This window comes from Peromyscus californicus, unplaced genomic scaffold (assembly GCF_007827085.1).
Source record: "Peromyscus californicus insignis strain IS unplaced genomic scaffold, ASM782708v3 Scaffold_6__1_contigs__length_162567912, whole genome shotgun sequence".
Classification (NCBI taxonomy): Eukaryota; Metazoa; Chordata; class Mammalia; order Rodentia; family Cricetidae; genus Peromyscus; species Peromyscus californicus.
The window spans coordinates 5,895,709-6,039,887 of record NW_026294584.1 but is presented as its reverse complement, the minus strand read 5'-3'; the positions used below and the strand labels follow the sequence as shown (position 1 = coordinate 6,039,887).

The 144,179-nt window shown below is 40.2% G+C and overlaps 1 protein-coding gene across 2 annotated transcripts; it reads right to left on the bottom strand.

Annotated features, from left to right (window-relative positions):
• Positions 1-24,830: 24,830 nt before the first annotated feature.
• On the bottom strand, positions 24,831-107,449 carry Gnai1 (G protein subunit alpha i1). Of its 2 annotated transcripts, none has more exons than XM_052719760.1 (8): positions 107,172-107,449; positions 53,690-53,732; positions 53,462-53,603; positions 41,949-42,106; positions 40,407-40,535; positions 34,350-34,479; positions 31,464-31,617; positions 24,831-26,896 (listed from the first exon to the last, which is right to left on the bottom strand). In XM_052719760.1, exons 1-8 carry the CDS (start codon positions 107,287-107,289, stop codon positions 26,706-26,708), a joined length of 1,065 nt encoding a protein of 354 aa, XP_052575720.1. In that variant the 5' UTR covers positions 107,290-107,449; the 3' UTR covers positions 24,831-26,705. The 2 variants fall into 2 exon arrangements, with proteins under 2 accessions (XP_052575720.1, XP_052575721.1); XM_052719761.1 differs by lacking the exon at positions 107,172-107,449 and adding an exon at positions 73,538-73,583.
• Positions 107,450-144,179: the final 36,730 nt, after the last annotated feature.

The window sequence follows — 144,179 nt, the reverse complement described above, 5'->3', positions numbered from 1 at the left end:
ATGGAGAACACACTTTAGTAAAATTATGAACAGTGGTGAACCTTCAAACAATTAGTACGTTCACTTCTTCTCAGACCACTGGTTTTATCCTTTATTTGAATCAGAATAAAATACTATTGAAAGGAAACATTTCTTCACAAAAACAATTTTGAAGAAACTTGTATTTATTTCTCAGGTCTATAATATAATAAAATCATACCACAATTTTTCAGTTTCTGTTTCCATTATAGTGTTTGCTAGAACAAAATACCTCACAAAAGCAACTTAAGGGGAAAAGTGTCCATCTTGGCTCACAGTTCCTGGACAAGGAAGCCAAGGTGCTGTGGGCTCAAAGTAGCTGGGCATGGAGCATTCACAGCCAAAAGGCAGAGAGATATCAACACTGGCTTTCTCGTTCTCATTCAGTCACAATTAAGGTGGATTTTCAGATCTCAGTTTACATAGTCTAGACCAGTGGTTCTCATCCTTCCTAAGGCTGCAAACCTTTAATACAACTTCACGTTGTGGTGACCCCCTAAACAAAAAATTACCTTCGTTGCTACTTCATAACTGAAATTTTGCTACTGTTATGAATTTTAATGCAAATATCTGTGTTTTCCCATGGACTTAGAGGACCCCTTTGAAAAAGTCTTCACTACCCCCAGGGTTCAGGATCCACAAGTTGAGAAACACTGGTCTAGACAGTCCCTCACAAGCATATGGAGGCTTGTGTTTCTAGATCAGGAAACTGCTCTATCTGTTTGGTGGCATGAATCTGTAAGAGTGGAGTCTAAAAATGAGGTGGACTAAAGTCTCATGTAATAGCTAACTTCATTCAGGGCAGCAGAAAATTTATATTCTAAGAACATTCTAAGGGTCATGTGAGCAAAATTTACTTGAGTTCAAGTGATATGCAATCACAAAGGCAAGGTCACATTTGTTCAACCCGTGTAGAGTCAGGAGGACAACTCGTGCTTGGAAGCATCATTCTGAAAAATGGGTAAGATGATGGTGTTGCTAGAGTTTTCCTGCCTGGCCCACAGTCAGGACAAACTCTCTGACCTGCCAGTCCCACAGCCACTCAGACCCGACCAAGTAAACACAGAGACTTATATTGGTTTCAAACTGTATGGCCGTGGCAGGCTTCTTGCTAACTGTGCTTACAGCTTAAATTAATCCATTTCTATTAATCTATACCTTGCCACGTGGCTTGTGGCTTACCGGTACTTTACATCTTCCTTGTCCTGATGGCGGCTGGCAGTGTCTCTCTCACCCAGCTTCCTGTTCTCTCAATTTTCCTGTTAGTCCCGCCTATACTTCCTGCCTGGCCACTGACCAATCAGTGATTTATTCATTGACCAATCAGCAACACATTTGACATACAGACCATCCCACAGCATGATGGTACCCTAAAGTAAACCCTCCCCTATTATTGCACCTGGGAGGAGCACAAAACACACGCCAAGAACAACCAGTGTTACAGAGGAACGGAGGTCACAAGACTCTTGTTTACTTGGAGTTTTCTCACAAGCTCTCAGAAATCTCCTTGCACAGCTTTATTCATTTTTCTAAGTGCAGTATGTCCAGAGTGGTTTTGATTCAGGGTGTTGTTGACAAATGTAATTGTCACTTAATGCATGAGTTCCCTACCAGAAAGCAAAGTGCAAACACAGTGAATACCATCAGACCACTGAAAACATTTTGTTATAGTCTGCCACCAGGAACAAGATCCATTCCTTCTAATGCTTCAGCTACTGCACCAGCCATAGCCTCGTAAGAAATGCCTGGTAAGTGATGGGAAAATGTATCAAAAGCTTCTGCTGTAACTACATAACACCAAAACTTAAATACCCTCATCAATCTTGTAAATATATTCCAATGCATAATTATGAGCATGCCATAAACTGATTGATTACAATTCAACTACTGATTGTTATCCAAAGAATAGTCAGAAGCAAATATTCCATGAAAACCCCCAGTGATTAACATATTATCACCATGTTGAATGATTTTTCCTTTTTCATTTCGGCATTTTCTAGTAGGAATACAAATGTTATGATGCAAATAGATTCAGATCCCAAGGAAAAGATTAAATGCTGTACCTATGGATGGTATGAATGAGTCTATCATGGTCCGAAAACCCAGACATAAATATAGAGTGATTAATAAAGATGAGAGGCACTGTACAGATGTGTTCAGAGACATTCAGCACAGATACATGGGTCAAAGCAGCTAGCACCACTAGAAAAAGATCCTCGGGTGACGTAGGACTTTGTGTGTTTCGTATAATAATATCTTCTCACTTGGTGCACAGGGCCATTACTTGGCCCTAGGTGGGGAGATGACTTCAGATGATATGGTCAAGATCATCTTTTGCCCTTCAGCTGGAGGTTTACTATCTTTCAGTGACTTCTGACGTCTCCAACCTCTCCACCAGCATATTTTATGGCCCTGGACTATAGGAGCAGAAAGAGGAATCCATAATGTTTCCACAGATCACGCATCCTTCCATTAAACCCTCTCTACATTTATAATCCTTCTGCAAGATTTCTTTTCCCTCTAAAGTCAGGTCAGTTTCCATTCTCAGTATATCTCTATCTTTCATGTGCTAATTTATATATGAGGTCAATTTGTGTTGAGCCTCAGTCTTCCTTCAGGATGCCTATTTTGAGTGAGGATGGGCAAATGGGATTCCAAAGCTACCCTTGTGATTGGAAGACTCTGTCTGACTCTTCCTTAGTCCACATAATAAACTGTCATCCAAATTTGAATAAACAGCAGAGTCAGTTAAAACATTCAATGGCCGAGAAACATCTAATTAAATCTGATTGATTACAACAAGTTATAGAGCATTTAGACATTACCTGGCTGGTCCCTTGGGTACCTGGCCAGTAAGCAGACAGTACCCTGGCCCGCTATGGATCCTGACAGCATCATCCTGTGCTGCCCATTTGTGCATGCACTAAGCCCACTTTAAGAGGTGGTCTCCGCTCACCTTTCTCTCTCTTTCTTCCTTCCTCTTCCCACAAGGCTGTGTCTGCACCTCCTCTCTTCCCCCTTTCCGTCTCTTCTCCTCTCTTCCTCTCTAATTCCTCCTCTCTCTTCAGCCTTCATCTCCAGAAGCACATTCTGTATCCTTCTTCCCTTCCCTTAATAAAATTGTCTACATGAGTGCTGCATGGTGTGAGTGACTCTCTGTGGTGCCCCTTGGCTCCCACCTGCCAAGGCTGCTGCCCACCTTTTTTAAAAATTCAACAGTAACAATTAGGGATGAGTAAAATCTCTTCCTGTGGGTATGTGGAGCATGTGGAATTTGCATATAAATCATATGCTCCTTGTCTTTTTCAAAGAGCCATTGTTAATCCTAAAGATGGGAGGAGAAAGACCACCAACCCAATCATCATGACTAAATTAATTAAAGAAAGCTTTTTGTATTCATTTAAACTGCCTGCCTCCCCCTAAGTCAGGATTCAAGAAGTCAGCATTGGATTTGAAGAAGGTAAGGTTTTTATAGCTTAGGAGTAGGGGGTTTCAAAATGGGAATTTTGGCAGGCAAAATAGGCAGGGTTACAGGAGCAGAACATAAGTATAACAAGTTAGTCAAAATGACCTCCTGAAGCAAAGCCATGATTGCAAGGTGGACATAACAACAGGTGATCATAACAAGGTAGCCACAACAACCCTTTTTGAAACAAAGGTAGGATTGAAAGATGATTATTAACTTTTTGAAACAAAGCCATGATTGCCATTCCTGGAACAGATAGTACAGAACCATTTGTAGTTAAGGTTACAGGTAGAACATAGCCCAATCCTTGAGAAGCAGAGGTTTAATCATAAACAGGAATGAACCTAGCTTGTCTTTACTATAAGATGTTTTTCAAGTTTAATATAGAGGCAAGCTGGTTCTTTACCATCTATAAAAGCATCAAAAGTAATCCCTGTGGGATTTTTAGATGTAATTTTATGTAGCTAGAGTTTTCCTGCCTGGCCCACAGTCAGGACAAATCTCTCTCACCTGCCAGTCCCACAGCCGCTCAGACCCAACCAAGTAAACACAGAGACTTATATTGCTTACAAACTGTACGGCCATACCAGGCTTCTTGCTAACTGTTCTTACAGCTTAAATTAATCCATTTCTATAAATCTATACCTTGCCATGTGGCTTGTGGCTTACCGGCATCTTCACATGCTGTTTGTCATCATGGCAGCTGGCAGTGTCTCTGACTCGGCCTTCCACTTCCCAACTTTATTCTCCTCCTTGTCCTGCCTATACTTCCTCCTGCCTGACTCCTGGCCAACCAGTGTTTTATTTACCAACCAATCAGAGCAACACATTTGCCATACAGAACATCCCACAGCAATTTTAGGCAATACCCATCTTCCTTGGAAATCCGGTGTTGCCACTCTACACTGGTGAGCCCTAAGCAGGAGAACACAGGCATCATGCAGTTGGAGAGCTATGAACTCTGGTCTGACAGTAAGGGAGAAAGGAGCCCCAGAAAGTGCCTGGCCTCATAATCAGGAACCATGAGCAGCTGAGCGACTGTGGAATCCATTAGGCCCACCCTGCAAAAAGATGTGTCTGGCAGAAATTTTCTCTCTCTCTCTTTTTTTTTTTAAGTGGACAGGTCAGCTACAATTGAAACACTATGATGACATCTCTCTGAACAGCATAAGTATCTAAAGCAGCTAATTTTGCTCTGTGTTTTTAGGTCCCCACATTTCTATATAACTTTAGAAAGTTGGAACTTGAAGCTCTGATTCCAGTGAACAAAGCTGGGACTTGAGTACCAATGGGTGGACCCAGTGAGCCTCTCCTGTCTACCCCTTCCCATGCAGGCATTTATGTCTGTGAACCTCCTTGGAAAAGAAACCCTAACGATAGGATCACTAAGCTTTTAACTATGTAAAACCATCTGAGATGCCCGGGGAGCTAAGTAAAGCTTGCATGTCCTCAAGCCTTAGTTCCTCAAAAATAAATTCACCTGTGAATGAGGATGCTGGGCAGTGAGCCAAACCACATAGTCTAAGATTAGAGGAAAATGACTTTCCAGGGAGAGTCTTTTTCTTTAAGGGTGTAGCCCTGGCAGGTTGACCATGCTCCAATGGAAGCTCATGCATTGAAGACTACTGGGTCAGTGCCAACTGTACTGGACAGGTTATTTTTAAAAAGAGGACGCAAAACTCTGTGGGTAGGGAAGTGGAGGTAGAGCTGAGATAATTTTTGGGAAGGGTGAATATGATCAAAATATATTGTATGAAATTCTTGAAGAACTAATAAAAATAAGGAAAGGAAAATAAGAATTATGTCAGAGGCTGGAGAGATAGCTCAGAAGTTCAGAGTCCTTACTGCTCTTCCAGAGGACCTGAGTTAAGCTCCCACCACCTATGTAGGACAGCTCACAACCGTGTAACTTCAGCTCAAGGGGATCCATAAGTACTCTCCATGGGTACCGACACATACATGGCACACATATAACCAGACACACACAGAGATACTTGAGTTAAAAAAGAAAAGAAAACAAGCAAACAAACAAAATAATGAAGTCATCACACAGGGAAGCAGGGAGACGGGGTGGGAGTATCTTTGTTAACACTAGGTCACAAAGTGCTCAGAATCTAGTCCTTGTCTAGACTTGTCTTACTTTAAAGAGTGAACAATAGACACATTCCAAAGAAAATCAGATTATTACAAACATTTTTGACTTTGTATGGATTTGCATTTGGTCTCTTTTGTTTGACTAATGGGTAAGCCATTTTGTTCACAGGAAGGAGCCACCAATGGACATGAATAAAAATGTAATCAGGTTCTTGGAGAGCAAGTGAGACATCCAGTGGGAAAAACAGGATAAACCATAGCAGCAGAGATTATGGTCAACTATAGGAAGGCAGGGTGTTGGGATTTAAGTTTGGCCTCTAGCAGATTTGCTTGTGGTGTTGCTTCCTTGGAGTCATAAAAAGTAAGACCAAGGAGAAATATTTCTTAATTTTCTACAAGTGATGTTGGAAGTTTCTAGAAAAGAGAATCCTTATACCTACTGGAATTTATATGAAGTTGGTGAGGTTTATCACTACAGTGGTTGAAAATACAATAGTTATGTATAACTTCTCTGGCTACTTGTTTCAGAGGAGCAAGACAAGGTCATTCTAGGGGAAGAAAAGTGTTAACAATGAATATGGCCATTCACATGACTTTGAGAAGCCCAGAGTAATGAGGCAGTGTGAAATTATAGAGAAGGTAGTGAGAAATAAGCCTGGTAAGTTATAGACAGGTAGGATCCGGGCACAGCTTATCTGAAAAGCTTGAATTGGACTTAGTATGAAATAAGAGAAAGATTTTTATATTATTTCATAAGTTGAGTTTAGCATAACTTGTCTAACTGGCTGTGCTCTAAAAATATAATCATACTTCTTATCTCCATCGAGTATTCAAGATTTTTTGTTCAACTTAAGGACCCTTTAAAATGCACACTTCTTCTCTGATTCCATCTTTCACTGAGTGGTCCAAGAACCAGAGAGCTAACTCAATGAAAATGATTCTGTTTCCACACTCCAGCCAGAGCAGGAAATTGGGCCCCTTTTGGCTCACAGTGCAACAGTTTTTCCTCCCCTACTGCCCCAATGCCCTTGCTAGTGCACACATCTGCACAGGATCAAATGGCCACTGTCTTTTAGCTGCAAGGAGATAGATCTTACATAAATATTTGTTTTCTCGGGATGTGCTTCCTATAACAGGATGTACAGCGGACTGGCAGAGTCTGAACTCAGGCTGAGTTTGAACAAGCAACACAGATGTTCCTAGAGGATCAACGCTAAATTCCACAAGCTCTTCCTCCTGGCAGCTGTTCAGGGAATAAACTTTGTAACCCTGCTGCAAACTGGCTGCCAGTTCAAGGAAACCAAGTGTTCTTGAAGCTACAAATAAACTGCAAACAATGTGAACAGAAGTCTCTCCCATTCAGTGAAGTCCCAGGTGTGAGTATTTTGTGTCCACTTATTACATTCCCTGTCTGCCGAAGAGGAGAGTGTCCACAACAGTATTTACCAAAGATGAGGAAAGGAACAAAACGGTCAACAGTGGAAAATTAATAAATAAAGTAGTACCTGAGCATACAAGAAATTAAGATTTTCCAGTCAAAATAGGTTAGAAACATGTGACAAGGTGGATAAATCTCATAATGTTGAATATCTATAAAAGCAAGACTAAAGAAGAGACCAAAAGTTGGAGCCATGTGTCTAAAACTCAAACTGAATATTTAGTTAAAGGGTGTTTGTGTGTGTGTATGTGTATGTATATATCATATACATATGTTGTATGTATATATAAATATATATTATATATATGCTAAGTGAATAAAAATGTGCAAGGCAATTTGAGCACAAAAATGAAGTACTGGTCAGTTGTACAGGAGTCAGAAAGAGATGTGACATGGGACAGGAAAACAAGGCTCCAGAGACAATGCAACTTCATGTCACATGGAGATGTACCTCTTTGATCATTACACATTTCATATCTAAATTCATATATACCCCCTACATCATGTGTGCATACTCAATCATGATGCTCATGATTGTAATAACAATTGACCTCAGTGCCTCAGTGGGCTCTTAACACTAAATTAAGTTGGGTTGAGTCAGTCAATCTTTGGAGTGTCTTCTAGACTCTGTACCTCAAAGAACTAGGGACCTGAAGATTCATTTGTGCAATTGTCGTGAGGTTTCTTTAAAGAGAAAGAGCTAAAATACTGGCTCTTCCCTAGCTATGCTCTGGAAATAACTGAAGACAGCTGTCACCACAGCACTAAACACTGGACAGAATGTCCCATGAGCATTCAGGTCTGTGATAAAATTGGTATCTTCATCTGCTATAAACCCTCTCCCTGTGAGCCACCATAGCATGACAACACAGTCTTTTAATCACCCATCTACCCTCCCTCTGTTCAGCATCTCTGCTTTCCCAAATTTACTACACATTTTTTCACCAACTTTCCTACTTTCTCCCCTCACCTTAGTTCTCTATTTGTTAAATTTGTTGTTGTTGTTGCTGTTGTACACTTATTTATGTGTGTACACACCTGTAAAGTCAGACAACAACTTGTCTGTTTCTACCATGTGGGTTCCAGGGATTAAACTCAGGTTATCAAACTTGGAGGTAATGTCTATGCCCGCTGAGTCATCACACAGGATTTGAGAGGCAGAGTATGAGAGGCTTCCGAAACCTCAAGCTTTCAGAGATGCTCTTAGAATAACAACTCTTTATGGCCATTCTATGAAAACCAAATTGGAAGTCAGTCATGCTCTATTACTTATTATTATTACTATTTTTAAACCATGCCAAAGGAGTCAACTTTGATTGATTCTTAGTTCAATTACAGCACATTTAGAATTGTCATCTAAATGTTTGTAAGCACATGGTAGTCCTCATATTTTTAGAATCTTAAGCTTAATTTGCCAAGAAAGAAAAAAACACTCTCTGAAACTCACTTTCCATTACTTCCTGTGGATTCTTTTCTCTATTTTAGGATAACTCAGCTTAAGATCTCTTTCATTGCCAATCATTTTTAGATAATGAGGACTTCCAGCAGTAGGATCTCCTAGCATACATCTAAAGACTCGCACTGAAGTTTGGACTGTAGTTTTTCAATGAGTTCCTGATTCTGGTTTTAGAAGTTGTAGGTAATTGACCTAGCATGTGCACAGGGTTGTTAAAATAATGAACCTTTCATTGTGAATCAGCTAGCTTTTGGTTTTGAATGTTTCATTCTTGATCCTAGGGCAATGAAATGAGCCTCTGAGACAGGTCAGGCAATGACTCCAGAGGCTCTGGTGCTCTCATCTCAGGAACATTGGCTAGGTCTCTTTACAGTGTGCATGGGAGTTTTCAGATGATTTAAGGTGAAGATCTGAAGCTGCAGTAATGGTCCTGGATTATCCAGGTAAGAGCAAAGTTCTCATGAGGACCCTACTAAGAAGGTGGCAAGAAGGTCATAATACACACGATGGAGCACAGGCTACAGAGAAGATGTGACACTGCAGGCCTCACAGACAGAGGCAGTAGGCATGAGACAAGGACTGTGGACAGTTTCTAGAAGCTGTAAAAGACAAGGAAACAGATTTCTCCTTTGGGCTCTCCAGATCATGTGAATGCCTGTGCACTTATTTTTATTTTTTAAAGTGTTTTTGCAGTGGACTGGGAAGATGGTTTAAAGTGTCTGCCATACAAAGAATGAGGATCCATGACCAATTGCACACCATCTACATAAAAAAGCCAAGGGCATCAGAGCCCACCTGTAACTGAAGTGGAGGGTTGGCTGTGGGCAGAGAAGACCATAGGATTCCTGATGCTCATTGACCAGACAGCTTAGCAGAGCTGATTACCTCTGAGTTTGGTGAGACATTCTGTCTCAAAAAAAAAAGAAAGAAAAGAAAAGAAATAAAAAGAATGATAAAGGAAAGAAACCCAACGATTGCCTCTCGCTTTGATGCAAATGTGAACAGAACAGCAAATAAGCAATCCACACACACACACACACACACACACACACACACACACACAGAGAGAGAGATGCACTCATGACTTGCACATCCATTTGTCTTTTTATATGTATTATAGTACTGAGGATGGAACCCAGGATTTTATGTGTGAAGTTATTCTAGACTTCTTACCTACAGAATTTATAAATTACCACTCTAAATCACTAATTTTGTGTGTATTTGCTACTGCATAAATAGGAACAAAATAGAAACTTATTTGGATTTGTTTGTTTGTTTTCTGATTGACTGAAAACTCAAAAAATCTTAACCTTCAACCTGCCCACTCTCTTTCTGAGCCAGCTCGGCAAAGAACAGAGTAATATTTTCCCTCTGCCTCTGTTCCTTTTATGTGTCAGTGAAAATGTCTTCTGTGTATAAACTAAAATCCCCAACCTAACCCTACTGCTTTTAGTTACTGTAACTACAGACTCATTCTGATAGTGCAGTGTGTTAACACTGCATGCTGGGATGGTGGAGATGAACTGGACTGGACTGGCAAAGATGACATTTTTTCAATGGTTCCACTTCATTTTTCTTCCTATACCAATTAATTGTTGATGTCATCTGTCCCCCATTTCTTCTTCCTAGCCTCTAATCTTCATATACTCATCACCACCACCATCATGAAATTGCAGTAGCTAGATTTCCATACATGAATTACATGCCTGGTACTTCACATGACCAATGAGCCTGTTTAGTCCTAGCAACAAATACAAGGGATATCACTGAAATGATCTCAGTTCTAGAGAGATACTGAGTCCTAGAGATTAGATCACTCAAAGTTGTAGACCAGGCTGCAGCAGGGCCAGGGCTGAACTTCAGAATGTATAGCTTCTTCATCTCTGTCTTTGCTTCACCTTCCCAAATGGAACCAATGCACTTGGAAGTGCTAAGAAGTCACATGCAAAGCAAAAGATACACACTTCCATTCTGATCTTAAGTATTGGAGCAAATGGGAACTTAGTGCGCAAGCAACAACAACCATAGAGTAGCTTGCATCCCATCCAACTCTCTGTGGTAAACTAAGAAAGAAAAAAGCTGTCCACACAAAGTGTTGACCTTGGTTTTATCAAACCAAAATTAAAATATTAGAATTGATTAGGGGAAGTAAGAGTTATTGAAAGGAATGTGTACTTTTTAAAGTTGTCTTTGTGATCACAGCTTAACCACAGTGTGCCTCTAAGTGGTGCTGGCAGCTGTACATTTCTTACCAGGTCAACTTGTCCTTGACAGTAACTAAACAGAAATTGTAACATTTAATTAGAAAAGAAAAAGCATCTACATGCCTTTAAAAATATCATTGTGTATGATGTGTGTGTGTGTGTGTGTGTGTGTGTGTGTGTGTGTGTGTGTGTGTGTTCAGATGCTTACAAGGGTCAGAACTGGAAAACAGAGGTCCACTTTGTGGATTCAGTTCTCTCATTTCACCATTACATGGGTTCTTGGTAGTGAACTTGGGTTCCAAGGTCTACACATCACTCACCTTTAACCCTTGAGCCATCACACTGTGTCTATGTAGCTTTCTTTTCTTTTCTTCTTCATTTATTTACTTATTTCTATTTTTCATGTTTATTTCATGCTCTGTTTATTTCATTGGATGTAATGATCTCTAGTTCAACACATGTTGCTAAGTGTAATAAGATTTCATTCCTTGTTATGGATGAATAATATTGCATTATGTATCTATGCTGCAATTCCTTTATCCATTAGTTAACTGATAGGTTGTATCCTGAGTTCTGGAGAGATCTATCCACTCAAGGTTATACAGCGGGCTGCAGCAGGGCCAGTGTTGAGAATCAGAAAGTCTGGCTTCTTCCTCACTGCCTCTAATTTACCTTCCTAAACAGAACTTATGGACCGAGGGAGTGCTTGTTTACAGAGAATTAATGTGTTGTGTGGATGTGGAAGTCTAAGTGCTTATTTGAAAAAAATTAATAAATATAGATAAATACCCAGTGTGGAATTGCTGGACTGCAAGGGGTTTTAGTTTCAAAATTTGGTGGTACAACTACAATATTTTACATTATGGCTGTACTAATACAGTCCTAACTGTAGTTAAAGTTTTTCTGTGTCCCACCTGGCCCATGGTCAGGACAAATCTCTGTCACACACCAGTCCTGCTGGGGCATGCAGCTACTCAGACCCAAGTAAACACACAGAGACTTATATTACTTATAAACTGTATGGCCATGGCAGGCTTCTTGTTATCTAGTTCTTATATCTTAAATTAACCCATTTCTATAAATCTATACCTTGCCACATGGCTCGTGGCTTACCGGTATCTTTACATCTTGCTTCTCATGGCGGTGGCAGCTGGCAGCGTCTCCTGACTCAGCCTTCCACTTCCCAGACTTCTCCTCTCTCCTTATCCCACCTATACTATACTTCCTGCCTGGCTACTGGCCAATGAGCATTTTATTTATCAGTCAATCAGAGCAACACATTCACAGCATACAGAAAGACATCCCTAACAATAACGTGTAAGGGTTCTCACTCCTTCACATCCCCTCCAACACTTCCTGTCTCTGGTTTTTTTTTTTTTTTTTTTTGGTTTTTCAAGACAGGGTTTTTCTGTGTAGCTTTGTGCCTTTCCTGGAACTCACTTGGTAGCCCAGGCTGGCCTCGAACTCACAGAGATCCACCTGCCTCTGCCTCCCGAGTGCTGGGATTAAAGGCGTGCGCCACCACCGCTGTCTCTGGTTTTTAAGGCTAGCTATTCTTAATGGAATGAGGTGGCTGGTCTTGCCATAGCTTTGATGTGCATTTCCAAAGTAAGTCATGTTGATCCTTTTTCACAGACTTTTGCGAATTTGTATGTCTGCTATTTTTTGTTTGTTTTTAGAAATACTTACTTAGGTTTATACAGTGCCCATTTTAATTGGGTATATTAAGTTTCCATCACTGTGACAAAATGCTTGGGAAAATCAACTTAAAGGAGGAAAGATTTATGGTAGCTCATGCTCTCAGTTCATATTTCTTGGCTACATTTTTTCCAGTCACAAAATGAAGCTTCTAGTACTGGGGCTGGATTACATCTACTTGAGTTGTTGGCCAAGAGTTCACATAATAATCTCCAAAGAACCCAGGTATATGCCAAGACTAAAGGTTGCTCTCCATAAACTGACAGCAAGGCTCCATTGCTGAAGACAACACCTACACAACTCACTGAACAAGGAGAAGTAGAGCTGGTCAACAGAACCTTCACCCCTATATTCTACCACATCTGGTATAGGAAGGTACTCTTCATATTACCAAAAGAGAAATGTAAATACCAGCCCAGCCATTAGCACTTGGATCAACAATGTTGTCTTTCCTACACAATAAGCTAGTGCAAAGGTGGAACAAAACTTGTGGGAGTGGCCAACCAACATCTGATTTGACTCAAGTCCACTCCATGAGATGGATCCCATACCAGACACTGCTTGAGTAACCAAGATCCCGAGACTAAATAGCCCAGGGACCTAGAGTAAAACCAAATACTTCTGCTCTTTAAAAACAGTGGCAGGAAATTGACTCCTAATGACATTCTGCTATACTCATAGATTTCTGCCTTGTTCAGTCATCAGAGAAGCTTCCTCCTGCAGCAGATAGGAACAAAAATAGAGACCCACAGACAGATATTATGCAGAAAATGAGAGACTTGGAACTCTGTGGGAGCCCACAGAGGCTTCCTAGTGAGAAATTACGCAGAATCAGATAATCTGAGCTTGCTTTACCCAGCAGGCCTTTAATGGTATGATTTGGTCACCAGTGTGTTTACCAGGTGTTTGGAAGAGTCTACACTTGGATCTACAGTGTGCTTTGATCTGGCAAGGGGGAGGTCTTTTGCCTCTCCCCTTGGCATATTATAAAAAGCCCTTTTGAATAAAAGATGAGGCTATTGGATATTGACCCAGGCCCTACCAATGCTATCCTGTGTCTCTCTCTTTCTTCTCATCTTCTAGGTCTCTCTTTCTATCTAATATTTTCTTATCCCTCTCTCTTCCTCATAAAAAAAAAAACCCTTCAAAAGGTGGGAGCTGGCCTCCCACAGAACACTCAGCTGTAAATGAGATGTCTTTTTCAAATCTCCCTTTCTTTATTATTATTACACACAGGCACATATGTGTGTGTTGCATGCATGCACGTGTGTGTATGTGCAAAAGCATAAATATAGCATACTGTTTTTGTTGTTTGTGTGTATATGGTTTCATGGCTGAACACTTTGCGCTGAATAGCCAATAAGAAGACTCACCCCAGAAAGTAGCTAATTCTCCTCATAGTCATTAGTTGCATGTAGTTCTTTGTGTAGGTGTGGGACCACGTGAAATGTTCCTTTTGTGTCAACATATCCATTGGAGTTGCCAATGCTTCTTATGCAGCAATTTCTAGGAGAGACTGTTGGAACAGACTTTCCAGTATGCTGGCTCTTACAATTTTCCCTCTCTTTCTTCTTTGATGTTTGATGTTGTGGAATAATCTTCTTGCACAATTCAAAGACATGTTATTCAGACTGTTTTAATAAAAAGCTGAATGGTCAATAGCTAGGCAGGATTTTCAGGGCAGAGACGATGCTGGGAAGAAGGCAGAGATGCTGAGAGACAGAGAACAAGCAAGACATGAAGGAAGAGAGGTAACAGCCATGAGCCACATGGCAGCACATAGATTAATAGAAATGGGTTAATTTAAGTTATAAGAGATAGTTAAAAACAAGCCTAAGCTATTGGTTAAGCTTTCATAATTAATAATAAGTTTCCATGTCGTGATTTGGGAGCTGGCTGGTGGGACAGAGAAAGATTTACAATAGTTCTGTGAGCCATAGATGCTGGAAGTTTGATGTACCTGTATCCATTAGGGCTGAGCTCCCCATGATCTACCATCTTCCTCCACAGACACCTGCTCAGCAATATTCATTGCCACCCAATATTCATTGCTACCCTTCAACCATGTATAATACATTATAAAAAATGGTACATATATATGTACTATGTATAATGAAAATGGGGTACATGTGCACAATGGAATATCATTCATCCATAAAGAAAAATGAAATTTGCAGGCAAATGGATGCATCTAAAAAGTTTATATTTAGTAAGGTAACCCAGACCCAGAAAGAGAAATACCACATGTTCACTCTCATCTGAGGTTCCAAATCTTCAGGTGTGAATACACAACATGGAGTATCCACAGAAACCAGGAAAAATGTTAACGGACCACAGATATGTGGGGTTCTTGAGGCAGAAATAACAGAGTAGAGGTAATATGAAGTGTGAAACAGAAAACCACAACTAACATGTCTTGACAGTTTTAGTAAATTATAAAGAAAATTATTGACATCTTTTAATGTATGTGTTCTATGTAGTATTTAAGTAGAAAGTCATCATTGTTCTCATGGAAATAGATTTGCTTAAATATGCACATATGGCCGGGCGGTGGTGGCGCACGCCTTTAATCCCAGCACTCGGGAGGCAGAGCCAGGCGGATCTCTGTGAGTTCGAGGCCAGCCTGGGCTACCAAGTGAGTTCCAGGACAGGCGCAAAGCTACACAGAGAAACCCTGTCTCGAAAAACCAAAAAAAAAAATATGCACATATGTATAGTAACTTTTCTTATTAGCCTAATGAACCTAACTGAAAGGGAACTTTTCAAATCTGGTAAGCTTCAACCACACAGATTAGAAGATTTTTATCTCCTATTAAAAACCATTTGTGGTCATTCTCAAAAACAAAGCTGTTCAACAAACACCTGGAGGGGTTTAGTGTCCTGCTGATTTAGATCCTCAGAACTCTAGCTCCCTTTCTGTTCATCTCCTGGAGTCACCCTGAACTAAGTAGGAAGGTGTGCCTGCCATGCATGCCTGGTCTAAGCCTGGTCTAAGCCTGTGCTGTGGGAGCTGTGGAAGGAGGAAGAGTTTGTCTGGGTGATGTAGAAACATAATTTAAAAAAACACATCACAACAACATTAAAAACTGCTCTTGTGACTTGACTACAGGACAGTTGGAGATGGGTTGTTAACCTGTTCTTAGTCATTTTCTCCCACGAGCCTACTCCAAGTATCAGGACTAAAAATAATTCCAAAGTTCACTTCGAAAGCACGGACTTTCAAATGCACACTTGTCTCTTCTGTTGCTGATGACAAATTTGAAGTGAAAATTGGACTTTTTTCTCCCTCTGCAGCAAAGGCCATCACATCAAACCAAACCACAGCACTTTGGAAGTGAAACAGTCCCTTGTAGCAGTGAGTCACTAAAGTAGTGACACCAATATCCAGATCTTTCATATCTAAATTTTAACTTTTTACTGTGTCTTCTGCTCTGAAGCTTAGAAACACTTTCATGAAATTCAAACAAAATTGCTTTGGAAGGAAAAACAAAAGCTCTTTGAGGTTATACTTTTGAATGATTCTGGTTACAATAGCATTTGCAGAGGACTTTAGAACAGCAAGGATGGGACTCCCAGAAAGAAGACAGGACCCCCTGTACTGACTCGAAGTTTTCCACTCTGAACTCAGTCAAGTAAACTTTACTAGACTTTGGGTTAGTCCTTGTGAAGAGTCAGTTAAAATTAGGGAATTGATAACAAAACAGGATGTGGATCCAAATATGAAAACTACAGTTGTACTTATAGATTGTTGAACAGATAGATTGGCTTGTTGGGGCATAGACCTTGGCACTTACAGAAGGTTAATTCTGTGTATTGTAAATAAAGGAAACGTCATACTCAGTGGAGCACGGAGAAGCATGTCCCATGTAAATCATATTAAATAATTCGTTAGGGAAACAATCAACATAACAGGTTCAAATCTGAGAAAACATCATCTGATTTAATGAAATCTAAAGAAACAGCTTCGAAACAGCCTTAGCTTCTGTCCTTTGATTTCACAAGCAATAAAAAGTTGACGTTCTGTAGTTTCCATACATAATGATTATGATCCAAGGATGAAATCCAGAAAATTTTAGGTAATCAAATTTTGTTTCTACGTTGGTTCATTTTGAGGACTAGGTTCACAGTGAAACTACCCAGTTGGTAGTTTGGTAACTTAAAAAACAAATCAAAAGGAGGACAAAACAAAATGCTACAAAACTGTAGATCTAATTAGGCAAAACAGAAAACTGTGCTGAAATAGTGAATAATCTTTTGCTTGGTATGTCTGGAAAGTAATGAATTAGTAAGAACCCCTTCTTCTTTAGTGTTTCCTGCTGCTTTCACACAACACCCAAGGCTGGGAAATTTATAAAGAACAAAGAAATACTTCTTATAGTTGGGGAGGCTGAGGGTCTAGTATCAAGAAGCTTCCAGGGCATCACACAATGAGGATGCAAATTTTGAGTTTATAGCTCCCTCTTTCTTCTTACAGAGTTCCAAATTCCAACATGGGGTCCAGATCTCATCACTTCATCCAGTCATATTTACTTCCTAGAGTCCTGACTTCCAGATAAGACAACATATTGAATTTGGGATTGTTGTCAAAATATGAGTATATGATCACATTCAAGCCACAACATACTTCAAGGTTGCAGAAGGAGAAGAAAGTCTGTCAGCCCTATGTTCTCAGGGTCTCACTCTATATACTTCTTTAAAAAGACAGTGCAATATAGCATTCAAATAAAAATGACACCTTCATTAACCAGCACTGGCTAAACAGTTTCATGCATGTTTTCTTCAACATATCTCATTTTCAATCATTTATAATTTTATTATAAAACACTCCATTTACAATATTAGCATGTTTCCATTCTATGGATGGAGATACAGTAATGGCAACAAAAGTCACAAAAGCTGAAAATGCTTGATTATTTACATGGCACTCAGGATCACGTACATTACAAGGCTGCCACGGTCAAGCTTCCCCGGCTCTTGTCTGGGTAACCCAGCCAACTCCTGTCTGCAACTTGGGTGTCTCTAGACTTGATGATATGTGTTTTATAACTTTTAATGTAACTAAGAAAATCTAAGTAAATAAAAAAAGTCACTACAAACACCAAAGTAATCAGGGAAAAATGCCTGGGAAACTGGTCAATGGGATTGTGAAATACAAAACTGAATGTAAATGCATTTTGACTGTTAAGGCAGGGTTATGAAAAGGAACTAAAAGAAATTTCCCAAGCTAACTTTAAAATTGCAAATCTCCCATAGTTTTCACTACATTATTAAAAATAACAGCTGTTATAAAATCAAGGCACTTTTTTCTCTCTTTCAAGTTTTCTGGTATTGGCAGCAACATAAGACACTAGGAGGTTTTTTTTTTGTTTTTTTTGTTTTTTTTTTTCTTGAGACAGGGTTTCTCTGTGTAGCTTTGCGCTTTTTCCTGGAACTCACTTGGTAGCCCAGGCTGGCCTTGAACTCACAGAGATCTGCCTGGCTCTGCCTCCCGAGTGCTGGGATTAAAGGCGTGCGCCACCACCGCCCGGCTTCTAGGAGGGTTTTAATAAAAAAAGATGAATATGTAGATAGTTTTTGAGGCATTTCACTCAAAATGTTCATCAATAACTATTTGTTAATCACTGATTACAATTTAAATTTACCATCAAATGGGGTTTGTAGAAGTAACTCAGTAGTTAAGAGTGGAATTGGGTTCCCAGATTACAGAGTCAGAAGCCCCAACCAGCCTGTGACCCCAACTCCACGGCATCTGATGCATCTGTGGCTTCTATGGACACACACACACACACACACACACACACACACACTGAATGAATGAATCAATAAATGAATGAATGAATAATAAACTCTAAAATAAAATATTCTTTATAATGAAATAACAGCAAAGTTTATTGAGGGTTTCACACATGCTTTACTCCCTTCTATATGGTTAAAATTCACATAAGCTTTAGATTGACAGCAGCCATTAAGATGCATGGTCTATTTTGTACCACTTCCTAAAATGACAAAAATGAGTCAAAGCAAATGAAGTAACCTGCCCAAGGTTAACCAATTAATAAGGGAGCCAGACTGTGAACCCAGACTGCTGCAAAATAGCATACTAAGCAATCTGTGTTAACTGATCACATTATTAAATAAACACATTAAAAATACCAACATAGTGAGTAGTTCTGCAGACAAAAATATGCAAAAATAAATAACTATTGTTCCCTTTACTACTCTCATGGGTGTTGATAATACAGATACCAACATATATATCTGCTGTTCTATTTTTGTGACCTAAAATAGTATTAAGGTTCAGAGAAACTCTGAAACCATGAGTGGAGAGAAGTAGAAGACTCTTACGATGCCTCTTCTGGAAATAAGATAATTCTTTAGAGACCTCTGACAGACAAGCAATCCTGGGTTTGAAATCTTGATTTGGCCATGTAAAATTAACCTATCACAGCCTTTACTTCTACCAGTTGGCAGCATTCAGTGAGGACCCACACATTTCTACATTTTCAAAGAGTTTGAATACTCTTAAATTGGATTAAGTAGAAGAGTAGTTTTTCAGAGTTGTACTGAAATAGGGTATTCTACTATCACTAAAGCTTTACTGGCTCTAAGAATGGAAACTGAGACTGTATATGGGTTAGTCTGGATCCCCTGCTCAAGGATATGTAATTGGAGTTGTCAAGCTTAAGCCTAGAGCCAGGAAATAAGAAATGTGATCGGAATGGCAGCCCTCCAAAATCACACAGTTCTGCACAGCTCTCCACATCAGACAGAAGGACAGACAGCAAAATCTAAAATATCACAAACAAAAGGCTAATAATGAATAAAGAAATAACATCAGTGAATACATCTCATGCCCTAGGCAGGTTTTTTACAATAATTTTTATGTGTCTATTTTTTCTTTTATTGAAAATAATTTTTTTCATAAATACGTCCTGATTACAGTTTCTCCTCACTGTACTCCTCCCAGTTTCTCACTACTTCCCTCCCCTACAGATCTGTCTCTCATTAGAAAAGAATAGGTTTCTAAGAGATAACAATGAAACATGACAAAATAAGATTTAATAAGATAAAACAAGGCCATCACAGCAAGGCTGGGCAAAGCAGCCCAACAGAAAGAAAAGAGCTACAAGAACAGGCACAAGAGTCAGAGACCTGTTGTGGAATTTCACTTTAACTGTGTAAAGGTGTGTTACTTTTGTTTATGTTGCATTTATTTAATTAGATAAAGATGTGTTGCTGTTTTGCCTTGCCTGCCTAAGGCACCTGATTGGTCTAATAAAAGCTGAATGGCCAATAGGTAGGCAGTAGAGGGATAGAAGGGGCTGGCCAGCAAAGAGAATAAGTTGGGGAGAGAGAGAGAGAGAGAGAGACAGAGACAGAGACAGAGAGACAGAGAGAGACAGAGAGAGAGACAGAGAAGAGAAGAGAAGAGAAGAGAAGAGAAGAGAGAGTAGAAATGAGTAGAAAGGAGTAGAGAGAAGGGAGAAAGAGAGGGAGACACCTGGGCCAGGCAGCCAGACAGCCACCAGACAGCCAGACATGGAGGAAGCAGTGAAAGTAGGACATACAGAATGAAAGAAAGGTAAAAAGCCCTGAGGCAAAATGTAGATGAAGAGAAACAGGTTAAAATAAGTTATAATAGCTTGTAAGAAATGAACATAAACTAAGTCTGAGCATTCATAACAAATAATAGGTCTCTGTGTCATGATTTAGGAACTAGTGGGTGGCCCAAAAGAAAGCCTGTTACAGAGACACTGGTTCACACACTCAGGAGTCCCAGAAAAGTATTAAGGTGAAAGCTATAATATATAATATTTATAATTTGGTGCAGACCCATGTAGGCCCTACACTTGCTGCTTCTATCTCTCTGAATTCATATGAGCCTTGCTAAGTTGATTGAAAGGGTCCTGTTCTCCTGGTGTTCTCCATCCCGTCTGGGTATAACACTATTTGCATCTCCTCTTCCCCAGGGTTTCCTAAGCTCTGACAGGAGGGATTTAATGGAGACATCCCATTGAGAGCTGTATGTTTCAAGGACTCTCCCTTTCTCTGTGTAGTGTCTGGCTGTGGGTCTCTGCAACTCTCCTCATCTGCTGCCAGAGGAAGCTCCTCTGATGATGACTGAATAAGGTACTGATCTATGAGCATAGCAGAATATCATTAGAAGTCATTTTATGTAGTATTCGGTTATACTCTAGTTCTGTGGGTTATCTAGTCTCTTGTTCATGGACAGGCAAGCAATGCCAGGTATAGGATCATTCTCATGGAGTGGGTCTTAAGTCAAATCAGACATTGGTTGGTTACTCCCACATGTTCTATGCCACCATTACCCTAGCATATTTTGTAGGCAAGACTGATTTAGGTCAAAGATTTTGTGGATAGGTTGGTGTTTATTTTTCTCTTTTGGCAGCCTGCAGAGTACCTTCCCACACCAAGGACACTACTAGAATGTAGGGGGTAAGGTATGCAGGCACCAACTCAACTTCTCCATGTTCAATGAGTTGTGTGGGTGTTGTTCTCAGCAATAGGGCCTTGCTGTCAGTTTGTGGGGAGCAACCTACTGTCTTAGAAATAGTCTGGGTTATTTGGGAGTTTCCATGAGATCCTTTTGACCAACAACTCAATTAGATGAAATCAAGTCTGGGTACTGGAAGCTTTGGTGGCAAAGGATGGCCAGTTGGGGTTCTTCTCCCTCACTATTTGGAGACTTCATTAGAATTGCCTTTATGTACTATAGGAAGTTTACACTGCACTAGGTTTTCATACCATCCCACAGATGCCCTTCAATTCTTGCTGTCTGTCCCCTAACTCCCTCTCTCAATCTGACTTCCCCTCCCCCTTTCCACCTGACCATTCTATTCTTATACCCTCTCCCCACTCCAGTCCACCCATAAAATCTCCTTCCCCCTCCCAGGGAGATCCATGTGTCCCTCCCACTCCAGTCCCTTTCTCAATGTCTAACTTCTCTGAGTCTATGGATTATAGCTTGATTAGCACTTATTTAATACCTAATATCCAGATATAAGTGAATATATACCATACTTATCTTTCTGGGTCTGAGTTACTCACTCAGAATGTTTTATTCTGGTTCCATCCATTTGTCTGAAAATTTCATGATGTCATATTTTTTAACAGCTGAGTAATAGTCCATTGTGTAATTGTACCACATTTTCTTTATTCATTCTTCTGTTGAGGGCCATCTAGGTTGTTCTCAATTTCCATTATGAATAGAGCAGTAATGAACATGGTTGACCAAGTGTCCCTGTGGTAGGATAAAGTTCCTTTGGGTATATGCCCAAGAGGGGTATAGTTGGATCTTGAGGTAGATCGATTCCCATCTTTCTGAGGAACCGCCAAGGCAGGTTTTAGATCACACTGCACATGATACTTATAGGAAGGTTGGGCTAAGCACAAGGCACCATTTACATGTATAAAAGAGGAGCTGGAAAGTATAGAAAAAAAGCTCAAGAGAGAAAGGCTTTGACTGGGAGGCTTGAAATAATACTCAATTGTATTAATAAGTCAGAACCAGTGTGGATTAAAACAGAGGGCAACACAGTACAATTATCTATTAAGCATGCCAACCTAGATTACAAGAGGTTGACTGAATTTCATCAACAAGCCATTTTAAGAGTAAGCTCAACAAAGACCTGAAAACAGGGGGCAAAAAAGATACCCCCCCCCCACACACACACATAACCATAAACTCAAGGTGATTAAGTGAAAAAGAATTCTCCATCTAGAGATGGAGACTGAGGATATGCAGAGTTCTAGGTGGCCAATTTCAACTGAAAGATTCAAGAATATCTACCCCTTCTCTCTCTCTCTCTCTTCCTGTGGGATGTTCTGTATGGCAAATGTGTTGCTGATTGGTCAATAAATAAAACACTGATTGGCCATTGGCTAGGCAGGAAGTATAGGCGGGACAAGGAAGAGAATAAAGCTGGGAAGTGGAAGGCTGAGTCAGAGAGACACTGCCAGCCTCCATGATGACAAACAGCATGTGAAGATGCCGGTAAGTCACGAGCCATGTGGCAAGGTATAGATTTATAGAAATGGATTAATTTAAGCTGTAAGAACAGTTAGCAAGAAGCCTGCCATGGCCATACAGTTTGTAACCAATATAAGTCTCTATGTTTACTTGGTCAGGTCTGAGTGGCTGTGGGACTAGCAGGTGAGAGAGATTTGTCCTGACTGTGGGTCAGGCAGGAAAACTCTAGCTACAAATGGCGCCCAACGTGGGGCAAGAGTTTCCACCTAAAAACTGAGAAAAAAGATTCTAAAACGGAGCTAAAAATAGTTCCTAATTGTCTCTCTCAAATGAGCGGCATTTGCCAGTTTGAGCTACTGGTGGGTTCCTAGCATGTGGCTTGACCTGCAGTATGGTGGGAATGAGGCCTCTGCAAGTGGCACATTAAGCTGCATGGTGGATTTAGACTTTGCTAGTACAAAACAAAAAAAAAGAGGTTTCTGGGCTACATGCTGCTTGGATAAAAGCATAGACCCACGATAGCTCCCAGAGCTGGCGGTAAACCACCGCCAGGTTAGGAAGCTAAGGTGGGCGGAGCCAGCAGCCACAGCTGCTGCAGTTTAAAGCAATAGATTCACAATAAGACAGATTCAGATGTAATAGCTTACAATGTGTGTAAAATATACATAGACTTGAAAGAGACAAATAATGTGATATATACAGTTATATAAACAAATACATAGTTTTAAAAAATAAAGTCTTTAAAGAGACAGTAAAATTAATATAAAAAATAAGCCACGTGAAGATGAATATTACACAGAGAATCTGGATTGTGTTGTCTTTGGGATTTTTAACTACAGAAAAACATTTGATTGTAAAAGCTGTTGAGTTGTGCCAAAATGTATATTTTAAAGGTACCTTGACTTCAAAATTTGGATGTAAGGATGTGTTGCCTTGGAAAGGAGGCTCTGCTTTTGTTCCCACAGAAAGTCAGAGGCTATGGATTTGTTCCAGATTAGGATACATCAGGTTTGACCAGCCAAGACCCCCTGAAAGGTCTCCAGTGACACCATGGCCCAGATGAACCAACATCCAGAATGGTTTGAAGGCAACTGGCTCAGACAATACAGCCTCATGGACTATTCCATAATCCTAAAATTTTCTTTGTGTCCCTATAAGATACAGCGCCCCCCTCCAGCAGGAAGTAGTAAGAGAAGCTATGCCCAAATTCCCAAATTATATGTAATTTTACTTTGTTAAGGTTAAAACCTTCCTTTAAGAAAAAAAAAAGGGGGGGAAGTGCTGTGGGATGTTCTGTATGTCAAATGTGTTGCTGATTGGTCAATAAATAAAACACTGATTGGCCATTGGCTAGGCAGAAAGTATAGGTGGGACAAGGAGGAGAAAAAAGTTGGGAAGTGGAAGGCTGAGTCAGAGAGACACTACCAGCTGCCACGATGACAACAGCATGTGAAGATGCCAGTAAGCCACGAGCCATGTGGCAAGGTATAGATTTATAGAAATGGATTAATTTAAGCTGTAAGAACAGTTAGCAAGAAGCCTGCCATGGCCATACAGTTTGTAACCAATATAAGTCTCTATGTTTACTTGGTCGGGTCTGAGCGGCTGTGGGACTGGCAGGTGAGAGAGATTTGTCCTGACTGTGGGCCAGGCAGTAAAACTCTAGCTTCTCTCTCTCTCTCTCTCTCTCTCTCTCTCTCTCTCTCTCTCTCTCTCTCTCGCGCTCTCTCTCTCTCTCTCTCTCTCTGATAAAGTTTTAAGTAAGTTACTGGTTTTGTGATGGACCATATTCATAGATGTCTTGAACCACATGTGACCTCTGAATTGTATGTATCTGGATGAAGATGCTACACAACAGGTATGTTATGCAGCTTTCTGTAACTATGCAACACATCTGACATAACAAGCTTACAAAGGGAAAAGGCTTATCTTGGCTTATGGGTTTGAAGATTCCAGTCTGAGAGACTGACCACACTGTTTAAGCTCTATGGCAAGGCATCGTGATAGAAGCACATGGTAAAATGAATCCACTCACTTCTTAAGCCAAGCATTAAAGAAAGCAAGAAGGGGCCAGATCCACACAAGCCTCTACTAAAGGACACCCTCATGGCTAAGGACCCCTACTGCTCTGCCTGCCATCTAGTCACCCTAGGACAAAGCAATTTACACATGGGTCTTTGGAATACATTCAATATCAAAACTGCAGGAGTAGCTAAAGGGTAATAATTGGCTTAAGAGAAAATGATGATGCATTGATCTGGGCACAGTGATATGGGGTTTGAATTCCCGTAAGGGGCCTGCAGGCAGGCAATTTAAATTTTGGTATCATACTGTACAAGAACACTTAGGGCAAACTCAAACTTCTCAGACAGGTAAAGCCAAGAAGACAAGAGCACTGGAAACAAGAAGGAAGCTTCTGTACACAGACACCTAAATTCCAATGCAAAATGAGTTCAGTCAACAGGTTTATAAAATTTTAAAAATTTAAATTTATTAGGATGTATTAGTAGCACAGTTACACAGAGTAGAGTTAAGGGATTCACCAATGATGGTCACCAGTATGTGCTTCTTTGTGGCTTTTAAACCCTATTTTTCATCATTCAAATTTATTCAGATAATAGTTGAATTTCATACATAGCTTCACAATGTGGGTCTGACAGGTCTTCCATTAGTAAAATGAATGAAAACATATCTTTCATGAAAGGCACATAAAATAATCTAAACTAACACTGAAGGAATTTTGATCACCTTGAATTTCTTTACATTACAAAAGAAAACAACTTCCCCCAAAGTAAACAGATGTGAATGTAGTTTATGATTCTCCCTACACTTACATATGCACAAACTTCAACAAGGAGACTGTAGGGGTGGCAACATCTGACGCAAGTGAGAAACCGCTCACTGGCAAAGTTTATAGAAAGTCTTAACGTTACAGGGTGAGTTAAAAAGGGAGATGAGCTGGGGAGTGCTGTTCAGTCTGCCTACACAAGGGCCCACAGACACACTGTAAACGATTAAAGGAGGAAGGGTGGCACTAACTAACAGAGTTCAGTATGCAGCACTATGTAACACCCACGGATGCACACACACACTCACTGATCTCGTTAAATACTACTATTCAATTTTGAAGCGTAATTGTCCTCTTAATGTCAGAAATCAGAGTGTAGCGTTAAAAGAATATAAATTCCAGCAAGTGGAAGGGATTTGAATGTCTAAGGGAAAAGAAGCGCCATTTGACATAAAGTGATAAACTTGAAACCAGTTATATATGAATCAAAAGCTTGCATACTATCAGTAATAGAGTGTTTTCTGGTTATCTTCCTAACAAAGAACTGTCATGTATGCTTCAGTACAAGGGATTTCTCAAGGAAAATACATAAATGAATATCTCAAAGTTCACATACTAAAAAATTTTTACCCACAAAAATGCTTTCCTCACTCATTTAAACTTTATTGTAAATAAAACCATGGTTATTTAAGTATATAAAATTAACCTGGCATCACCCGAAGGCAATGCAGATATGCCATCCAGATGCTAAGCTGAGCTGGTACATGGACTAAAAGTGAAGTGTTTTTAAGTCTAAGGTCCTCTTTCCTTAAAAATCTGGAATTTTAGCTTCTTAAAACAAATCTAAGGTAAAATTGAAACATCATGCACTCTGTGAAGAAAATGTCAATGCACACAATGTTTAACTAACTGATACAAAGGCAGGTGTGCCTCACCTCTGTAAGAACATCCCCATGAAACACATAACCTTTAGAGAACAACTCATGTTATTAAAATAGTCTGTGCAATGTTTGTACAAATAACATTTTATGAATACAAGTATACATAGAGTCAAGGTAAGGGTTTGTGACATTTCCTAATATTAATTACGGTACCTAAAATTTATAGGACACGAACATAAATAAAGCTGTTTAAAACTGGCAAACACAGAACTAATCTGTCATTCATTACAAGGTACTTAATATTTATGTTATTTCCAAAGCCATCACACTAGAATCGTAAGTTGCCATTCTTACAACCTAAACATAATATGGGAAATCAAATGTTATAAATACATCTTACATTTGCATATTTACACTTACACAGAAATCATCAGTACACTAGAGCCCAGCTTCATGAGCACACCTCACTTTCACATCACAGGAACATCTTTCACCTTTGAGAAAGTTCCTCTGACTTTCAGATAGAGACACAAAACAGAACAACTTTGGTCAGGTACAGGATGCATTTGCTGTATACTACATTCTGTGTTGCTGGGAGGCTCTAGTCTAGAGAGATCCATATATAAGTACTCATTTGGTTTGAAAATGCATTTTACTATCAACTGCAAAACTTAGAAGAGACCACAATCTTTAAGATTATTTTTGATGATGACGTCTGTTACAGCATCAAACACAAACTGCACATTCTTAGTATCTGTGGCACATGTGAAGTGTGTGTAGATTTCCTTTGTGTCCTTTCTTTTATTGAGGTCTTCAAACTGACACTGAATATATGCAGCTGCCTCTTCATATGTGTTTGATCCTGAGATGGAAAAAGAAGGAAAGAAGTATGCAAAAAGTTATACATGTATAGTATAAGTAAAATGTACTTTAAAACACAGATCAATTTTCCAAATATAAAATAAAGGGACTCCAAAACCCCACTTTCTAGAACAAAATGTCGTTGTTGTTGTTGTTGTTTTTTTTCAAATGAAAAACACTTTGTGTAAAGAAATCTTTACAAGCCATCTTTAAACTTAAAAACTCCTTTATATGGTAGTCTATGTGTGCTCTGTTTCTGCTTAAGTCTCCAAGAGCCGACCTCTTTTCTATCACCCTCCATCATCTACATCCCCAAGCCGGAGAATTCAAGCACCAGACCCTAATGGCGGCTTAGTATTACTGTGCTAACTGACTGGTGAATCAGTAATGCTAGCTGAATATTTCCCTCACCCCTTCATGGCTACTCATTAATATGCTTTTGTCATCCCTTTTTATTCAAAACTTATATCAAGTCTGTAATAGGGTTAAAGGTTGTGAAGTTAGAAAAAACAATGATGGCATACGCCTGCTTTCAGGTGAGGGGCTAGAGACTGGCTCCGAGTAAGAACAATTCAGAACTGGGTTGGCAGGATCTGAGGAAAAGCACACACAGACCCAGAAATTCCAGTTGTTGGGTGTAGGCTTGGTAGAAATTTATGTTATGGTCAAAGAAGAGTCACAAAGAAGGCTAGAGCATGGCCTTCTACTTCAGGAAATGGCCTGGCAGTCCATGCACTGTCACTGACACATGGGATCTGGGAGCATCACATCATTAGCAGCCACTCAGAAGTAAGGATGTAAGCAGTATTGCAAGACAACGTAACATGAGTGAACTTTTAGGGTATTCTCTGGATCCAAGGAGCCAGACACAAACATGTACATACCCCATGTGACCTAATAGTTGTTTGCAAAACAATCAAAATGTGTGCGTGAGGAAAAGGCCACTCTTAAATAATTTTGTTGGGGGAGAAGGGGAGATGCTTAGTTGAGACTGAAAGGAGGCAAAAGGGATTCTGGGTATTGGACAGATCAGTTTCTTGACTCAGGTATTAGATATTGACTTTGTATTTTTATACTGTATATCCACTTTTCTTTCCTTTTCTTTGTTTCTTTTCTTTTTGAGATTATAATATAATTACATCATTTTCCTGCTCCCTTTCCCCCCTCCAAACCCTGCCATATATCCCTTCTTGCTCTCTTTCAAATTCACAGCCTCCTTTATCATTAATTGCTGTTACATGTAAATATATATGTGTCCATACATATATGTTCCTAAATACAACCTGCTCAGTCTGTATAGGTTGCTTGTGTACATGTTTTCAGGGCTGACCATTTGGTATCGAATAACCGATTGGTGTGCTCGTCCCTGGAGAAGACCATTTCTCCTGTTCTCAGCATCCTTACTGCCTGTAGTTCTCTGTGTAGGGTTGAGGTCTCTTGAGTTTTTCCCCATCTACATCAGCGTGTCTACTGCTCTTGTCCTTGTTCAGCTCATGTTTAGGCAGTCATGTTGGTGAGACTTTATGTGTGCACTTTCTGAAATCACTACGAGAACAATCCCACAGGGAACTCTGATCTTCTGGCTCTCACAATCTTTCTGCCTCCTCTTCAGCTTTGTTCTCTGAGCCTTGGGTGCAAGAGTGATCTGTGGATGTATGAATTGGAAGTGGGCCCCACAACTCTGCATTTTAATTGGTTGTGGTTTTCTAAACATGCCTCACATTACAGCTAACTGTGTTCATGTGCACTTAATATTGCCAGAAAATAGGTTAAGATATATAACAGAACAAAACCTATTAAATCTCTCTTTTGTAATAACCCAAAATTACTTGTCTGCCTTTCAAGATTCTGTGCTTGTGGATTCTGTTCTTAGATGCTCGGTTCCACATCTGGGGCTCAGTATGTATCACCAAAGCTCAGTACCTAAAGTACCCCTTATTCTGAGGCTCAGTGTATATCATGAAAGCTCAGCATATAATGTGCCCCTTATCCTGCAGCTCTGTTTCTCTGCTGTCCTTCACAATCCAGTATTCTGACTCATTCCACAAATGCTCAAAATGTGCTCTACATAACAACCCGTAATTAACCAAATCCAGACAGGCTCTATGTGACTAAAAACTCCTATAGACGACACAAACACTACTTCAGCTTTGTGATATGCTTTACTGGCTCTCAGTTCTTTTTCAGCATTAGGTATCCTACACAGAATGCAATAACTCTATCTTGCAAGCCCTAACCACTTTTATCACACCATTCAGAAAACTCCAGTACAATGAATGACACAGGGCAAGGCTAGAGAGAGACTGTTTAGTGTCCTGGGATAGCACAGATGATAAAACCACAGACCCTGAATACATTTATATTTTAATTGTTTTATATAATAACCTTATAAACATCATATTCTATTAAATATTCTCTAAAATTTGGATGCAATGAACAATGGCTTATTGGGTTAAGGAAGCTATTAAAATATAACCACTAAATTAATTACAAATGTGTTTGGGTGAAGCAGTTTACGCCAAGTACATAGTTCATTTGCAACATACATTCTGGGTAGCTAAATTGCTTCACTCCAAGGGCTAGCAAATTCATGAGCAAACTACTGAATACATTCTATGATCTGATTTTCAGTCTGAAAAATGAAAGAGCAAAGTGTGTGTGTGTGTGTGTGTGTGTGTGTGTGTGTGTGTGTGTGTTGCAATTGTGTGTACATGCATGCTGGGAGAATAGGTATTTTCAATATGTGAACTTTCCTAAATGAATATATGATTGGGTTAAAGCAACTTCAAAACTAGGAAACTGGAAACTTTATGAGAGAGTGAGAAGAGGAGAGAAAGAAAACAGTATTAGCTTTGTTTCTACTGCAGTGCTAAAAACTGTGTTCAGGAAGCCGTTGAAAATAGAAGCAAGTGGCTGCCGAGAGAAACTTGGGCTGAAAACATAATTTTGCACAGTTAAGAATAAATATGACTATGAAAGGATAGTTTGGGAAAGAGATCACAGGGCTGGAGACGGACGTTGGTGAAATGGCAACTCACAGTGATGGGGGAGGAAGTGCACGGCAAGGCACAGACAAAGGAGGACACACCCAAGTGGCTGGCAGGGCCACACAGCCTCATCCACACAAGGCCATAACCATACGACCCAGGAGCTGATGTCGATGCAAGAAGCAACTTAGCCAATCATAGAGCAGGTAGTGCAGATTTGAAATTATAATCTTAGCCTTTGGGATACCAAATAATTCTGTAATATTCCTGTGTTTATCAAAGACACTTCCTCTCTGTTTCCAATGAGACTCTAATTAAAAGCAGCTTGACCGGTGTAGGTCTGGGTGCAGACACGCGACGCAATGGGGTCTGAAGTTGGACTGTGTCTGCATTAAGCTCTTGTTCTCAGCTGCCTGAATGGGGTTACCCCAGGACCGGCCCCACGGGCCAGCCAACATCAGCTGTGTGAGGACACTCATGCAACACTCACCATCACTGCGTTTGCTGCATCGCTAACTGAAATTTTATTTGGACTTTAAGAAGTTCTTGAGAATTTTTTGTTCTTTCAAACAGACTGAGGTAAAGGTTAAAATATTTTGATTTTAGATTTAGAGTTCATACAAACCAGTGGCAGTTTTATTTTTTAAAGAGACAGGGCCCATCACTTAAATATAAATATGAAAACCAATTTCCTCTGCTTATATGCGAGGGCTGGAAGAGAGAGTGGGTCAGCAGCTCTGTCCCTGGTATTCACTTTTTGTTTGGGGAGATAGGTTCTCATATACTCTGGTCTGTCTTTGGACTTACTATGTAGCCCAGATGGCCTTGAAGTACTCATCTTCCTGATTCACCTCCCAAGTCTGGGGCTCACATGTATGAACACTGACTCATTTTCAATAGCAGCTTGGGATGTGCTCCAAGGAACTAAACCAAATTTAAACCAATGCATTATTCCAACTTCCAGTTTTACAGATGAGGCACTGGAACCTAGAAAAATACCTGCTTTGATCAAGATCATAGATCTAACCTTGAAAAAGTTGGGTCTTCACTTCAAATCTGCTTTCCTCTTGGAGGACACTGTCCATAGCGGCAAAACTCAAGCACCATTAAGAGTCTCATGATCGAGGACTGGATTTCTTAAGAAACTTTCCCTGACACCGTAGAGGAAGCAGCTGTTGACTGGCTCCTCTTCACTGTCTCCCCACAGTCCTAGGCATGGTGTGTGTGTGTGTGTGTGTGTGTGTGTGTGTGTGTGTGTGTGTGTGATGAGATAGCAAGCAGAGACAGATCTTCACTTTGTTGATCCAATCTGTGATCTGTATGAGCAAGTCAGTTTTTAAATTCATAAAGATATGGAGCCATTTCTGGAAATCACCTGAAGCTTTTCCATAAAATGAATAAGGGATTTTCAGAAAACTCATCCACACCTTCAAGAACTATTTGTGTTCACAGGCAGTTTGGAAAATCCAGTGCAAGAATGAGTAAGCCGATGAATTCAAACCAACAACTGAACAATCTGGCCTAAGGGGAAGTTTCACTTAGGAATACATGATTTGCTAAGTTATTCTAAAAGTCAAATACCTGCGTATTCTGGGTAGCATATTGTGAGGGGGCTCTTTTTGATTTTTTCTTCAAAGAGGTCCTTCTTGTTTAGAAAAAGGATGATGGAGGTGTCTGTAAACCATTTGTTGTTACATATACTGTCAAACAACTTCATGCTCTCATGCATTCGATTCTGCAACAAAAAAAATCATTTTCATGAGCAGTGAAGGTTTGAGAAACAGGTTTTTTTTTAATGTAATTAACATAGTTTCCCTTTATTTTACACACTGACCACAGTTTCCTCTCCCTCCTCTCCTCCAGTTACCTCCCCCAACTCCCATCTACCTCCCCACCCCCATCGGCCCACTCCTCCTCAGTCTCCAGTCAGAAGGGGTAGGTCTCCCATGGGCTCGAACATAGCAAGGCACATCAAGTTGACGTAGGACCAAGCTCCTCCCCCTACATAAAGGCTGGGCTAGGTAATCCATCATGGGGCATGGGAAACAGGTTCCCAACAGCCACCTAAGTGCCAGGGACAGGTCCTGATCTCACTGCAAGGAGCCTTACAAACAGACTTAGCTACATGACTGTCACACACATGCAGAGGGCCTAGGTCAGTCCCATGCAGGCTCCCCAACTGTTGGTCCAGAATTCATGTGTTCCCATGAGCTCAGGTCAACTGTCTCTTTGGATTCCTCCATCATGACCTTGACCCCCTGGCTCATACAATCCCTCCTCTCTTTCCTCAGGATGACTCCCAGAGCTCTGATCAGCATTATTCATAAAAGCCAGAACCTGGAAAAAACCCTGGATGCCCCTCGACCTAAGAATGAATAAGGAAAATGTGGTACATTTATACAATGGAATATTCCTCAGCTATAAAAAACAATGCCATCATGAAATTTGCAGGCAAATGGATGGATCTAGAAAAATATCATTCTGAGTGAGGTAACCCAGATTCAGAAAGACAAACATGATATGTACTCACTCATAATGGATACTAGATGTAAAGCAAAGGATAACCAGACTACAACCCACAGCTTCAGAGAAGCTAGGTAACAAGCAGGACCCTAAGAAGGATGTATGGATCGCACTGGGAAAGGGAAATAGAAGTGATCTCCTGGGTAAACTGGGGGTGAGCTGAGGGGATGGGGGATGGGAACTTGAGGGATTGGGTTGGAGGCAGGATGGAGGGTGAGAGTAAGGAAAGAGATGTCTTGATTTGGGTGGCAGGACATTTCGGGGTTAGGGAGAAACCTGGTGCCAGGGAAACTCCCAGGAATCCACAAGGATGACCCCAGCTAAGACCCCTAGCAAAAATGGAGAGGGTGCCTGAACCAGCCATCTACTGTAATCAGATTGCTGACTACCCTAATTGTCATCACAGAGCCTTTATCCAGTAACTCATGGGAGCAGATGCAGAGATCCACAGCCAAGCACTGGGGAACAGTTTAAAAAAAAAAAACAAATGTTGCAGCAGGCCAGATCTTTTCAGCTGAAAACCATTCAACACTCTGAAGGACATCCCAGCTGTTATCTCAACTTCAATTTTGTCTTAACCTGTTCTGTCTGAGTCACTCTGGCTGATTTCAAACTCAAGCAAAGAAAGTCTTAGCGGTTTACTCCCTGTGATGAAACCGAGGCTGGCCCCGAGTGAAAGCAATTACCTCCTAATGGGAAATGAATTTTTCCCCTTTCCCCCAAGCAACAACAATTTTCTAGAAGCCAGCAGGAGACCCTGCACAACCAGGCCTGTGACAATGATCAACTGGAAAACAGTTTGACCCAGACAGTGGGATGATGCATACCCCCCCACCCCCCACCCCATTTCAGGCTCTTTCTTTTCCATACTGAATCCAAGAGCTCTTCTCACTATCCAGCAAGAGTCTAGGATGCTGACACCTTGTTCTTCCCATAAGGCTGTACTGAATGAATATCTTCCTACTTTGTCCTGGCTAGCCACCTTCTATTTAGAGTTTGGAGGAGATGGATGGCCAGGGCCAGTGGACTGAGGCCCCTATCCAGCCAGGTCTCTTGATCTAGAGCTCATAATAATTCCATGATAACACATTTTTGTCATTTCTACACAAGCACAACTTAGATTTTAAGCCAGCTGAGTGTCTCAACATCACATAATCATCACTGGGCTCAATGCCCACTGTGTAAAGTCTTATGCCCCAGATCCTGCTGCCGCAGCATGTTGCAATCAAGGGATGTCTATGTATAAACACATCAAAGAAATGTCACTGTTGTACAGATCACCCAAGATTAAGAGATAGCTGGAAGCTTTAGAGACTAATTATTAAACTGAGCGAACTGAAATCCAAGCAGCTCAACACTGTGGATATTAGCAAAGACAACTTCCAGTTTTTGTTCTCTACCCTTTGTGGGGGTGGTCTGGGTTCAAAGTGGACACTGACATATTTTATAGTGTAGGAATAAAAGAAATGTGTATGTGATGTTGTGTTTTCCCTCCTGGCCAACAACTGTATGTACTTGATTTAGAAAACCCTGAAATCTCCCCTAAATTTTCCTTTGCACTTAAGTACCAGAGTTTTAAATTCCTATTCAAAACTGCTTCCCCAGATTGATGATACATTATTGAGTGCTATTTGGAAATTATTATTATTCTATAAATAGCGAAGGATAACATATATCAAAGTTACAAGCTATTAGAGTAACACGTGAGGAAGGAGGAGCCTTGGAGCAGATGCACGGAATTCTCAGGCAGCTGTGAGTGAGGAGCACCTGTGCCTCCTAAGCATCTCTGCCCTTCACGCAGCAGTGGAGGAGCTGAAGCAAAGAGCCTGAACTTTCAAATACTTCATGCACAACAAGGATTTCTCAAGGTTTCTCAGAAGAGTTACTGGCAACATCTGCAGCTCCTGGCGTTTCATGCTGCACCCTAGAAGTGCTTCTACTTGCCATTTCTTCATCTTCAGCTAGAACCAGGTCGTAGTCACTCAGGGCCACACAGAAGATGATGGCGGTCACTCCTTCAAAGCAGTGAATCCACTTTTTCCGCTCTGACCTCTGACCTCCCACATCGAACATTCTGTAAGAGGAAAATTTATGACTTGACACCACATTAAATGTTCAAAAGCTCCGAGGAGTTCTGTAATGCCAACAAAAATGTTCTGCATAGCTTGGGAACTGTGGGATGGGAAGAAAGGAGAAAGGGACATAGTGGGTGGGAAAAAATGTTACCAATTTGTTTTCTCAAAGGCAAAGGGGGGGGCTAAGTTATTTTTTAATAGAGTCTTTGATCACAGCAAGGGTAACTCTAAACAAAATACAAAATACTCTTAACAAACAACACATATGGGGCCTTGAGGTGGCTCAGCGAATACCTAGCAGCCTGAGTTCAATCTGTGGGTCCTTTCCACATGCACTCTGTGGCATGTGTGCATGTGTGAGTTCATGCACACACACACACACACACACACACACACACACACACACGATAATAATAAATTAAAATTTAAAAATGTATAAAAGCATAGACACCCATTAGCAAACATATGAAAGTGCTGAGGACATCAACACAACTACAGATTAATGGATCTCACTGCTTATAAACACTGACAGTCACAGGAAGCAGTGGAGGAAGCCCAAGATCAAAGAGAGCACACTCCACTTGCCAGTCCCAAGCAGCAGAGCCAGAGGACAGGGCTCCCCTGTTCCTACTGAGAAATGAGTTCTGTCAGAGCAGAAAGCAAGATGCTGATGGAACCTCAAAACAATTTCAGTAAGAAAATGGTTGTGCAGCAAAGTCATTTTAGAAAGGGGCCAAGAGGTTTGTGTAGATTATAGAATAAAATGAGAGAGAGGGCGAGAGAGAGAAGAGGTGAGGGACCTTTAAAATAAAAATCCCTCAGTTGTTATATAATATACTGTCCTGGACAAATGGAGGCTAGTGTACAAGGTTCTGACACAATCAAACAATAGAATACCAATGACCTTTTCTTCTTGTTCCTGGCAAGTTTAAAAGTTAAGCAAAAGTTTAAATTTGCATAGACTACATTATACAGCCCAGAAATAACTACTTATATAATGGAAACACTGTGTAAACTGGCACATTTTTAAAGGCCCCATTTATCTCGATGGTGCACTAATTAAAACCATTCCTATTTAATTCCCTACAGAGCAGTAGTGGCCTACAAACCAAATCTGAATCCGTCCACTAGTACTGTCACTTTCATCATTTTGGTTTAGGTGGAAGCTGTTCCTAAAAGTTTGCTATAATAAAATGATCCCACCCCGGCGTAAATCAGAGTGGATAGGTTAGAAGTAAACAGAAAGCAGAGTGGGTAAGATGTGACCCACTGTAATAGAGATCAAAGAGGAACAAGGGAGAATTGATTTAATTAGATCAATATTTGTTACACTGCCTAAGAACACAATTTATAAAGAACTTCCCCATAACCTTAGCTAGCTTCTTCACACAGCATGCATCACTCCTCCACAGGCTGTACCAATCCATCCCATCCAACACTGTCTCTATGATGCTTTGCCCACCCAGTTAAGTGCTTCTGTGTTACTGAGGTGCTTGATGTCTACAGCTGGCTGATGTAGTAATGAAGACTATGCTCAATGGTGTAGCCAGGCTCCCTCCAATCAACCAAGAGGCCTGAAGACTCAAACCTAGGGTTTCTCAGACAACATGAAAATATCCTCAGGACTGCACCACAACTTTTATTTGAGCCTGGTAGCCTGCTCTACCAACTCAGGTCTGCCAGTGGCTTCACACAGCCTAGTCATGCCTGTTCTCTGGAGAATACTGAGCGGCACTAATGGCAGTCAGTACCAAGAAAGGGAGCTACTATAACAAGTATCTACAGATGTGAAAGTGAAAGGGGTTTAGGACTGAATAATGAGTACCATCTTGAAGTGTTCTGAAGCACTTCACATAAAAAGAAACAACTAGACTGTCTTGAAATACAGACAACAAAGTTCATTTACTTCAAATTCAGATGAAAGTGAAACCCCTGGAATTTCTATAGTCTTAGGGAGTGCATGTACTGTGATGAACAGAAGAATGCAGACACAAATCTGGTTAGAGACACAGGTGATGAGTTCTCAGAGGAGATGGAAAGGGTCCCCTGCACGGGGTGATGCTGTAACAACAGGCAGAAGTGGTTGCGTTCTTGTTAACATCAGAGTCTGTAAAAGATGGACATGTCTGCTTCTAGGAACACAACAGCAGAAAATTAAACTGAAGAAGAAACTCCAAGCCAGAAGGGAGCCCCTCCCCACATACAGGAGAGAAGGACATGTGACAGGTCAGGAGGCATAGGTATAAGCCAAGGTGTGCCATGAATTGCCAGCAACTACCAGATGCTAACAACAGGTCAGGAATACGCTCACCCAGGGCTGTGAGGCAGATGCCTCCCAACATACTGATTTCAGTTCTAACCTCCAGAACAGGGAGATGGTAGATTTTCACTTGTACATGAACCCAGTTTTGGACAATTTGTATGGCAACAAATAGAAAGTGAAAATATTATTGTGCGATGGATATATTTTATTCATAAGCTCTACTTTTGGCCACAGCAATTACCATCTCCTAAAAATTAAGTATCTGCATTTTTTACCTGCCTTTTTCCTTGAAGAATTTAAAGCAAAGACTTTGTCTTTCTTTGCTTGTTTATGTCCCCAACATTTGATACAAAAAGGACTCTATAAATATGTACTACTAAATAAATAAACCATGCCTACTGTCACCTGGTACACCGATGGAGTTTTATCTTTACACAGTTTTTAAAAAAGAAAAAAAGACTCATTTTATTATTACACTTCTGATCAAGGGCAACATTCTAATAGTTAAGCATCTTAATGGGGTTTACCCAGCTACTTAATGGGGATATCTATGTCCAAAACCCTTCTGCTCTAACCAAAATGCCTTCCAATTCCTCCTTAGACCACCCCAGCTCACAATTAACCATTTCCTTACCAAAACACAGCAATTTAAGTTTTCAGTCCATGGTACTAAAACGAGGTAGACTACTGGATGTCGTAGTATACACCTTTAATTCCAGAACTCCAAAAAGGCAGAGTCAGGTGGATCTCTACGAATTTGAGGCTAGCCACAGTGAGTTCTGGCCATCCAGGGCTACAAAGTGAGACCCTGTTTCAAAAACAAAGCAAAGCAAAACAAACAAACAAAATCCCTAAGTAAACAGAATTTTTAAAAAACCAGACCCAAAGATGTCTTGGAGTTAGGCAAATACATTTTAAATCTTCAAACAATAAACGTCTTTATAATTAAATGTCTTTCCACAGTTTTAAGACAAATGGAGCAACAAATGAATATGTCTCCAGACCAGATGGTTGCATATGGTTACTTAATGACCTACACATTTAGCAGGAAGGCTACCTGGCAGGAGACTCGGTAGGAAGGGAAAATATACCCACCATGAGGTGCAAGAGAAGGAATGGAGTGAAAATAAGGGTGGACTCGAAACCACACGTGCTATGTAAAGCCTGCACTGCAGACACAATCTACATCGTCACTCAAGACCATGGGGGACAGTCCTTTCTGGAGTTAGAAGAGATTATGGGAACTCAGAATGGGACTGACGTTCTTTGGAAAGCTTAAATATGGGAATCCCTGATAATCAGTGACAGTGACATCAGCAGGTAGGCTTCACTTATAACACACACACACACACACACACACACACACACACACACACACACACACACACACACAAGCAGGCTGAGATGGAATTGTCTGTCAATAGTAACTGTGCTCCAACTTCCCAACATGGAGTACTGAGCCTTCATTAGGAAGTGAACTGACAATGGTTTGTTTTCTAAAAAATCTCTGACTGAGAATCTCCTTAATTAAATTGCTTTTAGAAATTCTGTTCCATTATCCTTATCATTTTAGAGACTCAAAGCTACCTGAAGCAGTCTAACCCATGATTCATAGTAATGCTTTCTTTTGAATGACTATCTTGAACCAGAGTATTTTATAAGCAAAACAAAAAGGGTAATTTCAATGACAGCATGAACTAGTCCATTTCAAGGTGCTGTAGACAGTGATGTGGAACAGATGAGTTAGCAGTGGCTGCTAGTTTTCCCTTTTGTTCCTTTTTCCTTCAACTTTTTAGATACTGTGGTGATGGTGTAGAAGAAAAGCTAAGGGAATATACTTTTATCAACCATATACATTTGAATTTCTACAAACCAAACATAAAGCACTAAAGATAACCTGAAAAACAAAATGTGTAATGAGTATATTAAACAATGATTTATCTAATCTCTCTAATCTCTCATAAAACTTAAAAAAATGAAACCTTAACAAAACATGGAGTATGAATATCAAGACAATTTTCATAAGGGAAGAGTCATATATCATAAATTTCTTTTCTAATAATTTCTGTAGTGACAAGTGGGGTCTGCTCAGTCTGAGTCATTGGATCTGTAACTTTCTGTGGGGGCATGAAGGCACTTGGCTGGACCTTACACAAGAATACAACTGTAGTGCTCCCTAAACCAATCTTACTTACACTGGTTTAATAAAACAAAGGGAAACCCCCACCTGCTGAACAAGAAAAATGATTCAAAACCCAGGCAACACATTTCATTCTAGCATTGTATCTTTCTCTGGAGTTACTAATTAGCTGATATTTATATGGTCTAGGGAACATGGTATTTAGCAGAGTCTGAGTAATCTACTGTCAGGTTTGTGTGACAGAGGAGCCCAGCAAGCTGTCCAAGGGCTTTACATCAGGATCCCTTCCTCTGGACACAAAACTGACACTTAGGGAATGTGTCATTTTAAATGAAATTGAATCATAAGACATGTGGTTTTGAAAAACAATTTTCTCCAGGTCCTGAATAGAGTTCAAAATATAGAAACATAATATGAAGGAACAAAAGAGTAATAATTATAATCTTAAATAAGTACATAATTTTAAACATTAAGTAACAGCACAGTGGTCTTGGATTTCTGTGAAAACACAGGTATTTTGTTTCAGTAAAACACTCTGTAGTCAAGTTATTGTTCTCAGGGACACATCTTTATATGAAATAAGTGCCTCATTTTCCTTGATTCTATCATTATTACTCAAATGAGAGTGAGGGGGACAAAATGAGGAACACCATGGCACATGTGCAGCAGTTCTAGCTGGGAAGCCATTGGTTTAGCAAGTGGAGCAATAAGAACAAAGAAATGGGGAATAAAAATTAAACACAAGAAATCCGGTAGCAGGTCATCTACAAGGGAAAACTGGATGAAAGTCACTGTCATGGGGCTATGGGGCTGGAGGTGGACCTGGTAAATTAAAACTGGGATTTGGCTGTGACTCAGTCCTTGTGTTTCTCTCTTTTTTGAAAAGTATTATTTATTAGAAAAGAAATGCAATTTTATGAATGTCTGTGTGATGGTTATTGCCTTCCTCTCAAACTGGCTCATTCCAAGTGAGAAGTTGGAGGGAACATCCCCCAACCCCTTCCATTCCTAATGCATCATTCTGTACTGTTCTTTCCAAGCAGGTTCACACTGGACACACCTGAAGCAAACATTGCCCACCACCAGACTTCAAATATTAGTTTGCTTCATGAAAAAATTCAAAGGCACCTTTCTTTAAACACATGTTTATAAGTAAGCACATATTCTAAAACTAAAGCTCCCTATTTTACCTAAAGACAGACAGAGATGCCTTCATCAGACATGGACCTATAAATTAAAGACTTAGTTTCATTTAGTCAAAACACCCAGACTCTATTATAGTTCGGGCACTGAAAAAATAACAGGCAAAGGGAACTTGTCTGGTTATTTTTTCTTAAATAAAAATCAACATATTCTTTTGAAAATGTTGTTCTTGCTCATTTCCACAAATTTATTTTGTCTAATCTTATGAAAAAAATTTCCAGCAGTAAAAATGTTATAAATATTTGTTATTTTGCCTTTTGCTTCTAAAGCAATGCATTTTAAAACCAAGTTTATAAGCCATATATTTGGAAGTTACTCACTTAAAATGGAGATCTTTGAAAGTAAAATGGGTTTCCACGATGCCCGTTGTTTTCACCCTGGTTCTGAGAACATCCTGCTGAGTCGGGATATAGTTCGGTTGTGCTATTCTGTCCAAGTCATTCAGATAGCTGAAAACAAGCAAACAACAGACACAGTGCTAACAGGAACTAGAGGCAAAAACTATTACTTAAAATGAAAACTACAGCATATTTTAGTTATGTAGTGTTCTTAAGTTTTCAAGGGTCTTTATGAGCATATAAAACAACCAGTTTAAGTTTCCATGTCACACAATTACTCAAAAATCTTTTAGTGTCTGTTTAAATTTGTCAAGCTTTGTTTTCAGTCATAGCAATTCAAAGGGAAGTGGCTCCAAAGTGTCTAAACTAAGAACATCATAAGCTTGTTTCCTAAGATTCTTCCTTACACTTTTAGGGTAACAGCGTGCTTGGGTCGATACTTTCCCCTCTGTTGAAGATTTCACAGGTCTTAATTGTAGAGGCAGTGGCAAGAAAGCTCAGCAAAGACTGGATGCGATGTTGTTTCCTGCTAGCCTTGTATTTCACACAGGGAAACCCACACTGTTCTGTTCTCTAATTCAATAGCTCTACAAACATTGAGTCTCCCAAAACAATACAGGCTCTTGTCAGTGGTCTTACTTGCCCATCACTATTAGAGGATAAGACCCTATTGTTAAGGGTACCACACACTTTGGCTTAAGATACAGAAAAAGCAAGCTGGAACAGTTTCTTCCCTGAAGGCAAGCATTAAAGTCCCAGAGGTGCTATGCAGGCTGCTGGAGAGAAAAGGCACCGCTGGTCTTGTGAACCCTATGAATCAAAAGTCTAAGCTGCCAGGCAAGATGTTCCCATCTTTCAATAGTGGTACCACTAATACAGGGGTAACCAACTGCCATCTGATAAGAATCCTGTTAACAACTTGTCTGGGGAAGTTGTAGGCCCAATTATAGTTACTAAATTGATATAACATAAAGCTACATTCTAAATATGTATGTTTATACTCACAGACAAAAGCTACTCTCAGCCTTAATGAGAGAAGCCTCTCTTTACAGCAAATGGTGGTGAATGTTGAACCTCATAGATGTCTAAGATAAAGAGAATGAGTGATGGCTCAAACCTAAACAAGACATCTATACCACCCTGTCTAAGGCACGGAGAGCTTACCAAGAGTAAGAGGGTGCAGGGAGTATTTAAGTGCAGATCAGTGCTCTGAGAAATGCAGAGTGTATTTTTGGAAGTTTCAGTGACATTCTTAGAAGTATACTGGAGACAATCCTTTTCTATACAGTTTCAATTAGAGATTACATATGCATGAGTCTTTTTGAAAACGTGGGTAATAACAGCATTGCTACCACAAACATACAAAAAAATAAATGACAAAGAAACCATTCAAATATTGTCACTCAGGAAACACGAGTTGTATAAGAACGTGCCAGGCAATTCTTCAGCACAAGTGGCATGGAGATAGATTTACCAGCACATAATCACTCACTGAAGCTGAGTTCTGAAGCTGTGACTACTTACTAGGCTGCAGAGTCATTCAGCTGGTACTCTCTGGATCTGTTGAAGCAGGCTTGCACACCACTGTCTTTCCACAATCTCTTTATGACTCCAGCAAGCTCAGCAGTCATAAAGCCTTCTTCTGCAGCCCCAGCAAGCACAAAGAGCTGGCGAGCATCATCCTGCACATTCGACAAAACAAGAGGCATTAAAGATAAAAAAAAATTACAGATGGAGAAATACACAAGAACAAAAACATAACTGTGAATTTCCTTCAAGCTTTTTATAGAAGTGCCACAACTTTTCTTCAAAGCACCACTTGAAAAGTTGGCTTATGCAAAACAAAACTATAAACATAAATCGCAAGCCTATGCTTTGTGGTGCAGGTGGCAGCTATCAGAGCACCTGGGGCTGAATGAATAACTAACGTCACAGCATATGAAGAGGCCTCAACTACCTTAACACCCACCGAAAGAATGTTGTAGACTGAAGATCATTAAAAAATAAAAAGATGAATGATACAAAAAGTCATTCTCCAAATTTTTTTAATCAAGGAAGCATGACACCATTAAAGATGATCTAAAACACAATCTAATTAAGTCTTAGCTTTTTGATACCGTTTACAGATGCAAACTACTGTCAGGGAAGAGAGAAATCAATGTGAAGAAAGCAACAATAGTTTCACAGGATAGTCTGTAGATTCTCAAGAGACCTTAATACACACACATGTTAACAATCAGTGAGGAAGCAGCTGGGAGCAGGTGTTTGCTAACCCAGACATGGGGGTGGGGAAATGAGTACAGCTTTGGAGGAGATATACCCACAATGCATGTGAGGGTGAGGGAAAACACACACAAAGTTCTAAATGAAAGAAGACTATATAAAGTTGGTCTGGTTCTGCGTTAGTGATGAAGCTGCTAACAATTTTTGAGCCACACATAATCAACCACACTCAGTCACCGTTGCCAAAAAGAAACAGAAGAAGAGCCTCTGAGTGTAATCCCAGTTGTCTTATACAACCACGCTTTCATAGAGGGGGGACAGGAGGCCAGGGGAAAGGAGCTTCTACTTCATGTGCACCTTATTCACACCAAGTCTTCAAGATCTGGGCTGTAGCTCAGCACATCTTTACTAAGACCAGACGCATATTTACGTTCTCAGCTCCGATGGGTAGTAATTACCATCCCTGGTAGCACAGTGGAGACTCTAGGTAGAAATAATTTAAAAACAAAACCAAACAAAGCCTAGGTGTCACAAGTTACTACTTTACTTAGGTTAATTTTAGCTTGAGATGTGTGGTTTGTACAGTAGGGGAATAAGTCATTGTTATTCCCAAGGACTGTCCTTCTGAACTACAGCGGGCTCTCCAATCTTCAGGTTGAAGGTATCTGAAAAGTTTGCATGTACTGGAGAGGTATAGTGTTTTTTTATATTTTTAATTTTATCATTATTCTATGTACAATTCTGTATAAAAATCTATTACCCTATATGATCAGGTATTATTAACAGTAATCTAGAAATAATTTAAAATACACAGGTAGGATTTCTAAAGATTATGTGTAAATACACTTTTTGACTTTTCTAAATAGGTTTTTACTACACAGTCCAGGCTAACTTTGAACCTGTGATCCTCCTACCTCAGGGCCAACTGCTGAGATTACAGGAGGGACCACCAAACCTGGAAGCCATTTTATAAATAAATTTGATCACCTTCAGATTTTGGCATTTGCTGAGTGTTCTTGAACTACTGGGGGATGAATGCATTGCAGTTGAGTCTTACAGAACTGTGATGAAGGGTGAGGAAGAGAAGTGTCTCAAGACAGGCTTACGGAGCAGACAGGCTGATGATACAAACTCATTTGACTGCTAATTCATGAAACATTTTCTTTTCAGCTGGAACTCATCATGGAAACTAATTAAGTTTCTCAGCATGGGAACACATTATTCAAGCATATGTTTCCCTCTTTAGTAAACCACAAGAGAAATGCATGAAAGCCAGCAACATGCACACGTCCTTAGTAAGCATCCCATCAGAATGCAGCCACTCTTGGTACTATTGACCTAGTTCCATTAAGCAATAAGGCCACCTTCTAGAAATAACCTATACACAAAAAACCTTGCCATTTTTATTTACCAAACCACAGAAAACATAATTTTGTTTAGAAAAATACTTAAGTAGGCTTTTAAAATATATTACATTATGCAATCTTTCATAAATTTTAGTAAAGTTTTGGCAGAAGAGACCAAGACCCTCCAGTCTGGGTCATCAGATCGGAGCCTTTTCTTTCATACTTTCTAGGAAGATGTCCTAAAGGAAACACAGAAGGAACTTTGGATGTTGTCTTTATAAACTGCTCTTCCCGAGGCATTTAAATGTCTCTTCCTTTTTTAGACTGTACACGTCAGTGAGACCATGTGATCCTTTTCTTTCTGTACCTGCCTCATTTGACTTAAGACCATATCCTCCAAGTCAGAAGAAAATGTTGATCAAATTTGTAAAGACAGAAAATTAAACTGTGCTCACCTGGGACTAGGGAAGTGGGTGAGGAAACAGGAAGTGTAGTTCAAAGGATAAGTAGCCAAAGGCAGGTTGAAATTAGGTAGTGCAAGGAGCTAATGCCCAACACCTAAACTAATCATAAAGTTGCATTTTATTGGAATTATATTAATTAAGTTCACTTTAGCCACTCTTCTCATTCAAAAATGTAAGATGTGAGATGATGGACTGCAGTGGGTAGCTGTTCCAGCTTTGACCTTGAAGCACTGCCCCTAGTGGGGCAACCGGTAACTGCCACACAAGCCTGCCCCTTGGGCCTGGCCAAGGTGGGAGCCCTTAAGACCCAAGATGTGTATTGTCGGCTCTCTTGGCTCCTCGTGATGCTGGATGGCAGACCAAGTCCCTGGTACTCGGAAGGCTGACATAGGAGCATCTCAAATACTAGGACAACCTGGGCTACACAGTGAGTGCAGTCAGTCTAAATTACAGGGAACCCTGTCTAAGGAAAAACTGTCACTGGCTGGACATTTAGCCATCAGCCACAGGTGAGCACTGAGGTAATGAATTTGAGCAGAAAGCATTATAAAAAGCTTTCTACCTAACCTTTTCAGTCACATGGCCCCAGGCAACTTGCCTCAAGGACCACATCCAGTCACCCAGTCATCATATAAATCAGTAAATGAGCAACCAGTAAGCCTTTATTGTCTAAAATTATAAAATAATTGTCTAAAAACTAAAAGTCCTTCCTTGTCTAAAACAAGAAACCTTAAAACTATAGGACAATGACTGTTTTTTTCCCATTTGGAAAAACAGTCTTTGTAAATGTATATAAAAACAAAACTCAAAATCATTTAGAGACATCCACAGGGGCACGTAACGTCAGAGATAAAGGGACAGTGACCCCGGAAGCTGGGACTGGAGTGTGGTTAGGGAAGCAGCTTACAGGGCCATGCTGTGGTGTTAAAAGCAAAGAAGGGCTGGACACACAGCTCAGTTAGACCTAGTTCCACTTCCAGCCTACTGGCTACTCCAGACCAGACCACTCTCCACATACAAGACAGCACTGTGAGCGCCATGTGGTGCACAGATTATGAATATAATGCTCACATACATAAAAATAAAACAATCTTAACTTTTCTTTTTAAAGACAGAATGGACATGAACATGGAAGCAGGCCAGTTAAATATGACCTGAGAGTGTAAATCCAAGCTGATAACTGCGCTTTGGAACCCAGGAAGGAGCCTCTTACTTCAGTGCTCCATTAGCCAGATAGCACAGGCTTTCCCAGGGATAGGCTAGACACTTGGCTGTGGTGTGCATTTTGTCTAAAACTATCTCAGACTTTACAGGATTCCGAAGTCTCTACCCAAGCTGGGGAAGATTTTGAAGGACCAGGATTGTTGGTTTTTGACATGTTAAGGGTCACAAAGGCAAGAAAGAGTACACTTCCTGTGGGGCACAGAGCAGAAACTGTGCATTTTCAGGACCAGACACATCAGGATTCATTCAAAAGCAAAACCGCTCTTTAATAGTCAAAGCAATCAAACTATGAAAACCCCAGGGGAAGCTTTTAAAGCAATGGCTAGATGACTAATCATGACACAGACGACAAAATTCCAGATGAAAGTAATCTTTGCACAGAGAGCATCAAAAGGCCTTATAAAATACAAGGAAAGCAATATGATAAACTAGATCAAAAACAGAGATAGCTCTGAACTGAAGCTATAAGGACAACTTTCTGCTGCCAGGTCTGACATATGGACATCCCTTATCCCAATGCTTGAATCATCTATAAAATTTGCCAGTGATATTGGAAATCACATACAATGATAGCTTCTCTTCTGTGCAACCCACCACATTTCTATAGATATGCGGCTATACATGTGCATATATATGCATATACATATACATGTGTGTATATGTACCATATATATATATATATATATATATATATATATATATATATATATATATATTTCTTAAAAGCTATAATCAGGAAAACAAAGACCTTTGGTGTGTTGGTCACACTGTGGCTCAATGCCAACCTCAGATGATGAAGGGTTGCTTTACGAAGCATGAGACGGCAACAGATTTTCTCTAAAATCAATAGTAAAATATGATTTGAGACAAGAAGATAGTCATTTTACTTTCCCCCTTTTAAATAGTATTTTTAAAAAAAATCTAGGTTAATTTTAACTCATTTAAGATTGTAAAATTTTTTACTAAATTTCAGTGAATTTATGAGGAATCATGAGCTTCATTGTATCAAGAAAGGAAATTACTGGTAAATGTATACCAAAATTTTTTATGCATGTTTATGGTAATAAATATATGTTCAAATTAATAAAAAATAAAATACTGGCATTTAGGTTTTTCATGTGCGTGTTCAAAAGTCAACAGAGACACAGAAATGCATGATAATTATAAGTGAAGGGAGGCAAGAAAATAGCCTATGCTGGAAGCAGACATTACACTTCAAATTTTAATGTCATTTAGCTACTTGCATAGGTATTTCTCAGGATGGAAACAATATAAAACCATGGGCTCCTCACCGTTTTCTTCCAACATAAAGTGGGATGCTACTGTAAATGCCTCAGATGCTCATCTAGCAGGCACAGCAAGGAAAAATGCCTCAGGGACATTTTGAAGAAAGAGTAGAAATTACCGGCTATTAAAATCCTACAGTATGTAGAACAGTCTGAATTTAATGCATGCCAAGAAGATAAAAATACTAACATAAACTTATATGATAGAGGTGGTAAGATAAATCAGTATGAAAGAATGTAGTTATCCAAAAATACTGATGGACAATAAGTTATAAACAGGGAAGTACAAATATACCTTATTCTATTCATGCTGATGGATAATAAGTCATAAGTAGGGAATAATAAATACAGCTTATTCTATTTATCCAACAGAAAGTTTCAGAGGGACTAAAGAACAAACAAAGATACTGAAATTGACTGTCGTACAGAACCTTTAAAGTAGCTATACATGTTTGGTTAAATCTTTGATGGCGTGAAGATGTTCTAAATTAGACATAATAGAAACAATAATATAGGGAGTTTTAATAATGAAAAGTACCCAACAATGAAATGAAGAATAATAAACAAAATATGAGAAATTGCCATTTGGGAACCAAAGGCTAATTCATGTGTACTTACAAACCAGCAAACAATGGGTAAGCAAAACACAGGGCGGGCACAAGCCACAACAGAAGTACAAACACAGTAAGACAGGCCGTGGAGAGATACAAGGGAAAGAACTCACATTACACAAACCAGGCAATTCCCTTAACCTTGGCTGCCTAGAGTAAGAAAAAATATACAGTCAGATCGCTGTCAAGGCGAACTGCTAAGCATTCCTCAAAAACAATCTTGCAAATCAGGCAAACAGACATACAGCAACCAACAAGCTGACAAAAACAAACCACACACGTATTCAAGGAGAAAAGGGACCACCTCTTAGGGGCCAAGTGAGGCTGGAACATGCTTACGTGGACCTCAGGCAGGCTCCGAGATTCCTCACAGTATATGGCATCTTAAGTGGCTTCCAAATAGTGAAATTATTTGCTTGGGTTTGTTTTCAATTTATTTCAGATCTAACTCTACTAGAAAAATAAAAGTCCAATGATATATAAATTATAACTTCATATTTTTAAAGCTATCCTAGTAAACACATTCTCTGCCAATTGCCATGAACCTATATAAACTTGCTTTCTGGCTGTCCTTATTCTGTGCCTGTTATTGAAGGCTAGCCCACAGTTCTAACTAAAGTACCCAGGGCCTAGCATGTGTTAACAATTCTACATAATGCTTCCTACCACACAACAATCTAAAGTATTAATACTTTAGTATCCATAGGTGGACCACCCTCACTCTGAGAAAGCCTTAAAGGGACAGCAGTTGTAAATTTAACTGCACTATACCAACCTTGAGAATTATTTGCTGTGGAACAATCCTTCTATACACAGTGAATATGTATTACTCTCACAGGTTAATAAAGAACTGACTGGCCTACAGCTGGGCAGGAAGATATTGGGTGGAAGAGCCAGACTAGGAGGATGCTGAGAAGAAGAAAGGCAGAGTATGGTGTAGCAAGCTGATGCAGAAAAAGAAAGATGGACATGCCATACTGAGAAAAGGTACCAAGCCATCTGGCAAAGTATAGATATAAATATGGGTTACCTGAAAATATAAAAGTTAGCCAGAAACAAGGCTGAGCTATTGGCCGAGCATTTATAATTATTACTAAGCCTCTGTGTGTTTATTTGGGAGCTGCTGGTGGGAAAGAAACATCTGCCAACAATTATTTTTATTTTTTCAATCAAAATAGATAATGTATGAGCTGTGGCCATACCATTCTGAACATGCCTGACCTTGCCTAAAATTGCCAATGTATACACTGTGTACAAATCTGCTAACTGCAGAAATTACCATATATTGGTCACAATTTCTGAAAGTCTATTTCTTTCCCCCTCACTTTTCAACAAGCAAAGTGCATATTAAGATATAATCTCAATGTAGATGGGAGAAATCTCACAGAGCCCCACCCCTAGAGGAAGAGCTCCAAGCAATAATCAACTGCTGAGAGAGGGTGAGATAGTCTCCCACAGAGACAGCCCTCTTGCCCCAGCAGTTATGTATTTATTCATTTATGTGTATATGTAACAACAATGGTTAAAAAAGAGGTATCTGAATTAGGGAGAGAGGGAGGAGGGAGAGGAAAGGTGAAATTATGTAATTATACTTTAATTATTTTTTAATTTAAAAAGATATAATCCCAACAAAAACAAGCAGGGTTTTTTAGTGTCTGTTTAGTTTCAACAGAATTAGAGAAAAATACTTCTCAAGTCCATTTGGAACAGAAATCCATAGTGGTCTTGATATTTGGTAAAAGTATAAGAGTGTAATCAAAACCTACTAGGTGCCAATTCATCTGTGAAGCAATATAAACTTAACACCCTGTGAGTCTGTCAACAATAACAGTAAAATTATAGAAAATAAAATCAATAATTTATTGAGGCCTGTTATGTCCAAGACATGTTATAAACAATCAGTATTGATTTTTCTCTTTCTTAAAATCCTATGTGGTAGATGTTCTTTTGTTTCCGATTCCAATATAATTAAACATGATTAGAGGCACTGAGTGACATAATTGGTGACTGGACTGTGAAAGAAACAAAACTACATCAGCATAGGGAAAAAATGTCTATACGCACAGTCAATTGCATGTTAAAGGTAGTGTTTCCAAGTCATTGGGGGAATGGATTGTAAATGGCAATAAGGCAGGAGACAAATTATATGACATATTTAGATCCTATTTAATGGAAAACACCCACAAATAGGTGGATAGACATAGTAGAGAAAACCATAGTACTAGAGAACTTGTAATTTTCAGATTGAGAAGTTGGGCCAGTCTGTAAGTGACTGTACACAAGCCTAGCTCAGGTCTCCAGCTCCCAGGTAAGAAGCCAGACATGGCAGACTCCTGAAACGCCCTGGCTAGCCAAGCAGGATGAATTAATGAACTCCAGGTTCATTGTGAGTCCCTGTCCCAAAAAGTAAGGTGGTGAGCAATTGAGAAAGACAAAAGATGATGTGGACCTCTGCTTTCCACACAAAATGCACAGGAACATATATACTCACACACATGGGAACACACACATGGGCACACATGCACGTGCGTGTGTGCGCGCGCACACACACACACACACACACACACACACACACACACACACACACACACACGGAACACACACACAAATTCAAGATCATCATTGGCTCTACCACACATTTGATGACATTTTAGGACATATGACACTCTGGCTCAGCAAGAACAACAGTAATTAGAGTAATTGGACAAAGACAGGAATGTTAGAATTAATTGCAAAAAAACAACCAAGGAAACTAACAAAAAACTTCCGTAATAAGAAAATTTTTACAACAAAGAGTAAATATCTCTAATGTTCAAAGAAAACCACTGCAAAAACATTTAACAAAAATGAGAATACTCAGAGGAATCCATGAGGGAAACACAAACAGACAAAATACAAAATAAACCATTCTCATCTTCCATAAATGTCAGAGAAAAACAAAAAGCTAAACTGATAATCTTCCCCATTTGTAAGCTGGTCACATTTAGAATGCTGGTATGTCCGAGTCAGTGTGACCCTCAGAAAGCAGATAGTGAAAAAGGCTTGGTACCAAAGATTATTCACTCTGCCTTCGCTTGTAAAGCAGATCTGTTATCCTTAGCAGAGTTAAATATCTACTTTCCTTCACCTTATAACACTCACAGGAATTGCTACTTCTGAAAAGGGAATTTTCACAGTGCCTTTGAATATGCCATTCCCTGGTTGCAGACTGCCTTTTCCTCACTTTTGCCTACAAACTTCTCACTCAGGTTACAATACTCAGCTCAAGTGTGCCTTCCTTATTTGCAGGCCCTACTTAATTCACCTTTATATTCCCAAGAGTAATTGCAAGGGGCTTGTAATGGTTTAAATTCTATGTAGATACAAGGCACCCTGAAATACAGGACAGGCAGAAGGGGAAGAGACCATGGGAGAACACACCCTCTGTGTGAATTAGTAACTGAGGAAGGCTCAGGGCAGCGGAGATGATGGACTGTAAGTAGAAAGGGACCATGGCTGCGTGCATCTACAGAGCTGAGCAAAGGGGATGCTCACACAGATTCCAAACCTCCGAAGAGCAGTTAACCATAAACCAGTGCATTGAAGGCTAGGCCAGAGGATCTTATAAAGAAGGTTTTAACAAAGAATTCCTCCAGAGAAAACATGAAAATCAAAGAGCTTCTCATCAAGCTGCTGCACTGCCCCTGTACCATCTCTCAGCACAGGCTCTGAAGCATTTCTCCTGCAGCCACAGTAGGATCTGCTTCACAGTGAGTGAGTGTGGGTTGTTGTTTAGTTTGGTTTGGTACTGGGAGATGAGGTTTCACTTTGTAGCCCAGGTTGACCTGGAACTTACTATGTATCTTAGTAGGTCCCTGAGTTCAAACTCAGGACAATCCTCCTGCCTCAGTTCTCCCAAGTGCTGGGATAAGAGGCATGAGACTCTATGACTGACTTATATAATATGAATTTGCTAAGTTTTCAATCACCATAATTGGAATTGGTATAAAGTACGATTTCTGTTTACTTTTTCTCCTTAATCTCAGTGTGGATTCCATCTGCCCTGTTCTTTTAAACAGAGGTTAAAAAAATGGTGCTGCTGATATTTCCAAGAACATTTCAAAATAATTTTTAATAATTTATAATATTCTTCTAAATTCTTTCCTTAAATAAGAGTTGATTATATCTAGACTATTTTGTCTCATCTACTATTCATTCACTCTGTAATGTATGCATTTATCATTTATTCCTTTAACAAGTGTCCTGAATATATTGAATGAATAAATGATAAATACATTATTTAAAATGATCTTGACCACAGTCCCAAAATTGTACCTTTCCTCTCTAGATTTCGTTGTCCTACACATCTGCTACTCTGCAGACTTCCAGCTACACACCTTTATTTCCTCCGACTCTACCCTAAACCCCTGCTAATAATTGTTCTGTTTTCTCTTTGATACTTGACTTTTACATTGGTTTTTGATTTCATATCTAAGTGAAGCCAGACAGTACTTTTTTATATATCGTAATATTGTTGAGGTTCATCCATGGTACAAAAACGGCAGGATTTCCTTTCAGTGACACATGAACAAAAAACAAGTAACAACCCTAATATAAACAGATAAGACATCAAATGGAGAGAAAGAAGGAAAAGAAGGCACCTTGGGGAAAGGACCAGACTGTTTCCACAAAACGAAAAGCATGCTATGGGTCAGAGGAGGAGTCCAGCCCAGAGCCTTGATCGACACTAAGCCTGCTGCACTAATGGCCTGTGGCAGGCCTGCCATGTAACCCCCTGCCTTCCAGCTTCTCTACCAGGCACTGGCTTGTCTCCTGAAATCCCATTTAGCTCTGAAACTCTGATTCATGTCTTTAAATAGCCAGTATTTTCCTGCTCCAAAGATAAGCAAACTCATACCGATTTCATTACTCAGGGTCAAGTATTGTTGTTTTAGTCTAGGCCCAAGAACAGGTAATCCGATCATTGCAGTGCTGAAATGTTTTTGTTTTGTTTTCTTGCTAGGAAGCCCTGGCTGACCTAGTACTCCCTGTGTAGTCCAGGTTGGTCTACAGCAGTCCTCCTGCCTCAGCTGCCCAAGTGCTACTGAGATATCTAAACTCATGAGCCAAAATAAACCTTTTATCCTTTTAAGCTAATCATCTCTGGTATTTTACTATGGTAACAGCAGATGAGCACATGGGCACAGAGGCATCTAAGTGTTATGTTTGGGTATAAAGGAGCTGCAAATGTCCATGTGCTAAATGTTTGGTCCCTGGCTAATGGGCTATTGAGAGACATCTGGATTGGGGGTGGGGTGGGTGGATATAACATCATCAACGGATTAAACTGCTGAAAAATTTAGAGGTGAACAGGCAAATAGAAGGGGGGCCTGGCTGGTGGAATCAGGTCCCTGGGCTTTGTCTTTGAAGGTACTATTTTGTCCCTGGCCCCTTCCTATTTCTTCGTCCTGCCTACCATGATGTGACCCACTGTTCCATTACATACTCTCCAGCATAATGTTCTTACCTCAATAAAGCCTTACCTCAAGACCACAGCAATGGAGCCAGCCAACCTTAGACGCTTAGAGCCAAAATCAAGTTGTCCCCACTTTGAGTGGGTTTGCCCAGGTGTTTTGTAGGATTGACAAAAAGTTACTATGACTCTAATATACCTGTTATATAGAAAATACTTCAGTGATTTCTGAACAGTCCAGATAATTCAGGGAAATAGCAGCAAGGTGGAGAGAACATGCCTGTGCATTTCTTTCTTCCTTCACTTACTTCCTGACTCACGTCTGTCCTTTAGACTTCTTGTCCAAGTAGCTACCTGGCCTCAGTTATGTAGCTACAGCACTATCCCATAAGACAGTCCTCAGACCCGCTCCAACAAACGGATGGACTTACCGCCCGAGCAGAGTCTCCAAAGTCTATCTTCAACCTCCCCATGGCCCTAATGATAGCAATGATGGACTGGATGGTGTTACTGTAGACCACCGCCTTGTACTGTTTACACTCCTCTTCTGAGTAACCAGCTTCATGGATAATTCTAAAGAGACGAGAGGAAAATAAGCACACTTCCTTTTCAGAAGTCACTCGCAGCCATAAACATAACTAATATCTCTAACTACTCACTTCATTTGCTTCACAATCGTACTTTTTCCGGATTCACCAGCACCTAGAAGAGAAAATAAAGATTTTCTCATTTGGTATTAGCACTTAAGTATCTCCAGCTCCCAGTGCGCACACACATGCGTGTGAATCACTCTGTGTCACTTACATTGAATCTTGTATTATATGAAAACAAGATACAAAGCAGCAACTAAGGAGGATGAGGACGTACAAAGGCCTAAGGTACAACACGCATATCACAGTCAGTAGGAAGTGGTCTCAGGACCAACCTCCTTCCTTCTCGACCTCCTCCTTCCCATTCTCTCTGTGTGCTGGGGATCAAACCACGGGCCTCACATATTCAAGACAAGTAAATGCTCTACCACTGAACAATACCCAGCCTTGTATTTAGGATTTGGGTAAGTAAGTAGATTTGAGCTATTCTTACCACAGGAGGAAAATTGGGTAACTGTGTGAAATGATGAATGTTAATTTTTTTCATGATAGTAATCACTTTACTATATATGGATCTCTTAACAGTATGTTGCACATCTTAAACCATAATAAAACAATAAAATTTAAAATGAACTTTGTTTCCAAACATAAGAATTCTCAGATTTAAATCTTTTTCTATTACTTCATACTACTTCCTTTCAATGTCAAAAAACTCAGCTGAAAAATTGTTTCTGTTATTGTATATTCTCCAAGCATTAAAAGAAGTCAGTCTTTGGCTGGGCATGATAGTTCGCAGCTTAACCCTAGCATTTCTGAGGCTGAGGCAGGAGACTGACACAAGTTGAAAGTGACCTTGGCTACCGGGTGAGTTTCAAGGTGGCTAGTGAGACTCTATCTCACAAAACCAAACATATGAAAATAAAATAAACCACCTCTGATTGAAAATTGAAGTATTATAAATCGTTTCACTCATGGTTTTGTTCCACATTGGTAGATATTTTAACCGTTGGGCAAATATCTTAATAGTAACTTTTGGCTCCTCTGAAGTAGAAGGACAGTGGTATCAAGGAGCCACTTGAGGGACTGGAGTGATGGCTCAGTGGTTAGAAGCACTGCTGATCTCGTAGAGGACTCAGGTTTTGTTCCCAGTACCCACACTGGACAACTCACAACCACCTGCAATTCCAGTTCCAGGGATTCAACATCCTCTTCCTGTCCCTGCAGGCACAAGACATGTAGGTGGTACATATTCATACATACAGGCAAAAGACTCATAAGATAAAAATAAAAATTAAGAAAAACATAATCCAGAGAGCTGTAGAGATCGCTCAGCATTCCGGAGCACTTCCAGGTTTGATTTCCAGCACACACAAGGCCGATCACAGCAATCCTCACTCCAGTGCCAGGAGATTTGATGCCCCTTTCTGACATCCACAGGTGCCAAGCACATACACAGCACGCATACATACAGGCAGAACATTCACACACATACAGAATGAGGAGGAAAGGGGAGGGGAAGGAGAGAATAGATGAGGGAGATAGAGGAGAAGGAAGGGGAGGGAGCAGGAGAAGGAGCATCCATATTCATGGTAACCACAGCCTCCAGGGACTCAGCATTTAAGAGAACTTGTTGCTTTTGCATAAGACCCTGTATCCTAGCACCCACATGGTGTCTTTATAACCATCCATAACTCCAGTTCCAGGGGATTTGACACAGTCTTCAGACCTCTATTGGTATCAGGCACACACGGTGCATATATACACACATGCAGGCAAAATACTCAGACACATAAAACAAAATTTAAAAATCCAGAAAAAATTAAAGGAGCTACATGAAGAAATTTTAAGGAGAAAATGTTAATAGCAAGGGCTCTGCACTGCATGCCGATCATCACTGCTAAATCCTAGCACCCGACCAGTGTGACTTACGAATGCTGGGCACGGACGGTGTGCTCCACAGTGCTTTTTCCATCTTCCTTTCACAGAAGTCACAAACTCAGGACATTCTACAAACTCCCCCTGCTTGCTACCTACAAAAGTTTTCCTCATGAGCTGCACCCTAGCTTTTTGCCATACTACTACATAAATACTGCCAGGGAAATGGGGTCCCCTTTCATTCTCACTGCATTTAGCAGTAGATGCTCTTACTATGTCACATTAGACCAATGAAGCTGTTTTGTCTGTTGAGAACATCTGAGCACAAGGCACAGGAATATCTGACAACTCCACCCATTTGTGCCCTCTTAGACCACATATTCAGAGGAACTTTGTCCCTCTTTGAGAAAGAGCCTGGGTCATGTATTTTGTGAGCCTCATTCTCCCATTTTCCTAGATGTGTTCCCACAGTGCTTTGTGCTCAGCATTACTGAAGAACACAGACTCAAGAATGCCCAGAGCTAATCACATCACAATCCTTCAAACACTAATCTCCCGTCCCCACACCCCCCAACGATGTTGTCCTGCTTCCTCTTGCCATCTGTGACCTTCTATCAACCACCACACTTGTCTCCTCTGGCAGCCCCTCTCAGAGTTCTACATGTGATACTTGCTGCCTTCCTGTGTCTGATTCTACAGGAATTCTCAGCACCTGTCACCACACAGTCAGCCAACCAGAAGGCAGAAAAGCTCTTAGGTTTATTTAAGATTTTAGAACTCATAGATGCTAAACTTAGGCATGGCCTTTGTCTTTCCCTCCTGCAGCCACAGACAGAGAACATGGAAATAGACACACACACATACACACACACACACACACACACACACACACACACACACACACACACACACAGCATCTGAAAACAAGTTGTAGTTAAATGACCTATCTGAAACATCTCAGAAGGAAACTGCCTAAGGTTTATTAAATGTTTGATATTCAACCAAATTTCACAAGATACCCTCACATTAAATAGAAAAGCAGGCATTGAATAAACAATAGGGGTATTCTTTCTTACAGACAGCCTTTGAATCTTTCATGGCATCTGCCCATAAAAAACAATTCCAAGATAAACAACCCATCATTTATTATCAACAACAGTGACTTGGCTCTGTGAAGGCACAATTGCAGGCATTATGGCCCACACATTTCTCTAAACCAGGGGTGGGTCCCCTGAGTAGCACAGGGTAGGCAGTCTCTAAAGACTTCTGCATTTCTAGAATCCTACAAGTACAGGGAGCAGTGTGGCATGCTATGGTAGAACATGCCAAAATCTAGGATCGGGACACAGGCTGACCCCACAGGCACAGAGAGCTTTGACGAATGCCCCTCTAGTCTGTGCTGTTAGTAAGACAATTTGAAGGCCAGAGAAAGCTTCAAGTGAGAGAAGCCAGTGAGGTTTGACATCCCTGCAAAGAAGAAAATCGGGGGATTGAATGAGACTGTTCTCAGTTGACTATGTATGCACAGATTAGAACTTTTGCTTTTTTTTTTTTTTTTTTTTTTGGTGTTTTCAAGATAGGGTTTCTCTGTGTAGCCTTGGCTATCCTGGAACTCACTCTATAGACCAGGCTTGCATCAACTTGGAGATCCACCTGCCTCTGACTCCCAAGTGCTGGGATTATAGACATGTGCCACCATCACCCGGCTAGAACTTTCAAACCTTACAGTGGAAGGAAACTTTTTTTGATGTTAAGATTATCTTTAAATTCTAATTTACATTTTAATCTCTTAAAATAATTGGTGACATGGGGTTCTTGGCTTATTTTGAAAGGAGCATTCAGCATATTGCTCCTATTGACATCTGTGTAGGATTGAAGTAGAAGCCATCTTATTAACTGGGTATCTACACTTTCCACTGGTGATGAAATCTCTGGACAAGAGATATCTACAGGCAGAAACCCTGAAAAAAAAAATCTTTTAAAACTCAGCAATGTATGTAATTAGTTTTCAATCCTCACTTCCACACTGAGAGAATCCTAGCACAAAAATTATAAATCCTTCTGTTGCACGTTTCAACATTCCAAATAGTGATACTCTGTCTCCTTACATCACCAAGGAAATAGTTTAAAGGTTGTTCTCTGCAAACTTCAGTCAGAACCGTTGCGTTTGAGAGGCCAGCAGGAAGCAACGTAAAAATCAAACAACAAAACCCTGTAAAGTGACAGAAGGAAAAGCCCACTTCCCCTGGAAGTACTCCACCAGGAGGCTATTTTCACTGAAATCCTGAGTTAGATAAGAAAAAACAGTCGCCCAGACTCTACCAAGTGCAGCCTCAAGGAGAACATGAAATGCTCACGAAGAACGTGTCCATCAGAGGAGTTTCCAGTGTGGAAGCATTTTGGTCACAAGGCCCAGAAGCTCAAGGTGACTGACTGGTCATGGTGATGTGAGACTTGAGAAGAGAGGAGGAGAGGCAGTGACTCCCAGAAGACGGATGATATGTGAAGACATGATTGGTCATGATGGGCCTGTGAAGCTAAATGTGGGTGCATTGAGGGGAACCCTCCCCCTTCCCCCGGGCCTCCTTGAGGAGGAAATGACTGGCAAGACACTGCATCTCTGAGAGCCAGTGCTAGGCCCAGCAGGGGTGTGAAGTGGAGCTTAGTGGAAAATAACTGCAGAACAGATGCTAGAACAGCAACAGTGCCTAAGGGGAGCCCCAGGACACAGAGGGAAGGCCGTGCAGTAGGAAGCCCCAGGAACATGGCAGCCCACCAATGGGGCCACAGAGTGCACTAAGGAAGGCTAGTGTGAGGAAGGGCAATGAGTAGGAAAACTTAAACACAGGAAGTACCAGGTCAAATAACTACTCGGTCCAAATTCCTTGAACATAATTCTGGGCTTTATTCCTAGAAAAATGGCGACCTTGTATGTGTTTGCCCTGACCTTGTTAAAGGGCAATTATCAGAAATGTTAAAATTTTAATCCTGGAAAAAAAATCTAAAGTAAAATCAGAAAGCACTCCTGACTTCAGAAAACAAGTTGTTTGTGTTGTGTATTTTTGGTGTTTGATACAGAGCTATAGTCAAGGCTGGGTCTTCAACTCACTTGTAGCTAAGGATGACCTTAAAGTTGCGATCCTCCTGCCTCTGCCTGTGGAGTGCTGAGTTATTGGCGTGGACCACCTAACTCTATGCTTCTGGGATGGAACCCCAGTGCTGTTCTGGCAATGGAACCAAGGGCTTCATGCCGAGGGACACGCCTGCCCCAGCACTGGAAAGTCGTTTGTCCAATTCTCTGTTTAGGATCGCATTTCCAACACTTACTTCCCTGCTGCAGGTTGCAGGTCACCATCAGCAGCAGCTGATTAGCTGTAACATGGGGATCTTGTCAGGTCATCGTAGGGCATGCCAGACACTACTATGGAATTTCGGTTTATAGCAAATTTAACAACTTTATTTACCTTGAATAAACGTAAACTAATGTTTTAGTTAAAGTAGAATACAAGTCAGTCACACGGCACTTAGCGAAGCTCTGTTTCATAGTGCTGAGGTGATGAAGCGATGGAGATAGAGACCTTTGCTCATTAAGATAAAGGAAAACACAGGGGATGCAAAGGCAGACCTAAATGAAGCATCAGGGGCTGTCGCTTCTCTTCCTAAATGCAAGGAGAAAAGATTGCCCTGCTTTCTTTCCCATAGGGAACTTATTTTTAAAAAAGTACAATTAGAAGAACTTTTCTCACTTTGAAACACACACACACACACACACACACACACACACACACACACACACACACACACATTTTCTCCCTCTCTCCCTGTCCTCCCTTTCTCCCACCCCCTTATAAAATGTGAACATTTGAGGAGATGGTGCTCCCAACCCCACAGTTTCAATGGGAAGGCAGATGCCCAACTTCTTTTTGTCCCAAAGACAAATGTTACTTCCCCTCCAGATAGAGGCTGGTGAGCTAACACAGAGGGTCACTGTACTTAGTTAGGAGGGGCTGTATGTGAGCGGAGGGCTGCCCAGTTCTCCTCCCTGAGGACGCCATTACTGCTCAACTCAAACACACATACTCAGCTTGGCTATACAATCTCTCAGAAGACTCTATAATATATACATTGACTATCACTTTAATGATTATTCAGTAATGAATGTAATTTCTCCACTACATGAAGAGGGTTTCTGGCCTGGGTGATTTTTGTTATCAGTTGTAATTCCTCGACAGTAGCAATAATCTATTATACTTTTTATTTTTCTCTAAGAGCTCCAAATATATTTAAATTATATTTACAATGTGCCTGATATTCTAGGAAAGAAGAATAATTTCATAATGACTGTAAACACAAAAACTTAAGACCTCAAATGAATCCACTTTCTTCAATTAATATAAAATTATTCACCAAGGCATTCATATCTAAGACAACGAGCACATTACTACAACCATGAAGAATGAATATGCAGGAAGTAAAATCATCATGCCCATGAGTTATATGCATACTTACTACATCACTAGTCACACAGCTAAGGTATTTATTCTATGAATCTCACTGAAGTGGATCAAGAAAATATGATGAGGACATGCATGTCCGTGTGTGTGTGTGTGTGTGTGTGTGTGTGTGTGTGTGTGTGTGTGTGTGTGTGGTCTGTGTGTGTTCAAATGTTTATGTGCATATTTGAAATCTGTTGGCAGCATATCTTAAGTATCCTCACCATAAACAATAATGGTAAGTGTACAGTGATGGCTATGTTAATTAGATTGATTTAACCACACATATACATATATACTAAGCATAACACTATACACTGTAAGCATACCTCTTCACATCTATCTAAAATATATATGTATATTGTATGTCAAAAAAAGAAGAAGAAAATGACCCTACTGACACCGTAACCCTGGAGCTCCAGCTCCAGAACTGTGAATGAACTGTGTATGGTTAAAAGAAAAGTGAATATGCTTGCTAGGGAAGACCGAAAAGACAGGGTAACATTCAGGAGAACTGTATGCAGCACTCTGCTCATTCCTGGCATCTCTGTCAAGCACCCCACACCATTCAGCCAATGAACTGTCAGGCCAGATAATACCACAACTCCAGTGACCCTCAAAATTACGGTGAAGAAGAATGGAGGACTAGATGCTACAGGCATATTCCTGTAAGTGTCTACAGTGATTTTTAAACCAGTGTTTCTTTTTTCACAGCAATAAAAATAGTCGATTCTATTCTACTTTGAGTCACTTTCATGGCTCCACGAGAGTCAAACAATATCAGGTCTCTATCTGAGTCTGTGTCTATGCTTTCTTAGCAAGTGTCAAATACCATGCACTGTACTTAGTTCAGTTGTCAATCACCTAACCACCAACCTCCACCAGTGTACACTACTAGGATTGAAACACCTTACATTTTCAGGTCTTACATCAAACAACAAACATCTCCCAAATGACTACATGCAACTCAGAAAAACAATCTCTCTGGATACAGGAATACCTCCCTCTCCAAGATACAGGTGAAAATCAGGTTCCTACATCGCCTTGACATTAAGGTAAGCTCAAACTATCAAGGTACAAAAAGAATGATGCAAAATTTAACCCACTAAAACCACTTTGCATGAAAAAATGATGGCAGGAATCAGCATAAAAGGATGGGGCCAAAGACAGTCCTGAGAAATTGTGAGAATGAAAAGATTCACTTATTTGCATTGCTTAAGCTTTGGGAAGTGGGTGGATGCTAAGATGGATCACCTCCAGTGGAGACTGGCCTCACACTCCCTATAGAGTCAAGGCTAACCTTGAACTCCTGATCTTCCTGCCTGTGCTTGCTTTTGAATCTAATCAGAGTTAATTCATCACCATTAGGACTGAAGGAAAAAAGCAGGATCACTCTAGTGTGCTGTAGGATATTGTTTTTGTACACTGGTTTAATAAAACATTGTTTGGCCAATAGCCAGGCAGAAAGTACAGGTGGAGCAAGCAGATGAGGAGATGTCTCATGTGGATTGAGATATAGAGATGCCAAAGTACAGAGACACCATGGCGTGCAAACCTGAGCTGTAGTATGGAGGGCTCATGGCGTATGTATGGGCTTGAGTGCAACAAGGCAGATTCCTGTCATGGCATACAGCGGCATCTGCAAGCTGTGCAGCATGGTGTATGGTGGATTTAGCTTTTGCTAGTACAAAAGAAGAAGAAGAAGAAGAAGAAGAAGAAGAAGAAGAAGAAGAAGAAGAAGAAGAAGAAGAAGAAGAAGAAGAAGAAGAAGAAGAAGAAGAAGAAGAAGGAAGAAGAAGAAGAAGAAGGAAGAAGAAGAAGAAGAAGAAGAAGAAGAAGGAAGAAGAAGAAGAAGAAGGAAGAAGAAGAAGAAGAAGAAGAAGAAGAAGAAGAAGAAGAAGAAGAAGAAGAAGAAGAAGAAGAAGAAGAAGAAGAAGAAGAAGAAGAAGAAGAGATTTGGGGGCTACATGTTGCTGCATGGAAGCATAGACCCACTGCTGAGCATAGTTCCCCCAGAGCTGGCAGTGAACACAGTTCCACCATGTGGGAAAGCTGAGGTGGGCGGAGCCAGCAGCCAAAGCAGCAATTTCAGTCCTAGTCATGCTGCAGTTTAAAGCAATAGATTCACAATTAGTCAGATTCAGATAAGATAAACCTTAAAGTTTATAGTGTGTAAAAATGTACATAGGCTTGGAAGAGAGAAGAATATGAATTAGACAGTTATATAAAGAAATGATTTTAAAACATTAAGTCTTTAAAGAGACAGTAAAGGTAATATAAAAAATAAGCCACGTAAAGTTGGATATTACACAGAGAGTCTGGATTGTATTGTCTTTGGGATTTTTAACTGCATATAGACATTTGATTGTAAAGGCTACTAAGTTATATATATTTTAAAGATATCTTGATTTCAAAATTTGTGTCTAAGGATATATTGCTTTGGAAAAGAGGTTCTGGTTTTTTGTTTCCACAGAAGAGGAGAACCTGTGGCTTGCTTCCAGGCTAATATGGATGGATCAACCAAGACCCCCTGAAAGGTCTCCAATGACAGCCATGGCCCAGATGATCCAACATCCAAAACAGCTTCAAAGCAACTGGCTGAGACAATGCAGCCTCACATACTACTCCAGTCAGGACTTGACCATAATTCTTAATTTTTCAGGATTCCCATAAGATTATCAGCACCTCCTATCAACAAGAAGTAGTATGAAAAGCTATGCCCAAATTCCCAAAATAATGTTTATAAATGCTTATTTTTATTTAAAGCAGGTTGATTATAAATGTAATCTCTAAGGAAGAAAAAGGGATATAGATATGATAGGATAAAGAGTAACAACTTATTTAAAATGTTTTAATTGCTATATATTTTAGTTTATTGATACAAATTTAAAGTTAATTTTGTTATAATGTATATATATTTCTACTCTCATTTAAGGTATTATGTTTATGTAACTCATTTAAATTGTAATGGATAATTAAGAAATACAGATTATACAGAGATATAATTCAGTTAGGTAAGTAATCACCAAACACTTCAAAGACCTACAGAATATGGCATTTAAAATGTTTTAAAAACTTTGACTTTCTGGACAGTGAGACACGTCTGCTCCTGGCAGCACCAATTTACTTCAAAGAGAAAGATGGGCATCAAAGACACTCCATATGGAGTTTATCTTCTTCTTGGCAAAGATAGCCATTTGGGCAAGAAACTGTTCTTGCCTTTACTGCTTGACAAAATGTTATATCGACTGGACATGCAGGACCCATGGAAAGGTGACCACTGAACTTTGCAAGGCAAGATGGTTCTTCGGGTTTCTGCTTCACAGAGGAAACTGCCAGACATTCTACAGGACACAGAGAAGCAACTGAGAGACTCTAGCCCTATAGGCTGAAGACGGATGCCCCAACGTTGCAGAGGAACTTTGGATGACTGTCCAGGCAGCTAGCTGTCTCTATCATTCTAGATTTTTGAAGTTGTTTACAGTGCATTTCCAGTTTACTTAGGTAATAATATATCCTTCTGGGGTCTTTGATGTAGTTGAAGACTAGATAGTTATAAGTATAATTTTCCTTGATTATGATAAAAGATAAATCAGATATGAAACTTTAGACTCACAAATATAGGATAGAATATTTTCTTTAATTTTGCCAAATACAAATAGACTAGATATTGTAACTGTAATTCTTGCTTGATAATTGTTCTATTATATGTAATTTTTCTACGTTAAAGTTAAAACCTTCCTTTTTGATTAGACAGAAAAGGGGAAATGCTATGGGATATTGCTTTTGTACACTGGTTTAATAAAACACTGTTTGGCTAATAGCTAGGCAGGAAGTACAGGTGGGGCAAGTAGATGAGGAGGAATTCTGGGAAGAGGAAGGCTGAGTCAGGAGTCACCAGCCAGACACAGAGGAAGCAAGATGACAAGGCAAAACTGAGAAAAGGTACCAAGCCACCTGGCTAACCATAGACAAAAATTATGGGTTAATTTAAGTGTAAGAGCTAGTCAGTAATGGCTCAGCTAATGGCCAAGCAGTTGTAATTAATATAAGCCTCTGTGTGTTAACTTGGGGGATGCGAGTGGGAGAGATTTGTCCCCACTAGCAGACTGGGACACAGGAAAACTTCCAACTACACTAGTGTGTCATCAAGGATAAGTCTAACTTAGTTTCCAAACTTGCTATTAAAAACTAATGTAGTCTATAAAGTAAGTATCGCTCCATCAAAGAGTGAGACAAGCACCATGGTTTTACCCATTGGCAAATTGCTTAATAAAAGATATCTGGATTATCATAATTATTTGTGCATTTAAATAATTTGGTTGAAGAAATGTACAAAGAAAACTCACTTTCACTAGATTACATCGTTAGAAAGGGTAGGAGGGCATTTTGACATCATTTGCAGATAACTGGATCGTTTTTGATTCTGTATCAAATTTTATAATGGGTAGTTTCTATTTTTATTTATCTGTTGGTAATTTCTTATACAAATACAATGTATTTAGGTCATATCTTCTCTGACAACTTCTTAAAGTTGGTTAGAACACAGAATCTGAAACCATCTCTATGAGCTCTTCATATTTTTGCATATTAAAATCCATTGTAATCTTTGAGGTGGATGTTTTTATGCATGTGTGTTCTAGAAACTGGCTTACTGATTTATACAGAATTGAATGCTGACGTATATCATTATTAAAATTTTAAATCCTCTTTTACTATGTATAATTTCATCAGAAAAGGTGTTGTTATAGTGGAGCCTTAGATTCCAATGCCAGAGACAAGTATTTTTCTATCTTGAAAACTTAAATGTTATCACTCACTGTACTGTTTATTGATTTCCCTGTACTTAAGGACTAACTTAGTTCAGTTCCCCAAGTCAGACTACTATAACTTGTTGCCCTTGCAAGTTAAAATGGTTTCCAACAAAAGTGTGGTGAGTCCATTTCACAATTCAGTTACACCTCTGCTTTTCTGAGGAAAACCATTATGCTTTGGGACACAGCAGAGACACTTTGGGTGTGCTTCTGATCCAGTTATGTAGAGTATTAAGAAAGTGGGCCTGGGGGCACACACTTGTAATTCCATCAGAGACAGGACAGTTAGGACTTTAAGAACAACCTGGGCTACAGAGCAAGATCCTGGACAAAGCAATACCAACCACAGAGTTGTAAAGGTGTGTACAATTAAGAGTAAATATTTAACAGAAAGTAGTTCTTACCTCTTTGACTTTCCCTTTAATCAGAAGATGCAGGCTGTGGAATACAGTAATTACTAGTACAATCTGATGTCACAATGCAGTTCCAGCATTCTGACCCATTATTGCTGTGGTACCATTAGTACCAGGAACAGCACAACAGGAAAGCCAACAATATTCTATGAATATCTTATGAAAATAGTTTCCTAGAATGCCCTACACCCAGGGTCACTCCAGTGATTTAATGTCCTCTTTACCTAACTTACTATACTCCCCAAATAAAGAAAACCCATGCTTTTCACCATCATGATATCCCACTGTATACTGCTGTACTTATCACACAGCAGCAACTCAACACGTAGTAATTCACTGGCCAGAGGGAGAGAAGAAACATGCCACAAAATATAAGAAAACAGAGTAGGTACATGAATTGTGGGAGGAAGCAAATTTTGTACGAGAAAAATGAAGAGTATGGTGGCAGTTTGTGTCTGGCTGCCCACTGGAAGAGGTTCTCTCCCCATTCTACTGAGGCAGTAGCTGGGCAATGTCCAAGGGCAGCCCATGAACAGAATGCTTCCCTTGAAAGCTCAAGGCCCTGAATTTGGTCCTAGCAATGCAAAATATAAAGGGGGGAACACATCTGTGATCTGGCAGCTGCATCCCTCGTGCTCCCCTGATGCTAAAAGGAAACCAGATCACCACATTTGCCACCAAAGCCCATGTCACACCCAAAGCAAGTGTGGCCATGGGGCTTCTAATTCTTGCCCTTGTATATGCGAAGACTTATTCCTAAGGCCTTGTTCTACAATGTGGATTCCCCAGGCGATGAGGGAGCAGTAAGATGGCAGGAATCTGGGTCTCTGAATGACTGTAAGGCTGCCATATGACTCTGGGCTACTATAAGCATCTTCTTTAGTTAAGTTTCTTATATATAAGAACTTGACTTTCAGGCAGACTTTTGTTTTAAAATTGGCCAAAATATATGAATGTTAAAAGAGTAGGTAAAACAGCTACATAATAGGGAAATATTCATAATGAATAAAAATCAAAGACTTTTTACAAAGTTGTGAAATATAATTGATAATAAAAACTTCCAATATTAACAAAGTGCAGCAGCTGATAAAGAGTCCTGGGATGGGGTGGGAGGTTGGGGGTAGAGAGATGGATTAATGGTTACATTTTCAGAATACTTGGTTCAGTTCCCAGTACCTAAAGGGTGACTCACGTCTGTCTGTAACTTCAATTCTGTGGGAGCCCATTTTCAGGTTTCCTAGTGGCTATACCCATCAGGTCTGCATACTGAGGATGATTAGACCAGGGCCTGAGTGCAGGTGTCTGAGATGGTCTGCACTTGGCTGTGCTGGGGAGAGGTCTTTTGGTTCACCCCTTGGCATTTCTATAAATACCTTGGAGCAGAGACAGTCAGGGTCCGTTGGAAAAGGTTCCAGGCCCTCAAGGCTATCCTGTATTTTCTGTTTATCTCCATAATCTAAATCCTTGTATCTAATATTTCCTGCTACTCTCACTCAAGAAAACTCTGGGGAACTGTGGGGTTGGTGGGTAGCCGCACTGCACAATTCCTAGGGTTCAGATGTTCTCTTCTGGCCTCAGGCCAGGAACATTATGTAGTATACACACACACACATACACACACACACACACACACACACACACACACACACACACACACACACACACAGACAAACACTCATACACATAAAATAAGTCTTTTTTTTTTTTTTTTTTTTTTGGTTTTTCGAGACAGGGTTTCTCTGTGTAGCTTTGCGCCTTTCCTGGAACTCACTTGGTAGCCCAGGCTGGCCTCGAACTCACAGAGATCCGCCGGCCTCTGCCTCCCGAGTGCTGGGATTAAAGGCGTGCGCCACCACCGCCAGGCTCTTTTTTTTTTTTTTTAAGAAGACTCCTTGGTGGTATAGATTATCACCCATTTCCCAGAAATGTTCCAGGACTCCAAATGATACACTTATTCAATGCATACTGTGTCTCAGGCACTAATTTAAATGCTAAGGATATATTATTTATATATATATATATTACTTTCAATCAATAAACAGTAAAATTATAACAACTCTTTGAGGAAAAGCCGTAAACATAAAATATAAAATTATTTATAAATATATGTATCATGCAATAAGAAACTCATAAGAGGATATAGCATTATGGTATTTTATCTGAGTGATGTAATTTTATTCATCAAACTTGTCTGTAGTTTCCCACTTTTTACATTGTGCATAAAACTGAATAAAAATTATGTAATTTATTTAGAAAAACTCAGTCACATTTCTCCCATGATTAAAATTGAAGAAAATCATCCTCTTGAAACTTATTTGCATCTACCCACCTTCCCATCTCATCACCCATGCACATAAATCTCAGTCTAGTTGTAGAAAATTACTTTTATTCTCAAAATTTCATGAACATCCTTGCCTCCATATTCCTTGCCGTCATTCCCAAACTGAGCCCTTTGCCAAACTGGGTCCAAAGAAAGTAAATGACATGTTTAGCGCCAGAACCTCTGGGGTCCAGTTCCCCACCCGAGGGAATTCCCACTTTAGAGACTATGACAGTGACAGACCCTGAGCTGGTCCGTGGCCCATCATGGCAGTAGAAGGGACAACGACATCAAGACTACACCGTGCAACTGAGACTTAGGCAAGACTTCAAGACCTTATTTAGAGGGAGCCAAGGCAGGCAGGCTCTAAGCAAGCTCGTGCCAGAGCACCAGAGGCCTTCGCCACCTTCAGGCCAAAGGAAGCAGTGCCATTGCCTGTCGAGGCAGGCTATCCTTCCTAAAGGGGGCTCAGGTGAGCCACTACTCTTTACTTCCTTCAAACCCATCTTCTCTCCCCCACACCAGTGACAGAAAGCAGCGAAGAAGGGGGACAGCATGTAAAGAAGCATTTTCCTGCAACTTCACAGTAATTGACTGTTCAAATGACAGCTTTATTAAGGCTCTGATGGTAAATTTTATTTTTAAAACAATTTGTTGTTTCTTCCTACTAATCAGCAGGTGATGGTCTGATTATAAACTAAATTCAGATGATATTTCCTTCCGCATGAAAGCAATCCCATGAATTAACTTTTGCAATCCTCATTACTAATATATAAGGAACAGATTTTGGAACATATTTAGAAAGAGACCTGGACATTACTTTTGTTCTGCCTTCCTCAAAATGTGGCTTACCTTTCAGATGTAAGCTGACTCCATCTTTATATGAGCTTTGCAATGAGTGGGAAGAAGCAAAGAGAGAAAACCTTTCCTAATAAAAGCATAAATCCTAAAGTTCCTATTGCTTCTAGTCACATCTCCATGGCTACAACATACTGTTCCAACTGCCCTTGGTTTAAACTAAGACTCAAAGATATATTCACTAGGTATGTGGAGATGTATTACAAAACAGATACTCAGCCGGGCGGTGGTGGCACACGCCTTTAATCCCAGCACTCGGGAGGCAGAGCCAGGTGGATCTCTGTGAGTTCGAGGCCAACCTGGGCTACCAAGTGAGTCCCAGGAAAGGCGCAAAGCTACACAGAGAAACCCTGTCTCGAAAAACCAAAAAAAAAAAAAAAAAAAACAAAAAAAAACAAAAAAAAAACAGATACTCAGGACTGCTGGACATAGGAGATAACCAAAGTCTTTTTGCAAAGTGCATGATCCTATTCTCTTTCTTCCTTTCCCTCTGTGTCTTGCTTGTCGAATTAAGTATTATGCAATTCAATATATGCAGAATAAAAAGTTGAAGCAGTGTCCAGTATGGGTTCCATCTCATGGAGCAGGCCTACAGTCAAGTCAGACGCTGGTTGGTGACTCCCATGATCTCTGTGCCACCATTGCACCAGCATGTCTTGTAGGCAGGTCACCACTGTAAACCCAAGGGTTTGTGGCTGGGTTGCTGTTTACATTTCTCTTTGGTGCATATAGGGGTGAAGAATCTGTTTTTCGTTTTTTATTTTTTCCTCTTTTACTTTGTAATACTCTTTTTCATGTAATATAAGTTGAATGTCTTGAACAAATGAGAAATAAGAGAAGTAACTTTTTAAAAAAGCCATGAATTCAATAAGGATAAGGCAATGGTTAAGTATAGGACTTAACTATGCTGTTAAAAAGACTCTTCACTCAGATTGCTTTCTGCCATTTAATTTTTACCCATGTCAAAGAAAATAAAGGATTCATCTTGGATTTAGAACAAAAAAAATCTAAACTATAAGTAATGAATCATATTTGGTGAACAATGTCATGCCCCCCTGCAGAATATAGCTGGGTGAGAGAATATTCACAAATTTTCAAGTAACATAAAACATGAAAGTTACATTTGTAATTGTTATTTTAATTTTAGAATTTCCTCATAAGAGAAGTTGCTTTGGGCTGTCAAATTCTGATCCCAAAGAGACTTCCCCCTGCATGTTAATTCAAAACTTAATTGCATTTCCCACCATGATGGGTGGAACTGTACCAAATCTTTACTGTAGCCCTCCAAGCACAGAGCATAAGCATTCCACAGCTGGATCCAAAGGCCGTTCAGACTCACCTCTTTACATACCACCTGAAGCCACACACATTTTCAAAATTACCTAGTTCATACAGACAGGACACTCCAGCCACTTTTATCAATAATCATACTTGAAAACTCCACCAAAGGAATAAAGCGTAAAATTCTCAACTCCCTAATCTTCAATCCAGACTGGAAGGAAACAGTCACATGAAGGAACTATTAGAGTTCCTTTGTATTCATTCAAAATCGTGAATTATGTAGCTACCATATAAAAGGCACACTGTGAGACACCAAGGAAAGAGACCACAGGAATAAGATTTGTGTTTCCTGCTCATATAAAGGGGAGAACAGGTGGCAGGATACTTCACACTGCATGGTAAGAAAAGGAAGTGATTAGCATACATGGCGCCTTTACTTAAATTACTAACACCCGCTATTAATATGAATCAAAAACATATGCAGGAACTCATCGTGAGAATTGAAACTAATGAAAAACAAGCAGTGACAATAAAGGATTACAAAGAAGTAAGTTTAAATAAAGCTTGCAGACACACAAATAGCAAAGTTCAAGGTCTGCTGCCCTATTTGGAGTTCTATTTATCACTCCACTGCCATTTCAAACACTATGCTTCAAACCACCCTTCTTGGAAGGATCTTGAGAAAAAAAAGATTACATCCAGGAGACAGTGCAGAAAAAGACAAACTGTTTTTTCATTTGAAGGGTGGTGAGGGAGGAAAAGCTAAGGAAGGAGAAAAGCTAGAGGTAAATAAGCTATCTCATGAAAAGCAGGAGATCCATCACACAGAAGACATTATACCATGTGACACTCCAGAGACCAGAATTCACAATGATAACAGCAGTTACAGATATGGAACTGGGACTAGAGAAAGAATAATCCATTAATTATCTGATGCCAGACCATATTCTGCTCTATCACTTGTCAATAGGCTTGCCGGCCTCCACACAAGACCTTTACTGCTAATGCTTCACTAGAGGCTGTCAATATGTGAATTTGAAGCAAACAGGAAAACACTATTAAGTAGCTGGCACTCCTGGGAAGCACAGACTTTGTCTACCCTGATTCAGGCAGCGATTTTAAAATTTTAAGTTGCATATTAACATCAATGAAATTACCATATAGCTCTTACATTCTGGTGATAGCCAGGTCTGCAGAAAATCAAAGTACATGGAAATCAATAGCCTTGCTGCTTTTCCTCATCATCTGTCTCCCCCAGATGAGAGAGAACCTAAGGATGATAAATGGCAATCTGGCTTCATATCCCAACACTTCTTCAGGCCATAGATGCAGCGAACTAAGTCAATATAAAATCACAAACAAGAATTCTTAATACTCAATAATTTAATACGTTTCTCTTTGTAAGGAAATGTGGAGTTTGTGGATTCTTTTGGCTCTTTTTCTTTTTTCTTTTTGTTTAGAATGAGGATAAAATTATATCAAATTCTTTAAGACTGGCCCCAACATGGCTGAGTAGAGCAGGAGCTACTGGCCATTAGAAACATAAACGTTTATATAGTTAAAGAAATGCTACAGCATAAATTATTTAAAATCTTAATCTGGTAATATGAGGCAGAATTAGCTTGTCTTAATTTGACAGTATTTTAGTGTCTTATTTTTCTAGTTCCTATAGGGACTAGAGAACCCAAAGAAATAGATTTCTTAACTGCCAAAATGTATTATCCTTTGTAAAATGTCTTTTCTAAAGCTATAATACATTTCTTGTGAGATATGATGGTGCTGTTAAGTGCAAAAACATGTGTATGTCAGAGTTAATGAAATATGCTCTTAATCCCCTTGATCTATCCCCATTAATAGATGTTAATATTCGGCTAATGCTTCCATTGGAAATTTACTATAGTTAACTTATAAGAGTTAATGAAATTAATATGAAAGCCACAAAAAGATACTACTACGACGGCAAGGATACAGACCTTAAAATGCAAGTGAGAATTTGGGACCTGTGGAGTCTTCCTCACACAGTTCGTTCAGAATGTGAACCATGCAGTGATTTGGGAAAACACTGCAAGATCTGAAAAATGTTAAACAGTTACCGTTTGACTGACACTTTCAATCCCACCTATATGCATCCAACAGAAATGAAAAAAAGATTGCTGTCCAAAACATTGTACATGGGTCTTCACAGAAGCACCATTAACAGCACAAAGATGGAAAGAGCCCAAGAGTCCACTGCTGGTGAACACAATGCAGCTTGTCCTTAGCACAGAACTGCATGACCATGCACAGAAATGAAGTTCCCATTGGCTCTTACTGCAACCCTGGCCAAGGGCTGCAATGTTGAGCTAACTGAAGGAGACCAAAACAAAGGTAGCACAGTATAGCACACAGCTTCATATGAAATGTCCAAAACAAGGCATTTATAAAGACAAAAAGTAAATGAATGGTTTCCTTAGGCGGGGAGTTGAGGGTGGCAATGGAGGTTACTGCTGAAAGCCACAGACTTGCTTTTAGGAGTAGTTAAAATAGTTTAAACCTGACATACAGTGACAGCTTGACAATATTGTGAATAGACTCGGAGAACTATCCTACTGGACACTTTAAATGAGTAGATCACAAGGCTGGTAAATAGAAGCTCAAACCTCTCACTGAAGTTCATAAAACTCAACAATTGGATGTAAGAGAATCATTGCGGTTTAAACGTGAAATGTCCCCACTGAATCATGTGCTTCAATACTTGGATCTCTAGCTGCTGGTGCTCGTTTGAGAACCTTTGGGAGGGGAGGCATGGTGACAGAGGCGGCTCAGGGGTGGGCACCCTGCTTCCAGGTAAACGGACTCTCAGCTTCCTGTTCAGCCCAAAGGCGAACAGCTGCTCCACCCTCACGCTGCCACTCACTATGCCTTCCTGCCACAGAAATCCCTGAAACTAAGTCAAAATAACTGTCTTCTCCCTTAAGATGCTTCTCTAAGATAGTTTGTCAAAATGACAAGAAAAGTAACTAATAAAATAATGAGGAATTATGTTCAAAACCCGGAATACGGTTAGCTCACTGTTGTCATTTTAATTACATCATCTTGAAACTCTAACATCTTGTTCCTTGCTCAGAGAAGACCAAGCCTCTCCTACACACAACCTTTTCCCCACCCTGCTCCTCTCACCCTCCAGCACTTCTAACTGCACAGTTTGCTCAAGCCTGGTAATTTCACATCAAGTAGAAGTTCCAAGATTTCATACCAAGCAGGTGGGCGCTACGTGATGAGAGGCTGATACAGTTATGTTGTTTTACTACAATACTATCTGAGTAAAATCTTCCTTTGCTAGAAATTTTAGTCTATAGGTCTCCAGCTTTTCAAAAGACTGAAGACTCAGACAACTGAGTAGACAAGATAAATCCAGTCCTGATGGAAGAAGCCTGTGATCCCAGCTACTTGGGAGACAGAGGCAAGGTTACAAGTAGAGGCCCCCAACTAAGCCATGGTGAGGCCGAAGCCAGTAAGACCCTGAGCCCAGAAATAAAAGGTAGAAGTGGGCAGAAACACAGTTTAGTAGCAGAATGCTTCTGCAGTGTGAAAGGGCCTAGGTTCAAACCCCAGAATCTCAAAGAAAAGGAGAAAACATGTCTTCATATAATGACATTAAGGGGGCAGGAGGACACTGTGAGCAAGCCCCAGTCATGCATCACATGCACGATCTCCCCACAACTGCCATCTCTCACAGGATGACTCTCACTCTCTGATCTGAATCCAATAATCATTTAAAATGAAAAAGAATATCATGGCTCAAAAATTCTGCAGCAAATGAACTGGGAAATGAAATAAAGGACAAAAGGGCAGAAAGAAGATAATGAGAAAATATCACTTACATTTAAAATAGGTTAGATGAAACCAACACATCAACACAGAGTAAGGCGAAAACAAGAAATGGACCAGACAGCACAGGAGCTGACAACCGAGGAATACACAGGCTCTGTGCCCATTCAATGCCAGCTAGCTCAGCTCATGCACTGTCAAAAAATGTCTTCAGAAAAACACTTCCGTGAGACCAGTGAGCCAGATTGCTGGAATGTGAGCAAGGAGCCTGCTTGGTTCCTGAGAGCACAGCCACTGCAGGCTTCTCATCCTAAATGCAAACTCCAGGATCCTTTTTAGCAATTGGTCCTAACACATTTATACATTTTAACTGTGTGGAAAAAAAGCCAGCCTGCCGAAATATTCATGAACAGGGGTTATATAAAGATCTATATATGCAATGCATTTTAAATGCATTACATGTGATGGTTTGATAGCCAACACAAAAAGTATACAGAAAATGCCAAAAAAGGTAAAGTTTAAACATATATAGACAGATTAAATATACTGTATGTGCATACATAGTGGATCAAGCGCTTTCTAAAAGGCCATGCATAAGGCTGGGAATGGTACTGGTTTTCATTTTCTCAACAAATCAAAACCAATATGACATACCAACTCACACCCACCAATGGTCGCCATTATATATATATATATATATATATATATATATATATATATATATATATGCAAGCAAGGGCATGGGAAAAAAATGGAAATTTGCACACTGAGGGTGGGAATGTGATACTAGAGAAAACAGCACAGTGGTTTAAAATAAAAATGTACTTAAATGGCCTGGAAAGATAGCTCAGCAGTTAAGAGCACTGGCTGCTCTTCCAGAGTACCTGGTGTTCAATTCCCAGCACCCACATGGAAGTTCACAACTGTCTGTAACTCCAGCTCCAGGGGATCCAACAGTTTCACAGAAACATTCATCTCGGCAAAACACCAATGTAAATAAGCCAAAAATAAATGAATCATAAAAAAATGTATTTTAAAGTAGAATTACAATATGATCCAGCAATCTTAGTTATGGATACACACATACATACATACATACACCAAAACCAGAGTCTTAAAGAGACATCTGTCCACTAATGCTCACTGCAGCATTCACAACAGCCAACCAGTGAAGCAACTCAAGTATACATGAGTTGAATAAACAAATGTAACATACAAATAATGTACTAGTAATCAACCTTATAAAGAAAGGAAATGCAGATGCATCTACCAACACAGATGAACCTTGAAGGCATGCTGTGTGAAGTAAGCTAGATACAAAAGGCAACAAGGCTAGAGAGGTGACTCAGTGCTTGAGAACATCTGATGCTCTTGCAGAAGATCAAAGTTGAGTTCTAAGTTTCCAGGTCAGGTGGCTCAGAACTCTGTAACTCCAGCTCCAGAGGATCTCAAACCTCTTCAGGCCTCTAGTGGCATGTACATATCCACATACACACAAATACACATGAACTAAAATACACATAAGCTATATTTTTATGATCCCACTATTAAGCCTTTCATATAGAACAGTCAAACTCAAGGAAATGCGGAGTAGAAAGGAGGGTGTCAGGAGCTGGAGGAAGCAGTAATGGGGAGATAGTGTTTAATCCATAGAGTTTTGGCATGGGCTGATATTAAAAATTCTAGGGACCAGAGATTGATGATGTTTAAACAAAAGGTGATTATACTTAATTCCATTGAACTGGATATAGTGAAAATAGTTTGAATGGTGAGTTCTTATTGTGTATATTTTAACATGAGTAAAACTGTTTCTGCAGGTATGGTTATTGTCTACATACATTCCTGTTTCTAACAAATTTTACAGTGATCTCAGAAAAATAATCCAGTACATTATTAAAAGGAGAATTAGATCCACAGTGAGGATTCCTAGCACACCTTTCAAACACTCAGGTTCATGTCAGTTCGCTATCATTAGGTAGTGCCAGGGCTTATGCTGCTGGCTGAAGTTCTGACTCAGCACAAGGCAGTGCAATGGAAAACTGAAGAGCATCTTTGGTTATCTGAATGGTTAGGCACACTACGCCGTATACAAAACCTCTCATTGTACACTGAACATCTTCTCAATGTGCTATTGACCTGCGTCTTGAACACATTTCTGAGGACTCTCTGAGTATCCTACTTGGAGACAAATGGCAATTGTATTAGCTCTATTTTCACCATGAAAACAGTCCTTTTTGTATGGTTTTAATATATGTTTATCTTAGCAATGCAACTATGAGAAAAATGAAGATTGTGTTTGTATCCTTTGGAAATTCTAGAGAAGTTGAATGCCATATCCACAGATCATATCCTGGTTGGCACACTGACTGAAGTTCAGGAAGCCCCAAATGTTTCTATTTATAGAAGAAACACTATTGGCTTTTGCAGTTAAAGTGCAGAAAGCATTTACATACTGAAGAACATTAATTACCCTTTCCTCCTTTTTTCTAATACATTGCAGTCAGGATGTGCTAAACATATTAAACATAGGAAGACAGGTTATCTACAAATTTTGTTTGAAAATACTATATAGGGCAAAGATTGTTTGTTAAGAAAAGGAGCAATGAATGTGATAGGGATGAGAACCACAAACTGTCCAAATTCTAGATTTCTTTTCCCTCCACACATGTCTAACTCAGCTTTCCCGGTACTGGCACAGACCATCTTAAGCACAGGCAAATGAAGCCATCTCGCAAACTCTACAGACATTGAAAAAGTCTACCTTCCACAGAATGTTCAGAACTGCAAAGAAGGATATTCTTCTCTCCCTTCCATCCATCCATGTGCAAGTTCTTAGAAGCTGGGTGGGCACGGGAAAACTTTCAGTTACAAGACACCCCTTAGTGCAGAGCTGTAGAAGGACAATGGCCACTTTCATATCAGCTGTGAGGCTACACTAGAGTCACTCTTAAGTATACCACAGCACCAACTGTTCTCAGGTAACTTCAGTCATGACACACAACTACAGAACACCCATCCATTAGCCATTGTTTTTGACACTACCATGCAAGTCTTCACCCCAGGTAACACACTCTGAAGACAAATAAATCACATAAAAAGTACTATAGACCTTATCAATTCATAAGCCTGAAGGTTGAATAGCAAAGCACCAGGAATGTGCTGGAGGAACTGGAGAAATAACTTCAGAAAACACAGGGATGTATGTGTGTCCATAGATAAAGGTAGGTAGGAAGACTGACAGACAGACAGATCGACAGACAGATGATTGATACCATATCACACAGAGATTAACTTATAGTCTTGCATTCCCATACTGGGATATAAGGTTACTATGGCAGATAATGAAAATAACTTCTTTATTTTTTTTTTTGAAACAGGATCTCATGTATCCCAAGTTGACCTTGAATTTGCTATCCAAGGATGACCTTGAACTTCTAATCCTCTAAGAGCCTTCACCACACAGGTGTTAGAATTACAGGTGTGAATTGCCACGCTCAATTTTTCTGAAATAATTGTATAGATGTAACTGTTCAAAATTCACATAAAATTTGATGTAATTGAAGTCAACCTATAGGTTAAAATCAAAATTCAAAGTGATGAATCCTAAAGTGAAGGTTCAAAACATTAAGATCAGTTTGTAAACATGCGAAATGGAATGAAATGTCCCCTTTTCCAACAGCACTACGTCACTGTTTAGACTCAAACATGTGAAAACTCCCTGCCCATAACCAACACCTTCGTATGAAGGATGCATCCATCTGCCTTTTAAAAGAAAACAGTACCTCTCTTTTTTGAAAAAAAAAATGTTTTTAAGAATTTGAAAGTTTTATTTGGCCCAATGATTAATTATCCAACTCGTTGCATGTATTTTGTGAAACACTGTAGTTTGATCCTTTTGGGACTCACCTCTTGGTGTAGACTCAGGGCCCAGGGTCCCTTTTATTCTTCCCTTCCACCCCTTTCAACCATTTCTAGCCCATCTTCATTCTTTTGCGACACCTCACCTGACCTGTAGAACAGTTCTGTACCAGGGACCCCACAACCACCCTGCATGGGTGGGACTCAGGGACCCCACAGATTCCACACATGGCTGGAACTCAGAGTGGCAACAGCAACCAGGGAAGAAGGCACCCACCCAACAAAATGAGACCAGTTGTCTACATCAAGAAATACCTCAAATGTCTTAACTCCAGATGTCTAGGTATGTCCAAGAGCAAAACACAAACATGAACCCCAGCAACCTTATTCCTATAGGCTCTGTGAAAAGATTATACTCCTATGACCCTTCTTTTCACATAATTAATTTCTTCCACCTACCTTACTCATGCAGGAATGTGAGTCTCCACAGAGAAAGAAATGAACATCTTCCTTCTTGTATATTCTGCACTTAACATTGTCCCTAATGAGCAAGGGTAACTAGGTGAATGTTTTCACTAATACCTAAAAACAATTACCTTTAAGCTCTTACTGTATAACAAACACTGTGGGAAGCACTCTGTAATCACCATTCATCCATCCTGACAATCATCACATCATTACCAAGGCACATTTTGAATGGTAAAGCTGATTCAGTTGATCTCCAAGTCAGAAACTTGCAGGGGTGAGATTCCCAGACAGCATCTGTCTTTTTAGGTAGCTAATATACCATGCTTAGCAGCAATATATTTTATGACATTATTGTGAAAAACACCTCCAATTACAGAATTATTTAGCCAAAAGAACTGCCGAGTAAGAAATGATATGAAGGCAACATAAAAACAAGAATACAGAAAAAAACATTCTGCCAAAATGTTAGAGGTAAAAAGAAAATAAAGGCTATCTTTAAAACTGAGCTATCCAGCATCTCACCCTCTGTGAATTGCTGACATACCACATGAAGTATTTATGTTTTAGCTAAAGATGAGAGGTGGGGTTTTATTTTTACACTGAGAAAAGCACACCAGACTTCACGGTCACTTTTCCATTAGCAGATTCATGATGGAATCTTAACAGTACTTGAAATGACATGCTGAGGAGGCACAAGACTGAACCCGGTGTAGCAGAGCTCTAGATGTGAAATGAGACTTGTGACAAGAGCCTCCCCGAGGAAGAAAGGACATGGGAAGGTCGGCTAGTCCCTGTCTGCCGGCGGGGGCACTACAGATGGGGGGCACTACAGGGCTCCTAAGGCACTGCAGATGAAAACCGGTTACTTTTAGGAGAGTTTGGAGTGGAGAAAAGCCACAACTTTTCCAGAAAGTCATTCCAGAGATGAATACTATTTAGAATCATAAAATTCTACTTATACTCAGTACAAATCTTTGAATAACACAGCTTAAGTTCATTTCCTTGTTTGGTCCCTCAGGAATGTGCACAACTCTTGGCTATCACAATCCAACTTCACATGAAAAATTTTGGACTTTTCCTCTTCAGAGACAGATATGCCATCCTTAGATCTTTCTCAAAGGCTTTGTTTCCTAGACTTCCCAAACTCCTTCTTGATGCTGTCTCCCCTTTACCGTTTAAAGGCCCAGAGAAGAGGTAGTGATACTCTAATGCACAAATGTCAACCTCTTTGGACATCTTTCTGGCTTCCCTGAATCTTTGTAAATTCATCCAAGTGAATATAAACAATCACAGGTTATGTTAACAAAAAGTTGAAGTGGAAAAAGGCCACAAATAAAGGAAATAGAAGCTAGACAAGCCTAGAGAAGGCTTCAAATGATCTTGAATACAGCACTGTGGAAATTTAGAGAAGAAACTGCTAGATGTAGCATAGGAGCATTAAAAATGCCAAAAATGCCAATCCTTCTTAGAAACGATTATTTGACAGGAAAAAAAAGCATGGCTATGTCTGAGGCTGAGACCTGCCTGATTTCAGCAAAGCCTTAGTAATGGGTTGCATAACGTCACTGCACTCAATACAAGGATGCAAAGCCAAACTCAAGCTTATCCAATGAGTTTGCATCTAGTGCTCAGCCCTGCCAAAGAACCCTTCTGTAATGAGTTAGGACTAACATCTGGATGATATGCTACAAAATGAGCAAAAAGATGCGAGGAAAACTAGTCTCTTCTCAGAAACCAGTAATAATGACTGAAACAAACTCTTCACACATACAGAATTTAATATTAAATATAAAACATATACTAAAAGTGTTCAATTACTCACATATGTGAGTGTTCAGCGAAGTAGCTACTAAGGTAGTGCAATTAGTAAGTCAACAGTGAAGGAATGTAACTGTGTCCTGGCACGGGTGTGTGGGTTCACGTGGGTCCATGGAATCAAGACTCAGAGGCATCTTAAGAATGAATCTAGCCTTTCATGGCTGCAGGGGGGTCCAGCCTGGAAGGACTGAAGCACTTTCCCTTCACCCAGAGCATTTTTATTTACTCTCTATTATATTTTAGCCAGTTAATTTCTGTACCTTCAGAGCACCCTAAAAGGAGCTCCCAGAGACCAAATGCCAAGTGCAAATTACTTGATTCTCAGGTACCAAGGTCTTCCGGGTTTCCTGAACCAAGGTTTGCATAGGCCTTAGATCCTTGGGAGACTCTCTGATCCTTGACGCTCAGACAAGAATCTCATAGGGCGATAAGAGAAACAAAAGGTGTGGTTAAACAAAGGAATGAGTAGGGTGAGGTGCTGCTCTCTGGAACCAGGCCAGGAGCTCAGCAGGAATGCACTACAGGGTCAATAATGGAGAACCCGCTATAAATGGGGATATGAACAGGGCCAACCAAATGTCAGTACCCTGTGATGCTTAGGCAACAGCTGGACTTCGCAAACAGGTCAGAGTACACGCACAGCTGGGCTACTAGGATACTGAGATAAAGGAGAAAATGTAATAAAGATGACAACAGGGGTAAAACTATTAAAACAAATAAATTCTTGATAAAATAATAAAAAAATCTTGGTAGAGTCATCTTGTACCCCCAGTATTTAAACTCTTAAAGATGCTGTAATGAGGAGAAAGGACACCCATATTGCCACAGGGAGATAACTACAAGTTCAGGGAGACAAGTGGAACAGAATATGCTCGCTTCTCAGGGGGCCCAGCAATCTTCCAAGCCCTCCCTGGTGCTGTAAAGTACTTGGCTGCATTTCCTATAACAAATCCAGCTTTGCAAATTATTTTTTTCAAACAAAGATTTTATAGGGTGACAACGAAAAACATTTGCACAAGACACCAATCAATCTGTGACTCAGGATACTTTGGATTGTGAAACCCCATCTCAGAAACAAAGCTAGCCTCAAGTAACAATAATACTGTAGATGAACATATTTGTAATTTTAATTTAATAAGAGCTCAAAGGAGTTTTTCCTGAAGATCTGTAATGACCTCCTGAAAATATATGACTTCTAATGAACTCCTCCTTTATTTTTGCAAACATTACCAAGGAGTGGAAGTTCTCATTAGCACACCCAGGGGCAAACATTGACTATCTTGAGACTCATCCTCTAATTAGTATCTTCTAATAGATTTCTTTTTAATCATCAAAGACATATGCAATATGTCAAATACTTCTCAAAACAAGATACTGGTATGACAATTAATTTCTTACTCTATAAACTAACCACTAAGCAAATGAGGAGGTGTGCCTCTGTGGGGCATTTACCCAACCACCCCCACAGTTCCCCAGAGTTTTCTTGAGTGCGAGCAGCAGGAAATATTAGATAGAAGGATTTATTGCGGAGTATATCGCGGAGATAAACAGATAGAAAATAAAGGATAGCCTCGAGAGGGCCTGGAACCTATTCCAACGGCCCTGACTGTCTCTGCCTCAGGGTTTTTATAGAGACGCCAAGGGGTGGAGCAAAAGACCTCCTCCCCCAGCACAGCCAAGTGCAGACCATCTCAGACACCTGCACTCAGGCCCGTGGTCCTAATCATCCTCTATGCGGACCTGCTGGGTAAAGCCACGAGGAACCGAGAACGGGCTCCCACATGCCTCTGTGGGGCAGCCACAGTGCCTCAGAGGCACAGGGACCTACCAGTGCGACAACACTCATAGGGCAGTGAGAATAAGTGTCCAAAGGCAACAGTGCTTAATCGGCTGCAAAGAACACACGACGAGTCTCTCAGCACACTGACACGAAGAACTACCAACAGGTGGTCTGTGGAGGCCAAGCTACACAGCCTAATGAAGTATATATGACCATTTTTTGAGGATTTATAATAAACTCTCCGATTACATTAAAAAGAACACCACCTTTTGAAAGCTTCAGCTTTCTTTAACTCAACATTTGTTAGATGTAGTTATGAAGCCTCTCTGCCACTGTGACTAAACAGAAAGAATATAAAGCGCATACCTCCTAATTTCCTCAGGAGATACATTATGTTAGCAAAATATTCTTCCCATTAAAACAGACTTTGTAACTGCTATAAAGGGTATAATATGTGTTTCTTGCAGCCCAACACATTGTTCTCAAAAATTAAAATTTTTACCTTCTTTAATCCAATAACTTCCTTAATGTCATAACTTACAAACTTATTATAAAAATTCTATTTTCACAACTTCATGTGGAAAAACAAAAACTCAGGATAGCTAAAACAATCCTGAACAATAAACGAACTGCCAGAGGTATCCCTATCCCTGATTTCAAGTTGTACCACAGAGCTACAGTAATAAAAACCACATGGTATTGGCATAAAAACAGACAGGTGGGTCAATGGAATTGATCTGAAGACCCATACATAAATTCACACACCTATGGACACCTAATTTTTGACAAAGAAGCCAGAAATACACACTGGAAAAAGAAAGCATCTTCAACACTTCAACAAATAGCACTGGATTCAACAAATCAATCCGGATGCCTGCATGTGGAAAAAGGCAAATAGATTCATATTCATCACTTTGCACAAAATTAAAGTCCAAGTGGAAAAAAGACCTCAACATAAAACCAGACACACTGAATCTGACAGAAGAGGATGTAGGGAATAGGCTTGAATACACTGGTAGAGAAGACAGCTTCCTGAACAGAACACCAATAGTGCAGGTACTAAGATCTACAATTAATGAATGGGACCTCATGAAACTGCAAAGCTTCTGTAAGGCAAAGGACACCATCATTTGGACAAAGAGGCATCCTACAGAATGGGAACATTTTTACCAACTCCACATCCAATAAAGGTCTAATATACAAAATACATAAAGAACACAAGAAAGTAGATATCAAAAACCCAAATAATCCACCTTAAAGATGGGGTATAGATCTAAACAGAGAATTCTCAATAGAGTAGTGGTTCTCAACCTGTAGGTCATAACTGCTTTAGGGGTTACATGTCAGATATCCTGCATATCAGATATTTATATTATGATCCACGCAATAGCAAAATTACAGTCATGAAGTAGCAATGAAATAATTTTATGGTTGGTGGGTCACCACAACATGGAAGAACTGTATTAAAGGGTCTCCACATTAAAAGGTTGAAAACCACTGCAACAGAGAAATCACAAATGCCTGCAAAAAGCTTAAAGAAATGTTTAACCACCTTGACCATCAAAGAAATACAAATCAAAACTACTTTGAGATTCCATCTTACACCTGTCAGAATGGCTAAGATCAATAACACAAGTGATGGCTCAAGCTGATGAGGATGTGGAGCAAGGGGAACACTCTCTCACTGCTGGTGGGAGTGCAAACTTGTACAACTACTTTGGAAATCAATACAGTAGTTCCTCAGAAAATTTGGAACCTATCTATCTCAAGACTGAGCTATCCCACTCTTGGGCATATTCCCAAAAGACATCTACAACAAGGACATGTGCTCAACTATGTTCATTGCAGTGATATTTGTAAAAGCCAGAACCTGGGAACAACCTAGGTGCCCCTCAACCAAGAATGCATAAAGAAAATGTGGTGTATTTACACAATGGAGTATTACTCAGCTGTTAAAAACAGTGACATCATGAAATTTGCAGGCAAATAGATTTAACAAGGAAAAATCATCCTGAGTTAAATAACCCTGACCCACAAGTATGGTATATATTCACTTATAGGTGGATATTAGTGGTTAAGTAAATGATAATCAGGCTACAATCCACAGACTCAGAGAGATTAAGAAAAGAGGAGGGCTCTAGGGGGTATGCATGAACCTCCTTGGGAAGGGGAAATAGAATAAATGTGAGTAGACTGGGGGTGGATGGGAACAGGACCAGATAGGATGAAGTGGTGGAGAGGGATAGTAGAAGAGAGTGTGGAGAGAGATAGAGCTGGAACTGGGGAACATTGGGGGCTGGGGGAAACCCAGTGCAGTGGAAATTTCCTGGAATCTATGAGCTTGAACTTAATTTGGACTCCTAGTCATGGAGGTTAGAGTCTAAACAGGCCATCATTTGTAGCCAGGTAAGACTTCCAATGGTGGGACTGGGTTGCATTCAGTTGAGTTATTGACCCACTAGGTCCTATGGAGATTCCTAAACAACCGAGACTGATGCTAGGACAGAATGTCCCTCTCTGAAAACTGACAGTGGAACCCCATTGACAAGGACAATATCCATACAGCTCATGGAACACAGAGAGATTGAGATGGTGCCTACATGAAACTTTCACCTCTATGTTCTAGTTTCTTTGGTACAAAAAAGTACTCTGAAGGCTACCAAATGAGAAACATGGACACCAACACATCACAAAACCCTCAACATATAATTGGTCCTGCCTGTAAGATATACTGGGGCAATGGTGGCTCAGAACTTGTGGGAGAAGCCAACCAATGTTTGGTTTAGCTTGAGACTGACTGCATGAGAGGAAGCTCATACCCAACACTACCTGGATAGCCAGAAAACAGAGACTGCACAGCCCAGAGACCTAGGGTAGAACCAAACACAACTGGTGGAAAAAAAAAATCAATGAAATAATTCCTAATGATACTCTACTATACTTAATGATATTCTGTAATACTCATAGATTAGTGCCTTGTCCTTGTCCAGTCATCATCAGAGAGGCCTCCTCCAGGAGCAGATGAGAGTGGATGTGGAGACCCACAGCAGACATTATGTAGGGAGAGTGTTTCAATTGGAGATCTCCATTGGGTCCCTCCCCTCAGAGCTTAGAAACCCCATGGAAGAGAGGGAGGAAAGATTATAGGAGTCAGAGGGGATGGAGGACACCAGGAGGACATGGCCCACTGAATCAATGAAAGGAGGCCTCACATGCGCTGACAGAGACTGAAGCAGCAAGCACAGGGCCCACTAGGTCCTCTGCATATATATTATGGCTGTTAACTTCTTTTTTGGTAGGGCTTCTTACAGTGGGAGTAGGTGTGTCTCTGGCTCTTTTGCCTGCTCTTGGGACTCTTTTCCTCCTGTTGGGTTGCCTTGTCCAGGCTCCACATGAGGGCTTTTGCCTTGTCTTGTGGTTTGTTCCTTTGGTCCAAGGTCAACTCTTGGAGACCTGCTCTTTTCTGAAGAAGAAATGAGGGAAGTGGATATGAGGGAGAGGAGAGGTTGAGGGGTAAGCTGGGAGGAATGGAAGGAGGAGAAACTGTGGTCAGGATGTATTGTATGAGAGAAGAATCTATTTTTTTTTTTTTGGTTTTTGTTTTCTTTTTCAAGACAGGGTTTCTCTATGTAGCTTTGCACCTTTCCTGTAACTCACTCTGTAACCCAGGCTGACCTTGAACTCACAGAGATCTGCCTGCCTCTGCCTCCTGAGTGCTGGGATTAAAGGCATGTGTCACCACTGCCTGGCTAAGAATCTATTTTCAATAAAAGTAAAAATAAATAAATGAACTCTGGCTTTGATTTGAAATGGATATCACATTTATTACTATTTAAAATCTTTAAAAGCCAGGAACAAAGTGGGTGGATACTGTCCGGTCTATTTCCAAACTCTGACCTCAATGTGAATTTCCCCTGGATACTTACTCCAGGGCAGAAACATCTGACTCTTAGTTATATGCAAACCACCTGACTGAAATACAAAACTGAACAAAGTAGATCTTCTCTTATGGGATAAAAATTTTAACACAGAGAAGATCTTACAATGTCACTTGACCCACTCATCTGATTTCCTAATTAGCAATGTATGGTCCAGAGACTCAACTTGGCTCTATGAAATACTGTTTTTCAAACTACCCTGATGACTATTCCATGCTCACATGTCACATGTGCAAATAGTTCCACTTCCCTCTCAATTTCTAAATGTCTTCAATTACCCAAGGGACAGGGGAATATCAAATCCACACAGTCTGACTGAAAAGCAAAAGGCTAGCCCTGGAGCCAAGGCCTGAGCATGGTATCACTCAGTCGCAAAGGTACTACAATACACAATGAAGGAAACCCAGAAGAACTGGCTCACAAAGGTCTAGGTGCTACTGTGAAAGCACAAGACACTAGAACTTTTGCTAGTCACCACATCACTTACTTATTACATGTGATAGGATAAACCTCTCGGCTTCATACTGAGACCATGGCAAGGGACTCGAAGACCTCAAGAGAGACAGCAGCCCCAAGCCTTGTCATAGTGGGCTATGGGCAACAGTGCAGCCGCTATACTTAAGTCGACTCAAAAGCTTTGGACGAAACTTCGGCCGGGTCACAGTAAGAGAAGGGGCACAAGGACTCGAAGATGATGGAGTCATCCCTCTGGACAAATCCTAGGGAAGTCTGGGAGAAATTCAAACGTGATAGATTTCCGAAAGCCAGTATCAGTGGCTTGCTACAAACTAAGGAAATCGTGATTTGATTTGATTGTAACTTTTTTATTTAAAGGTCACCCTTTGGAAAAGATTTTAATATATACTTGAAAATACTGTTAAATATTAGCATGACAACTAAGTCTGCAAATGTCTCATCAAGAGTTAGGGGTTCAGCTAGAGATTGTTTTGCCACTATCAACAAATGGATTCTAAAGTTTACATGGAGAAACAAAAGATCCTGAGTAGCCTTTGTGATGCTGAAGGAAAACAGAACTGGAGTACTTCCATTAATTATTACCTGTCCTCAAGATTCAGTGCTCAGTTCTCCTTATCCAAACCATTTGTTCTCGTCTAAGAACTGAGGAGAACCACCAATGGGCCAAAATAAGGAGCCCAGCCGCAGACCCACACTTTAGTCAGCTGACCTTGGACAGAGGCACAAAGGCAATGCAATGGAGGCAGACAGTCTCCACAGATATAAAGAGTGCTGGAACGAGACAGCTGTATGCAAAAAAAAAAAAAAAAGAATCTAGACACTGTTGTAAATGATGAAGCAATAAACCTCCTAGAAGAAAACAGAAGAAAAACCTGAGTTGGTGTTGACTTACTAGATTCAGCACCAAAGTAGAATGTGTAAGTTGGACCTTATCAAAATTGCATGCTTCTGCCCAGTGAAGACACTACCAAGAGAAGAATACTGGCAGAAATTGTTTCCAACATATAGTAGAAAAGGGCTATTATGCAAAATACAAGATGGTCTGTCAGTTTAAAAAATAATTTAAAAAGCTAAAATATAAAACGCGCAAAGAATTCATAATGAAACATATTAAAAATTAGGCCAATGACCTTAACAAGAGACATAGGTAGCAAATTAGCAAGCAAAAAGCTGCTCCCATTTCAAGCATCAGGAACGCACAAATGAGTATAACTCTTACACTTCACACATACAGGAACGCCCCAGTCACAAGCCTGGCAACAGCGAAGAGGGGACAGGAGGGAGTCGTCTATTCACTATTGGTGGACATGGAAAAAGTAACAACCAGTTTGGGAGAGTTTGGTAGTTCCTATGTCACTGCTGCTGAATCCAACACCTTCCCTTTCTGTTGACAAGGAGTTGAAAATAGGTCTATACAGAAGACCTGTACACAGATGCTTATAGCAGCTTTATTCGTAATTGTAAAACTCATACCACCCTGGAGACAGATAGTAATAACACAAGGCCAAGTATGGATAGGTTATCCGGGCATAAGGAAATCACTGTCTCCTGCTCAATACTGCTATAAATGTAAAAGTTCTACAATAAGAAGTCTATGCCTTTTAAAGGGCAGAAGCAGACAACAACGATTCCACTTTGGTCTGCAGACCTCCAGGCGATTCACCAAGGGATTACCACACACTCTGGAGGTGTTTCGCTGCCACAGAAGGCACTCCCCTACCCCACTGTGAGATCACAGTGTAAGAATACGCTTTTCCTGTTGGCTTTCAAGTCTTTGGAGCAAGCCCACAACACACGCCTATTGAACACAGCGCCGTGTTTCAAGCCATTTGGGAAGAGTCTGCACATCAATGCAGCATCCTGAGGCAAATAAGGCCTGCAGCCACAGCTCTTCCTTCTTCGTGTCAGAGTGGAAAGGCAGCCTGCTTGCTGGTGGGTACATTCGCTTCCTAATTGTCTGCTCAGTGACACTGATTTTTTTTTTTTCTTTTTTCCCCCTTAAACACCTAACTGCATAACTCTGCTATCGTTCCTCCTGGAATACCACTGCTACTTAAAATTTCAAAACCTCAATTATAATCACTGATCTTTAATAATAAAGACACCAGCCTACTCACTAACTTTGACACCTTAATAACTACGCATGCAGTCTTAAAAAACCAGACTACATGAGATATATTTAAAGAAGTAAGTACATAGGAGATTTTCTTTAATTGTGATGAAATCATCTTATTCCAGAATAAAAAACAATCTTTAATAACAAAATTCTGAAATGGTCAATTATCATAGACCCTGTACACAAATTATATATATATATATAAAATTTGTATGCATAACTATACTGTCTATCTAAACTGCAGAATTAAACATCTCTTGAAACTGGTATGATAAAGAAAATTTTAATTACTTATTTATACTAGAACAAAATCATTCTGATTACAAGCATCCTTGCCCCAAATGATGGGCTGATATGAACTCAGATACTTCGTCCTTCTTCAAGTGAAGAGACTATGAAGGGGACCAAGCGTTTCCTTCTAACAAGAAAAGCACTGAAAGTCAAGAAGTTACGCAGTACTAGACATCAAGTCAATAACGTGGAAAAACCTCTGTACTTCTGTTAGTTTGTAACTGAAACATGGATAGGACATTAAAGACTAGTTCAAAAGCAGACTAAAAGAAAATAATGTTCAATACATCAATACACATTTTCTGTAATATTTCACAGCTATTTGTCCTGAGTATATGTCACTAAGGTAAAAACATATTCTATAGAAAAGTAACCTACTTTTAAAAATAATCTGTCTATAACCTACTAAACTATAAACCCAAGTCTTTCACAGTTATATTCCTCTCATAATTCTGGAACACAGCCCAGAACTGCTGATCCCAGAACTCCAGTTAGAACCACTGAAACCATCTAAGTTCTTGCTACTTGGGGATAATATCATTTCCAAACAATATCGTATAGTTCTATCTCAAACATAGAATCTATTCATGATTTCCTTTAATATAAATAAAGAAAAACAGACCTTCAAGAATTGTGTAATAATTAAATTATCTATCATCATGAACCTATATAAAGGTACTATAGTAAATTCCCTCCCCAGCATGAGACTGTTGTCTGCCATATGGCTGACCTCCATGACAGCTTAACTTAAATGGCATGTCTTTCTCTCCTCCTCTGTATGTACCTCCTACAGGCAGCTGCCAAGAGTCATAGTTTGTGCGACCTTGGGTATTCTTTATAAATAAATATCTAACAAAATTGTCCTCAAGCTCAAAAAAGTTAGATATGTGTGTATAAATATATATGTATTTTCATTTTATATATATATATATATATATATATATATATATATATATATATATCTCAAATTAAAAACTAGAATACTGGAATTCCTAGTAACTTCAGTCTGAAAATTCATACTTATGAAAGTATGCAGAACTGTCCTTTTCACCAGCGTGGAGAAGTGCATCCAGTCCCTGATACCAAGACCAATCCTTTTCTCAAAATGTAGCCACACAAAATTCATCAAATCCACACAGATGCTGTTAAATACACCCTTAAAAATGCTTATAACCCATCACTCAGCCACAAGACAAGTAAGGTCATAAAAATAATAACTAAAATAAAGTATCCCTTGTATCTACTTCCTGAAAAAATTAACTTAGTGGCTAACTAAAGCCGGTTTCCATGGTAATTTATGCTTGTAATATGTCTCGGTATAATACGAAGTGAAATAGATGTCATAGAAGATAATTCCCGAGATTAAGAAAATCCAGTAATCTACACACAAATAAAAAAACACTGTCTTCTGTTGGCATTTTTAAACATTTTTTATTATTCTTCTCTCATACATTCACATTACATCCCAACCAGAGTCTCCCCTCCCTCCTCTCCTCCCAGTACCCCCCATTTCCCCTACCCCCAGATCCACTCCTCCTCCATTTCCCTTCCAAAAAGAGCAGGCCTCCCAGAGATATGAACCAAACACAGAATAACAAGTTGCAACAAGACTAGGCATAAGCCCTCATATCATGGTCACATAATCCTGAACGCACTCAATTTCATGTGTTTGTGTTTCTTAATTTTCCTCTCCTTGACAACAGAACAAAAGATGTATATCTATCTCTTTACAGTGGTGGTTGGGAACAGATATGTAAGACTGTGTTTAGAACACTAAAGTCATTGACAAATATGACCCCTCAAAATAAAGTCAAAAGAAGTCTTCTTTTCTATATCCCCATCACATTAGTTTGGGATAAGAGATAAGTTTGGGACATTCTGACCCAGCCCCCACTGACTTGATTCACAATAACCCCACTAATTTCCCCTACAGTACTATAGACACACTACTACAGCACATTCCCAGTCAAACCAGAGTTAGAAAAGTCTTTAATTTCAATGTAGGAGTCAAAAACAAGGCAATTTTCAAGTATACTCAGAACATTATTAGAAAAAGGATATGTTAATATCTGTTTGCTAATTTTAAGATCTACAGTTTACAAGGAAAACATTAAACCTAGAATGTAAAACTTTATTATGGCCACTAAAAGGAAGGCATACAAAGTCAAAAAGTGATTCATTAATATGATCTTCCTTCTTCCAATCTCCCTCATAAAAATGGGCAGAAACCAGAATGCTAGGTAGGACATGGATACTCCTACATTGTGCCAAATTCTCACAAGTTCAGTGTTCTTGTTTCCTTGATTAATGGGAAAATCATTGATGTTTAAAAAAAATTAAATAGAACAGTCTGCAGTCTATCTCCAGTAAATACAGTGCATTAAATATAATTAAGTCTCCCTTCAAAGATTCGGGACATGAAATTGCCTCAGGTTTTTCTTTGAAGTAAATTTCACTTTTTATTTGAAATATTTCAGCCCTAGCTACTGAAGATGTAAGAAATGAGAGTAAATGTATATTAACTCCAGTTTTATTCTGGAATTAGTTTCTCATATTCTAGTTTTTAAAAAACAACCCATACTATTTTAATGCATATATATGTATATGTATATATGTGAAATTAATTCTCATCTTTTAAAAATTCAGATTAGGCATATGTTATTACTCATGTTGAGTTGCTTGTTTATTTTACCAACTATCACTGTTATTAACTTATTCAATAAGTATGTGCTTAGCATATACTCTTCCAATCCTTGTCCCCATAAGTGAGAGACCCTTACATTCATGGTTGGAAATGTCCACATTTTGAAATAATATAAGGAAGCTTTTCTCAGATTCCACCATAGCAAAGTACTTAGAAAAACAGCATCAAGAGGTTAAAAAAATGGAAGTCAGACCTGAAGAAATGTAAGACCCAGTCTGGCAGTTCATTGGCCTTATATTTTGAGCAAATAAGTGAACTGTCAATCTCAATTTGCTGCTTTGTAATATGACACTAACACTATTTACACTAGCTCTAGAAAACTAAAGGAACCATGGATCACGAAAAAGATTAAGAAATAAACAGTAAAGTATATACACAGTTTTAAAAAATCAATGAAAAGGAAACAGACAATATGCTTTTTATTTAGAAAAAAGATTTACTTTATTTCTATATATAAGTATCATATATAAATTATATATAAATATAAAATAAATATACAAATATACCTATGTGTATATGTGTTTGTGTATGTGTACATGTGTACAGATGTCCCTAGTGGCCAGAAGAGGGCGTAAGATCCCCTGGGAGTTAAGGAAATTTTGAGTTATCCAATTTAGGTGCTGGAAACCAAACTGGAGTTATCACCCCAGCCCTTAGACATGGCATACTTGTCAATCACTTTTGGAAGCTGAAAGGCTAAGTGGCTAACAGCTCTCGAGCTGAAATTCAGGTCCCTTCCCATACAAGTGTCAGTCTCACTCCCATCTCTCATCCTGTCTTTCTATAGGTAAGGTTTCTTTGTTCTCATTGTCACTAAGTTTCTTGAGGGCAGAATCCACTCTCGACACAGGTTTGGATACATATAATACAGATCACAGCTCACAAACAGACTTAGTAGTTTTAACTGATTATTTGCATTTAGGCAATTTAAAATTAGGTCCAGATGGACTGTTGTGTTGTGTTTTTTGCTTTTGGGTTTTTTTTTCATATCAACACAAAAAAAGGAGCTACTTGGAGGTACAGTAATAAGTCTTTTGATTCCTATCATAGATGATGCCTCAAGGAGGAATTTGTTCTACTGAAGAAGGTGGAACTACTCTAGAAATGAGGGTTTTGCAATCTGAGGCATAAAAGGAGAGTGAAGAACCATCTGGCATTCGGGAGTAGGCAGGGAGCATGCTGTTACATCACACCTAGCACAGAGCACGTGGTGCTAGCGAAACTGTTCCACTTTGTAGTTTGTATGCAGTTATTTGGCTTTGTAGTCACCTAAATCTTCAACCTAATCATATGTTTGCATAATTACATATATTCAAATGATATTGAAATACATTTAAATCATTACTAGGAATCAATAGAAGTTATTTTATTAAGGATCCAGCATTCAATATTGAAACAGATGACTTTACACAGGCAGGACTGGGATAGGTAAGCAGGAAGGCATCCTGGAAAGAGGAACAAGATAAGGGCACAGAGGGAAATCAGAGCCGTCTGACATGCTTGACGTCATATTCAAACCTGGGAAGGGCTCAAGCGTGGAAAAACAGAGTCATGGGAAATAGGCAGAGGCAGAGTAGAAACCAAAGCACACAGAATCTTTAATACCATGCTAATAATTAGGGTGGTGCTCTGAAAGGAATCGGAACCACCAGGGACTTCTGAGAAGCTACTGATAAGATCAAAGCTGTCAGTCAGAAGGCTGTAGAGGCTGAAGGAATGCAGGTAGGAAGACAAGGTCAGAGACTATTGCAGCAGACAGACTCAGGTAAAAATGGAAAAGGAGGGTGGTGCAGACCGCATTCCAAAAGAGGAGTAGCAAGCCTCAGGGAACAGTAGCACAGGAAGAGAAGGTGCCCAAGTTGACAGGTATTGGCCTACAATACCAAAATCTGGTTTTATGTATGAAATATTTTTGCCAAGAAAGCAAGAAGTTAAACATCTGGGTACCTGGCACCCTCTGTAAGAGTTGAAGTATTACAGCACCATGGCAGGTCTTCTCATCTGCCTATGAGCATGAACTTTGTAACAGCTCAACACCATTAACCTAGGAATTCAAAGACAAAACCCAGGATCACGGGCACAAAGTATGACCAAGGCAGCAGACTACGCTACAACAAAATAGGAAGACCACAATCGCTAACAGGAGAGCAGTTACATATCTGTGGAATAGATTAGAATAAAACAGGCCAAAATAACTAGACTGCTTTATTTGATGGCAAATGTTTAAAGACTGTTTTCTCTAACTCTTATTAGCTTCCCAAAGACTGTTCCATTCCAAGATATGTGGAGCCTGAAAAGCCATAGAGTTGGCAGTCTATAAATACTTGTTAAATGAATTACATGTGTTTAAGAACCAGATGTTGTGACTAACTTCAAGTAAAGCCCAGTCCACAAATGATACTCAGAAATCAAAGAAGCTGATGAACATGTGCTAGGTCTGATCATCAGTACTTAACATTATTAATGAGAGGGTAAGCTATAAGATCATAATTCCCTTCTAGATGCAATAAAAAGTATGCTGAAACTTTGGATTAGAAAAATATTAGTTATGAAAAACATGTCATGATCAATCATTTCAAGTTCAGTTACTATAAACTTCATCATCTGACTCTTAGCATCCTCACACTTTACAAAAGTCTCAATTAGTTTGGGCTGTTCTGACACCAGAAACAGATTAGGCAGTTTTGAAAATGAAGTATCTATTCCTCCCAGGTCCAGAAGCTGGACATCCATGAGGAGAACCCGTCACTGTCTACTTCCATCCTGTGATGAAGGCCTGATGCCCCTGCAAAACTCCAGCCCTTCAGACCTCCGTGGGTCCCATGCTTAGTCATTACATTGGGAATCCAGATTTTAGCAAGAACGATGGAAGACACAGCATTCATCCAAAGAGCAACTGCCCTTTATTTATGTCCAACAAAGTCATTTCATCATGAAAGTCAACCCAAGAAAACAGTCATAAAAACATTATGAGGGCACTTCTAGCCAGACCTGAATGATCTTATCATCAAAGGGACTTCACTTGAAAGTCCTTTCACACATGTAGAAATAGAAGATTGATTGTCACTGATTATAATTTTGGGTCAGTCCTCAGGAAGTAAATGTTTCCATGTAGGATAACACTGAACTATTTTTCCTCAAAATGTCCTACTCAAATTAGTCTCCAGATTCAGATCAGAAATTTATAACATAACAATATTTAAGCATGAGAGACATTGACAAATATGTATGTGTACACAGGTGAATGTAAAAAAAATAATGAGGACTCACTTTATACAAGGTGCTTGTTAAACCTTCTTGATAAGATTACACTAAGTTTCATGAATGTGAAGAAAAAGACAAGGCTTGAAAAGTACTTATGAGGAGGATAACTGCAAAAATGTCAGGCAAATCATTTCCTCTAGGATTGTGCTTTTCATAATGTGGACTGGCCTATGGGCCTGCAGCATCTGGATCCCCTGGGAGCTTGAGAAAAAAAAATGCAGAATCTGGACCACATCCTATACCTTGTGAGTGACAGTCTGAATCTGAGAGCTTAATCACATCTAAGGATGCTTGTTATAAGTCTAAGAAAAGCAGTTCTAAAAAAATGGGGTTGGCACTTGTGATATATCAGGGATGGCTAAGAGGAAGAATTTCAGGAGAAAAAAAAAACTGTTTACAAAAAAGAGACCTAACTTCAGAGCAGACGACAGAGAATATAATATTCAAGGGCTGGAGAGAGGGCTCTGTCGACAGGAACCTGAGTTCTATTCTCAGAATCCACATTAAGTGTCCAACAGCAACCTGTAGCTCCAGAAGGAACCACTGACAACTATATTCATATGCTCATACCACCACACAGACACACACAAACACACACACACACACACACACACACACACACACACACACACACACACACACAGGGGGGGGAAATATATATACATGCACATGTATATTTTTTTTGTATATATATTTAAAAAGAAGATAATGTTTTGTTTTGAAATCTGCTGGTCTGTTGGTGTGGGTTTTTTCTTTTCCTTTTTGTACTTAGAAGAATAATGGGGAAAGAAGCAGATATGAGGAGTGTCATCCAGATGGAGATGGAAGAATATCCAAGTGGCCTACTTTCCCAGGCAACCCTCTTGGCAAAGCCTACAAGCTTGGGAGGTAATCAGTAGCAAAGGCAGAAGGCAGATGGGGACAAGCAAGGCAGAGTCAGACCTCTCTTCATTTCTCCTGTGGGCCAAAGTTCTAGAGGTAACCAGCAGGACAAGGGAAAAGTTCCATGCAGTCTGGTGGAAAAGTGTGGCTAGGAAGGGCTGAACTTGCAGCTCCCAACTTCACAGAACCTGTGAGCAATGGGCAGAGTGTGCGATTCCTGAGGGTCGAAATGACCAGAAAATGCAGAGCACTCAAGACAGTTCAGAGCTTGGATCCGCCATAATGACCCTGCACAACAGGATGCCTGAGACAAGCAGTAACTGGGGAGGACATAGCATCCACAACAGTCAGTTGAGACAGAAAGAGAGGCTTGTCCAGCTGAAGCAGAAACAAGACATAGTGGACTAGCAGGTGCAGTGACAATTCCATGGGGTTTTCCAATAGGCAAGAATTACCCTAGCTGCCACTGATGACATCTCAACATGAAAGTCAATAAGGATCCCCAGTATAGTACCAGGAACTTCCACAACTAACAACATACCAAAGATTGATGGTACCATAAACTATGGAAGGAAAAAAGTGGGGGGAGGAAAAAGTGTCTAAACAAAGGATGAGAAATGTTGTCTTCAGCCTTGAACATATGGTGTTAGGAACCTTAGAAAACCCTAACCTCTCCTTACATTCCACAGGACTGACTGGAGAGTGGAACCATCCCAATATGCACAAGGCTCACTCAGGTGATGCAATGTCCCATGAGCACTATTGGAAAGTAGCTACAAGGGGACATACTCTACTGTGAGATGGCATCAGGACATTTTGAACAGCAGACCCCTCAACTTTTCAAGCTATGTAGACAGGGATTAAAAATCTGGAAAATGAAAGAGTCAAACAAGCAAACTTAAGGGTTTAGAAATGGTTTCCAGCAATGACAATGGCACCATTAAAAGGTCAGCATTAATATAAATTAATATAAAAGGCAGGCTAGGTTATCACTGATCAGATGAAATGAGGATATAGAAGGAGCACAGAGAAATATGGAAACGCCCAACCAAATTATGAAGTATTTCCTCCCAGAGGAGAGAAAAGACACAAGACATTAGCTCTTTAAATAAATACCGATAGGTGTGGCTACATGAGTGTCTGTTATACTTCTCAAGGTTCCAGATCTGTGAAAAAAGTATTTAATTTAAAGCCACTTCATTAAAAAATCCATAGTCTAGTGAGATATGGTGGCAAATGTCTAACTTCCAGCTTATTTTAGAGAAGCTGAAATAGGAAGGTTCAAAGCCTATCTGGGATATACAGGGAGTTCAAGGCCAACCTGGGCGATTGGAGACTCCAACTCAATAAAAGAGGGTTTATGTAGGGATATAACTCTGTATATCCTGGTATATCCTCTGTATATAACCTTGCTAAACATTCATGAACACGTCAGTTCAATATGCAAAAAAACCTACCCATAATTGACTAAAGGAAAAAAATCTATCCATAATTGACTAAATTATGAAAATGTAAAAGCAAAACCAGAAATAATCTAGTATTATGAAAAAGATTTAAAATCAGTAAAAAATATATGAACGGCTTTCTTTGCCTCATATTACTTTAATACTAGCATGAGTTGAAAATGTCTAAGGACCGGGACACAGGGGTCTTGAAGAAGTGTGAGGATGCCAGAAAGGATGGAGGTGAGAGGCACAGCTGCTGAGGCAGATGAGGATGAAGGAGAAGGCAGATGCAGAGTGCAAGTCTCCCATCAAGAGAGCAAATTTACCAACCAGCCAGGACACATCCTGGATACAAATTGTTCCAAGTGACTGCAAAGATCTGTGAAAAATCAAGTCACTGATGTATGTTTATAACATATAAAAATGAATTTTAAGTCTTAAAATTGAATTAACCTCAGAACCACTAATCATATAAGAGTTTTCTTCTAATTCCCATTGTATTATAATGATCTCACTACAGCTTTACTTACATGGCTTGTGCCTGTAAAACACCGTGATACACAGAATTAGTACACATTAAGAATGCCAAATAATTTCTTGAGTTCCTTATATATTCTGGATATCAGTCCTCTGTCAGATGTGGGGTTGGTGAAGATCTTTTCCCATTCTGTAGGTTGTCGCTTTGCCTTGTTGACCGTATCCTTTGCTCTACAAAAGTTTCTCAGTTTCAAGAGGTCCCACTGATTGATTGTTTCTCTCAGTGTCTGTGCTACTGGTGTTCTATTTAGGAAGTGGTCTCCTATGCCAATGCGTTCAAGACTACTTCCTACTTTCTCTTCTAGCAGGTTCAGAGTAGCTGGATTTATGTTGAGGTCCTTGATCCACTTGGACTTAAGTTTTGTGCACGGTGATAGATATGGACCTATTTGCAGCCTTCTACATGTTGATATCCAGTTATGCCAGCACCATTTGTTGAAGATGCTTTCTTTTTTCCATTGTGCACTTTTGGCTTCTTTGTCAAAAATTATATGTTCATAGGTGTGCGGATTCATGTCAGGGTCTTCAATTCGATTCCATTGGTCCACATGTCGGTTTTAATGCCAGTACCAAGCTGTTTTTATTACTGTAGCTCTATAGTAGAGCTTGAAGTCAGGGATCGTGATGCCTCCAGAGATTGTTCTATTGTACAGGATTCTTTTGGCTATCCTGGGTTTTTTGTTTTTCCATATGAAGTTGAGTATTATTCTTTCTAGGTCTGTGAAGAATTGTGTTGGTATTTTGATGGGTATTGCATTGAATCTGTAGATTGCTTTTGGTAAGATTGCCATTTTTACTATGTTAGTCCTGCCTATCCATGAGCATGGGAGAGCGGGAGATCCCAGCTGGATCAACAACAGAGAGGGAGAACAAGGAATAGGAGACCATGGTAAATGAAGACCACATGAGAATAGGAAGAAGCAAAGTGCTAGAGAGGCCCACAGAAATCCACAAAGATACCCACACAACAGACTGCTGGCAATGGTCGAGATACAACCCGAACTGACCTACTCTGGTGATGGGATGGTCAAACACCCTAATTGTCGTGCTAGAAACCCCATCCAACGACTGAGGGATCTGGATGCAGAGATCCATGGCTAGGCCCCGGGTGGATCTCTGGGAGTCCAATTAGCGAGAATGAGGAGGGTTTTTATGAGCGAGAATTGTTGAGACCAAGGTTGGATAAAGCACAGGGACAAATAGCCAAACGAGTGGAAACACATGAACTATGAACCAATGGCTGAGGGGCCCCCAACTGGATCAGGCCCTCTGAATGGGTGAGACAGTTGATTGGCTTGATCTGTTTGGGAGGCATCCAGGCAGTGGGACCGGGTCCTGTGCTCATTGCATGAGTTGGCTGTTTGAAACCTGGGGCCTATACAGGATTGCTTGGCTCGGCCTGGGAGGAGGGGACTGGACCTGCCTGGACTGAGTCTACCAGGTTGATCTCAGTCCGCGGGGGAAGACTTTGCCCTGGAGGAGGTGGAAATGGGGGGTGAGCTGGGGGGAAGGGGAGGGGGACGGGAGGGGGGAGAACAAGGGAATCCATGGCTGATATGTAGAACTGAATTGTATTGCAAAATAAAAATTAAAAAAATTAAATAAAAAAAAAAGAATGCCAAATAAAAGGCAACTTTAAAGAAGGAGAATTACAATATAGATTAGGTAAATAAATTCCAAAAATAAAAGCTCAAGACCCAGCCTTAGGAGGGTAATGCAAGCAGGGCGCATTCCTTCTAACTCCAGGCTGAACCTGAAGGGACTCTCAACAGTTTATCAAAAGCACCAACACTAACAGGTTTAACAACTCATAATTTAAAATAAAGGCTACTACCACTTTTCAACAGATACCTCTCCTCCCCCCAAAAGTAAATTTACGGTAGGTCTAGAGTTTTATTTTTTTAAAAAACCTCGGGAATCCAATGGTGGGATGCTTTGCTCAACCTTGACGCAGGGGGAGGAGCTTGGTCCTACCTCAACTTGATGTGCCAGGCTTTGCTGACTCCCCATGGGAGGCCTTACCCTTTCTGGGGAGTGGATGGGGGTAGGGTGGGGGGAAATGGGGGGAGCAGGAGGAGGGGAAGGAAGGGGAAACTGTGGTTGGTATGTAAATGAATAAAAATTTAAATAAAAATATAATAAAATAAAAATATCTCAGGAATCAAAAATATGGTAATTTTCAGAATAATTTAAAATGTTTTGAATATAATCAACTCCCCCAGGGAAAGGCACATTCTTTTGAATCTGTCCAAAGGATGTTTCAAATGATGTCCAAAGCTTTACAGGTTTGTTTTATTTCAAAAACAAGGAAGAAAGGAAGGAAGGAAGAAATGAAGGAAAGAAGAGAGGGAAAGAGAGAGAAATCTAAAATGAAAATAAGCAAAAAAAAAAATCACAGCATTTATTTTATCAATGAGTAATAACATGGAAGAGAAATACTGTAAAACCATTTATGAAGTCTTCCAATTTCTTAAAATTCATCTCACAAATGTTTCCCTGGTGTGATACCAGAGAAGAGACTGTTAACTGAAATCCAAGGTCCACGAGGAATCAGTGGTAGGAGCAGAAAATAGTAATTGAAATTGATTTTTACCTCTAGAAGTTCTTGCTATGTACACATCTTTGCTAAGAAAGTCAACAAAACGACTAATGTATAAGACAGTAAACGGCTCAAATTATAAGGCGGGGCTGAAACTCCAGTGTCTATAACAGTTTCTATTAGGAACTCATGTGCCATTTTCTGAGAACTTCAGTACATTAACTTATTCTGTCCCCAGCCCCATGAGCTAGATATATTTATTATTCAGTGTTTATTTAAAAAAAATGGAAGCTTAAAGAATGTGGACTGCTTAAGGTCTCAAGAAAAACAATTGCCCTGGGAGTTCTTGATCATCTGGCCTCATTCTGGAGACCTCCCTGCAAAGCTCAATAAACCAAGGGGACGAACACTATTCACAGGTAGCATAGGACCCACTTGGATGCTATATCGCACAGAGCTCACAGGCAATTAGTATCAAATATGCTCAGAAAAACATAACAGAAATTGGCAAATTTATAGTCATAGGCATTCTGTAACACTAAAAGCCCCCAAACTGAACTGCATCCCCATACTATTAATTCTATTCTCTTTCTCCCCTTTTTTGCCTATGGAAATTTTGGTATTTAATATAAATATATTACTTCTCTAAACATGACTGGTAAGCCTAAGACTGATAAGAAAAGCATAGAGCATACTTTATAAATGCCACCAATAATAATCCCTACCAATTAAAGACAAGGAACACAAAAAGAAGACACTGGGGGTGAGTTCTCAGCATACCCTGCTGGTCATCACATTACCCTAGGTGACACACAGCTATGATAGGACATGCCTCCTTATGTGGCTGCATGCATTTTATACAGTCAAACATGAAGAAGCCATGTAACAGTATTGTCCAAAACAAAGTACTGAGAATAAACACCAACAAAAGACATTCCCTCCTATCACTTTATTTACCAAGAGTCACACAGTAGTTTTCTGATCATGTAACAAGTCTACCACCAACTAACTTTTATAGCTATGTAAGGAGTAACATAATGAGTTTTAGTTACTCCAACCAGCAAGATGTGTGTGTGTGTGTGTGTGTGTGTGTGTGTGTGTGTGTGTGTGTGTATGTGTGTGATAAATGGGGACACAGTGGGTCAAAATTTATTCAAATTACCCCAGATACAACACAGATGTGTCAATTCTTTCCACATAAGGCCTACTAGTCAAACTTAATGTTGACTCATATATGTATTCACTTTACCAATAATGAAGAGAAGGGTACTACAGGCCATCCCATCAGAGGGTAAACAAGTCCCACGGGATTCATTCTCTGAAAGCCAAACCCACAGAGCAAGGCAAACAACATTTTTTTTTTAAGTCTGCAATTTCAGTATGGTGCAATCAGGAAGAAATAATTAATTTAAACTAGATGACCACGAAAAACCTCACCAACCGGGAGGAGGAGAGAGAAAAGCTAATCTTTCACATTACAATTTGAGTATAGTATCAGGGGTCAATACAGGATGTCAGAAACCAGTGATTTTAGGATTCCATAGTTATATAAATTACAACAACCACTATCCATTTCACAGTATTATACATACAATTTCAATGAAGGTAGCTGGCTGATGGGAGCTGCTGTAACACACACCCGACACAACACAGTCCAAACTGTCCTGGTGTGCTCTATTACACACTATATGGAGTTCTCGCCTAGCAAGGGTTCAGAAGAAACACAGAAGCACGATCACTTTCTTTAAAAGTCCTCTTACAAGTACCCGAGTTCTCACGCACACTCTGTCGGGACACACAGGAACTGTGAAGGCAGCACAGAACAATAGCATGGAAAGGAAGGCCATTTTGCTAGGAACAAGAGTAAAGGGAACCCTTATTACACAGACTTAGAAAGCTTATTGAGTTGGGTCCTGTGAAGAGCCAACTTACAAACCACAACTTGTATATTCAGATGAAAAAACTTCATGTTTTTATGCATTATAATAATAGTAACAGATCACGATTATTACACTATTGCAGCAGTATTTTGTTTGGGTTAGCTTTTTCCTCCTTGCTGAGTATAATCAAATGAGAAACATACTTTTCACAAGTATGTTGTGAAAAAAAGTGAAATAATGCTATAAGACCATCAAAGCTCTATGAACAAGAAACAATGTTGTGACTACCAGCTGCCAACACGTGCTACCATCCATTAAGGAGAGAAGAGCAAAGGGCAGAGTGCAGCATCTCTCGGTGCAGACCCTCCGCAGACTGCTCCCTGGACCTGGTGCCATTTGGGAGTGCTAGAGAAGGATTCCTTTTTCCTGCTCCCTATGTACTCCATTTTGAATGGGTGGGTGGCAGGGTGTATCTAGAGCTGATGACCTCTTCTTGTCCCATCATTACATTCTGGAACTGACAACTTGTTATTTGTTTGTTTGTTGGGCAGGTCCACAAACTGCTGGTGATACCTGCAATCTCACCCACACCCAATCAGAAGCTTTGGCATTTCCACTAGTGGTGTGAGGGCAGAGGTTCTGGAGATGACGATGGGGTGAAGACATTTTATATGCAGAATAGACTTGAATCTTTGGGAGCTACACACTTGGCTGTGGTAGGTTCAGTAAAAGTCAAGCCCCATCCTTAGAACCTGTGAATGTTGCCTTATCTGGTAAAATTAACTTTGCAGGTATAATTATAAATATTAAAGTGGGTCTGTTAGCCTGGAATTTCTAGGAGAGCTTGATATAATCATAAAGTTGTAATAAGTGAAAAAGAGAAGCAGGGGAGGAAATCCCCACGGGCCACTGCTGGTTCTGAAAGCGTAGAGGGCTGCTATAAGTCAATGAAAACATACAGCTGCCCCTAGAGTGTGTAAGGAAAGTCAGAAAGCAAAGCAACCCCTAGGATCTCCCGAAGAGACATCCTGCCCACATCCTTTTTAATCCAATGGAAACCCATTTGGAAATTCTACCCTCCAGAAGCCCATATTAAAGCTGCTACAGGTTGAAGCCATTTAATATAAACGAATAAACATTTACTTTAAAATTATTTCCTTCTTTTTGTGTTAAGATGTCTAACCATCATTTAACAAATTATGGCAAAATGCAGCCTGCGCATAATGAGTGCTCAGTTAACCTTAGTTCAAAGGCTCAAATGCCACCTGGGATCTGAACTTCACCCATGCTTTACCCCAGGGAATCACAGGCTGGGTAAACCATGCTAAGACATGTGACCAAGGAACATGTGACCTAAGAATATGACCAATACACTCCATTCCTCTCACGTGAATTTGTTGGTCTTAAATGCTCCCAGGCAATGAGAACAAACAACAAAATAAAAATTCAGATTCTGGCTGGGTACTCAACTTCATGTTTAAAGGCTTACAATCAACGTTTGTAGGCTTTACCAAATTCTAGAAGGTGTCTATTCCATTTCCAAAGTCACTCACTCGATCCTATAAGGCAGGCCTTATGGTTCCTGCTCTTGATACTTTTCATAAGCCTCAGGTTCTAAATGAAAAGAGCCCCAAATAAACATTTAAGCAGAAGATCTACTTCTACCAAAATACAAAAAATAAAAATAAACACGCCTAGGTCACCGGGACAGCTGAGCAATAGATTCTGCTGCAATACACTGCCAGTATCACTTTCTAGCACTTATTATTATAATACGCTGAGTGGAAAATTAAATATTACAACCTTGGACTTGCTTTTGGATACCATTCACTTACTTTTAGTCTCATATTTTTACTAGTTCTTTATCTTTAACTGGCTGCAGATACTGGGAATTTATGAAGAACATATTCCAGCATAATTTTACATAATTTAGCACACATTTACACATGACAAAGTAGAGGGACAGTGAAGAAAGTGCAGAACACGAAGAAAATATGAGGACTTGGCCCCCTACTGTGTTCACGGCAGTTGGACTCAGGCGGGGGTGAAAGGCTAAACACTGGACATCAACCTCAAATAGGCTTCATCTGTGTTAACGCTTCCTTTAGGAGGAGTAGAAACCCTGAGAAGATGGAGGTGGAGGGAGGCTGGGTCTAAAACAAAAGTTCACTCTGCAGGCAATGCAGAAGGCAAGAAAGGTTTCAGATGCAGCTGATGGCATAGGAAAGAGGGCCACAGGGAGAGGCTGAAAGGAAGGAGCAGAAAATCTTTAGCAATGAGGCTGTGTGAGGCAGAGGCCCTGGGGGTAGAGGGTCGCGTTGGGTGAGCAGTGGAGGATTGAAGAAAAACTCAACAGATTCAAAACACAGTTACCCAAGCAGTGGCTTCCATTAGAATAACCACTAATGCAAATCGACCAGGAACCGAGAAACACACAGTTCAGCTGGAAACGGCAGGTCTACTTGTCCAAGGAAATAGCCTTTCTGATAACCGAGGCTCTGGGCCAACAGTAAGAAAAAAGATAAAGCAATGCAAAATTAAAAGCCTGACCAAGCCAGAATTTCTCAACTAGGGAATTCACTGTGCAAGTGCAAAGGAAGTGGAAGGCTGACGGTGGAGAGCCATCAGCAGAAGACTTCCCCCAGGTCTGTAATTAAACCACGCTAAGGGGGGGGGGGGGGGGGGGGCTGTGGACTGTGATTTGCTCGTTTGTTTGTGAAAGTGGGTACAGTGATAAGGAGGACTGCAGTGATGGAGAAAATAAACTCCGAGCATTGCAAATGAACAATTAATTCATGAAAATTGTACTGTTTTAATCTAGTACATCTTATCTTAGAAAAATCATCACCCAATTTAATTCAATAAATACCAGGAGTACAGCATAGTCTAACTGAAAGACATCTTAGTTATAACCATACGGCCCTTAAAATTATGAATTCCAGCATCTCAAAGATGTAACAAAAAAAAAAAAAGGCACTTTCCCCTGAAACAATTATCCATGCATAGTGGCAAGGATTCTAAGTATACACCCATTCATGGAAACCTCTTAATTTATTCAAATACTAAAAGCTGAAAAGTAAAGTGAAAGATTTAAGTGAACAAAACCCCAACTTGATCCCCTCAGGTCAGTAGACCAGACTCGGTCCTCTCTATTTGCTTAATTCACTGTACTTAAGGAACAGTGAATATCAGACACCCAGCACCCAAATAATTACTAATTATTTACAAATCTCATTCAAGAATCTTCTTTTAAACATGTTTCAGATATTTAAAAAGGCATATTCTTTCATGAAAAATGTAATGCAACCAGACAGACTTTTAAATTTTTTATGCTTTAAGTATTTTTAAGTAAATTGTTGAAAAAAAAACTGAAGATAAAGATACCCTCCTAAAAATTAAAGTGACATTGGTCGCAGGTTACCTAGATACCATTTTACTTCTCACTCGACCAGCTTCTATGTGTGCTGTGGAGCAACTTGCACACAGTCTTAAGTAACCAAACTTGGATCAAAGGTCAGAATTCACGGCTAAAGTCTGATTTTGGGGGGGAAATATTTCGAGTATTACACGAATTAACATTTGTGAAATAAGTACACCAGCTTTTTTTTTTTTTTTTTAAATAGGAACAAGGTGTCAGAACTCTGGCAAAGGATAGGACAGTGTAGAAGTGAGACAAAGGATGGAGGGAAAAAAGAGCGGTACACTGGAATTCTAGACAAAAGACACACTTGTAGGGAAAAGGAAAAACTCAAAGCTAGAAACAACACTTAAGGAACCCATTTGCCTTTGTTGGTTTGTTTTTTTTATCATTTTGGAATCTTTCTAATGCACTGGTTTGGAGGAATAAGAACGACATGGCTTCTGCAAATCAGGACTCTGGTACATCTCTCATGACCTCACCGTGGATTGTTAGAGAGATCAACTTCAGGTGTATGCTACACACTGAACTCTATTTATTATTAATCTAAAACAGTGGTTCTCAGCAGAGGCTACATTTCTGCCTCCAGGGGGAGTTTGGCAACATTTGGGGAGATTAGAACCTTGGGGCAGCCATTGTCATTTCCTGGGTGGAGGTCAACATCGTTGCTTGACATTCTACAGCACACAGGACACCCTAACCGACAAAGAATTATCAAGTTCAAAACGCCAACGGTGTTAAAAAGAAATACCATGCTCTCTGTACCCTGCAGAAGCAAAAATCCTACTTCTCAACCCTTTCATGGTTGTCTAGTTAAAGATAAGCCACACCAAGAGCATCTCATTTTAGAACTGCTTTAAATATGGTGGATGGCAGCTCCAACTAAGAACTATGGTGCAATCCACTAGGAGATTCAGAGCAGGTGCACTGAAATCACAGGAAAAGGATTTTCTAATTCCTTTACTTCATGTTTATTGTAAGTCACCCAACGGGCCTCTACATGGTTCAGTATCGAGTTGTGTCTCTTCCGTGGTCAATACTCTAAAAACGCACTGACCTCATGAAAACACAGTATCTTTTTAATAGAAAAACTCAGGCCAATCTTATTTACAGGGAGAGATTTATGGGGGAGGCTGTAGAGGGTGAAAAATACCACCCAGCTCTTTAAAATGCAAAGTTATTTCACAGTTTGCTTGCAAAATGAGTCAGATCATTATTACTTTTAGTCATGCCAAGTTTGCTTCTTCTAAGCCTACTAGTAATGGAGAAAGAAAGAAATAACCACCATCTTTCTGCAGTCGTTAAACCAATGAAACAGGAGCTTACTAAAAAGCAGATTTGTGCAGTAATATTTCTCTTTTATCACAACTGTTAGAAAAAGACAAGCAATCGCTGGAAGTGCAAATGAAGATTCTAAGAAATCTGTCATCTACCTAAATACCTAGAGTGTGGGAGGAAAACAAACAAAAGGAAATCCTGACTCACAAATCTGAAAGCCATAACCTGTGAATATTTTCCTAATACATCGCTCTATCAAAATCTGGATTCACTCCCCCCCACCCCGCCGTTCAAAAAACTGGAAGAAAAACGTCCACATCAGCTTTCAGCAAAACAGTGTTAAGAATGAATAAAAAAGCCTGACGTGCACTTGTCCAACCTCACTGGAGCAAGCACCGCAGCGGAGAGAGGACCCTGGAGTGGAGGATGAGCACCCTGGCACCTGTCAGGGCTGTTTTTCCCCGCGAAGCATCTTCGTCTCCTACTATGCAAGCAAACGTAAGCCAACTTTGGTAGTTTCCATCCCCCACCCAGGCAAAATCCAGCATCCAGCGCAGCTCTTGTCCTTACGCAGGAAAATCTACTCAGCGCCCTTTCCCACTCACTGAGTCGCCATATGAAGTTGACAGGCGAGATCACTGGGACCCCACAGAGGCCACACAAAAGGCGCCCCGAGGCCACCCAGCGTGGCACTTTCCCGGCGTGGGCAAAGCACAACGCCGCACCACACCTCTCACCGCGGGGTGTCGGTGGAAAGGGGGTCCTCCTCGGCTTTTAGGTTCAGAATTGTCCCTCATCTAGGGAAGGCAGAGCTCAACTTCAAAGACAGGGTTCCCACGCGTTCCGCCGCCCAGCCACGCTCCGCGTTGCCCGTGGGGTCGCGCGACAGTCACCGCCGCGGCCGAGAAGCCGCCTGCGCTGTGCAGGGGCTGGGATGCCGCGCTCGCTCCCCGCTGTGCCCCGGCCCGGGCCCCGTCCCCACGGCCCCGCTCACCCAGCAGCAGCAGCTTGACCTCGCGCGCCGCCTTCTCGCCATCCTCCCGGAGGTTGCGGTCGATCATCTTGCTGCGCTCCACGGCCGCCTTGTCCTCGGCGCTCAGTGTGCAGCCCATGGTGGCCGAGCGTCGCCGCGCCCTCGGCGCCGGGGCCGGCTGGCAGCGCGGGCAGAGGCTGGCCGGGAGGGAGGCGGCCCCGCTGCGTCCGCGGCTCCGGCAAGCTGGAGGCAAGGTCTGCGAGCCCGCACGCCGCCGCCTCGGGCGGCCGTCCCCGCCGGCGACACTCGGCGATCCGCGCCTGCCGCCGCCGCCGCCGCCGCCGCCGCCGCCGGTGGCCGAGCCGCAGCAGCTCCCAGCCCGCGCGAGCTCGGCGTCCGCGCCGCCGCGGCCCCGCCCCTGCCCGCCCCGCGACCACTCCCCGCGCGCGCGCCCGCCCGCCCGCCCGCCCGCGCACGTGCCCTCGGACAGCGCCCCCTCCGACGGCCGCGCGCCCGCGTCATCGCAGACCTCGGCGCTTCCCGCGCGTGCCCCCGAGGCGCCCCGGGCGCCCGCCGACCTCTCCGGCCAGAGCCGGGAGCCCCCCACTCCTCATTTCCCCCCTCTTGAGACCGCTGCCCGGATCGGGGCGTACCTGTCCCTTATGGGTGCCGGTGGGACGGTTGCCAAAGTTGCTGCGAGCAAGAACAGAACGGCAGTCCTGGGCATTTGAGCATGCCCGGCGCCTGCAGCCAAGCAAGGGTTTGCAAAATGTGTGGGCTTGTGTGAAGGACCGTGGGAAAGGGAGCGAAATGAGCGTGGGGCCCTGTGGAAACCGAGGTGGGGACGGTGAGCAACCACAGGGAATCGTGGAGGGAGTCTTGGGGCTACCTATGTCCACTTCCTCCCTGCCACTTCTTTCTTTTCCTCTAGCTTTCCCTTTGATCTGTGCTCACCTTCCTTTTCATAAGGGAACGCATTTTGAAGGATTTCTTCCTAACCCGAGAAAACGTTTGACAAAGAATCAAAGGATGTGTTTTTAAAATGACAAGAGCAATAGAACGCACAAACAAGTCTCTGTGGTACATGTAATTTCCTAGCGGATTGTGTAGCCATGTTTATGACCGTGTGGGAACTCCTGTGCCCGTGGGCATGTCATTCGTTTTTGCAGGCCTTAGCTTCCTTGCTGGTAAATGAGCAGGTGATACACTGTAGTCCATCCTACCAGGTCCAGGCCTAGGCCTAGGAGGTTTTTCGCCCAGCGTAAGGGGAGGAGCATAGATTTCAGCTCTGGGCTCTCCCTGTCAGTTGCACTGATTACAGAAAAAATGTTGACTAATTAGAACATGGAGCCACTAGCAAAGAAAATGCCTTCCTTGATGAGGTAAAAATTAGGAAATTGCTCTTTGGATCCCATTTGAAAATCGTATTTTCTAAATCTCATTTGGAAAACTGGTCTTGAGTTTGAAGGTTTGTCTGAGCTGACACGGGCACAATAGCTATAGACTGGACCCCTCAGAGCAGGCAGAACTTGTGGGTTCCCATTTTGTTATAGGGTCAGACCTGCTGGGCACAAGACAGGCAATTCTAAGAAACGCCTCAACGTTTCCTACCATTTTTCAAAATAGAACAACAAAAACTGCACACTTTTTTTTTTTTTTTTTTGGCTTGTGACTCCTTCTACCTCCTCTGTATTTCCTGGCACGCTAAATGTTCATCAGGAATTCCAGAATTGATGAAATGAACGTTCAACCCAGTGTGAGTTAGCCATTTGAGCTGTCAGTTAACTGTCCTTCCTGTAAGCTTGGAGCCCAGCTGAAGTGTAGGGCCAGCAGTTCAACCACAGGGGAACCAGGAAGAACAAGTACAGTGTGCTGGGTGAGGTGAAGTTGTAAAGAATTACATGGATTACCCCTTCCCTTTGAAAAGCTTGTCGAGGAGGCGAAGAAACGAAATAAATGGATGGAAGTGAAGCCGAACTTCTCAGAGGACCTGAAACACTGGAGTAGGCAAACGGGAAGAACTTTTGAGGGAGTGAGAACAGAGTGCCAGCGCGGACTTTAAGGATCATGTGCTGGAACAGGCCGCCATAGCGACATAGATGATGAGATGGTTTCAACAACAGGGATGTACTTTGCACATTTCTCAGGTCAAGGAAGGCTAAGACTGAGGGGCCAGTTGATCCAGTGAGGAGTCTCTTCCTGACTTATGCTTGACCACTTTACTAAGTAGAGGAAAGAGAACCAGGAGTGAGTGAGAGAGGGGCATGACCACTTTACTAAGTAGAGGAAAGAGAACCAGGAGTGGGAGAGGGCCAGATTTCTTTCTGCTTTCTCTTCTTTTACCGTCATTGGTGCCGCACCTTCAGGAATTCCTCTATATCCACGTACTTCCCAAAGGCTCTCTGCCTCCCAGTGCCACCACACCGGGTGTTAGGGCTTCAAGCTAAGAGCTTTGAGGAGACATAAACATTCAGTCCAGAATAGGGAATATTTTGTTTCATATGAATATCTAGGCAAAGTATGCATAGAAGGTGACAATTTTTTTATGGTTGAAATGAAGTATGCTGTGATGAATGAAAGGGTATAGGGCAAAATTAAGAGAGCTCTAAATATTAAGATGAAGAGGTGGACTTGATACAATGAGTGCTGTGTCTCTACATTCCTCTGAGTTAGGTAATAGATGTGTAAAAGGAAAAAATGCTCCTTACATCATATGCAAAACAAAGGAGTTACTAGCAAGTAATGCAGATATGTGATGGTAACCCTCACTCAGACTAATAATTTGTGTAATTATGATATTGTAAAACATTATTCAACAACCTTGTCAAGGAGCTGGAACAGGTATTATTAAATAATGTAATTTATAGAGAGTGAAAGAGTAAAATTGGAATTACAGAGGTTAAAATTGCTTCTGAACACTTGTTTTTCTTTGGAAGATTATGGTTGTTTTTAACAGCTATGCTAAGACATAAATCACATTCCATAACATTTGAAGCATACAGTTCAGTGGCTTTTAGTGTAGACACAGAGTTCTACAACCATGACCTACTCTTTGTGAAATGTCTGTAACACCCCCAAAGAAGCCCCACATCCTTTAACTATTGTCCCCAACCCATTCTATCCCCTCAGCCCTGGAAAATCACTAATCTCATTTTCTTCCTTCTGTTGCCTCTTCTACACATTTACATAAACAAAAGGAACCATATAATGTTCAGCCTTTTATAACTGACTCCTTTCATTTACCACTATATTATCATTGGTTTCCTATGTTACTTCTTCCTATTGCTGAATGACACTGAGCATCATCTGCTAAGAGAGATAAACACATACGTCAAGAGAAAAATTGGAACAGATTTAGCTAAGAGCATTGGTTTTAAAATAACTAAACTGTGTCATATTATTATCACATACATTATCCTTGGAGAAAATTGTGGATATTTAATGTATAAATGAGAAGACACATGTGACTTGTTACTTCAAAATGAATGAGGACAGGTCATGAATTAGAGGCAATGTGACTTCAACATGGTAGACCTAGAAGTACTGAAAGAACGCAACAGCAGACAAAGCTGCCTTGGTGTGAGGGAAAGCGGTCCACAATTCCTGCAAAAGGCAATCTCAGAAGCCCATTCATCATCGTCTAAGTCTTAGACTCTAAGATGTAAACATCCAGATTGAACAGTCTAGAACTATATGAACTTCAAAGATTTTGTATTTTTCAGACATCAAGTGGGACTGGAGTCAAAAATGAGATTACAATACCCCAGAAACAATTTCTGGCACTAATGCTTTCTCTACTATTCATAACACTTAGAAAAAATAAGCAAAAGTTGCTTGAAGTGCTGATTTGAATGGATTAGTGTGTGGAGGAGGAACACAGAGAAGATGGAATCAAGATACATGTGGGATGGGGAGTGAACCAGGAGAGAGAGGTCTGAAGGGTGGTGCTTGCCACTGGCCACAGTGTTCACAGAGGCTGCCAGTGAGCCCTGCCCCTTTAGTCGCATTGATTGAGCCTTCTGCTTAATAAATCGGAGGAGTTTGGTTTGGAGACTCGCTAGGAATATTAGGAATAGTTAGGGGAGTCCAGCATCTGCTTCCAGGTAGAGATTTACAGGTTGAAAACTGAAACTATTTTCATTAGAGATCATGTGAGTTTCTAAGCAAAGACTGGGGAAAACCTGACTGAGTTGATACAGAGGATGTGCTGGTTAGAACTAATGGTCAGGTTGACAAAAACCTAGACCAGTGATTCTCAACCTGTGGGTCACGACCTCCCCCTCTTTGGGGTCCAATATCAGATATCCTGCACATCAGATATTTACATTATGATTCACAACAGTAGGGAAATTACAGTTATGAGGTAGCAGCAGGATAACGTATGGTTGGGAGTCACCACAACATGAAGAACTGTATTAAAGGTCACAGCATTCGGAAGGTTGAGAATCATTGGCCTAGACTCACCTACGAGAAGGACCTTTGGACATGTCTGTGGGAGTTTAGTTGGATTACATCAACTGAAGTGGGAAGACCTGCCCACTGTAGGTGGCACTATTCATGGCACTCTTTCATTATAAGAGTTACAACACCAGGGTAATGAAACCAGACGGGGGCTTTTTCTCCACTACCATTTAGCCATCCAAGCATGGAGGCATTGACAGCATCTACAGGAAGCACTTTGGTTATGGGTAGTTGCATTTTCATGATGGACTTTTTCCATGGCAATATTTAGTGTCTCTCAAGAAGCTTCACAGACAGTGGCCACAGCCAAAGAGGTTGATAAGAGGAGGTCATGGAGTCTGTGAGAGTATCATCAACCATCAGACTAATTTGTAAGTGCATTGAGAATGTTGAAGACATCTTGAAGGACTCAGGAATATTGGGACAATTTTAATTTCCCCAAGTTAAAATTTATTTGGGAGATATAATTTCCAGCTGAAGCTAGTAATTTTGGAGGTCTGTGTTGGTGGAGCCCAGGAGGTGTAGGTGAAGGAGGGAGAGGTCTCAGAAAAAAAAAATAAAGGAAGCATAATATGTCATTTTTAAAATGTTACCTGGGACATATATAAAGAAAAAACACTCTCAAATGTGGGCTGAAAGAGTAGGCTCTAGGCCAGTAACCAGGTAGTCATGGGGCAGTTCAGAGTTCTGTCTTCAGCTACATACATGTCTTTAAAAGTTTTAGGCTCTTCTAATTGCAATATCCTTGTTTGTGAACATGAATGTGGTGAGTTAGATCATCTGTAAGGTTCCAATTATTGTGGACTTTCATGAGCTGTCATTTCAATAGGACAGATGTGTGGCAAATACAAAAAAGCATTTTGATATGCTTTTATGCACAGAAGCCTCACCATCTAGGACGAAGCAGTGACTAAATACTGGGACCATGGCAGCTGAATGAGGAGATGCAAGGATTTGACCCCCGGAATGTGGTAGGAATGTGGGGTAGTAGTACATGGAGACATGGGCTTGAGAACTTTTACTTTCTTTCCGTCATGACTCTTCTTAGGTGCCTGCACAGGGAGGGAAGGAGCCCACTAGGGTATGAACGAAGGAGCATGGCTTCCCTATTTTCTGACTGCACCTCTGCTCTTGTCATCTCACTGTAGGACTTATTCGCCATCAGTTTTTCAATCCAGCAGAAATCTTCCACCCATTGACTGACCATATGCCACTTCCCTGTCCTTCCTGTTTTCCCATGGATTAATTTCTCTCCTTACTCAATTTAAATTCTACTTTCTATCAGGACAATTGTTCCTTTGTAGATAACCACCCCACCCCACCCCACAAAAAAATCCACTATTGTATTCAACAGGGAAAACTTAAATTCCAGCTGACTCTAGCCTTTGTCTGTTTGTATCTGTACCAGTTAAAAACAAGTTTCACTTGAGGAAACCACCAACCAACAACTCTACTTTCCTTTTGTCTAGGTAAATAGTTGACTTTTTCTTTTCCTCAATGCCCAAATGTTCAGATTGTCAAAGAATATGTAAATCCTATAAACTCTACTCTCAAATACTCCTGGAGTAATACATCTCGACCAATATACTCCAATTCAAGATATCTATGGAGCTATTCTCCAGTTCCTCTGTCCACTCTCACCTTGTACTACTTTGTGCCCAGTAACAAGAGTCAGCCTTTAAATGTCAGTGTTCCCCATTCACGTGCCAACCTGGAGAACGTTATCTACATTTCCTACAATGCCTTACAAGGTTTTGCTTGGTGCCCTCTCTCCACTCCTTTCAGCCATGCTACTGTCTACCTTTCTGCCTGTTTCTCTCCATAGTTCAGCCTCACTGACCACTCTGTTGTTGCCTGAACTTTTCAACTGCATCCCTTCATTGAACCTTTGCCCATACACCCTACGTAACGAGAACATTATTCAGCCAGGAGGTTGTTTGACTCATTCCCTTATTTCATTCAAATCTGTGTTCAAATGTCACCTAATCAGATGGGGAATTAGCTCCGTCCACCCAGCCATCTCTCTTTATTTCTTTACTATGCACTATAATTTCATTATAACTCTTATCACATAGTGCATATTTTTTGTGATTGCTTATCTACTATCTTCTTTCTCTGAATATGCATTCAAAAGTGCAGAAATTCTCTTTCATTTTCTGTTTTGTGCCCAATGCCTTCAATAGAAAAACCCATAGCAGGAAGCTGAATTCAGGAAATAAAACCTATTGCTTAATTTATTCAAAATTATTAATTGAAGATCTCCTCATGGGCTTAGAACCAATCTTAGCACTAGGATAAGGTGGCTAATAAGACAGGGAGCAGCAGAAATAAAGGCAGATGAAGGAGGAGGATATTTTAAAAATATGTAGATAGATAAATTAAGTGAAATAAAATAAAAATAGTGTAAGTGCTATTAAGATGGTAAGACCACTTTTACAAGTGTGCACCAGTTCTGAAAAGCAGACATCAAGACTGAGCTAGATTTGACCGTGATTTATTGTAAGTGCCCAGGAAAGTCAAAGGGGAAAGTATTCATAAACAGATTGCGAGAGGCCTCAAAGGAGAGCAGCTCAGAAATGCAGAGGAAAGAAAAGAAAGGCCCAAAGGACCTCTATCCATTATATTCTGTGTACATTTTGCTCACTAAAGGAATCCTGCAGTAGGCAGAAATGGAACAAATGGCTAGCATTTGATGTCACCACCGTGCTCAGGCTTGGGCTGAGGCAGACTGGTTATCGAGAGCCAGGAGGTAAGTGAGAACATGACCATGAATCTAAAGATATGGTGGGTGGAGATGTCAGCCAACCACACTCTCTGGAAAGCTGACCTGAATGACGAACCTCAAGAACCATTCAAGGAGTTAGTCAAGGAGGGAATTTAGAACTTTATTGTAGAATATTATTTTAAAATGTGCTGCATTTGTTTGTGCTCTGGAACATTTGTTTAATGATGCAAAGATGAGTTGCATTCTTTTATGTTGCATTTGTTTAACTCTATGAAGCTGTGTGACTCTGCCTGTCTAAAATACCTGATGGTCTAATAAAGAGCTAAACGGCCAATAGCAAGGCGAAAGAAAGGTTAGGTGACGCTGGCAGGCAGAGAGAATAAACAGGAGAAACCTGGGAGAAGACAGAATGAGACAAAAAGGAGAGGAGGACTCTAGGGGCCAGCTACCCAGCCACACGGCCACGGAGTAAGAGTGAAAGTAAGATTCACACAAGTAAGAGAAAGGTAAAAGCCCAGAGGCAAAAGGCAGATGGGATAATTTAAGAAAAGTTGTCTAGAAGCAAGCTAAGCTAAGACTGAGCATTTATAATTAATAATAAGTCTCCACATGTGTTTTACTTGGGAGCTGGGTGGTGTGCCCACCAAGACAGCAAAAGCAAACAACAGAACTTTCAGCAAAGAATTGTGATACATAAGAGCTAAGAACTAGATAATAAGAAGAAACAAGATTTGAGTGAAAAGATTCCAATCTTTTGGGCAGAATGAAAAATCAATAGACTGGAGCTGAGTCTGGCATGGTCAAGGAGCCTCCGTGTTAGATTGATTGTGGTGTATAGTGAAGATTAAGAGGTAAAAAGTAAGAAAGACAAGGGCTGCAAGGTGGGCAGAGGCCAGGTCCCGACCTGCGGAGGCCATTCTAACAGGTCAGACGTTCTCCATTCGTTCTAACAACTATGACTGTTTCTTTTTTTAAAACAGAAGATCTCAGAAGGGTTGTGATGACTGAATAAGAAAATAATGTCCAAAATTGTTCCATCGTATGCTCATAATTACACTGAAGTTACTGAGATCAGACTAAAACCAAATTAGAGAAAGAGACAAAGATGGAAGGGTTAAGGACTTTGAGGACGACGGTTAAGGGGCATGGATAAGATCTGAAAAGGACAAATTACTTGATAGCCAAATCCAGGGTGAATTATCTGCTTGTAGTTTGTTAACAATAAGATCATATGCGTGTATGCCTTTCATTCACATTTTCTTTTTCTGTCTTTTTTATGTGCGTGTGATTTTCAAACATGAATTCCTGTGTTCCACTGTTTGACTTCATTGAAATGTTAAAAGTGTTGCTCTAGTAAAGGATCAAGCCAGCCTTTGGTCAAGCTCATTGAAAGGGCTCACTTCTCAGAGCTACCTGGGTTGACTGGAGTGTGTTTGTTTACTACATTGGATTTAAAAATAGCTCTGTTGACACCTCCTCCTCTGTTTGGGCTTCCTGCTGGCTCTGCTGTTTCCTTTTACTGCAATGCTCTGGTGAAGCTGTGAGCTGCCATGTGTGTCTCCTGTTCTTCTCAGCAGGACCATGACAGAAGGGCTGGTAAAGGACAGACAGTGGAGCCGTCCAAAAGGACTCTGAAGCACCCAGAGCTTTTCTGCCCTAGTTATGGCTGGTGGCAACATTATTCCACACACAGGTATTAGAAACTTAGAAACATTTGTTGAATATCAACACCTTATTAGGCTACATATGGGATGTTTTAGGCGACATGAAATAAAAGGGAAGTTGTAATATTTTATAGTACAACTATAAAACATAAGCTCTTCTGTCTTTCACAGGGTGGACAGAATCAACCACACCTGTGTGAGTTTCTTTTCTAGTGGATGCACCTGGGTAGGTACGGGCTCCAAGCCTTCCTGTGTTACAGTATTTGACATGAGCCCGAGCACACTGGCTCACATATTTCTAACTTGCTTTCATTACGAGTGTGGATTGAATGGCCCTACATTACTGTTGCGTCTTATTTTGTTGTTGTTGCCTAATTTTAGGATTCCCTTTGGTTAAATTATTCTTTCTTCGAAGCAGAGGACAGTCACCTATCCCAGTCCCAGGTTAGACAGTAGAGATTCAGCAAATGCACATGAAATGGGGGGAGGGGGTAAGTTAGATATAACTTCCATGGGTTTATGAAAAGCACTGAAAGCTTTTAATTATAGGAAGGCATTCTTGAACCCTGCTGCTGAGACAGGCTACCTCACTTCATTCCATCCCTGTAAGAATATAGGCCAGGAGGTGGTGTCCGCCTTTGCCTTGTCTCTGCCGTGAGGCTCGTTCACAATAAGGCTTTGGGTAAATGATTGTCTGTAGTTTCCTCAACTGTCAATAGGTAACTGGACCGTTGTAATTACTTGATAAGCCCTTGGGTGGAATACAGAAATGAAATGTTTATAACCCCAAGTCAGCAGCTGCTGCCTACCTTCTCTGGGCATTCTGAGTGGAATAGACTGCCTCTGCTTCTGCTTTAACACACATTCCTTCTGTCCCAAGTGGACTGGGATGTCACATGTAGAATTTATAGAAACAGACGTGAGTACACACACACACACACACACACACACACACATTTTCCTAAAAACTGTAGGGTGGAACAGAAGAGATGGCTCAGAAGCTAATAGTGTGCATTCCTCTTAAAGAAAACCTAGGTTCGGTTCCCAGCACCCACATGGAGCAGCTCACAACTACCTAGAACTCCAGCTCCAGGAAGAGCTGATGGCTCTGGTCTCCTTAGGAACCTAAGGTTATGTGCACATGTGTGAGCATGCTCGTCCACGAACACACAGACACATACTTAAAAGTGAAAATCTTTAAGAATAAATAAATAAATAGAACTTATAGGAGGTGTTGCTGAACAAGATTCTGTACCCCGGGGAGATCTGTCCATTCTCTCTGCTCCAAGCAAGATTCCATGCCCAGCATTTATTTCCTGGTCCCTGCCTTCCAATGCCCTCTCTGCCTTGTTTTTTTCTCTCCAGTCCCCTCAGGAAGAAGTCTAATGCCTTGAATTTTCTGCAGCAGAGAGTTCTAAGCCTCTTTTGTTCTTGGAACGCCACTGGTATAGATGCCCTCAAGATCTCGCTTCTCTTTCAGATCCTTTGTCCAACTATCTTATTTCCCCTCTCAAAGAAAATAGCTCTGTCCCTCAGAGAAATTCTGTTTTTATCTGTTAACATAGTACTTTTAGTTTTCTTTCACTCATATGGGAGAGAGCTGTGGAGAGTTACAGAGACACCGGATGTATAAAGAAATCGTATTCAACCCTCCATTTTCAGGGGGAAGAGGCTCTGTTCAGGGAAAACCACAGTCTTCACCCCACTGCCATTTCACTTCTCTTAACCTTGATCATTCCTAATCTAGCATGCCAGATTCCTTGAGAATCTGTGCTTGAAAATGAAAGACCAAACTATAATCTTTACATGACTGCATCTGCAAAATGCATTCTGTGGATCTGTGGGAAGCAGCACCATTTCATTTGTGAACAGGCAAAAGAAATCTGACTTGACTTGTTTTTCCTAATGCTTCAGACAGAGAACAGAGACGAAAGGAGAAGCAATGGGTTCCAGTTCCTTCCTGAGAACTTGATGTTTCCGGGTTTCAGATCCCAGGAAATCGTCCGTGTCCTTCCCACACTGTCCTTTGTGCACCTTTTGTTCCCCGCCGGCTAATTTGAGTTGATTTCTATTGCTTGAAACCATGAGATTCCTAATATGAGAAACAGTAGCAAAAACCAGGGCTTGTTAGAGTTATTACTGTTAACACTGTTCTAAGCTTTCAGGAAAATCAATCTTTCTCTCTCTGTTCCCCTCCCCCTCCTGCCCTACCTCCATCCCAAGATATATTTATATATTCTGCCTCATTTGGCTCTCACAACACTCCTGTGAAGTAAATAATGTGGCATTTACTGTCCCCACATTCAAGATGAGGAAATTGACTTTCAGAAAAATTAATTGGCGTGACCTTGGTTACATAATCAGTGGTGGCAGAGGCATAAAAAGAGGACAGAGCTTGTAAGTGACGCCCCAGAGAGTTCAGAGTGCCTTCTAAGTGAGCTTCCTAAGTGCTTATGGAAACGGTTCCTCTCTGAGTGTGGGCACCGGTGAATTCTCACCCTTCGTAGACATTGGTGAAATTATAGTAGCACTCCAACGCTGGACTGAGCGTCCGCTTAGTGCCGGAGTGAAGCAGTCCTGATATTTCACTTGGAGAGCACAAAGAACACCACCACCGGCTTGATGTGGCAGCAGCCGCGTGAAGCTAACCACTGTTTTGCCAAGCCCCCCTGAGAAAACAAAGCCAAGGCCGTAGTCGGCTGAATGTGGTGTGCCGGCCAGTGTCGGCTGGACTCTTTCTTAAGTGATGCCGCATGTTAATGCAGATCACTTAGATGATACTCCAGCTTAGCACAGAATGCCCTTTACCCTCCCTCGAGGAGCGACAATCCACACTTCAAACTGTGCTTCAGCCCATAAGTCCCTAAAAAGAGGCTCTACATCCCAGGGTCTATCTACCCTGTTACGGGGTCTCAGGGAACCTTGTCTTTGGGCCCAGTTCTCATATATTATGACTGGATTTCTAGGAAACAATAATTGATGTAAAATCCAAAAGACATTTTGTGAGATCTTTATATGTATTTTCTCTCTCAATAATAACACAGGTAAATAAATAAAACAAAATACAATGACACATATGTAAGAAAATGCCGTTACTTTGTGTACTAACTTAAAATTTAATCTGCCAAAAATATTTCCTTTTCTATATGTGATTTTCCTCACACTAAATGTTATGATACTGCATGCGTGGGGCCTGGCTGGCCAGGGTATCCCACGCATGAGGGAAAACATGTGCAGATGTAGCAGCGGCAGAGGGCGAGCCATGCCATTCCTTCATGGTGGAGCAGAGGGCGAGCCATGCCATTCCTGCATGGTGGAGGCGGGGTGGGTGGAGGCGGCCGCGGGTAGACACTCATTCACAACCCAGGCGCTGCATCCAGGTGGAAATGAGCTTATTATAATGGGAGATAAAAGAGGAGTGACAAAGAGAAAGATGGGAAAGAGGGAGGCAGGAAGAAAGAGAGGCAAACTGGAGGTGGGCGCACCTCACGCTGCTAAGGAGGGAAGAAGTTCCTTAAAATGAGGCTTTTACGGCAAGACTCAGGGCTCCGCCAAGGGGCGGGACTTCAAGGGTCAGGTAGGAAGAACAACGTTAAACACAAAGTTTTGGAGTGTAGAAACGTAATAGTAGCCTGAGATACAAAAATGTCAATATTTGGACAATATGTTGGCTATATAATACTGAACTGTTAAGCTTATGGTACAATGACATATTGAAGAACCATCCAGTGGAAGCAAAATATAAACCATTTACATAATCTAAAATCTCATCACATTAGGAAAATTAAAAATAAATGACCTAAATATATCTCTTTATCATATTTTATTTAGTCTGTTTTATCCAAAATATTACTATTTTAATATATAACCCATGAAAACATTATTATTAACTTTTATGTTAAAAAATCATTTAAGATGTATCTCTGTTCTGAGATTATATCTTTAGTAATTAAAATGACATGTAGCCATGACAAAGTGTTGTTTACAGGAAGAATATTATTAATGGCTTTAGTCTTAATTCCATTTTTAACAACTAACTAAAAATAAAGCCTAAATTTAGTTCCTCATTTGTACTAGCCATATTTCATGTATTCAACAAGTATATTTAGATCTCCATAGAAAAACCTGTGAACTGTATAATATAATTCCAATTAGACTCCAACCAGATAAAAGGAGTTAGGTACTCATAGATTATTTTTAGCTAAGTCATTGTTAAGTAAAGATGAAGGGATTTCTCTCCAAACTGAATTCTCCTTAGCTCTATAATGCTCTTTTCTGTTTTCTAGACCTGGTTTCTTGTTTGTTTGTTTGTTTTGCTTCATTTTTCTTGAATTTTCTAGGCAATTGTGGTTGTTGGACCTAAATTTATCTGGGATGATATTGTGATGTTATTCAATTTCACCGTATTTGTCTTCATCTATATTATATATAGAATAACAAGACAGACTGTAGGGTCTGTATAAATACTGTACTCATCTGACCATATATGTATCATAACATTATACAGTAAGTGTTGTATGTGCAGATAATTGTCTAGGCCTAAGAAAACACAAAATTGACACAGAGAGAAAAATCTCTGTTCATGAACAATGACCATCCCAGGAGACAGTCAACCAAGAGGAAGTCAATAAGAAAGGAAATGTAATTGGAGTGGTGAGAAGGTAAAGATTAGTAGGCAGAAGCCATTTTGAATAGTATGGAGGAGGAGAGGAGAGGAGTCTCCAAACTGGGGGAATGTGAGCGGAAATATGAAGCATGAGGAGGAGGCAAGTCAAAGCAGGCGTGGAGGAAGAATCCTAGGTAACACACGTACTGGACGGCAGAATGAGGGCCAGGTGGGCAAAGTGCAGAGTTATGAAGTAGCTGGAGAGAACGACTCACCAGTGTTGCAGAAGTGAGCAGAAGCTGGAGCATGCCTGCAGAAAGGTGAATTCGAAAATTCACAAAGAAGAAAGTTAATGAGTTGTTAATGATGGTGAAAATGGTAGCTGATATGACTTGTGGTGCTTTAGGAAAGACAGGAAGATGATTCAGAGTAGCACCTGGCTGTTCACAGATCAGTAGAAGGTATGGTCAAGTGGATGTCAGGGACAGTAAGATGAAACAGACGAGAAACAAGTGTGACTTCTCTGTAGTTTCCTTTTTTAAGGTGTGTGTGGGGGGCATGTGAGTGTTAGCAGGCCTGTTTCATAGGAGAGAAAAACAATCACAGAATGGGTTAGCAGAGAGAATCACCACTATCTGTTGAACATTTCAGCCCAATTAAATATTTAGTGAAGATGTCAGAAAGGCTTTTGAACACATGAGTCTAGAATTTAGAAGAGGAGGGGAGGCCTTAGCTCCCAAAGAGAATCCAGGCATGAGAATCCTGGAAAGCTCCCTAATGCTATAGCCAAGAAAGGATTGGAAGAAGATGTGGGTAGCTATCAGTGAGATGGATTGTTGAGTCATAGGTAGTAGAATGAGTTTGAGGTGACAGTGAGATTGGAGGAAAACACCAAGCTATTTGGTCAAGGAACCTAGATGTGAAGGTTTCTAGAGCAGTGTTGCTAACATGAATAATGCTGTGGAAAGGTCAAGCAGGTCAAATGTGGAGAAATTCCTCTTGGAATTGATGAGTCTGGTAACCTTGGTCAGTGGAAAGGACATTAAAGTCAAATGTATACTGTTTGATTGATTAGTTGGAGAAATGAACTTAGAACAAGAAAAGCAAGTGAGTGGAGACTGCTGAGAAGAGGAATAACAAGAGCATATAGTAATTGTAGATAGGAATGGGGGGTTGTTTTTTTAAGAATGGGAATTACAGAGAATGCACAGGAGAACTGATCTGATAGGAGGACAGTGAGGTCATCCATGTATGAATGGTAGGATTGCTGGAGGAAGTGTGAGGGAGCTCTGCCGTAGTTTTCAGCGAGCAGTGAGGCCAGTTGTACGTCAGCTAAGGGTTAGAACCTGGGATTCGTGAAGACACGCAAATCACAAAGAGCTGAGGAACTGTTCACTGGAGCAGAGGTGGGTGAGGAACAGGTAGCTGGAGCAGAGGTGGGTGAGATATATTCTCACCAGGAGCAAGGACAGGATGCTCATGTCTTACTCTCATGTCATGATGAGTGAGCTACATTTTAAGGCATGAAAAGTTTAAAGTGAGTGCCGTAAGCAGTACACCTGTTATGTTTTCAAAGGTGGCAAAAAAGAAAAAAGAAAGAAAAGAAACAAAAATGAGGCTTCACGCTGATTTTAGAATTAGTTCTCTAGGAATTGAAAGAATCTAGTTGACCCTCTTCTCCATCTAACCGGCTTATGCCTGTTCTGTGTTTAGTTATCTGGGAAGCACTTGTTTTCTGTATGCAGTGGCACTCAACCAAACTATGGTAAATACCTAAATGTCTTCGAAAACAGGAGGTGTTGAGAATCCCTCACATGGAATTCAGATTCTAGATGCACTCATGCACATCCTATCAATTAGAGGATGCTGTGTTGCTGCAGGATTCTACATCACATTCTGAAAAGATTTTCCAAAATACATACATAAACACATGTGAAAAATTCATTTAAAGATAGTCAAGAATGACTAAAATAAATTTGGCTACAACATAATTTTAGCTCTTGAAAGACAGAAAAACACAGAAATGTGTTTTAATAATCATATATGATTATCGTAACATTGAACCTAATTAGTGCTAAGGTGTTATTAAATGTCATATTAAATAAATCAGTACACCATATCACAAACCAGATTAAAACTCTTGAATAGTCCACTTTTTAAACTTTTAAAATGCAAAACTGTCCAGGTTAGGTAGCAAGGCACTCAGAAGGGTGACGGAGGAGAATGCAAATTCCAGGCAAGTCTAGGCAACATAATGAAGTCAAGGACAGTTTGGGCAACTTGTTGAGATTCTCAAAACTTAAAAAAAAAAAGAAAGAAAGAAAAGGGAGGGAGGGAGGTTCAGGGGTACAGCTCAATGGTAGACCTCTTGCCTGTTATAAGCAAGACCCAATTTTTAATCCTCAGTCCAAAAAATGCTATTTTTATATAATGCATATCAAACTGTATTTTATTTCTTATTTATTTTTAATATGTATGAGTGTTTTGACTGCCTACATGTATGTGCAGCAAATCCATGGGAGTCAGAAGAGGGTGTAGCACCCCCTGGAACTAGACTTGCCAACTGTTTGAATACTGCATATGGGTCCTGGGAGCCGAACCTGGGTTCTCTGAAAGCACAGTCAATGCTCCTAACTTCTGAGCCATTTCTTTAGCTCCGCAAAGTACATTTTCAATTGGAGTATTGTACGGACTGTGATTTCAGCACATTCACTATATGTGTGCTTGTCCACAAGTTAGTATTTGCATGAGGAATCAATAGGGAACATGAATATATTAGTTTTTTATTTATTCATTGCCTTTAATTTCAGTAGGTTTATTGTTTAGTTGAATAATACATTATATTTACTGGGTAAATGGTATTATGACATCAATCTATCTATGCTATCTTACTGAACTCTTCATTGATTAGCCAAGTATCAAAGAAAATTAAAATGTAGTATTTTTTATTGTTTGCTACTTGGTACCAGTCTATCAAACCACAGTAAATGTAAAAAAATGCTTCTCTCTTCTCTTTCCACTCCAAGTGATACTACTCAGGAGTTCAAATGACTGTAACTGCACCTTTGCTCAGAGTAATGTCCCAGTCACTTAGGATATGTCCCTTTCATATAGCAATAGCTTCAGACTTACACATCATTACTTTTTGAACCTTCCACTTGAAAACTGATTTCCTGGCAACTGCCACTTTCTGCTCTTTTTTCTTTTTCTTTTTCTTTTTGAAGTCCATGAAAGTGAGTATCTGCTAGCACAATTGGTTCCATTACCCAAGTACTTCGACCAATCAAACCAAACATGAAAGTGTCTACTTTACACTTTACTGATCACTTCTTTGTTTCTTAAGAATTTTAGAGTTTATTTTTATTTTTATTTATGTGTGAATGTGTTCCTTAAAACTGTGTCACTACTGAGCAGCAAAGAAAACAAGCACGTACTGCTAAGCTGAAGTATGTTTTATCTGATATTTTTTACAAATAATATTTGTAGTCCCTCTATACTTTGAGCGTATATAAATTAAATTTCAACATCTCTAATCTCTGTTCTTATGGTCACGTGTTATCCTGATGTAATGAACTATGTCACATCACAGCCAGTCCCAAGTACTTACGTCTGCTTTTGAACACACCTTTATTAAGGTTTGCAGACTGAATGACTGATCCTGAGTCTTTGCATCCTCCTTGATGCCCCCAGCCTCACTCCAAGAAGAGAGGCCCTCCCTACTTCCTGGCTTCTCTGGCTAGTGGCATGTGGACAGATGTGATAACATGCTGGCTCATGGCCTAGGTTTAAGAGGCCTTCAGTGTTTTGCTTGCTCTCTCAGGCCTTTGGCATTGCCACAAGAGGGACAATTCCTCATCCAGGTTCCTGTTCCCTTGAGAAGGGTAATTATCATGTGAAGTTCTATGCCAGCTGAGTGGAGCTCAACTTAGTTGGCCTGTGATCAGTCTGAAGCAAAACCAACCCATATATTCATCCATTCACCTCTCCCTACTACCAGGTCCCGCATTTCCAGTCCCAACTGAGCACTCACACCTACACTTAAGTATCCTGTTGATTTATTAGCTAGTCTTTCTGGTGACAGATTTTTTTTTTTTTTTTTTTTGGTTACAAACTGTATGGCCGTGGCAGGCTTCTTGCTAACTGTTCTTACAGCTTAAATTAATCCATTTCTATTAATCTATACCTTGCCACGTGGCTTGTGGCTTACCAGTACTTTACATCTTCCTTGTCCTGATGGCGGCTGGCAGTGTCTCCCTCACCCAGCTTCCTGTTCTCTCAATTCTCCTCTCTGTTAGTCCCGCCTATACTTCCTGCCTGGCCACTGCCAATCAGTGATTTATTCATTGACCAATCAGCAACATTTGACATACAGACCATCCCACAGCACTTCCCCTTTTCTTTTCTTAAAAAGGAAGGTTTTAACCTTTACACATCTCCAAAGTCAGCTTGGTATATTTGGGAATTTGGGCGTAGCTTCTCTTACTACTTCCTGCTGGAGGGGGGCGCTGTATCTTATGGGGACACAAAGAATATTTTAGGGTTATGGAGTAGTCCATGAGGGTGTATCGTCTGAGCCAGTTGCCTTGAAACGGTTCTGGATGTTGGATCACCTGGGCCATGGTGTCATTGGAGACCTTTCAGGGGGTCTTGGCTGGTCAAACCTGATGTATCTTAATCTGGAACAAATCCATAGCCTCTGGCTTTCTGTGGAAACAATAGCAGAGCCTCCTTTCCAAAGCAACATATCCTTACATCCAAATTTTGAAGTCAAGGTACCTTTAAAATATACATTTTGGCATAACTCAACAGCTTTTGTAATCAAATGTTTTTCTTTAGTTACAAATATCAAAGAGAACATAATCCAGATTCTCTGTGTGGTATCCATCTTTACGTGGCTTATTTTTTTATATTAGATTGAGCCTATTGTTTTGAACTGCAGCCTTCTAAGCCTGAAATGGTGCTGGCGCTGTTGGCTCTGCCCACTTCAGCTTCCCAACATTTTCTGCCAGCTCTGGGAGCCATCAACTCTCAGAAATAGTGGGTCTATGCTTCTATCAAAGCAGCGTGTAGCCCAGAAACCTCCTTTTTTTTTTTTTGTTTTGTACTAGCAAAGGCTAAATCCACCACACAGCTTAATGTGCCACTTGCAGAGGCCTCATTCCCACCATACTGCAGGTCGAGCATGCACACACGCTAGGAACCCGCCAGTAGCTTAAACTGGCAGGCTGCCGCTAACTTGAAAGAGACAACTAGGAACTGTTTTTAGCTCCGTTTTAGAATCTTTTTTCTCAGGTTTTAGGTGGAAACTCTTGTTGGTGACAGATATTTTATATTCGTGAGAAAAAATATATTGCTTTAAACCACCAGATTTGGGATTGATTTGTTATTGAGCATTAATGCGCAGGGATCAATGGGCCTAATAGGTCTCCTAAATTAGCCACATTTTTTTTATTAAAAACACAATCTTTGACTTACCAAATTTGTAATCATTTCATCATTGTAAAAATATTTATCTTAGATATTCAACATTGTTTAACTTTTTGAATACATGTATTTATGTGTGGAAGTTGAAGAAAAACTATTGGTACTCTGTCATCTCCTTATACCATGTGGATCCTGAAGATCAAACTAAGATTGATAGCTTAGCAGCAAGTCCCTTTTCCCACCGAGCCCAAATGTTGGACTTCCGAACTGAATTCACAACATTGATATAATTGTCTAACAGGCAAATGTTTCGCCACCAAATTTTTCACTTCTGATAACATTTTGACCTCTTAGGTTAATGGAAAAATACCTTTAATGTTATTTGAATCAGTTTTTCATGTTTTCTTATTTGAAGCATCTAATAGTACTTAAATAAAAATGACATCATAGCTATTTCCCACACTTTATATGTGCCAAAGAAAAACTGGATTGAAATAAGTTAAATTATTTTTAAAGAATCCTTGTGATGTAAACTAAAGCTCACTCTTTTAAAAATAGAAGGTAGCAACTGCATGAATGATACTGAGAAAATCCTTGTGTGTGTGCTTGTGGTGTACGGATGCTTACATAAGTGTAAGGAGGAGATCCTTGTGTGTGTGCTTGTGGTGTACGGATGCTTACATAAGTGTAAGGAGGAGATCCTTGTGTGTGTGCTTGTGGTGTATGGATGCTTACATAAGTGTAAGGAGGAGATCCTTGTATGTGTGCTAGTGGTGTGTGCATGCACATTTAAATATGTAGAGGTCAAAGGTGTCTTCTTTCTCTTGCTTTCTCCCTATGTTTTTTGAGACAGGCTATCTCACTGAATGTGGAACTCACTCATGGTTCTAGCTAAACTGGCTGGCTAGAAAGCCTTCTGGATCTGCCTGCACACACACATGTGTACACACACACACACACACACACACACACACACACACATATTCTGAGGTTATAGAGGTCACTCTGCTATACCTGGCTTTTTGCTTGTTTGTTTGTTTTTGTTTTAGTTTTTAATCAGCTAGCTTCTTATAAGGGTTCTGGGAATCCAAACTCAGATCCTCATGCTTGCACAAAAAGGATATTGTTCACTGAACTGTGTCCACAGACTTTGAAAAATCCTTTTGAGAGTAATTAGAGCTTACATGTTTGAAATAGCCAGAAAACTAATAGGATTAGAAAAATTAAACTATTAATTTTTGAAGTAGTGATTGATTTGTGTATTCTTCTAGTGACTATTAACTGCACTGTGGTCTCTATGGTGAGTAATAAACACAGACAATTTTTTTGGTTAAGTTCCTATTAGATATCTACTTGTTTGAAAAGTAAATGCAACTAATTTTTTTCTTAAACAATATTTTCGTGTTTGAGGTGATTACCTCCAAAAAAGTCTATTTAAAAATAAGCTTTAACCAACAATAAAATTAATATTTTTAGATTTACAATATTTAGCAAATGACAGAACTATTCTGACAAGAGATTACAAAGTGTTTTCTACATTATACTGCAGCAAAATTTTGTATTTATCTGTTGTAGAATATTATTTTAAGGTGTGTTACTTTTGTTTATGTTGCATTTGTTTAACTCTGTGAAGTTGTGTTACTGTGCCTGTCTAAAACACTTGATGATCTAATTAAAAGCTGAATGGCCAATAGCAAGGTAAGAGAAAGGATAGGCAGGGCTGGCAGCCAGAGAGAACATATAGAGGAAGAAATCTGGGCGAGAAGTAGTCAGAGAAGGAGGAGGACTCCAGGGGCCAGCCACCCAGCTACACAGCAAGCCACAGAATGAGAGTAAGATTTACAGAAGTAAGAGAATGGGAAAAGCCCAGAGGCAAAAGGTAGACAGGATAATTTAAGGAAAACTGGCAAGAAATAAGCCAAGCTAAGGCTGGGCATTCATAATTAAGAATAAGTCTCCACATGTGATTTATTTGGGAACTGGGTGGTGGGCCCCCAAAAGAGTAAAATACCAACAACATGTATCTGCCTTTTTATTTCATGTTCCCTGCTGCCCTGGCACAACAGGCTTTTCTGCCAAGTGTCTCCCAGAAGCAATGCTTCAGAAGCACCTCAGATGACACCTGAAACCCTGCAGTGCCAGCCCAGGCTGCCCGTACTCAAGTGCAGCTTATTTCTCAGGGAGCCTACTGTGTGCATGTTCATCAGAAGATCGAGATTAGTTATGCTGAAATTGGGGAGGCTCAAGAAAAAGTAGGTGGTTCTTGAAAGTTGTACTTAATAAATATTTACATACTAGACATAGAACAGATGGCAGAAATACAAAGGCTATACCTACTGAACTCAGGATTGATGATTTTAATGGAACAATTAACACTAATATTTTGATAAAAATGAGAAACCCTGAGCAAATGATATTATGAACAAATTAGTATGGTGTGCTCTGGCCAATCTAGTAACTGAGGGTCTCTCTCTCATACACACACTAGAGCAATATACTTTTAACTGGCCTCTCTCTGTCTCCAATTCTTCTTCCAAAGGAAATGAGGTAGGGAAGGAAGGAGGAGATGGGGTGGAGAAAAAGTAGGAAAAGGGACTATAAAGTTTCTCTGTACCAATTAGAGAGCAAGGGGCTGTGAACACAGAATATAGTATCTATTCTGTGAGCTTAGTACACTTTAAGGTAAAAAGCAACATGTCCATGTTTGGACTGGATTGTTCTAGTCATTACAGTCATTTCTGATGTCTTTGGTCATTGTAACTTTCTCACTGTGACATTGCTTCAGACATTTTTTGTTAGGAAGTTAGTGTGGGTATCAGCAAACATAAGTAACTTTATGTTGATAAAATTGTTAATTTTCAATTAATTGGCTTCCTGATTTTATAAGTAAACAGATGAAAGTATCTGTATCTTCCTCTTCAGTGTTGCCCTATATCTTTTTCTTTGTCTATTTCAGAATGAAGTCATTGCCTCTGATTTTAGGAACATCCATGAACGGGATGTTTACAGAGGAGCTAGCACATGCAGGCACAACACCCTTGTGGGGTTCTACCCCCACCTTTCCCAGGGTACTCTTGAGGACAGAGGGATAAGAAACTTGTAGATAGCATGATAGGCCTAGCTGACGAGACAAAGATGGAAACACAGGATAGCTTTGGGAGGACCTAGATCAATACCCAATGGCCACGAACTTTATTCGAAAGGGCTTTTTTATAACAATGCCATGGGGCGAGGCAAAAGACTTCCCCCTTGCTAGATACAGCCAAGTGCAGACCCTTCCAAACACCTGGTACCCAGGCCCGTGGTCCAGTCTTCCTCTTATGCAGTCCTGCTGGTAAAGCAAGCTCAGATCTCACAAGGAAACTCTGTGGCTCCCACACACCCTGTAGCACACACATGGAGTGAATCATCAAACAGGACCACAGATATATTGAGTACCATTATAACTTTAATTTAAAATGTTCAAGAAATTAACCAGTAAAACATATTACTATAATCTTCTGGTATTTTCTTGCTATTCTGAAAACAAATTTCCAGTCAAAATAAAACATCTTTTTCTACTGGATTCTGAAATTCCAAATTATGCCTCTTTGCTTACTGGATGTATTCAGTGACCTAATCACAATATGTAGATTGTAATGAGAAGCTAAGGTATGAAAAAGTAACCCTGAGCATGATTAGGATTACACTTCTTTGGAATTTATTTTCTTCCCTTCAGTACCTGAGATTTTAAATTTCTCAACCTGTTAACACCCCCCCCCCCCACTTTGAGCATTTGTGCCCTGACTCTAATGTGCATTCTGATAACCTGGTAATCTTGTTAACTTGCAAGTTAGTGTCCCACAGATCTGCCATGAAGCCTGACCCTCTGCTTCCCTGGAGGGCACTAATATGATGCATCCAAGGAACAAGGCCCAGAAAGCCAATCCCACAGGCTAAGAAACTGCTAGTGTTATTAAAAGAACTGTGACAAATAGCCACACACAGCAGGAGTTTTGATAATAGCATTGCTACAGTCCCTAGGCTAAGCAGCAAGCCCTGCAATACTAGGGTTCACCAGGATTCACCAGTTTAATGTAACGAGCGGCAGAAATGAACTTTCCATTGTAGTAGGTGAATATTACAAATTGCTAATGTAATCTTCTATACATTATCGGATACCAGGATGTATAACTGTCAATCAGTGAAAGCAATGAAGGTATAGATTATCTAGGTGTTTTTGCTAAAAATACAAATTTTGGTTTGCAAACTGTATTTATGGAGTTTTCTTCTTTCTTTTTTTTCCCTGTGCAACACAAATGTTTATTGAGGGGATGGGACCATCCATTCATCTTGGCAGCAGCCTTCCTCATGGTTTCTAGCAAGTTGTTTCAACTCCTCCAACTTCCTGGCACCTGTGTGTCCCCACCCTCTTCTGTGACGGAGCAAGACAGTGCAGAGTTTCCTCCATTTTGTATTCTCACTGAGTCCATTTCAGGTTTAACTAGAATCTGATCTCCTTGATGGAGAATCCCATGGAAAATTACCAAGCTGTTCTAGGGACCTGAGGTCAGGATATCCTAAGCTAATTCATTTTCGCTTCTATAAAACTGCCTGTTTCTGTGGAACCCCTCCAGCTAACCCCTTATCTCAGCTTCTGTCCAACTGCTTGCTTATGCAAAACCCCACCCCTTCCCACCTCCCAAGCTGCAGAGTGAGATGCCAGGGCTTAGTTTCTTCAAAAATCCTGTTCTGGACACTCAGGGCTACACCTATGTCCCCAAATATTTGGGTGTAGTCCTGGCTGGCTAGAATAAAGACTTTTAGTTGGCTATAAACTGTACCTGAGTGGTCATCTCTGGTGGACTAACAATAACATTTGTGGTGATATTGTGTTCCCCAAAATATTGTGCACCCTAATAAACTTATCTGGGGTCAGAGAACAGAACAGCCACTAGATATAGAGGCCAGAAAATGGTGGCACACATGACTTTAATCCTAGCATTCCAGAGGCAGAGATCCGCCTGGATCTCTGTGAGTTCCAGGCCACACTGGAAACAGCCAGGCGTGGTAATAAGAGCCTTTAATCCCAGGAAGTGATGGGCGAAAGCATCACTTATGAAAGCATCATAAGGCGTGAGGACAAGAAACTAGGGCTGGTTAAGCTTTTGGCCTGGTTAAGCTTTTAGGCTTTTGAGCAACAGTTCAGCTGAGATTCATTCTGGATGAGGACTGAGAGGCTGCCAATCTCAGGAAACAAGATCAGCTTAGGAATTGGCAAGGTGAGGTGGCTGTGGCTTGTTCTGCTTCTTTGATCTTTCAGCGTTCACCCCAATGCCTGGCTCAGGTTTGATTTTATTAATAAGACCTTTTAAGATTCGTGCTACAAACATTGATGGCTTGTCCTAGGACACTGAAAAGCTCCATGGCAGCAGCTTGGGGTGTGAAGCCACATACCTGGTAGATCATGTCCCACACAAACTTAGTTTCTCAGCCTACATACTGCTTCTTCTACTCTGTAGTCACTCTTGAAATACTTTTGTATTAACCTACTGTATTAAGAAAATGAGCACTTAAAACAAAACAAAAAAATAGTACCATTTCAGTGGAAATCAGAATCCTCAATTTTCTCTGATTTTTGAATTAAAATAGCCTCATTTGCTTGAGTACAATTAAGTTCTTTGAATGTGGCTAGGATCATTTTCATAATTCTATATTTTCAGTTTTTCCTTAGAATTCTGGAATCTGACATTGCAATATAATTTGCAAAACTGAAATCCATTCAGAAACCATCCTTGGTAGAAAAGGTAAGACCAGGAAGACAGGCAGCACACTCAGTGCAGTGTTTCTCTGTTTGTGTTAATCAGATGTGGGAAAAGAGCATTTCAGACACAAGGGCAGCTTCATTTATTGGCTGGAAACAAGCAGTCTCATCTGTGTTTGATTGGCTGATACTTAGCACTGTGGGATGTCACCTGGGTGTGGAAGTAGGCAGGTGCCTGTCCAGAGCACAAATGGGTACTCATGAGCTACATTTCTCTCTGCTGGAACACCCTTCTATGAATATTAAATGAGAAATGTCACAAAGAAGAGAGGAATACTACAATACTTTTATGACACTTTCTAGAATTCTTGTGTTTCATCCTTACCTCTATACCTGTTTTTTATTTGTTTGTAAACAGCATGCTTATTCTGCATGTGTTTGTTTTATTAAGAGGATTTGATTAATTATGTGCTTAACTGAGGAAAGCATGTTTTTCTTGGGGGAAAGTGGGGGGTTTGATATAAAGTACTTCAGTAAGTAACATTCCTTTTAGTACTGATATTTAAAATTTTTTGTCAGGGACTTTCATTTTTATCTATGAGAGCTACATCTTTTATGATTTTTCCCCCTGAAATAAGAACAGTGCTACTATAAGGAGTTAAATATAATTCCTATGTAGCTTTTTCTTACACCCTGAACAGCAAGCACTTAGGCATGTAAAGTAAAACCACTGTATCTCATAAGCCACATCCTCAATAGAGATCTTTCAGAGGAAGCACTTTTTTCCCAATCGAAACATAGTAAGAGACTTAGAGCCTGAAGAGATAAAATAGAACCTGTTCTGCAGGTCTCATTCCACATCTGCACCCGTCATTTATTGTTTTGCAAGTGAACTAAGTAAAAATACAGATTGGATGGGTTGTATGGAATTTTTGTTATTGGCCACCTATGAAGTCATGTGCTTAGGACCGGAAGTCACTGGATGATTTTCATGTTGCTTGAAAGGGGACGCTTAGTGAGCCTCCCTATTTTATTCTTTTTTTTCTTATTTTGAATTTGAAGTAAAATAATAATCTCAGATTGGTAAGTTTAGCATAAGTTTATGAAAATACTCCGCATGTGATTTCAACCTTTAATACGCAGAAACTCAAGGTTTTATTCCTTTCCCTCTCCCTGCATTTCCGGAGAGCAAAGTCCTTTCCACACTCATTCTTCCTCTGTCTGCTCTGAGGCTGTGCTTATGTCCAGGACTAATAATGACACAAACTTCAGTCTGACTCTTAGTCTCCTGCCTACTCAGGGAAATGTCTGTATGCCACCTCCTTCTCTCAGTTGCTCTTTTTCCTCTCATCTCACCCCCCCTTCACTGTCCTTCCATCTCTTTCCTTGTCTCCTGTTGTTACAGCTTGTGCCCAAAGCCCTTTCTGCCGGGTATCTTTCTCTCCTTTCTGAATGTACACACTCCTAGTGTCTTCAGCTCTAAAAATACTGTAGGATAAGTGCCTCTGTTTCCTTCCCTTCAAAGCCAAACTACTTGAGAGAGCACAGCATTGCACACCTACCCGTTTCCTCAAGTCTAATTCAGTCAAGAGCCTGTAGCAATTTGGCCTCTGACGTCCCTTTTAAGAGAGCAAAGGCATCAGGAACTCATTCCACTTAAACTGCTTTCCAGACAGTGTTTTGTATGGAGTCCATGGCAGTTGATAGAATTGACAGATTTCTCTCTGGCTTGTCTTGCTTCCTACACCCCCTTTTAGCTCACACCTTCTTAAAACAAAAATATTTCAGTGAATTGTGAGCAGATGAAACAAATCTTTAAGCATAAAAGAAAAAAATTCATGTCGATTTTATTGTAGGACCAAAAAGGGCAGCAAACTGCCCTGGTCCTAATATCATATACAAGAAGTGCATCTATCCTTCTAATTAGCTAAGTATATAAAGCTATGATTTTACCTTCAGCTGTCACCATAGGAAGGACTGTCCTCTTCTACCCTCATGTCATGAGGTGGAAAGCATTGTTAGTGTTGCCTGAATTGACCTGTCCTGGAGAAACCGCCATGCAGGGAGCAGGCGCAGCAACTGCCGTAATGTTCCCATGATACCACAAAAGGTACTAAGCTGAGGAGCTGCATCCAGTTTTTGTTTCTCAAAAGAAAAAATGGGGAGGGGGCCTTAAAACATACTAATCTGAGGTAAGTCTTCTAGAATGCAAGTCACTCTATTTGTTCCTGAATACAAATTCCACATTTAGCATGATAGAAGTATGGTGACACTCAGAGCTGGCTAGACAAAGAGCCAGAGAGGTGTGACTTATCCCACACATTTATGCTCTTACAGCTCTGGGGACAGAAGTTGAAATCAAGGTGTAATTATGACCACCACCCATCCGAGGCTTCCAGTGAAGAATTCTTTGTTGTCCTGTACACTTCAAGTAGTCTCTGCCAGTGCCTGGGGTCCTCAGCTTATGGACATGCCATTGCCATTTCTTGGGTTCCTCAGCTTATGTACTTGCCGTTGCCGTCTCTACCTCCGTGTTCACATACCTTTGTCACTGGGTGTTTTCCTGTCCAAAATCTCATTCTTGCTTAGACAATAGTCATTTTGGATTTAGGGCACACTGGAGTCCAAGATGACTGCACTTGCAAAGACGAACATCTCAAGTTCTGAGAAGTCATATATCCTAGGCTAATGCTGACTGAGGTCTATCTCATTGCCCCTCAGAAGACCTCAGGTGCTTGCCTCCATGGCCAGCATCACAACTATCTCTTCAGAACATTGTGTAAGATGATGACAGATAATGTAAGATAATGAACCTTTATGTTGTGCCTGAGTAGTTAAGTACTGGAGTCATTGGCTAAACAGCAATAGATGACAGATACCACAGCATTAAGAAAGGCATACAAGTCACAGTACACTACTTGTCGGGGAAGAAAGAATATTTTCACATGAGCATAATTATTTTCTGCCTTACTTTGCAGAGCCTCAGGGCTACCTTTGAAATCATATAATGTATGTAAACACTGACATCATTTAACTGATATTTATGATAGCCCTACATTTGAAGGGTGAAAAACAAGAAGTGTCATGCTATGGGAGTGCTAAATTCTAACTGGCCACAGTGTAGCAAGTTTCTAAAATGGATAAGTTGTGAAGTAGGTGGGGAAGTCTATTTGTTGTTAAGACAAAGGAAAGTGAGTGAGACGAGCTGCACAAGTGCTTCATGGTCAGCAGGATAAGGACCCAACAACGAAGTCAATCTGAGACATGCATTGCCTGGCTTCTCTATCTGCAAAATGTCCACGCACTGTCTTTGTGAACTTAGATATCATTTTAAGATTCAAAATAGTATAATTGTATATTAAAGCAGGCGTGGGGACCGTGTGCTAAGGTTTCCCACCACTCTCATACACTGTGTTCAGCATCAACATACACTGTAAAAAGATACTTTTTCAGGAAAAAGGTAAAATGATGACTCATACAGACATACAAATATACACATATTAAGACCTTATTTACTGCTACCATAGGAACATATGAGATGGATAACTGGTTCAAAGGAGTCATAAAGAAATCATAAACCATCACGGGATGAGGGACTACTGATAGGAACTTAAATGGAGACGAAACTAATTGTCCACAGAGAAGCCAACTGAGTCATAGCCAGGCATGTGACTTATCAACAGTTTCCTACAATGCACTAAAACTTATGAAAAAGCCCAAAGAAATCAAACAGATCTACCTTCTGATGACCCAGCAGGCTCTGCTGTTGGAAGATGTACCATTTTCCACAAAATATTAACATACATTAGTTAACTCTGAGTGCTTGTTCTTAGAAAAAAACCAGCAGGTTAAGGTTGTTTTTGTAACCTGTTTACCTTCTTTACTTAACTCATAGATGAGAAATAAAAAAAATGACCCTTGCTTGTAGCTTAACTAGATGGTAACAGGTCCTATTGTACTTTTCCTCATTAGATATGATATTGTCAGTTTACCACCTAAAGCTTGCTCACAGCAGATTGATTTTGCTTTCTAGCATTTTGACCTATAAAGTGAAGATTTATTAAGCCCCCAAGTGACTGTAAAGGAGACATAGAGTGGACCTTCTTCCCAAAAGAATGGGAAGACACCATCTGTGTGCTTTTTTGTCTTGTACGATCTGTACAGCTCCACTCAGACTTCTCTCTTCCCTGTTTTCTGTCTCCTCTTCTGTGCTCACATCTCTAGCTTCTTTCTGCTCTCTGAACTCTAGGCCAGTGGTTCTCAATATGTGGGTCAAGACCCCTTTGGGTTGCCCGAGTCCATCACAAACACAGATACATACCATTTATAACAGTAGCAAAATTACAGTTATGAAGGAGCAACAAAAATAATTTTATGGTTGGCGGTCACCACAGCATGAGGAACTATTTAAAGGGTCACAGCCTTAGGGAGGCTAAGAATACAGGTCTAGGGTGAACCTGGTTGAAATTTGCCAACTTTGGATGCAAACTTAGTATCTCTAGCATAGATAAGGGAGGCGAGGAACAGGCAACAGTATTGATCTTTCCCCATACTTGCCGGGTGTTGTTTCTGGAACATTTGTAACTACCACACAGTGTAGTCAACATCCAGTGACGTTGGGTCACAGCTTTTCAAGCCCATATTCTTCCTCAGGAGGCCGCAGAAACACTATAATCCTACTGTGGGTAGCTGTCCCTGGTAGAATAAGCAAATACCTGAACAGACCTTTAAAACAAAGGAGTCGGAGAAGTAAATGTGCTCAAATTTATCCTTCAGTCAGGTTTCATGGTCAGGCATTCACATAATCTTATGTATCTCTTATATGTATTACATGCCAAAGCCACTTTCCAGGTTACTCAAAATTACAGGGATCTTGGGGAGTTAGTTATTTCTATTGAGTCATTAGAGACTAACAAAATATAAAAGTTGTAATTGGCACTGTCTGCAAATACCATCTCCTTCAATCCAGGTCACAGCTTGAGAAGGTAGATACTTGGCACAGTGAAGGAACAACCCAGTTCAATCAGTGGAACTAATCATGGGCAAAAGCATTACAGCCATATCGCCTTCACGTTCTAATTTGCACTACAAAGACTCATCAGGGAATTTCATCAGATGAAAGATAGATTTGCAATAGAGCAGCATTTTGCCAGGATCGTGTTGTTCATATGTCCTGTGTACTAATCCATAATTGAGAAATGTGAATGATTTTAGGAAACAACGTCTGCAAACAATTGTGTCCTAATTACAATACCGACTTCTGTTAGTCAGAAAAACTGCCTAGCTGACATGAAGATGCAGGGACAGAATCTCTTCCTCATTTCTTTACTCAACGATACCAGTGCTCTTGTGGTTACACAATGTGTTAAGAGTATCTTTAAAATAAACTGCTTGTATAGTAATCAGGTGAAAGCTGAGAAAGCAATCTTCATTTCAGAAACTCTTTAGTCCCTTTATATGATATGTGAATGATAACATAGACTTTGGTAATCATGTGGTAGGCAGTTTCCATGATCCACACTTCGGATACTTGTGCAACCGTGCTCACTGTCGGCTCACAACTCCTTTGTTTTACAGGTCTGTTCAGGTATTTGCTTATTCTACCAGGGCCAGCTACCCACAGCAGGATTATAGTGTTTCTGTGGCCTCCTGAGGAAGAATATGGGCTTGAAAAGCTGTGACCCAACTTCATTGGATGTTGAATGCACTGTGTTGAATGCAAAATGAGCTGGAGTATATGGAATGAATCATGATGCTGTATGTTATAAAGACTGCAACTTCTCTTTTGGGTGCTTACTCTTTTTCCTCATGTTTGTTTAGAGTCCAGAAAGTCATATATGTTGCGACTACTCGTAGAAAAGCCTGTCCAGTGAGAAGATGAATTCTCTAACAAAGAGAAAGCAAAGCTTGCCAGCCATGTGTGAAAGACTTGGAAGTGGATGCTTCAGTTCCAGATGAGACTTGAAAAGGCAGGTCCCTGGCTGCCATCTTAACCACAACCCTGTGAAAAATCTTGTACCAGAACAGTTCAACTGTTCTGGATCTCTGGCCTTCAGAAACTGTGGTCTAAAAATAAGTGATAGAGCTGGAATGATGGCTCAGTGGTTAAGAGCACTGTCCCTTGCTGTTCTTGCCAAGGACCTGAGTACAGTTCCCACCACGCATATCAGGCAACTCACCACCGCCAGTAACTACAACTCATTCCATCTAATACCCTCTCCCAGCTTCTGTCAGCACCTGTACACATGTGTACATACCCACACACAGACATAAATAAAAATATTAAGATTAAAATTTTTAAAATGTTGACAATTTTATGCTGATAAATTTTGAGATAAAATTTTATGTGGCAATAGATAACCAACATAAAATCCTATGTTACAACAACATATCAACTTGAATATGTAAAAAAAAATCAGATAACAGCTTTTTAGGTATCTTCATCTAATTAGGTGATAGTTTAACTGTTTTAGTTATCTGGGTTAGAAATGGAAAACCCTTTTGTCTATTCAAAGGAATGCCTTATAGATTTCCGTAAATGCCCATGTGGAGGGGGAAAGTTGTGGGAGGCATTATACAAGACCAAGCAGCCATCAATTCCTTGTGATACTAAGTGATTATATTCATGCTGATTTACTTGGGTTTCTTTTAGGGAACAAATGAAGCATGCCCTTATGTGCTACCATATTTATATGAAGAGCTCTGATCTATGTGGCTACCAGTGGGTTGCTCCCTCTTGGAGGTAATTTAATTCTCTTCTGTCTTGATGTGGACTCACTTAAGGCCAATTTAGCATCCATGACAATTACTGGATTAAGCAGACTTACTTTTACTTCCAGTACAATTTCTTCTGTGACTTTATGTGCAGCCTCATTTCTAACATTGTATAGACAGTCATGTAGGGAAGGTATTTTGAATCCAAGTAGTAAGACATTTTAAAATATTTATGCAATATATTGTTCAGTTTATCTAGTTATTGCATCATATATATTCTAGTCACTTAAGGTTTGGTTTTAAATTATTGATTAAAAATAGCTCAGCTTTGACAGCCAAAACTTTCCATTCCTGTTGATAAATTCTGTGCTTCATAACTGACTTTATATTTCATGTTTGTGTGTATTTAACTAATCCCAGATAAATATAACTGCTTTGTAAATATAATATAATATGTCATCTCACATTATGTGACTAAAATAGTAAAAGAAAAAGAAAGGATTATAAATTACATATCAATTATACTATCATGAGGGGTGTTTTGTTTTGTTTCACAAAATAGTGGCACCTAGTGGTCTGTCCAAAGCATATTTCCAAGTTTTTCCCAGTTGTCCTTGCAGCTGCAGCGTTTCCCACAGTTGGTTTAGTTCCTGCTTATGATTAGTAGTATCTTTTTGTTTTTCATTTTTTGTAATATTAAGTTGACCTATTTTTTCAGTTGTGTGCATGAAGTAATGCCTTCAGTAATTGTCTGTTACTAGCGTACAGTTATTCTAATATTGATCTTCATGCATAGATAGTGTTAAGGAGCTACTGTGCAGACAAATTACTTTTACTACACCAAACAAAAGACTGTCTCAGAACAAAGAGCTATAAAAAGAAATTCACTTAGAGGTGAAATAAAATTTGTCATTGCTTCTCTAGCAGGACAGTCATGTGCTATTTCATTATTGCTTGTTAGTACACATGGGAGTGTTCTTTATACATAGTTCCTAAGAGTCTGTAAACATGACCACAGGGTATTCATGCTTTGAACTTTTTGGTTTGTTTCTTTATGATAGGGTATTACTCTGTGGCCTGTGATGACTTGGACCTCACTATGTAGCCCAGCCTGGCTTCAGTCTTGAAATGATGACCCCGTCTCAGCCTCCCCAGTGCTGGGATTATATGCATGACCTATACACCCCATTTTGAACTTTCTTAAACATTGCTCATCAATAGAAAACAGTTGACATTATCTTCCTTTCCATGTATTATTAACAGCTATGAAATATACCAGCTAGGTTCAGGAAAGACAAATAAAAAAAATTATATAAAAAGAAATGAATATAATAATCAAACACATTTTTCTTTCAAAACTAACACTTTTATCTGCCTGATTTATCTACCCACTCTAATCTACAAAAGACAAAGTGATATTGATTTCAAATACCAGGATAGAATTGTATTTTAGAATAGTAAGTTCACTCATATATATATTAGATCATATATATATATATATATATATGAAATTCAGATCTCATATATATATATATAGTGAAATTTAGATCTAATTATCATTATATTCTAGAAAATATTGAAAATAATTATAATGGAAGTTCATTCAGAAATGAATTGAATAGAAAATATTAATTTAAACAAACTCATAGTCACACCTACTTCCACATTTGTTACATAAAACAAAGAAATTTCCTAACAGTTGTATGATTTGGAGGCTGATTATAATTTGTATAAATTCATATCATTGGATTTGGTACTCTTCTGAATAACTTACTGTTTGAATATTATATGTAACAGATATATGTAAATAAAATCTGTATTAACACTAGAGGAGGAAAAATTGAGAGTTTTTGTAGAAGTTTTGATGTTATAATCAATAATTGAAAAATTTAGGCCTGAATAAGAAACTTAAAAAAATTAATTATTTTGAGTGTGTGTGTATATGTGTGTATATAAGTATGTGTGTGTGTCTGTGTGTGTGCGCGTGTGTGTGATATGTGTACGTAGGAGTGAATGTGCCATGGCACACATGTGGAGTGTAAAAGGAGAACTTCTGGAGTCAATTCCTCCCCCTACACCTTTCTGCCAGTTCTGAGGATCAAAATCAGGTCACCAATCTTTCTCTGTAAGAAAAAGAGATGAATGAAATAAGACATAAAAACAGAGTTTTAATTCATTAAGACAACCTCAGCAGAAATAATACTGGAAGAGGAAAACCTAGTAGTAAGCCTGTTTAAATCCTATGCAGAAAGTCTCGGCAGCAGGCTGGATCATACCCAAAACAAAGTCGGGACTGAAGACAGTAAAATAACTGGATCACTCAGTGAAGGTCAAAGAGAAGTTTTAAAAACATGGAAGGACATGGAAGAGTTCTAGGATATCATGAAAACTCATGTCCTCAAAATTATGGGCCTAGAAGGAATAGAACACTTAGCATAAAAGATATATTCAATAAAACTGTAGAAGAAAATTTCCTGAACCTTGAGAAAGAGATGCACATTCAGATAAAGAGGCCTCTAAAACACCAAATAGACAAAACCAGAAAAGAAATTCTCCAGGACATACCAAAGTTAAAACATTAAAAACACAGAATAAAGAAGGGTATGGCAAGCTTCAAGAGAGAAATGTCAAATGACTTACAAAAGAAGGACAAGGAGAATAAAATAAAATTACCTGACAGAAAACTTCAAACCCAGAAGGATTTGGAAAGATGTACTCCAAATCCTGAAAGACCAGAGCTATCAACACAAACTATATCCAACAAAATTATCTGTTTAAATTGAGCATGAAGTAAAGACTGTCTGTGATAAATTCCAACTAAAGGAGCTGATGACTACTATGCCATCTCTGTAGAGGATCCTGGAAAGAACACTTCAATCTGCAGAGAAAGAGAAATACACTCAAGAGGTCTCAAGGAACAAATAAACAACATTAGGACAGGTAATCAAAGGAGAGTCGAGAAAACATGACAAAATCAACAAAATGACAGGAATTAATACCCATCTTTCAATGACTTTCAATATTAATCATCATTATAACTAGTTGCTTTTCTATTGCTATGATGAAACTCCATGACCAAGGTATGGTGATATTTTATTGGTGCTGAAATGTGGTGATATTTTATTTGTGCTTTAATAAATAAAGCTTGCCTGGAGATCAGAGGAATAGGAACAGCCATTATAAGTAAACAAAGGAGTCAGGCAATGTTAGTACACACACTTAATCCTATCACTTGGCAGGCAGGGATCTGTCTGGATCTCTGTGAGTTCAAGGCCACACTGGAAACAGAGCCAGGTGTGGTGGCACATGCCTTAAATTCCAACACTAGTTAACCATGGAGGTCTGGAGGTCTGTATAAACAGACAGGAAGTGACAGAGCTGGGCAGGAAAAGGAAGTGATATAGCTGAACAGAGAGAGCAAATCAGATGGCAGAACAGCAAGGCATACAGTCTAGACAGGAAGTAATTCGCATTTGAAAGCTCCCGAGTTGGTGAGGTAAGGTTGGCTGGTGGCTTTCCCTATTACCCTGATCTCTCTCAGGCCTTCACTCCTATATCTGATTCAGTGTTTTTTATTTAATAAGACCATTTAGAAATTCATCTACACCAAGGCATCTTAAACAAGAAAGCATTTAATTGAGTGTATGCTGTGGAATATTAATTTACGATGTGTTTCATTTGTTTATGCTGTGGAAAATTTCTTTAAGGATGTAAAGATATGTTGCATTTGTTTAACTCTGTGAAGCTGTGTTACTCTTCCAGTCTAAAACACCTGATGATCTAATAAAGAGCTGAATGACCAATAGTAAGGCAGGAGAAAGGACAGGTGGGGCTGGCAGGCAGAGAGAATAAATAGGAGAAGTCTGGGAAGAGAGATCTAGGATCGAGAGAAGGAGGAGGACCCTAAGGGCCAGCCACCCAGCTACACAACAAGCCACAGAATAAGAAGTAAAGAAAGGTATATAGGATAAAGATAAAAACTTAGAGGCAGAAGGGAGATGGGATAATTTAAGAAAAGCTGGCTAGGAAAAAGCCAAGCTAAGGCTGGGGATTCATACAAAAGAATAAGCCTACATGTGATTTATTTGGAAGCTGGGTGGTGGGACCCCCAAAGAGACAAAAGAGTAAGGTTAACAAAACAACCAACTGCAAGCATATAGTTCCATAGGGTTAGAGTTCATGATGGTGAAGCAAAAGCATGGAGGCAGGAATAGGTGAGAACTCACATCTCAAACAGCAAGCAGGAGGCAGAAAGAGCTGACGAAGTAATATGAGTTATTTGAAACTTCAAAGCCTACCCCCAGTGACATACTTCCTCCACCAAGGCTGTACTGCCAGATCGCCCTCAAATAGCTACCAACTGGGATCATGTATTCAAATGCCAGGGACTTATGGAGGATATCACATTAAAACCACTAAATAAGCAAATGGAACTAAGAAACAGACTCGGCTATTTTAATATCTGACAAAATAGACTTTAAACTCAAACTAATCAAAAGAGATGAAAAGGGACATTTACTATTCATTAAAGGAAAAATCTACCAACAGGATATTATTATAATCCTAAACATGCACCTGACAAGCCCAGGAGCACACAGTTTCACAGAAACAATCACTGTTAGCTCTAAATCTACAGATTGGTCCCCAATACAGTGACAGTAAATAATTCCTTTAAGGCAAGGAGCATTACAACTCAGTCCCAGCCTGAAATAAAATTTAATGTCACAGCAAGTTTTCTAACATTGATTTCTTTTGTAAATTTGTTTAGATATCAAAATTGATTCACAAAAGATATTATTCTACTGCATGACTACTAAACTAGTAGAAATAGAAATGAAAGGAATAAAATCCTTACTAAAATCAAATAAAAAATGTGGAAAAATGTTGAGTTGTGATTAAACATTAAAAAGTCATGTAATTTGGTTTAGTCATCAACATTACAAACATCAAACAAAATGAAAGGTACAATTGGAGCAAAATATAGTATCAGGTAGTTTCTAATTTCAGAAATAATTTAGAAAATGACTCAGAAACTCTAGCTGCAAATATTTGTGAAATGATTAGCTGGTGGATCAGAATGCTTATGTGTTGTCAGACTGTTCCAAAATTATAAGGCATATTATTAAGACAATATTCCTTTAAAAATCAACAAAAATGTCTCTGGAAGATCATTTTCTTCTTACAATTAAAAAAAGACTCTAAAATACTGAAGTACAGCTTAAAGAAGAAAGGATGTCTTCTTCCTTAGAAGAAGACAGTCACCATCAAATCTGAAGGGAGAGAATACAAGAGTTTCTCAAACACTGTTCCTGGATCTCCTCAGAGCTTCCTGGCCTTGTCTAGCTGTTTGCACTCATGGGTTCCCATAGAGAACAGGTGCCAAAGCAGAGAAGCACAGAAACTCTTCTCATGGAACAGACTTTGCCAGTGGTTGGTAAGAAACGCAAAATGAGCAGCAGACAGTTTTCTCTGTATTCTTCCTCCTTTGGCCCTGTTCCATTTCCTCGGTTTTTGAAGTGTATCCAATAACAATACTCCCCATAGGGACATCATCTTGCATTTCTTTCCAACGTCTTTGCCTCCTTTTTCCTCTCACCAGTGCGATGAGAATGTGCCCTCCATTACTTAGTACATGGACAGAAAACCCTTCTTACCTCCCCAAACAGCACAAACGAGGGGTTTTTGAGCTCAA

Bases quoted from the DNA above. Each gene is read 5' to 3' on its own strand.
- Gnai1 (XM_052719760.1), bottom strand. From the start codon at position 107,289: ATGGGCTGCACACTGAGCGCCGAGGACAAGGCGGCCGTGGAGCGCAGC. The intron at 42,107-53,461 runs GTAAGTCCATCC...TCGAATGTGCAG, and splicing joins TTGGAGACTCTGCTCGGGCG to GATGATGCTCGCCAGCTCTT. The intron at 31,618-34,349 runs GCAAGTAGAAGC...TTTTTGTTGCAG, and splicing joins TAGCTGAAGATGAAGAAATG to AATCGAATGCATGAGAGCAT.